The 138,362-nt window shown below is 45.5% G+C and overlaps 1 protein-coding gene across 1 annotated transcript; it reads right to left on the minus strand.

The window, feature by feature from the left end:
• Window positions 1–18,630: 18,630 nt before the first annotated feature.
• Window positions 18,631–106,653, minus strand: WNT3A (Wnt family member 3A; the record flags this gene model as incomplete). The annotated part of the gene is made up of 4 exons (XM_082015169.1): window positions 105,595–106,653; window positions 55,591–55,832; window positions 22,073–22,338; window positions 18,631–19,110 (listed from the first exon to the last, which is right to left on the minus strand). The coding sequence occupies exons 1-4, from the start codon at window positions 105,663–105,665 to the stop codon at window positions 18,631–18,633; spliced, it is 1,059 nt and encodes a 352-aa protein (XP_081871295.1). The 5' UTR covers window positions 105,666–106,653.
• Between the last annotated feature and the right edge of the window lie 31,709 nt (window positions 106,654–138,362).

The raw sequence follows: 138,362 nt of genomic DNA on the forward strand, positions 1-138,362 counted from the left end.
GGAATGCAGATCAGAGATGCAACCTATAGAGTAAACCTCATTCACATTGCTGTACGCTGAGTAGCCAAAATCAAATGTCACCACTGGGAGGCATCACGGGTAGGAAAGAGCTTCAGTTGCACTCATGAGTTTGGACTACAGTTGGTGAAGAAACCAACCTGGTCCTGGCATGAGGAAGTACTCCAACTTGCCTGAAGCAAAATTGACTCAAGGAATTTTTGCAGATGTTGATCCACTATCAAAAAAAAATAGTGGTGGAAAACCATGAAGAACCGTTGTCATGGTTTTACCGTTGATGCCTAAAGTGACCTCATGAGTAGGCTGGCCTATCATTGTGCTGTCACTTTTAGCTTCCTGAACTTGACTGAAGTGCTCATCTAAAAAACCTTGTCCAATGCAGATGAGCAAAGAGTGTACGTCACTATGGGAGCACTTTTGGCAATGGGTACTTTACAGCCTACAACAGCTGTTGCAGATCCAGGTACCTTAGCAAATCCCATAGCAAAATAGGGATAGCAATAGTCAACGAGCTCTGTGCTCGCCTTCAGTTCTTGAGGTGCCAATAACCATGCGAAAACAATGAAATGTGGGGCAACAGTGCAGAATCAAGCTCATTTTGGCCATCTTTTTCTTGCCTTTTATTTCATCCCATGAGTAGACAATTCCAGAACAAATTCCTATGCTGGTGAGTCTTCAGGTTTAGAGTCTGGAGGGATTAACTACCAGTGAAGGAGTGTCCTCTCCAGCAATGCCTCAGGCCTAACATCTGAAGATCTTCCACACTAGTCATGCAGTGGAAGATTAGGAGGAATTACTGACAATGCCTCTGCCAGATTACTTTCTAGCTGCTGGCTTGAATGCTGTAGCTCTTCCCTTTGGTCAGCTTTTGGTTTGGAGGACTGCAGGGATTAACTAACCCTCTGCCTCTCTTGAACCTCTGCTACCAAGTACAGAAGAAGAGCTTCTTATGAAGTGTGGTGGGAGAAAAAATTCTTTTTGCCAATGTTTTGTTGAGAAATGGAGAAATCAAAACCTGATTGATCACCACCCTTTGGATGTCCTCTGAGATGAAATGAGAGAGGGCAGAGAGAGGGCTGGGATGAGAGATATGGGCTTGAAGCCAGGACTGGAATTCATAAGATTTTGTTTCTATTCCCTATTTATCTGCAACACCCACTGAGATAATTTTATTCTTCTGTAAATTAGTTTCACATGATTTATCCTTCCTATCTCTTTTTAACTTTTATGGGTCACAGAATGCCTATCATTAAATGCATGCACAGTAGCCAACCCTTAGTTGTGTCATAATAGAAACAAAAAAAGAATTTTCATGAGACCATTTGGCAGGAAGACTCCTTAGCACCAGCGACACTGAACACCTTTGCTGCACTAAGGCTGTGCAACATAAGTCTGAGATTTGAGCTCTTTTGTGTTTGTATAGCCCCTGGCACAACGGAGACAATATAATTGTGGCATTCAGGCTCTATTTGAACATAATAGCTGACTGTGGCATTGCAGTGTAAGGGACAATATGCACCTGCTGACCATTGATCTCTACCAGGGCAATGCTTATGCAACTGCTCATGTGTGTTCCCTGAGGTATTGACTGTTGAGCTCAAGTGGCAGGCAATAGAAAGTTTAGAGCAAAAGGATGGTTACAAGAGGCTGCTTATACAAACGTTACAGACCTAGACTTGCCCCATTCAAATTTACAGTCATTCTACCATTCTCTCGGTGGAATAAGAGGTGAGAACTATGCTATGTCCAGTTTATTTCAGTTATGTCAGCAACTTCCAGTGAGATCCAGTGCTTGAGGCATTAAGAAGAGATCTGTTGTCTTATCAGACACATTTTTGGCACGTTTTTTGCCGCAATGCACAGACGGCAGATTTGTTATTGAAGTGGGAGATGTGGCAGTGTGTGATGGTGCTTCAAGTGAACTGAAAGGCATGGTGTCTCTTCTTCTTGAGAGTCTCCCCTAGCAAAGACAGGTCCTGAGAGGATGTGTTTGCTTGCAGAAAATTATTCAGCCACCAGATGTCTCTCCATGCTCCCCTGGTGAACAGGGAAGACAAAACTGGAACTCAAGTCATATGGAAAACTGCTCATTTACAGCTTGTAACTCTTTCTTAAACATCTTCTGCCTGGAGTTGGTTTTACACCATCTAAAGGGATACTCTGCTTCAGGGGTGGATTTTGATGTGTCTCCTTGGGTTGAAGAGACTGGAATAAATATTCTCTGGAGCTTTGTAAACCAAAGGTTTTTGTCTGCCCATGGCTATACATGACAGCACTGTTGAAAGATTAGTACTAAGAAGGTCACTTGGGAGGTCAGAGGAGCTTTATGGAAGACATGGCCTTTAATGAAGGGGTTTCAAAATGGAGTGTCTAAAACAGTGTGGAGCAGTCAAAGACGACACCCAACCATGCATGTAGAGCACGGAGAACAAGCCTATAGAGGACTCATTTCCAACATGTATTGTTTCTCCAAACTGCTGATTCTCAAGCTTTTCCTCCTTCAGATACTCTATACTCAAATGATCTGGAGCCTGAAGCAACTTTTGCCTCCTACTTATTTTGAGAAGTTTACAGTTGGAGACCATCGCATCAGCTTGACATTTTAGAATATTCCAAACAAAAAGGGAAAATGGGACATTTCTGTCACTAAGAGATCATGGACCTGGAATAACTAAATACAACTTCCTCACAAATTGTGACTGACTTCGGTTCCCAATGGGATAGATTGTTTTATTCTGTTCAGTAGTCAGTCTACAGCAGGTTAGGAATGAAATACCCCCAAACATTTTTTCTCTTTTTCCACAGTACATTCATGGTTTTCTTTAAAAACTGCAGTATGAATTGAGTGTGTGGCACTTGCAAAGTTACAGCCCCTTAAATTTACTCTTCAAAGTCAGGCCCAATTCAGATTTACAACTGGCTCCTGAATCTGACAGTAAGCCCTTCACTTGTGGAAGTGAAAAGACAAGAGTTCCTATGACTTTGGATCTGAAAGATGAGTCCACTCACTACTGCTGGCATACTCTGAAAGAGTCCTTGCTAAGGAAGGCTTAGCAAGATGAGTGCTAGGTTTGAACTACCTAGATTCCTTCCAACCACAGAGTCAAAATCCAGCTGACTCAACTCAAACCTTTTATGCTTCTTCAGCAGCTAAGCAGAGTCTGTTCAGATTACTCCCATTAAGGATATATTGTTTCATGGTCTGGACAGACATTAAGGCCATTTTTTGGCCAGAAATGAAATTTGCTTTGGTGTCTTCAGCTACAGGTTTCTCCCTAGTTAGAAGTGGCCTTCATTCTTCAACTCCTGTGATTAACAAGAGCTTTTCCTTCTTACAGAAAACACTATAGACTTTTAAAATTCTTAGGGAGAACTATTATTGGGCCAGGAGCTGGCATGTAAACCTGAGAAGTCCAAAGGAAGTTTTGGTCCCAATATTCAGTTAGCTCATACAAAACAATTTTGAAATATATGTGCATTTTCTTTAGCGTTCAATTCCTGTTTTGGTACTTTTTCTATGTTCTACCTCACATCCAAAGCCGCGTGGCCAGCAGGGTGAGGGAGGGGATTCTGCCCCTCTGCCCCGCTCTGGGGACACCCCCCTGCAGGGCTGCGTCCAACTATGGAGCCCTTGGCACAGGAGAGACATGGACGTGTTGGAGAGGGTCCAGAGGAGACCACCAAAATGATAAGTGGGCTGGAGCACCTCTCCTCTGAAGACAGGCTGGGAGAGCTGAGGGGGTTCAGCCTGGAGCAGAGAAGGCTCCAGGGAGACCTTACTGCAGCTGCCAGGGCTGAGAGGGGTTGGTAGGAAAGGTGGGGAAAGACTTTTTAACAGGGCCTGTTGTGATAGGACAAGGGGTGATGGTTTTAAACTAAAAGAGGAGAGATTTAGACCAGAGATAAGGAAGAAATTTTTCCCAGTGAGGGTGGTGAAACACTGGCCCAGGTTGCCCAGAGAGGTGGTAGATGCCCCATCCCTGGAAACACCCCAGGACAGGCTGGACGGGGCTCTGAGCATCCTGATCGAGCTGAAGATGTCCCTGCTCACTGCAGGGGGGTTGGACTAGATGGCCTTAAAAGGTCCCTTCCAACCCAAACCATGCTATGATTCTATGAGGCTATGATTCTCACAGTTGAGTTTCCTGCAAATTTGAGGTGAGGCTTGCAGTTTTGGAAGGGTTTTCATCAGCCCTAATTTACACCTCCAAAAGTTAGATGCCCAGGTCCAAGTTAGTCAGCCCAGGCTTGCTTTGTAGTCAATGGAGAGGAGAGTCACCCCTAGGGGGACGTTCATCTCTTAAAACAGACACCCAAGGTTGGTCATGCAATTTGGCAGACTTTTACTCTTCTTAAAGTTAAGTGAAATGACCACTGTCTTCAGGTTTTTTACCCAGAAAAGAAAAGATAAACCACCTTTTTCCTGAAAGTCATTCCCCCTTGAAGTATAGAACTTTAGTCTCTCCAAAGTTTGTTTCATGGACATTTACCTGTCAATGGATATATGATCAGCTGTGCTGGATCAGACAGCAGATTGTCTTGACCCCGTCTCCTGTCTCTGACAGAGGCCAAGAGTAGGTGCCTGGGGAAGAGCAGAAGAACAGGACAAACACAGGGTGATACTTCGATTGGTGTATGCCCAGCTTCCAGAAACCCCTGGCTGGGATTTCTGATTGAGGAGTTCTATCTTTGGGTGTAAAAACTCCTCATGCATTTTGCTTCGATGATTTTTGTCTAGTTGCTTTCTAAACTCAGGTAAATGTAACTATCCACGCCTCCATGCAGCAGAGATTTCCACTGTCAAACTATGTCCCATGAGAAGAAATACTTTTCTTCTGTTTTCCACCTGCCAATTACAGTGGATGTCTCCTAGTTTTAATATTATGAGAAACAGTGGATATTTGTTCTATATTCACTTCTCAGACCTATTGTCTCCCCAGGCCTGGCTGCTCCAAAGATTTCTTTTGCAGATCATGCCAGCTTGCACCCTATGGCCTCTGCTTACAGAGCAGTTCCCACCTTCTTTATGCCAGCAAGGTATAACCACATGCTTGGTGAGCTAGCAGAACTGTAACTTTTTTATTGGCTTGTACTAATTCCAAGCCACAAGTGAAAAAAGTAATTTCCTTGACATGACATGTTTGATAAATTATGCTAAAAGGTGGACCTCATTTTTCTCTAGTTAAGCCAGACATTGTTACTGTTACTAACTTGATGTTATTTTTGCATTCAGATGATTTGCAAGGCATCTGCTTGATATGTACAACTTTGTGGCCTCCTTGGGTATGGTTGTTGTGTCTACAGGCAAACTGGCTCTGGCAGCCTGCAGTAATGGCTAGGAGCTATTTTTATTTATCAGCGCCACTGATGGATGTAAACAGGGTAAGGTAGAAACAGGTCACTTGGACTAGAAGTTCTCTAGAACAGGGTCTACCACCTTGTTCTGTATTTGAGCACTAGAGGTGGTCTTCAGCTGTGATGAACACCAGAGACACTGTCATAAGACAAGGAGTATGATTATGATTGAGACTATCATAATAACAATGACACCAGGATCTCATTGTGTACCTCAGATATTGAAGCATTCTAATTAAAGGGGAGGAAAAAATAATTCAACAAAGCTGTGCAGTCAGCCTTTCGGTCGTGTTTTATTCCATATGAATTTGGAGTGTCTGCTGCCTTTTAATGTGTAACCTTCCTCTTTCCCCCAGGAACAACATCTGCTGCTAAGGCAAGGTGTGTTGAGCAGTCCCTGCCAGCCTGTAACAGCAGCTGGGCAGCTGGGGAACTTATTCAGAGCTCTTGAGGACCACTCAATTATCATTCATTAACAAGTCTAAATGTTAGCTCCTTGCCAACCCTCCATGTGCCAAACTCCTTCTCCCTGATTGTGATGCTTGAGGGACGGTGTTCCCACACCATGGTTGAACCAGTAACAAGTGTGCTTATTGATTTAGCTGTTAATATCAGCCAAAATCCTTCCCTTATCCACTTCAGGGCTATTTACTTGTCCTACCCTCTCCGCTTCATTGAGACACCCTACTGTCCCAGCTGACACTGGGGAAAGCATGCCCGAGAGAAATCTCCTGCTATTCTGGCCTGGGTTAGCAATGTGGAAGAAACCCCATCTGTTAGGTGTTTGAAGGGGCTGCACCTCATCACAGTCTACATGCAAAGGGATAAGTCTTTGTCAAAAAACTCACCCAACTTCATCCACATTGACTAGCTAAAGGCTACTGTGTAGTGTCTACTGCGAACTTGGGTCTAAAGAATGGGTAGGACCCAAGTTACTTCTTTATTTTTGAGACCACTTGGAATTTAGGGATACTGCTTGTGACGGAGCAGCAATTTCAGAGGAAGCTTTTTTTTGTTTTCTGGAAAGCAGCAGTTTGTTGAAACCAGAATTCCAGTGAGGTTGCTCAAGACTAGACTGGAGCTATCAGTCACTCAGGAACGGCTGGTGACTCAGCCAGGATATTGGCTGTAGGTTCAAGTCTCTGTCTGATAGGGAGGGGAGGCTTGCACTTGGATTTCCATATGCTGCCAGTTGTCCTTGCTGTGTGGCTGTTCTGGGATACTTTTCTCATTGAAGCTATCCCATTTTGCATAAAGACCTTGATATTCCCAGGATGAAAGACACTGCCTGCATAACCCAACAGCATTGATTAGGACAGAAAAAACAGGTTCAAGACTCTCCTTGGATGCCTGCATGAAAGAAATTCTCACTATAACAACTTGGCACCCCACCACTACCACTGCTGTTTCCCACACGCACCGATGCTGCAGAACTGAGAATGACCATGGCCTCACATATCCCAGGAAAAAATCTCATAGAGTCACTTTATTTCTCAATGCTCGGGTGCTTGGGGAGAAATACTCAACACAGCCTTACTGTACCTCCTCTTCGATGAAAGAGCAGCTGAAATTTAGGGTGTTGGGATGTGCACAAACCAGGGAGAATGGAACAAGGCTTCAAAGGGTCAGGCCCAGAGCACAGATCTATTTTAGATCACTGTTAAAGTCTATTTAACCTTGCTGTCCTTGCACGGAACCAACTTGCAGAGAAACTGAGCTGACCTCACCTTAACACTACCACCAAGTTCATTAGTTAACACTTCACCTGTTGACACTCGCAGGCAAATCCCAGACCGGATTGTAGCCCTGTGGAATGCAAATCTGGCTATGTGCCTCCAAATGACTGTATGATGGGGAAAAAAAAATCCACACCTGCAAATAAAAGAGATCAGTAAGCAAATTCCAAAGCCAGGCTGGGTAGCAATGAGATGGCAAAGCTTTCAAATTATATTGGGTCACAGCTTATTTCTTTATGGCCTGGTTAGCTGCTGGTCAGGAATTGCTTTCAGCTGGTTTTCGCAGCTTCAAAGGATGCTGTATTGGACTGATTGCTCAAGCGGGATTCAACTTGCAGATTAAGACATCTAAATTTATGCAGCAGTATATAGTGTGCTGCCTACATGTGCTCGGAGAGTCTAAGCTCCTATTACAACCAGTGGAGATTGAATTTTCAATGTGCTTGCCTAAACACAGGTGTCCAGTAACATTTATGATACCTTACTGTAATTCCTCTGGGTATCCCCTTGCCAAACCAGAGGGACATGGATCCCCTAAAGGGTCTGTAGCATTATATGTGCCAAGGCCATATGATATTGCAGATGCCCTAAGTGGCATAAGGCAGCACTCAGACCTTACGGTGAAATGAATCCCATGTTAGACTTTACTAACAATAATGAAAACTTGAAAGTCAGACCTCAAATCAGGCAAATTGGGCTCAATTCACTTGATTAAAGTGTCTAATGCCTTTTGACATATCTTGGAGTATCTGAGACATCTTCCTGGAGCTGCCAGACATGACACAGACCTGCAGGATACCTGTGGCGGTTCTGGAAGAGCACCTGGAGGACAGGCTGAATACTCCAGATTGAAATGCCTAGAGGGCATTGATATGCCTATTTGTGGTTCTGTGGGCACCTACATTTGTGTGTTTGAATCTGTGAGTTGAATCCCACTCCTTGTAATCAGTGAAGCCTGTGTGGCAAGTCTGCGAGTTTGTGGAGGCTTTGGATGCCTTGTTCACATGTAGATTTGTCTGACTATGGATGGTTTGTTTCCACCAGACTGGTGCACAAGGACTCTGGGGGCTCTCAGAAGCCTTGGGCTCACTCTGCATGTACAGACCAATTTGCACATGTGCTATGGATCTGGCACATCCCAGACTGGTTTGAGTTACTGTTTGTATGTGACTGGGAAGCATGGAAAGCAGTTCAGGAGAGATAACGTAGTACTACCAGTAATGTGGCATGTGAACTTGGCCATGGTTTTGCTTATGATTAGTGTAGTCAGTACTTATTTTTTTCTGGGAACCAAACTTTTAGCCAAGTTCAGTGCACTGTTTCTCAAAGAAACGTGGAGCTCTCAACTGCTGATTACAAGGAAGTTAGGTGCCTAATTACCTCTCTGCATCAAGACCTGTGTGCACATGGATCCTTAAATTATGCTTGGGAATGAGGTTAGACCCTTGGCTCTGCGTATCAACTAGCTGCCACTTGGTAGTGGAACAGTTTTAGGTGACTTCTGTGACCTAGGTTGTCATGAGCGAAGCCCATTGCCATGGCTGAATGTGACCGTAGTTAGGCTGTGCTGCCTACCCATAGAGGGGAAAAAGACTGTTCTGCAGAAGAGCGGACTTCTACAGTTTCCCTAACGATGAAAAGTCGAGGTCATGGGGCAGCAAAGAGTTATCAACACCAGATTTTCTTCTTTAGTTCATAAAAGGGTCTGTAGGGGTTAACAGCGTGTATAAGGTAAGAATGACTGAGATTTCCACACATGTCTTAGTTTTTCCTATTTAAGCCAAAGAAAAAGCCTCTTGCTCAAACCTGGTGAAGCAGGCAACACAGCTTAACAAACAAGCTTATCTCAAGTGCTCTTTAATAAGAATGTTTATCATTTATTTCTGGAAAATATGCTGAGTCTGGTATGCTGAAAGCTCTCCATGGTGTTTGACCTGTGTCATTCAAAGCAAGGCATGGGTGTGTGTTTGCGGGAGGGATATTTGGTCTGGGGCATCACAGTATGCTACTTGCCTCCCAGTCCCTTCTCACAGGAAAGGTGCTTTTTTCATTTATAGATGTGCTCATTTAAAGTCTCTGTAGAAAAACAGAGGTCTCTGGAAGGTGATCTATACCCACTAAGGTCTATGTTTTAAATAAGTGGGGTAAATCTCTGGAAGTGCTCAAATCCCTCCTTTGGCTATGAAGAAGTCATCAAGGATGAGCTTAGAGGAGATACCTGGTCTCTGAGGGATAAAGCTGGGTGGCTGGTATCTCTCCTAAGTGAATTCTGAAGGCCACAAGAAGACCTACGGGATCTGATCTGTTTCTGTTTGTATGAGTGGGGTGGGAGGTGAACAGGCACAGAGCCCCTGGAAATGCTGCCCTGCCTGCAACTGTCTCCTCTGCAACAAACCCATCACCTCTGCAGCGAACCCAGTCAAACTGAAAGTGTTGAAGAGAAGCTGTGCTGCTTTCTGAATCAAATGAGCCCATTTCATGAGGATGCCTTTCCTCACGAAGGACAGAGGAATGGGAAAGGCTGTTAGGGGGTTTCTTTTGGGAGCAGATTTCTCTGTACACAGTCCATGCTAGCTATGGTAGGTGTGATGGAAGGCCAGCCGTGGTAAGTTCCAGTGAAAGGAGCAACGTGGGTTCCCCCATCGTGCCTGTCAGCAGTGTCTCCCCCTAATTGTGTCCTGATGCTCAATCCCTGCAATCTCTTCACTTTTCCAGCATGATTATAGCCTTGGTGGTTGCATGACTATGGCCAGCAGGCTCCCAACCTAATGTACTAAGAGAGGAAGAAAATAGCAGCAAAAGGCAGAACCAACACAAAATTTCTTACAGCCTTCCAGGAGCATTGTGCAAAGTGATGTCTTGTGCACGTCAGGCTTTTCTTGTTCCAGAGAAAGAATATTTATAGCAGTCACAGGCCAAGGTGGTAGTGGCTCACCATGTACCAAGTCTTAGCCATGAGTAGCTGTGTGGTTGGTATTTGTCCTCCCCACGCTTGAAGCAAGATGCATGTTTTCTGGCCACCTTTCTTCATGTTGCAGTTGGACTCTTGGAGGGAAACTGAGTCCCTGTCTTAGTGATGCTTAGCTGAGAAATGGGCTTGTGACAATTTAAGTGTACATGTTTTACTTATAATTGGGTTGTCACCTACCACAGCAGCTGGGCATAGGTTAAATAGTGCCAACTCAGGTAGCATCTCTTCTTCCAAAGCACACAATTTCTGTCCTACAAGAGGAAGACATATTTGTTTCCTACTTCTCCCCAGCTGTATTTCAGCCCATTCCATCCCATCAAAACTGCTGAACAGTGGGAAAAATACCCAAACACAAGTTAAAATTAATGCTTTTTTTTTTTTTAATTTTCATTATAAAGTTAACACATCTATCAAACTTAACTGGTAACAAAAAACAGTTACAAGACATCGCTAGTGTGCTGTCAGTAGAAAATAGGGTAAAAGCCAATGAGGTCACAAGCACAACAGCAGAGCAACAACACTGTCCCGATGAGTTATTTCCGCAAATATATACTCTTACTAATATATACATTTATTCATAAAATAAATAATCATAAAAAAATCATCAGACTTAACAAAATACTGAGAAAAAAAGGTGACAATCCTACTTTGTACAATAGCTTTGGAATTTCAGGTTGTATCATACATGCAATCTGTACAAAGGGGTGCTCAGGTGGGGTGAGGGCAGGGGCAGGCTGGGGAAGGGTTGCAGACAGTGATGTAGCTTTGAAGAAGGCGATGTAATCAGGCAGACAGTCTGTGGGAAGGGAAAGCAATAGTGAAAAAAACCCACCCACAAGAAGATACTTGTCCTTGACTGCCGGACAAACATATTTTGTACCATGGGGGAATCCCCTGGGGTGCTACAGGTCTGTGTTTTATGTCTTCCACACTGCTGGTGGGCTTGTCAGATAGTCCAAAGCTACAACAGGTCTTGTTCGGGCAGGTTTTGTCCTGGGAGTGACAGAAAGCGATGCCGTAAGAGATAGATCAAGCGGGTCTCCACCGAGATTGAGAGGCATAAGGCTAAGCTGCAGGCAGTCAGGGGTGGGGGGCAATGGGGCAATCAGGTCCCGAGGAACGAACACCAGTGGGAACCAGGGTTTCAGTAGGGAGGATTTCATCACACACAGGAGGATTTTGGAGGTTTTGGGAGCCTGCCTTGGAAAGACTCGGGCCTCTTGTGCTTTCCAAGTGGTAGCAGAGGGTGGCAAGTGTATGTTGGGAAGGAGTTCTGACAAGATGGTGCCTTCCCTCAGAAACACAGGTGATACTCAGCCGCATGCTAGCCTATGTCTGTAGCAGACGTGCCTTCAGGGTTTTTGATGGAGTGGAATGAATGGTGAGAAATAAATAAATACTAATAAATAAAAAGAAGAAACTTGGAGAAGAAAAGAAAATGAGGAAAGCATGTCCTCACACCTTCCCCACTCTCCACGTCCATGCAGGGCTGTTCAAGACCTCCCTTGGTCCACAGAAAATGTGTAAGAAAAGCAAGGTCTACAGAGACAGAGGAGGAGACCAAGTCATGTGGAAAAGGCCCTTGTGACTGTTGTGCTTCAGGAGCTTTCTCTATGTGGATGGTATTTACATAACAGCAGGATTTTGCCTGTAAATGACTTGGTGGGATTTGTCCATTTTCATTATGTGTTCACCAACAGGAAGAGCTGAGATGCTCTCTTGGGGTCAAACCCATTACATACCAGTCAGTAAAGTGGATTCAAATAATTATTCTTACAGAATAGGTCCACCCTCTGCTCCTTTTGATACACGTGTAAGTCTGGTGTTATGGAAATGATGCCTCATGATTTATATCTCTTTAAGTGAGAGCAAAATTGAGCCCATACATGGTTTTCCATCTTAAAGTCTCTAAGGACATGAGAGTTAGGCATCTGGAGTGGGATCCAGTAGACATCCACAAGCATGTGTCTCTGTGTGAGTTAGACATCTAAACACCCATATCTGATGGAAGTCTAGTCAGTAGAGTCAGTGGAGTCCAGAGAGTGGTTCAGCTTGCCCTACAGTGGACACTTAGATTTGGCCAGCTGCATTGTTCTCTAGCCTTCACTGCTTATTGACTAGGAGCTTGACTGAGTTGTTCACACACAGGCATCTATTGCCATCTGAGATGCCCTGGAGTTTCTGAAGAATCTGCCTGGTGCTGTCAGATATGCCATGGGACTTAAGGGAAGCCCACACTCCTCCAGAGTAGCTCCCAGAAACTAGTGGGGTACTCTGGAGCATCCTGAATGGCTTTAGACACCTATCTTCAATATTTAGTTCAGCCTTAGATGCTATGTTTAGGCAAATGGAGCCCATCATTGGGCATTTGGAGTTTAAGCATCTAGCTCACCTGTAGACAGCTGCATTTAAACACCTCACTTTGTATTCTGAATCCCAAACTAGATACCACTGCCTGGGAGTTAGCTACTGGTCTCTCGTTTGTGCTTGAGAAAATCTGCCCCTCCAAGGTGGAGATGCACCAAAGACACCTCCAGAAACTGCAGCAAAGTGGGAGCAGAATGACTTGCCCAAATCCATGAAGACACTGGATGTGTAAAGAATGAAGACTAAACACTCTTTTCTCAAAACGGAGGCCACAGGAGTCTCTGTTTCCCACCAAATGGAAGTATCTGCACCCTGCAGCAGTTAATGCAGGCCTGAGGAAGGAGGATATTGTCCCCTTGCTGAGTAGTGATGAACTGCAGTTCAGTAGCTTTTGTTGGAGCACACGAGAGAGTAGAAAAGATCAGCATGGAGGGGCTAAGCCATGAAGAAAAAATTCAGGAAAAAGCAAGCCAGATCCCACTGCTGCTGCCCAGTGAGAGAGGAGAAATCTAGAAAAGAGATTCTCCCATACTAAGAAGTTCTGACTAAAACAGACAAGATTTAGTTTAGAGGGAGGTAGAAAATAGGAGACATATAGCTATGAAGAAGAGATGGGATCTCCTCCTGTCCAGCCCACTTTCTCTCCCATCATCTAATGCTCTGTCTACGACTTCTCATCCCAACAGCTGCTTGGGCACATGACTGAGAGATCTGAGTGAACATCCCGCTCATTCGCTGCGCTACTGATGGCACAGTGTTACCTTCTCGGCAGCCTCAGCTCTGGAGCAGGTCTCTGGAAGAGCTGGGAGCCATTTCCCATGGGCAGCTTATTTAACCAGGTGCAATGGCTGGTGTCTGCAGAGAAGTTTGATCTGGTGCCTTTTCATGGCCCTGTTTTATCTTCCCAAAGCAATATCATTAAGGCATCAAGGGAAGCCTGGAGTAATTTCCATAGTGCAGAACCTAGAACTGGAATCACAACTCCTAGCACCTGCAGAGTGCTCACACTATAACCCTGAATATCTCCAGGAACATCAAAACACAGATTTTTAGCACTGAAACCTCTCTTTGAAGCTAAAAATGTGACCCAGAGCTCATAGTGTTTCTCCTGTATTTGAATTTAAGGATGGGGGCATGACATGCATATGAACACACATGACAAATGTATTATAATCCATGGACGTCTCCGTGGCAATATATCTGAATGCATTGAAAACATCAAAAATATTTTAGATTGAGTGGCAGAAGAAATTGCTCTCTGAGGTTTGCTAATACAGAAATCCTGCAATGCTCATCTAAGACTACAACACTTCTGTCTGCAGGGCTGATGTGGTTGGTGCTGACTCAGAGATTTCTGTACCATATTGCATTTTGTGGTGTGGTTGTGTCTGCAGTCCCTTCCCAAGATTAAATCCTGACTGCTTTAGTTCTGCACATGAATCCCCTCGTAAGGAGTGGAAACAATTCCAGAGACTTGAAAATGCTTTGGAGAAGACTGTCAGCGCTGAGCATGACACTCAGCCAAAAGAGGTACATAGGGACCACGTAATAGACAATGTCATGCACTTCTCTCCCCATGTTTTCCTTTTCTCTGAGAAAGAGAAGCCCCCAAATTCTAAAACTAAACCAAAACAAGAAAAATACTCCTAAACTTTCCATTTCTTTCACAGAAAGAAAAGAGATGAGGCCAAATTCACCCCTTGCAGGTAATTCCACTGTCTTTAATGAGGTTGGATGTGGAACTGATGGAAACCCATCTGTTCAGCTAAAGGAAAGGTTGGACAGCAGCATGTAAGAGGATGGAATTATGTTCTTTTTTATTTTTTACATCTGTGTTAGTTGGTTGGGTGATATCTTCGCGCTTTTCTCTGCTACTGCCCGAGACATCCCTGGTACAAACCATCTGCCTGAGGACAAACCTCATCAGAAGTGAAGACTGAAGGGAAGGGCACCATGGATCATGGAGGTTGAGTTGGTCAGGTCCCATTTGTGGGAAATGAATAATCTTCTCCTCTTGACTATAGGCTGGTGTATTACCCAGCAAAACTGAAGTGGAGGGGAAGTTTTGACAGAAAAACATTTCCAGACAAGTGCACAATTCAACCGTCTACACATAGGCATCGTGTCATTTTGGACACCCTACAGTCTCTGACATATCTGCCCAGGTTTAAGACTTGTGGGAGTCCTATGTCATTGAAGCAACAGCTGGATCCCAATAGGATATTGTAGGGCACCTAAACTGTTACCAGATGCTTACATTATTGAGCGAAACCTTAAGTCCCCTCCGTAAGAAAGGCCCTACTCTTTTCACAGAATGGGAGAACCTGAGGCAGAAGGAGGTTCTGAGCTGTATTTAGACCATCTCCTAAATGAGGGCCAATGTAGACGTGATGATATATATGGAGGGATAGCACCTCATTCATCATTGACTTAATCTTTCATACCAGTACAGTGGCAACCCTGACTTGAGACATCTAGTGTAGGCAAGGGAGTGCGATCTTAGTTTTCCAGAGACACTTCCTGAATTCATGTGTACTAGGGAATGATGGTTCTCCAAAGCCATGGGGTCAAATGCAGGCCTAACATGTGCACTCAGCATGCTTCCAGACCCCCAGCAGGCTCTCTCTCCCCTCCTCATGGGTGGGCAGAGCCAGACCCAGGACTAGGACCCTCAGATGCACTTGGGGTGATTAACAGAATTCACGCAGGCATGTTTCATTGACTTTAGTAACAGCTGCTCAACCCCTTACATTATATCATCACAGTGGATGACTAATTACATAATAAAACTGAACGAGTATATATAGACTGAGTTAAAAATCCCTTGAATGGGGTGAAAGTCCCCAACCACTAAGTTGTTTCAAGCCTGACCCCAGCTTTGAATGAAGGAGTACAACTTCCAGCCCATCCCAGCTGATGATCAGCTGAAGATTGTAGCTTCACCTCCTTGACTCATGATGGACTTCACATCACCAGACTGTACCCATCTAAGAGCTCATCATCTAGTATGAGCTCATCAGCTAAAATCAGAGGAAAGACAGAGGTACACCTAGAGGGCATTGTACCAAACATAGCTTAGATACCATCCTAGGCTATAATGAATCACCTTCTGGACTTGTTTGTTTCTTGCCATTGATCCTAGCAGAAAACTAGGTAAATAGACTAGATGGCATGGTCAGATGAAAGAAATTCCACTTTAGTGGAAGCAGTCAAAATCTGTTTGTTCACCTCAAGAGGCAATTACTCAGCAAATGCCTAGTCTGTCTGTTTTTTCCCCCATGCTTCACAAAGAACTTCACCTGTTAGTGATGTTGGGCTTGATTCTGGTGCAAAAAACGGTGGATGTTAGCATGCTGTGGATGAGCTGGGGTCAGAGTCCAGCTCCTGTGCACGGAAGCCAAATCCTTCAACCCATTTCTTCACTGGTATGCTATAAAAGAAGGAGTTTGAACCCTCCTTGCTTAAAAATATTAGGGTAAAATTAGTTGTGGGTGTGACCCTGCTGAAGTCAATGGATTGACAGGGACCGTGACCTGAAATGATTTGCATCTTTCCTGTCAGGGCAGCATTCACAGAAGTACCTGGTGGGACGTGTCTAACATCTCTTGTTGTGACTGCTAGCAGTGCATCATATTAAGAAAATAAGACATATCTTCCCTTGTCTTGTCTTTTCCACTTCATCGTCTTCCACCGCATGTGGTTATCTTCAGCGTTTGCTTTCTTGACAGCTTGTGTTTGAATATTTGTTATTGTGGCAATTTCCTTCTGCAGTGGCTCCCTTCTCTATTTGCCATAATGATCAGATTTTCCTTTTCTCCCAAACTGTATTACAAAAATCACTCATGCATCCATTAATTGATCCATCTTTCTCTCAGTTTTTAGTGATCTGTTGCTTTCTACCAGTTGGTGTGTGGTCATCCATTGTGAGCAATTGTTTACAGGTACAGATATGATTGATGGGTTTTCTCCCCATTTTTTTCTTTGTCTCTTTTGATGTTTTCCTCTCTCCTTCCCTTCCTTCTGTGTCTCTGCTCTCATTTCATTGTAGCTTTTTTTGCAGAGCATTGATAGAAGTGCCTCCATCAATAAGCAAAGCTTGCTTGTGCCCTTGGGCACAGCCCTGAGACAAATGGGTGATGCATAAACTGCACCAGCCTAGGAGTAGTCCTAGGAGACGCCATGACTCAGAGTCAAGCGCTGGAGGCATCATTTCCTCCTGTTTTCTCTCTGATGGGATTAAGCTCTGTTTGTTCCCTGCCTCTTCTGCATACTCTCTCCTTTGGTTCCTGGGAATAAGCTGACATTCAGGGAGAGAAGAGAACTCCGTTTTCTCTACAGAGACATCGGGTGTGAACTAGGCAACAGCCATGATTACATTGCCATGAAAAGACTCTTATGGGTCACTGGGAGTTAGAACATGCCCCATTTCCTTTCCTGCACTGAAGAGGAAGAAAAAATGCCAGCCCATTGTCCTTTTCCCAAGATAGGAACCCAAAAGTGTTGGTGAGGCAAAGACACAGGACAAGTGCATCTGAGGCTAAACAGGCTACGACTCCGTGCTTGGTTCACCACTCATTTGTGCTAGTATTGACCAGGAATAACTCAAGCAGAATTACAGTGCTGTGAATCCCAAGGTGATGGGCTGAGATTCATGCCTAATACCCACGTGGCTGAAGGAAGTCTTAATGCCCACGGAGGAGGTGAGAGCTGTTTCTGTAAACTGGCAATCCTGATCTGAAATCAGAAGTAGAGCAGCATGCAAAGACAGGGAGTCAGAGGTGAACAGCAAAGATGGGCTAGCACTGCAAATTTGGGATTTGGCTCTGTGTCCAAACTTGCCCAAACACTGGGCGAGTTCAGAGTCTGGGGTTTGTGCATTTTAATCTGTGCCACTTTTAGAGTTAGGAATGGCTGTAGAAATTAGGTGTGGAACAAAATTTGGCTTGAGTCTGAAACTGTTCCAGCTTATGAGGGGGGTGATGATGGGTTGGTTCACCATTATGTAAATTAATGGGTGGCAAGCAGTCCTTCAGAGTCATGTTCCCGACAGACTTGTGGTCTAAGGCTTTTGCTAAGTGCCCCGGGGGAAGCCTGCATGAGGTGCAGAGAGTGGATGGACTAAGTGCACTTTCCACTGTTGGTGACGGCATTCTCTAATGAGGTGGGAGGGGTAAACACTTTCCCTTTCCTCCTTGACAGGAGCAAGCTGGGTTGCTGAGGAGCTGGATATCCTATACCCAGCAGCGAGTGTACAACCCCAGGAGACGCAATCTGCACCGCATGTTTCCAAGGAAGACTCGTTGGCTGAGCCACGTACCAGGCCACAGGTGGAGCAACATATCAGTTCCTGGGACCGTCTCCTTCTCAATGCACACACCGAGTCCTCTTCCCTTCACATATCAGGCACTGAACTTTTCCGAACCGTGCACATCACCCGTGTGCCAACAGGGCAGTTGCAGAAAAACCATCAGCAGTTCTCTCTCTTTCTCTCCCTCTCCTTCTCCCTCCCTCCCTCTACAGGTGTCACTGAATCTTATGTCAAATCTGGCAGAAGCTACTATGCTAAAAAGTTCACGCGAAGAACCTGCCCACTCTACAGCTCTATTATAAATTCGTAGACTTCTCTGGTTCCAGGGCAAAAACAAATGAATATTTGCATTTTTTTTAAAATCATTAATTTACCTGCTTTTATTTCTTTTGCAGCTGTTGCTGTTGCTCGTATTATACACAGAGTCTGGCCATTTGGGTATGTAGATAGATCTCAGAAAGTTTAGTGCTGCCATCCAACACAGCCTCTGCCTGGCTGAGGGAAAAGGAGATGCTTAGGAAGACGCAAGTCTTTCAAAGGACACTTAATCACACGAGTCACTTCAAGTGGGTGAGAACAGAGCAAATCCATGCTTTTGCTAGTGCTCTTCTTTCCAGCTCTGTGTTGTCAGCTGGTTGAAAAACCGCTGTCTTCTACAGGAAGCATCATTGGGGCGTAACTTGTGTGACTGCCAGACGTATCTCGGGATAGCCCAGAAGTCATTAGACCTATTCTATCCAACCAGTTTTAGACTTTTTTTAAGTTTTTATTCTTTTAATATCAAAAAAGTAGACTTCTCTCATGTCTTCAACCTCAGAGGAAGTAGGCTCAAATCCATTTCTCCACTTGGAGCCCAGCAAAGGATTTTGCCTGCTTTATTTGCATGTGTGGACATCATAGACTCGTATGCACTCTTGGCAGCGGACGTAGCAGCACCAGTGGAAGATACAGTGGCACTTCTCTTTCCGTTTCTCAGTCCTCGTGTTGTGCCCACGGCCGCAGCACAGAAGGTCGCAACCATCAATCCCATGGGAAGTGACATTACAGATCCTGTCACGGGTCCCAAAGGAACCTGTCTCAGGGTTGGGCTCACAAAAGTTTGGTGAGTTCTCATAGTAAACCAGGTCCTTCTCAGTTGGAGCCTTGAAGAAGTTGTATTTGGGCCTGAGGGTCTCAACCCAGCCACGGGACTCTCGATGTTTTTCCACCACCATTTCAGAAGCGCTATCGTACTTGTCCTTGAGGTAGTCACCGATGACCCTGAAGTCTGGCTGAGACCACCAGCAGGTCTTCACTTCACAGCTGCCTGAGAGGCCATGACATTTGCACTTAAGATGCATGAGTTCAATAATAGACTGAAAAAGAGGAGAGAAAAGGCAAAGAAGAAGGAAAACATTAGTCTGTAATCAAATCAAATATTGCATTCTGCTATGTAGCCAGGATTTCCTAAAGAATTGCAGTCTTTTCATAGATGTAGTTACACACTTGTGAACAAAAATCACCTTATCCTGCAGTCAATGCCCTGCACAGATGCTGGGTCTAAGGCAGATAAAACATCTGCAACTTTATTGTTTTCAGTGACTATCTCTGATTCCCACCCCAACTTTAAGCGTCTACCAAGCACTTTCACTAAGGACTGAAGAGATTTCTGTGCATATTAACTTCTATCTTATTAATGTTCATTGTACATTGCAGTACTGTCACCCAAGAACACAATTCAGACACATCTAGGCAGAGAAGCGAAGAACACACAAACCTACTAAAACAATGTATTTGTAAATGAAATATACAGCTATTCCATTGGAAATTAAAGAAATATGAAATGTCTTAGCCATCTAGCACAGAATTCCATTTTTTACATATGTTTCATGTTTACTTAAGCAAACAAGGTTCTAGCCTTGCTGTGGCTATGTTCAGAAACCTGAAAAGTAATGTATTTTTATTTTTAAACAGGACTTATGTTTTTTCTAAAGCCATTTCAAAGAAAAAAAGCAGGAGCCCAACTTTTGATTTTGAAAGGCTCAGACTTCAACATGAAACACTCTCCTGGAATAAATGGAAAGGTGATTATTGATCCCAGAAGTTTGCTATTCACTTTCACTCCTTATGAAATTAGTCTAAAGGTTTCTAGAGGTGCTGAGGTGGGAGACAGCCTTATGCAACTTACTTGATAATCTGCATTTTCAGACCGATCAGCAAATTTCCGGGTACGTGAACAGACTAGTGCCAGCCTGAGTCCAAAAGATTTGCCATGAATCAGCACCTTGGTGTTCACCAGGTGCTTTCCTGTGTTATTTACGGAGTATCACCCGCCGCAAAGGAGGTTGTAATTAGCGATGAGAGAGAACCACAAAATGTTTGGTTCATATAATCATGCTGAACTTAATCAAAGCTTCTGGCGTAGTGGTAGGGTTGGAGTTCATATGGGAACTAATATGAAACATTGCCTGTGGCTCAGGTTTAGCTGGAAACACTCGAGTATGGAGGCCTGGAAGAGCTACCCCATGAGTGCTGGCACGGTGAGAATGGAAAACACGAGTACTTTATAAAACAGTAGGTTTTCAGATAATGGTGTGACATCTGCTCTCTAATCTTTGACACCTGTAAAATGTCTGAAAATAACTCAGTGTCAACTAACAAGACTTACAGTAAAAAGACCTCTGCAGTGGTCATAGGGATGTTTGCTCAAAGCTCAATTTTTCCAAGGATTCTCACTTTAAGGCAAATCCCTCCTTTCCACTCTACCCAGCTTCTCCACAGTCCTATTTGTCTCATTATCTATCCCAGCAACTGTCACCAGCGACGCACGATACCTTGGGGTACCTGGGATGATTTGGGCCAGTGCTGGAGGAAACCACATTATTGCCTGTAATCATCTACATTGCAGACGATTTTTGTTTCTGGTGGTATTTCATTCTGAAAGGTTGTATTCCCTATTTCAGACCAGCTGTCCCGTGGTGTGAGGTAGGATAACTCCACCAGGGTTTGACGGTGTCCACCTGAGGAGCTCACACCGAAGTCCTAGCCTGCCTGAGGACAGCTGTTTCCTAGCACAGTGCAACTGTGGTGGCTTTGCTATAGCTCACTGCACAGTCGTGTGTCCTCTTAGACATGTGGAAGGCCTTCTGCTGAGGGAACAAGACCATATTAATCTCTTCTGATTGCAGTGAGGTATCTTTCTTCCACTGAGGGATAAGCTATCTCAAGTTTACTACATGAGAAAAAATGCTGTTATCTCAGAGAAGCTGCAGCGTGGTCTCCGTTAGCAAGAGCTTTGTGGTTTGGTTTCACAAATTGTTTCCCATAGATTACGTTCTTCTGCTATTTACAGGCTATTCTTGAGATGAAAAAGAGAATGTCCTCTTACTGGGATTGTTCTACCTTATGGAAAAGATTCACTGTGTACAAGGGATCGCTGTGATGAGCGCAAGGTTTTATGCTTTCTGTTCCCTTATACATTTTGCTCCATGACTAGTTGAAGTGAAAACACATTAGCTGGCATGGTCAAAGTGTAATCAGGAGCTACCACAGTCACATTTCCTCTTATTTTCTTTAAATATTCCTTGGGAAATAGAACTGTGTTGAGAAGAGGGGTGGTGGGAAATGCTCTCCTGCTCTTCCTCACCCTCAGGCCTACAGAGCAGAGTGGTGATCCCAGGGGAATGGACAGTTGCTGTCATTGGACAATGAACTAGGATTCAGTTGCCTAAACCCATGCATTTAATGCCCTTTGTGAACTCCAGGGGTGTCTAAGGCATCAGTCCCAAGATGGCAGAAGACCTGCAGGAGACACGCAGTCTTTCCCAGTAGCAGACCAAGGACAGGCTGGATACTTCACGATATCTCAGTTTATACTAAAATGCATTTGCTTAAACAGCTGAATCCTCCTCATAAACCCTGGTTCATCTTTTTCAAGTTCAGATGTCTACAGTACCTTCTTCCTACAGCCCATGGAGGGGAACAGGCAGAGTTAGGGCATCATTAACTGAGCTATTTCAAATGTCTCCTTCAACCTGGGATGAAATCCCATTCTAGACCTCTTTGTCTTGATCCATTCTCTATAAAAGAGGTCTGGACAACTGACTCCAAGGTACACATTTACATCTGGGTGGGTGAATTTACTTACAGCTTTCATAGATCGGGTGCATTGATCACTTCCCTGACAAGAACTATCATAAGGCAGGTATCATCATCTCATGATGTAAAACTGCCCAAATTTATGTTTGGTTATTCCTCTCAGTTCCCTCCCACTGTTCATTATGGCAGGTAAGAAAAGATGAAAGGGAGATTGAGAAAGGTGAAACTAAATGTCCTTACGGTCCTTCCAGCTTCGTTGTTGTGCCTGTTCATGGCTGACCGAGCGTCTGGTCTGTTCTCTCGGGCGTCTGCAAACTCACGAGACACCATGCTCCCAAACTCCACGTCCTCGCTGCAGCCCCCCCATTTCCAGCCTTCCCCAGGAGAGCCTTTGTGGCGGGTGTCACAGCCGCAGATGGTGGCCGAGCCCTCGGCGCAGGATCTGGTCACCGCGAAAGCCACTCCAGCAGAGGCAATGGCATGGACAAACGCTGATTCCCTGGTAGCTGTGAAAGAGAGAAATCAATGAATTTGATTCATTTCACTGTGGCCAGTGAAGGGACCACACATGGCTTTGATCAGCCCTTGTGAATACCTTCTCTCGAGGGCATGGCAGAAGGCCAGGAAACTCTCTTCTTCCCTGTGGTCCGGCTTGGACCTACTCCAAAGACATTTTCTTACACTAGGAAATAAGCTCCTGTGTAGGCAGGATCAGGCTTGATTCAAGACCATTGAGGTCAGCTGAGAACTTTTGACTAAGGTCATCTTAAGGTCTTGGGCTAGGGCCATGGCAAAAAAAAAAGCAGTGCAAACCTGGGTTTCAGGGGGTATATAGAATATACTATATGGTACTTTGCAGGCAGCGCACCACATAGCCATACCCTGAGCTGCAGTCTTGGCTTCAGATGCACAGAATTTGGGCTATGTTCCCATAACATGGAAAATGCATGTCTGCACTTAATGACAGTCTCCACCCTTAGTGGTGGGACCAGCAACGGGTAAAGCACCTTCTCTTCCTCGACTGGAAATGCTGCTGATGGCTGGAAGGTAGGAAAATGCCAGGATGGCCAGATGCTCCCCAGTCCACACTATGTAAACTAAACATTGTCCCCACCCTCCATCCTGAGGCCACGTCCTTTTTCCTAGGCTGTCTAGCTCACTCAAAGACAGTGTTCAAGATACGGCATCTTGCATCTATTCAGAGTTGTCTTACTTGCCTAATTAATGCCCCTGCCAAGGGGACTGGAAATTACTTTTCCTTTTCTGCCCATTGCCTCAGGATGGTGGGTGGGATCATCCAAAAGATGTCATGGTTAGGGACCGAGGAGCCTTAGCCTCTGTGGAGACCTTCCTTCATAGCCTTTCATCCTAGCTGGAGCCGGGTAAGGAAGGGCAGCTCAACAGTAGCCTGGTTTTCCTGGATGCCAATGCTTTATCTACAATGCGCCAAAATGAAAACCAGACATTTCCAACTGCTTTGCAAATGGGGAATATACCAAAACATCAGTTTTTATTTCCCCCCCACCAGTTTTGGTGTCATTATATTTCTTTACTCAGTAGAAATGGCCCTGGAGTTTAATCCCTGTCCATTCCCCTGGGATCACCACTCTGCTCTGTAGGCTTGAGGATGGGGAAGAGCAGGAGAGCTTTTCCCACCACACCTCAGAAAACACCACTGCAATGCTTTTTGGCTTCAGCAAAATGGCATTTTTATCATGAACAGGGCTATTCTCAAACCCTTGAGGCAATTCTAAGAAGACACAATGATTCTGATAACTGGCCTCCCTTGACCTCCTACACCATTCCCCACATGAGCTCACGTCATGCCTATAGACCAGTTAGCCAAGAAAGCATGTTGTCTCTGACACCTTTCGGATGATTAGGCTAGGACACTATTGAAACATGAATGGATCCATAAAGGCAGAAGGTCATGTTTTCACTTGATGCAGCTTCACCAGCTTTTACTAAGCTTTGCATCAGCTGACGAAGTGCCTACTCAAAACCACTTAAACCTTCTCTGCACCATATTTTGCTGATCTGAGCTTTCCCTGGGCATTTTGGCTTAATCTTTACCTTCTAGATGCTTCCAGGCTTTACTAACGTGAAGAGAGTTTAATATGCCAAGCCAAAAAGCCAACGTGTTCTTGGGGAGAAATCAAAACTGCATGCTTGCAGAGCAGTCCCGGCTGGATTGAAGGCTTAAGCAAGAACTTGTGCAGCACCGCTTCACTTTGGGAAGACTACCAAATACAACAATATGCAAATCAAATAATGTGCATGAACTTACAAGCCGAAGGCATGAGCTATGTCCTGGAACATGTTGTCAATGAGCATTGTGAGGTTAGTAAGTCACTGAGGGCTAGAACCAAAAAAGGAAAATGCAGGAACCCTCAGTTCCACAGTGTGATTTTGAAAAACCCTTGTTCAGCATCTGTCCAGCCTGGAGGATCACAGCTTCCTGCAACTGATGACCATACAGTTCCTGAGCTGTGTGAAAGCTCAGCTTTTGAGCATGAACAGATGAGTCCAGTTCTAACAGGACTAGGGACTTGGCATCTTGCACTTGCCTAAGCCCAGGTTGGATCCAGAAACCAAATCTCAGGGGTAGGGATCTTGGTATGGTGTCTCCAAGAACATTGATGACCAGTCCTGGGGTCTGTAAAGGACAAAGGTTTCTCACAGAAGCCAGTCAGATAAACTGGTGGGATGAATGCCATTACCTTCTGGTAGGGAGGTAGAGAGTATAGTGCCTGACCAGAGAGTAGCTGGCACACCTTCTACCTCCTCCCACTGTGGCCTAACTAATCTTGAAGCCTTTTGATATGTTTCTATGCCATGGACAGGAGAGGAAGATGATAATTCTTCTTCTTCTCCCTTCTATCTGACAGCTGAAATGGCTAAAGCACTTTGCCTGGATAGGTTAGCTCTCATTACTTGGGAATCACACCTGTCTCTGCTCAGGAGGAGAGACCTTCATCCAGGCCTTTGACCACTTGTGAAGGTGCAGTAGGTGCTGAACTGATGTTTGCAAATGCCGTGGAGAGCCCCTGTGTCTTGCCATACTGGGACTGACAAGAAAGCATCTGCAGCTATGGTGTTTGTGCAGAAAACCTTCTCTTCTGTGGAGATGAGAGGGGTGGTCTTGGCTTAGGAGTCCACAGGTCATGGATCCCACCTGGGCTTCAGCAGGAGCCATTAGCTCAGAACAGAGGTGTTTCTCTGTGCATATAGGTGCAGAGCTCACCAAAACCCAGGGAGCTTCAGAAAATGCAGCCAGAGGGTCTGCAGAATTTCTGCATTTTCCAGGACTTGCTTGCAGCGGAGCAAGGGGCTACAGGAGCATGGCTTTAGTTGTAGACACCCAATTCTGCCGAAATCCCAGGTCCATTTCCTAAACTCTCCGCTGGTGCTAGCCCTTACTGAAAACCTACAGCTCCAGGACTGTATTGATAGGATTTGCCTTAAGAAGCACAGCTGATACTCAGCTCTCTCCTGCCCAGAAAGACCCCAACGCCTTTTACAGCCTGTATACGAAGTAATCACTCCCCTGCTTTTGAAATGCAGCCACCCCTGGGGTGGAGTGCAGCCACCACTTAACAGCACACAACAGGAAGCAAATAGCATTGTATCTGATCGTAACTACCTGGGGAATGTAGGCAGGCAGAGCAAAGAGACTGAAATCTGGCCCCGGGCACTGAGGTTAGGAGTTTGTCTCTTGAGAAAGTTGCAGCCGATCTCTTAATGACTCCACGAAATTAGGGCACTGGGTTTACAATCTCCTACCCCTAACTCAAGGCATCGAGTTCAATATTGACGCAGATGGAAGCGCGCCATCGCGTGAATCACGTCCTACCACCTCCGAAGTTATAGGACTGTCCTCTGATTACTAAGCAGACCTGACCCTGCCGAGCTCTGAAGAGCTCCCCAGGTTGTAGCCGGAGGCGGTGTGGCTGCAGGAATGGAGAAGGAGTGTATAGAGATACAGATAAGCAGAAGGAAAGCATGCACTTGTAATGGAAATGAGGGGTTATTAAGGTGCCATATAAAAATGCAAGAGACTTAGCAAAGATAACAGGAAAGTGCAGTATATTTGTCAGGTCACCTCATTCCTCTCTGGGTGGTTCTGGTAGCAGGAGACAAGCAGCTCGTTATGACTTGAAGAGAGCTTCTGGAAAGTCATCTGGCAAGAGAAGGTTAATAGGGACTAATACCTCATGGGGATGTTGACTTAAGAGCATTTTAACCACTTTGTTTTCAGTGCAGCACAAGGTCACCAAAGCTCTGGCTTCAGCTTGCTTAATTCCTGCCTGCTCCCGAGTTTCCCTGAAGGGCTTAGAGACTTGGATGACTGGTGCTTCAAGGTACCCTGTTCTGGACCCTTTTTGGGGGGTTGGCTGTCAGTGAAAAAGGTGCTGAGACTTACAGAGGGCCTTTAGAGATGCTTTGTATCTGTCCGCTAATGCAGAGGTCTCCAAGGCACTGGTCACTTCTGGAAATTGTTTCCTAAGGAGCCCGGTCTGTGAAGCCGAGAGCCTGAATGTCCTGTGCAGAACACCTCTGACCACCCTGTCTCAGCAGCAGAAACATCTTGAGATACAAAAACACATGGCCGAGCAGTATCAGTATGAGAATTCAGAGGCCTGAGGATGAGGTGACCTAAGATTTGTATTCCTGCTTTTCGCAGGGCTTTTTTATGTGACTTTGGGCAAATCCTTTAGTCAGTCTGTGCTTCTGCTTCCTTATTCATACACCTGAAGACAATCCTGCTTATCTCCTCAGGAGCCTGCAATGCTAAATTCAGTGATGTCTTGAGAATTGTGGGCAGAGGGTGTTGGAGCCAAACAGAGAATCATCAAGTTGTAGGTTGAGGAAGGCAAATGAATAACCGCATAAATATCTCAACTGTCTAATACATGAAACCTGCTCTCATGTGTTCTTCTGGCCAGACAGTGACTTATTTTCCCTGAATCTTTCTCTGAATGACTAAATGAATAACCCCAGGTCAGGTCGATATCCCAGATATGTGTGAGGAGGGACTACAGTGATATAGAACAATGAAGAAGGAAGGAAGGAAGGAAGGAAGGAAGGAAGGAAGGAAGGAAGGAAGGAAGGAAGGAAGGAAGGAAGGAAGGAAGGAAGGAAGGAAGGAAGGAAGGAAGGAAGGAAGGAAGGAAGGAAGGAAGGAAGGAAGGAAGGAAGGAAGGAAGGAAGGAAGGAAGGAAGGAAGGAAGGAAGGAAGGAAGGAAGGAAGGAAGGAAGGAAGGAAGGAAGGAAGGAAGGAAGGAAGGAAGGAAGGAAGGAAGGAAGGAAGGAAGGAAGATGTCTTGCTTGAGGTGGTTCTGGGCTGTACATCTTGAGAGGAAGGAAGCAGACCTCAGCAGCTGGAGAACAGGTAGCCAAGTAGTAGAGATGGACCCTGCCCAAAGGGTTTTCCACTCAGCATGCCACTTTTCTATATGCTCCTCCTGAAGGAGTGGACACTCCTTAGCAAAAGGAACCTTGGTGTCTCCAGGACAGCTACTGACTCTGCTCTGTGGAGACACATGTCCTGTGCCAATAACCCTTTACTGCCCAGGACCTTGTAACCATCACTTTTGAAACATAGCCCTTGGAGTGAAACACTGACTTAATGCCTTGTTGGGCTGGATAATGTATAAACAACATATTAAAGGATAGAATTGTCCTGGATTGCTCCAGGAGACATATGATAGTGAAGGAAAGTGTTCCCACATCTTAGCCACTCCTCCCAGCCATCACTAGCGTGTCTACTCTTGAACAGAGGATCCTACTCCCCATTCCACGCTAGGAAAGACACTGCAATGGTGTGGCTGCAAGCCTCGAATTTCTGATACCACAGACTTCTTGAGTACTCTTGGGAGAGTCACTTACTTACTTAGCAAGTGGGGCAAAATGGAGAAAATATCATATCTGCTTAGCAGGACTGCAGGGAGGAGACATGCTGTTTTCTCTCAGCTTCATTTTTCCAAGCTAAAAGACAGGAAAAAGCTACCTGTTGTGTAGGCTATATCAGGCACCCAGACACCCATCTCTGAGGGGTGGAAGATGTAAAATCTTTCCAACATTTGTCTGGTAGAGCATGTACCCAGGGAGTGTGAGAAAGGGTTTCAATTCCCTCCTTGGCCTGAGGGGATACAAACCCACAGCTCCCATGCTAGGATTTGCACAACTGTTGACACTACATTGACTTTGGATTTTAAAAAAAACCCCAAAACCCCAAAAATCTAAATACACCCCAAGAACCAAGAAACTGGAAATAAAACTGGAGGCAGACTGGTGCTTCTGGTATTTGAAGCCAGTACAGCCCTGCCTTTTACACTGAGGACCTGTCCTAACAGCTCAATTTCCCCCCCCGATCACTGTGGTTGGAGTCCTTCTTGCAGGTTAGACATCATGGGGACTGCAGGGAAGGAAGGCGTTGTCCAATGGAGGAAGATAGCGAGGAATTTGTGAAGTGAGCTTTCAGAGTTTTGGAAGCCCAGTCTTTGACTCAAGGTGAGATGATTTTTTTTTTTTTGCTACAGCATAAAGAGGACTACCCAGCTGCTATCAGCACACTGTATTTTCCTCCTTGAACCCATCAAGAGAGCCACCTTACCTAGATATGAGAGGAGATCTGTGCCATTCCCTTGTGGAGAGGATCATCCATAAACACCTCTATGGTGAAAGCTAAACCAGAAGGGCTTGAATGAAAGGCCATGTTGCACCACTTTGGATGGAAAAGAAGGATGCAAAAGATTAATACCAAATGCTCCTCACCATGGATGGTGTAAAAGTCAGTGCCTGCTCCTTATTTGCAACTACACCGAAGCCAAGGCGGAAGGAAGGTCTCAGTTCTGAAGGGTGCCTCTCAGAGCTACCTTGAGCCAAAGCCTCATCAGATGTTAAGTGAGCCGCAGGGGAGGTGGGTTTCTTTAGGCTCATGCTGACAGCCTTGCACAGCTACCTTCTGATAAGTAGAAGTGAAATCCGACGGGACTGGTGAGTCAGAGCACACAGGAGCTGCAAAAACGTACGCAGAGTTCACTATTGGCTAATACTAGCAGCATTGCCTGCTGGCCCTGAAATCTGTGCACAGGATAGGCAAGGACCACCTGCAGCAATGCAGCCTTGCTTGTCCCAGATACCAGAAGATACTCCAGTCCCCTCAGCCCTGCTGACCTTTGTGCTAAACTTGCCAACCAGCAGATCCCTCAGAGCCAAGAACCAAGGGTTCAGGACATGGGGATGAAGTCCTTCATCTTACGATGCTCATCACACTAGAACTTATCAAAGCCTGATGAGGAAAGAAATGAAGGGGCATGTCTCAGAGCACAGGACATATTTCTCCTCAGGGAAGGGAGGAGGGAAGGTGGGAAAAAAAGTTAAAAGGCGCTTTTTTTTCCCTAATGATCACAAAGCAGCAAATTGTTTGCCAATCAGAACTACTAAATATTGGCACAGCACCAGGTGAAGATGGAGAACAGGGAACTCCTTGGCACACGTCGGCTGACAGCTCCATCCACGCTGCAGAGATAGTGCCCAAGCACTAGAGGGGAACAAGCGTTCCCACTGTAGAGGAGGATCACAAAGGTGTCAGGGCCGCTGCAAGCCTGACATTGCCTGTGGGGAAAATACTGGGAACGCTGGAAACAAAATATTACCTCTCGCGGCATTGGAGGCAGGTGACCTTCGGTTTCACCACATTCCTCTCGATTGTAGCAATAGAGGATCCCATCTCAGATAAACCAACTGAAAAGGTTTTATATAAGTTGTCTGGATCAGCCTCAAGCTTCCTTCAGCACCTCTCCAGGGAGACTCCTGTTTCCAGTGTTCGTATTTCCCCTGACCCATCCTCACCAACCTCAACATGTTGCCCTCCTGCAACAGCATCTCCTGGCCTGGCACCGAAGGCTCTTCAATAAGCCCCTTCCCCCAAAAAGGGATCTTTGTACAACGCTTGCTGTTTGCTTTCAAAGATTCATCTTCCACCCATTAGGAAAGGTGGAGAGGAGCGAGTTGTGGTCTTGGATACGCTCAACACAATGAATATAAAAGGAGGGGACAAGTCAGGCTTCCTGGTGAGAGGGTGAATCATTCCACAGACCACGTTCCCAAATTTGACAGCACATGCTGTAACGCTTTCCAAAATCAAAGCTTTAGGAAGAGATCCCGAGCCTCTTTAAAACTTTCATTTCTTTATTTGGTGTCACTCCAAAGTCTAAACACCAAGCAGCCAAATGCCCCGATCCTGATTTTCTGCTCAATCATAGCAGCACCAGTCAGGAAGTCCTTGTCGTTACTCTGAGAAGACTCTGGAGGCTTTAGGAAGACCAGAGCCTGGTGACTGTCTCACCCAGTGAGCTACAAATGCTGCACAAAGCCCTTCTCTGGACCCAAGTGGCTCCGAAATTCTGCCTCAGTTTCCCCATTTGCAAAAATGGACAAAATTAATATATCATGACACATAAAAAAACACACATAGATTCATTCAAATGATGATCACTATTGCCTGAGAGCACAGACCACATCTGGAATACTGTCAGGACAGGACAGAGACAGAAAGCTCGTCTTACATTCTGTAGCCTGAGCTTTGAGCATCCTTTCAGCCTATAACGTTACAGAGGAGAGGGGCAAAAGGGAGGACTTTTCTCCTCACCCAGTACTGCATGATGCCTTATTACTCTTATAGTGAAGGGAGTGAAGCTTATGCCTGGATCACTCTTTTCCCATCGGGCCTTCCCTGAGAACATCAGTACCTCAATCTGCCTCCATGCTGAGCTGTGTGAACGTGGCTACTTTCTTATCAGCATCTCATCTGGGCTTATAGCCGTTGTTGGTCTTGGCGGTAGCTCCAGGACTTTCCAGAGCAGCTCTGTGTTGCACAGAGAAGATGTGTCCAGAAGATGTATATAAAACCCCATTGATCTTGTCCAGAAGGGCATGATGGCACGGGATCCTTTGGACAAGAGCAGAGCCTAAGTGATCGCCTGGGCCCACCTGGATGCAGCAGGATCACAAAGTCTGTTCCTCAAAGAGCTGTTTGTAAGACTACAGTCTCGGTGTAGCTTTACAGACTGACCTGAAGGATTTGGAGCCATACACCAGTGAAACCCAAGCACCTGCTGCCATTGTCTGGGGTGTAGACTTGTCTCAGGTCCCCTAGACCTCAGCAGCATTTCCCAAGTGGGTTTACAGGTAATCGAGGCTTTAAGGTCTAACCCTGAAATGGGGTGGGGGTGTCTCCAAAAGCAGATGCAGTGGTGGGAGAAATGCAGCTTCGGAGCACCCAGACTGCAGCAAGTGATGCCAGCCAGGAGCTGCCCCACGGATCCATGCCAGGCTCCGTGTGACGCCACAGCCCGTGCCCTTCTTCACAGAGAGCCATGCCAACTCCATGCCCAGCTGATTCTGCACTGTTTCTCATCAAAATCCAGCTCCGGGGTTTGTTTGACTTTTTTATCCTTTTAAAGATCAGGCCCCAAAATGCAAAGACGTATGCAAATGCGAAGCATAATAACAAGAAGCTAACCACACTTTTGCATATCTTAAAGGAAAGGTTAGGTTTGGGTCCCATCTGTGTTTTGAACGAAGTTCTGATTGAGTTCTTGTTTCCTCTGAACCAGCATGCTAGTGTCAACACATCCCTGGGAAGATGAAAGGCCCTAAAAAGACATTTGATCAGATTAGCTGTGATTCAGATCATTGGAGGGAAATTATTAAATGGGCAATTCCTGCCAGGGAACATGAAGGTGATACAGATAAGAGGGAATGTTGGATTGAAGGAGGTTGGATTAGCACAGCTCGTAAAATCCTGAAGGCCAAGTTCCCCTACAACATCTGAACAGTGGGGATTTTTCTTTTTTTTTTCTTTTTTTTTTTTAATTTAATTTTTTTCTGCTGTTTGCTTATGGCTATCATTGCACCCAGCACAGCAAACCTGCAACCTCCAGCGCGGCGCTCGCGCTTCCCGAAACAGGTAGAGCCAGATTGTCAGACGCCGGAGCAGCCCGGCAGCCTGACGCGGTGCCGGGAGCGGGGCCGGTGCTCCCCGCCGCCCTCCGAGCCCCCGCGTGAGCCGAGGGTGGGTGGAGGGCTGGAATGCTCTCGCTAATTAGCTGCTGTCAAAATAACCCCAGGTGATCGCAGGTAACCGGACCCCCAAGATAGGCAAATCAGCAGGACGGTCTGGTATCAGTAACCCAAGCCTGATACCTGCAAAGCAAACATCCCTCTATCTGTCTCTCTATCGCCCTATCTCTCTGTCGATCTAATCATTACCGTGTACGTCTCCCTACCTCCCCTGCTTCATGCAAGCACGTTTTATCTGTCTTTCTGTTGGCTTGGTCATGTGTGAAATGCTCGGCGTCTGATCCCCCCCACCCAATAAATGCCGCCTTCTGAATATTTCATCGCCGTTTGGGTCCTGAAACAGCACGGTCCTCTCTGCCCTTCGAACCGCCCCAAATTACCCCAACCCGTCGTCTCCCCAACCGCCCAGTGTCCCTGGGAGGGTCTAGACAAAAGGAAGCTGTGTGCCAATTGGGGGTTATTAGCAGAGATACAGCATGCTCATTGTGGCCGGACTGAGTCCTTAATGAAAGGGGAAGGCAGAAAAGGAGCAGGGAAGGACCGGGGTGAAATTCTGAGGGGCGCGTTCCAGGTTAAAGGATCATTAGGGTCCCTTCTGGCCTCAAAAAAAAAAAAAAAAAAGGCAAGAAAAAAAGGCAAGCCCCAAAGACTGCTATGCAAAACAGCCCCACTGGTCAATAGGATACGGGGAAGAAAAAAAAAATATAATTGTATTCTCTTATCAGAAGCAACACGGTGGAACAAAAGGATCGCCTTCGCCCACCTGAGAATGGAATGTGAGGCTCCATTTCGCTGCTCTGATCGTATTTGACAGCCCCCCTTGAGACTGCCTGGTTGGTATGGCAAATCGTCCTTATTACCTGCTGGGGTGAATGAATCCCCCTTTGTGCTGGCACTGTCACGCTGCATTAGGTTGACAATGGCCCGAGATATTTTATATGAAATTTGCCCTCACTTGTGATTAGCCAGCACCAACTAAGTCATAGCAACCTAGAACTATGCATTGGCCGGGCCCCGTGGTCGGCCGAAAGGGAAATCCCTATTCAAATGGTTTAATAAAACAATCTAAAGGGCGTGTGAATCGTGAAAAGCATTTTCACTTTTCTCTTTAGCTTAATCTCATGGTCGCTGGGATATTGTGCTCTGAGCAGACCCCAGCAGGGTGTGGGCTAAGGTCCCCCATCAACTTCTTTTACAGCCTCCTTTTCTGCGAGTTAATGATATACCGGTGTGATTGCCTCCCGCAGCAAGAAGAAACACGCATTTGATGAAAAGGATGGACCTCCTAACACATCCTAAATGGCAACAATTTCTCATCCAAAGGTCACAGGTCATAACCTGGATTTTGAATCACCACCCAGATCTTTTTCAAAGCCCTGCTAAAGCTGGGGGATTCTGCAAGGCCGTTTTACCACAGACACACACACACACACGCAGGCACTGCATTATCTCCGGAGGTTCCTGCTCCGCTTGAGTCCTCGGTTTAGTGTTTGGAAACAATTGGATTTTCCCCTTGCTTTGGGCTACGGTTTGCTGCCTTTCACATCCTCTCAAGCCCGGGTTGCGACACAGGGGAAGGCACAAGGCAGAGGTGGGCAGAGCAGAGACGCGTGGTCTCTCTGCAAGGCACCTCCTGAGCATCCCCAGAGGGTCACCCAGAGCTCGGCAGCACCCCGGGTACAAGCCCAACCCTCGGTTGAATCAGCAGTTGGCTGTTCATCCAAAACCTGCCACGCTCCCCGCCCCGAGCATCACTTCCAGCAAGGCTTCAAGGTGCCAAAACTCTCCCCACTCGCTCGCAGGTGTGGAAACGCTCCCCCAGTGCTGACCCCTCGACCAGCAAGGTCTGCCACGCGTGGGTGGGGGCAGCCGGAGAGGTTTGGCTGTGGAGTGGGGCGGGAGGAGGGGGAAGGAGAAGCATAGCGTTCCGCTTTTGCGTTTTTGCTCCTCTTCGTCGCCCGGGCTGGAAAGCGGAGGAAGGCAACGGCAGCGGGTGCGGGGTCTCCGCAAGGCTAGCCGAAAGCCGGGCGCTCACCTTGGCGTTCGCCTAAGCAGAGGAACGCTTTGCATCTGCAAAACGAGGCTGGAAATCCCCGGGGAAACAAGCTCCCTCATGAGCCTCCCACAGCCGAGCTTCCAAGCGCAAACGACGGGTGACGGGGAAAGCAGCACAGGAGCCTGTTTTGTCTTCCTCGCTTTTCTTTCCTCTTCTCTATTTCCCCCCTTTCCCATCATGAAGCCTTGGGCCAGGTGGGGGGTTCCCCTTGTTGGTTGTACGTCAATATTCTCCCTCGATCTTTTCCCACGGGGGCTCAGCGGGAAGAGCCGAGGCTGCGTGAGGATGCGCAAAGCAAGCTGCCCAGGCTCTCACGAGGGACCCTTTTGGCTTTCAACATCCATGTTAGCCTCTCCTAAAAGGTGTTCACACGAGCTGTGGTGCGTTTCCACTGCAGCTCTCCACGTAATTGTAAGCTATCTGGGGCAAGGAGTGATTTTGCTATTATGTGCTTGTACAGTATTTAGCACAATGGGGCCCTGATCTCTGCTTGGGGCCTCAGAGTCTACTGTAATACAAATAATTAACCATAATAGAGCCGGGCAAATATCTTAATAAAACCATGGAATCAATTTGAGGCAATTAAGCAATTTTTCGGCTTGCAGATTTTTTTTGCTTTACAGGCTCACTTTGGAGAAGGGAGGGGGTTTTGGGTGCTGGGGGAGCTGCAGGGAACGACTTCCCCCCGCAGCAGGCTTCGGCAATCTTTTTTCTTTCTTTTTTTTTTTTTAATGTGGGTTTCAGTTTCACCCAGCTGGGGAGGCAGAAAAGTTTTATGCAGCTCCCAAAGCACAAAAGCCGCTTTTTGTAAATGGCTTGTGAGAGGAAGCACGGTTTGGAGGCTGGACCTCTGGTTCCTGAGGGAGAAGGGGCTTAGTCCTAAAGAGCACGACTTTCGAACAGCTCATCTGCCCAGCCTCTGCCCCAGCTGCCCACCTGTGAAATGGAGAGCTATCATTATCTTCCCCTTTCTAATCCCCAGCACTTGAGGATGCCGCTAGCTGCTGAGGCAATGGGGATTGCAGATCTACTTAGAGAGGAATAAGAAAATTGCAAAGCCCCGGACACAGACTGGATGATTTACCAGCAATTATAAGTCAGCAGATAAGCTTTGGATGACAGATATTCTGATTATAGTTGAAGCTCTTGTATAATTTGCAAGTGGCAAAGGGAGCTAAATATACTGAACACTTCTCTAAAGTCATATTCGGTTCCGTACTTGCCCATCACGGAGGGAGTGCACGTGAGGACACTACAGCAAGGAGCGCATCTTCTAAGGGCGGGCAAACTAACAAATCTACCGGCTCACCCAACCAAAACAATAACCTCAAGAACTGAGCTACACCACCCTTTTCTGAAGGAAATAGCTATACCCTCCGTAAACACATCTGCTGGCCAAGTGGGTGCAGACACCAAACTTTGTCATGCATAGATCTTTCATGGCCAAACCTTAGCAGGAACTCTTATGACCAACAGTCATGTTCTAAGAGGCATTCCCTTAAATCTTTCAGTCCTAGGAAGACACAATCAGAATAATAACAATAGAAAAAGTGAAAAAAAGGCAGATATCCCTCCATACATCATTATGCATTGACAGCATGGCTAAGACAAGTCTGTGAACTGCTGATCAGCCTGACTTTGGTCTCGGACATGGAGAAACGAGTCCTAGTACTTAAAAATTGAAGAAAAGGTTCTGCACCACAGTGCTTTCAAAGTAGACTTCGCCTTCTACTGCATGTATGTCCTAATAACAGTTCATTTTAGCTGCCACAAAGAATTAGCCTGTCATCCTGCCAGACTGAAAATGTCATCAGTTTGATTTGGGAAGCCAAGCAAAAACATGCAAGGTGAATACTTGGCTAGGAGACCAGCTGGCAATCTGTCACACCCAGAATAACGTGAAGAGCTTGATTTCTTGGTGAATATAAGACCACAGAAATGAGATAAATGGAAGTTTTCCACCAGCTTCACTGTCAAATGATAGCCAGGGGTTAAATAATAATAATATCAACAATAAAATAGCCATAACTTGTATCTACTTGTGATTTAAAACAGTGAAGCTCTCACACACACAAAGTGTCTACCTTGCCCCCACCAATGTGAATGGACTACTTGTCGTGGACAACTGTTCACCCATGTGCCTTTGCCCATGGTGCATCACTGGTGATGCGGGTGACACGCAATTCTTATCCCGTGGTGTGGGCAAGTGGAATGTGCTCTTAATGCAGGGTCGAGAAGCCAGCTCAAGGAGTGAGCTGTCTTCAACTGGGACATCCAACCTTGGTTAGGAGGATGGTCTGGGTTTTCTGATGCCCACCAAGCAGCTCTCAGACATGATGATTTCTGTTCCTCAATGAGCCACACAGATTTTTAAACCAGTGACCCCAAAACAATTTCAAAATTGTGGATAGACGTTGTCAAGACTCAGTTCTCCTCCTGCTACATGATCCCTCCCATAATCAGAACTGCAGCACGGTTGTTGCAGCATGAGATAGCTACTTGACCTCAAAAAGAAAAAAAAAACTGCTGTAGAAGCAAAGGATACCAAACACCTCCAGACAACTTTCTCAACCAGTCATCATTTGCATTCATAAGACAAGCCAATTTCATTAATCTTACGCTTACCTTATTTTGCTCATTTTTTTTAAGCTTGAATAATCACCCACCTACCTAATTACAGAGATGCAGTTTTCTTGCCCAGCCCCGTGCCATGCACTTGTCAGCCCTTGTGGCGAGCCGAGCTGGAAGTGTGCAGAGATGCTTTCTCCTATAGAGATGATATCTTCCAGTCTGAACTGCACATGGGTTTTGTCCTCCCAGGCAAGGAAAACGATGGGCACCCAGAATGTGAATAATCTCCAGGTAGGGATTGGAGCCTCTCTGAAGAGAGATGGGGGCTGTGAGCAAGTGGGAAGAAGAGGCAGGTGCCGTGGCTTTTGATCCAGCTTCGATCTCTGTCTCGGGGTTCACCCATTTTAAGCCAAATGATAATATTTCCTTTGATGAAGCATTCCCTTCCTCAGGCTATATGTCATTACGGTATTTTTGCTTCTTCTCTTTCACATTGTGAAGCTTTTCCAGAGCTTTGCCAACCTGATTGCAAGAAAACTTGCAATTCCAGCTGATACTTCTCGTTCTTGCTGCTTTTAATTCACTGAATGCCTGTTTGCTCTTATGTCAACCCTGCCTTTGTATTTGACGACTGGACATGATGTTAGTCCTGATTTTGCATCTGCTGTTCTTAAAGAGCATCCACACCCCACGGCTATGGGTGTGTGCACTCCGGAGTTGGTGGGAACAACTCATGGCTCCTTATCTGGCATATTAACTTGGGGGGAAGGAAGGGTGATGACCTGTTCTGCCTACACTGTCTTCGGTGACTTGCGGGAGTGGAAGGCATTTGCCAAGCTGCTGGAGGAACCCAGTACCGTAAGGGTTTACTGACAGTGCACATCGCTTTCATCCCTGCCTATCTTACAGCAACAAAATCAAAACTACGCATCCTGCAGTCTCTTGGGATGGGAGCTGCTAAAGATTCCTCTCTTGCTGTTAAATGTAAGCTCCCTCTGTGGCAACACTGCTGCTGCCCTGTGTAATGAGTGGGGATAGATGATATGTGAAGTGCAGGAAAAAAATAAAAGAACTACCAGGAACCTTTAGGAAATGTCTTTGAAAATCAGTTATTGAATAAATTGGGTAAAGTAAAAAATGTATTTTGGCCATCAGCAGAACAACATGGGGCCTGATTCTCCTCTTGGCCTGGTGTAAATCAGAATAACCTTTGTCTAATTCAGTGGAAGTGTCAGAAAAGTTAAGCTAGCATAGTTAGGGGTGCATCTTGTTACAGGAGCTTTTTTTCCCTACAAAAAGCTTACTTTTTCTAGGCAACTCACTTTTTGTTATTTTGCATGAAACTGGTATCTAGACGCACTGGCAGGCTCAGCTCCTGCTTCAGAAAACCTTAAAATCATAGATATCAGACTTGGACCTCGCACCCTTCTGCCCAAAGGCAGGATCGACTATGCCTAAACTATCCCTGAAAGATGTTTGTCTAACCTGTTCTCGAAAACCTCCCAGGTCGGAGCTCCCACCCCTTCCCCAGGCAATCTATCCTCATGCTTCACTACCCTTACCGTTAGACTGCTCTTCCTAAAGTCTAGCCCTAGTCCTCTGGCTGCGACTGAAGTGGACATGGAGAAGAACTTGTCAAATTAACCTGGGCAAACCAAAGGAGGGGGTGGAAGTGCAAGGAAGAGGGGAAACCGAAGCAGTGCGGTGAAGTTGCGTAGCGGATCAGCGGCAGAGCTGGGAGCAGAGCTCAGCTCCCTTGACTCCATGACTTATGCCTGCATAAGTGAGGGAGTCCTTACTTTATTAATCCCACTGGGGACCTCGCCTTTCTCCTGGCCTTTTTTTTCTATGCTCCCTCTTCTCACTCGCTTCCATCTCTCACGCTAATGTCCCTTGCCTTTCAGCATCTCACATATGCCCTCAGAGGGAGAGGCTGTTCTAACATACGCAGTCTTCGAGTGATTCATCCCTTTGCTTATACATGACTAACACTCATGCTATTTGTCTAACTATTTCGATTGATGTACATTTAATATGTAAAAATTTAATTAAAGTGTTATTCATAAAAAAAATCTAGGCCAATTTAATTCCCTTTTTTTTAAATACCCAAAGGGAATATTTCAATTAGGGACTAAATGCCAGAAAACACTGTCAGATTTTTTTCCCCCCATCTCTAATCAAAGCAGCAGGTTTTGATACTATAAAGAAAAAGCCACCAAAACCACAACAATATTTACAGGGATTCGCTCTGCAGGTGCAGAGATCAATCCTGAGAGAAGCTGAGAACCTCCAGCTCTTGGTGGAAACCAGTGGAAGTTACTCTGAGGAGAAGCCAACAACATACCCAGAGCCAGCTCCTTACCTAGTGGATCTGCGCTAATGCTCTGATTGGAGAATTTGCTGAATCTTTCTAATCAGCTTGGTCCTGCAACCTTTAATCATGCAAATGGCTCACGTCTTCAGTGCAGTTCCAGACTTGCCAGCAAAAGGCTTGCAGGACTGAGTATGGAAAGGGGAACAGGGATTTGTGCTGGCACAACAAAGTTTCTGACGGTTATGGGCCTGAAGATGCATCCCTCCAAATAGATGTTTCTTTCAAGGTAGCTGGAGGAGTAAAAACTCTTGGGCTTGCATATTACATGGCCCAACAAGCCTCTTTAGTGGACAACATAATTCAGGAGCTTGGTGGATATATTAGTATCATCTCCCACGTCCAGATAGGCAGGGACTACCAAAATGAATGCATCGGATAGAAACTGTGGCCCCTAAAAAACACAGTAAAAATCTGAATTTGTTTATCCTAAGAGGCCCACCTTGGTTTGGGTCTTGGGAAAAGGCTGAGATCAAATCACCCAGTCTTCAGTTGGGCATCATTACAGTGCAAGCCCAAAGGAGCTGTAGAAATCTCAGAATTTTCTTCAAACTAAAGTGCCTATTTCCTACCCACACCTGGAAATCTCACCTGCCATGTCAAAACCGAGGCCAATGGAAATGCTGTGCATCACATGGAAGGAGCTGTCCCCCAACTCTCTAGCAGGAGGCTGTGGATGAGTCATGAGATTCATTCTTCAGGGAGCTCTCCAAGCCCACTTAACCCAAGTCTTCATTTCAGGCATTTTTATGAGGCCGTTGCAAAGGCTCAGTCACTTATGTCTTCAGAGGGAGATAGCAGTACCTGAAGTGTTGGTACGTGAGTTACCTCCATGGAGCAGTAGTGTTGCAGTGCACACGTAGGAGCTGTTGGATATGCTAATATGTGAACACAGGCCTCATCTTGAAATCTTAAGAGAGGATTAGAGCAGATGAGTCCTCATTTAGTTTTCCAGAACAGCGGCAGAGATAAATCTGGCTGCTCCTTTGCAGGGTGTTAAAGGGGGATTTCCTGGTGGGTGGGTCTCCTCAGTGGGGTATTATTGTATTGACAGTGGGGCGGGAAGGAATGGATTAAGCAACTGGCGATGGGATATGGAACCTTTGCCTGAGCTGACAATGGATATGAGTTGGGGAGGGTGGAAAGCTGTCAGCGGGCTATGGGAAATCAGGTTTGGTTCCTGGCTTATTCCTGGAGACCACACTGTTGCTCTTGAGCTGATCATTACTCTTCGGAAATTCAGCCATGGCTCCCATGCTGGATAAGTCACCAGTGACCAGCAATAGGGCTCAGGTGTCGTGGACCCTGCTGGACCTCCTGGTGTGGAAGGCAGTCAGCCAGCGGGAGCTGCTGAATCTGAGTAACCCATACACTGCCCAATCCTATCCTGCAGTGGAACAGTGCCAATGCCGGTAAGAAATGTTATGTCCTGCCCATAAACACCCCTGGGTCTTGACACCCTCTTGGCTTTCTTGAATATGTGCAGTTTTTCTGCTATATTTCTTGGCTATAGTGAAGGTTTTGGTATATTTTTCTTCCAATCTGTATGTTCGGTCTTCTATTCTGGTTAAGCATAGGTGCTATAGGCATCATCGTCAACATTGGTGCTGATTTGGGAGACTGGTGGAAGCCTGAAGAGCGTTCAGGAACTGAGAGCAGAGCTGAGCAAAGCAGAGATGCGAATGGGTTTCCACTTCACCCTGGAGATGTTGTCTTGTTTAGAGAGGAGCGATTTTGGTGAGAAACTGCAGGGATTCTTCAAATCTCAGGGCCTATGTATGCCCATATTTTAATGCTAAGTGCAACATGCCAGTCTCTGAAGCTCAATGTCCTGTTGAGTAAATACATTTAGCTTTAGAAGCAAAACGCCCATGTTCTGCAGATTCCCACAGTCTCACAGAGCTGATTAGACATCAAGCATAGAAATGAAGAGCACCCAGCCAGTAAACCCTACACAAAGACGACTCATACTTCACCCAGGCTCGTTAACCTCAGTTGTGTTAAAAAAGTTTTTAAGGCAAGGCAGTTTGTGTATTAGTTCGGGTGAGTAGCTTCAGTTCAAGGCAGGTTTGGGTATTAGCTTGGGTGAATAGCTTAAGTTCAAGCTGTTAGGGCAGGAGTGGCTCCCCAGCAGCTCCTGAATCACATGTGGCTCTCCAATGTTTTGCATATGGTTCTTTGCCCCGACTATGGCATGTAGTTTGTTAGCAGCAGGGCTATGTTGCGTGGGGACTAGAAGCCCAGTATCACCGGGCTGTATTACTCTGGGATGTGGCTTGCTTGCTCAGGCCAGCTCCAGAGGAGCCACCATCATCTTCTGAGGTAGTCCTTGTACACCACTACCCCAGACTTTCTGATATACATCGCATGTGGCTCATAGAGTGAAGAAGATCCACCATCCCACACTGGAGTTTATCCCAAGTTGTCTGATCCCAGTCAGTACCAAGCTTAGCTCTTCTGTTATTTTAAGCCCAACTACTTGACTCAGTTGCCCAGTCTGAATTAAGAACACCCTTCTTCTTCTGGCAGGGTTGATGGAACCAACAAAAAGTTTAAAACATCAGCAGGCATAAGCCTCACAAGAGAAGGTGCAGCCTTGGATGAACAAACTAGCAGTCATCCCCATAGTCTCCCAAATATCAGAAGACCCAGCCTTAGCAAGAAAAACCCAATATAATTCCAGCTTTTAGTCAACCACATTAGTGGTCAACCCCATAAAATAGGCAAATGCATGTAGTTAATAGTTCAGAGTGCTTGACGCAGTGACATCACTGAGTTGCAACACCGGTGATTACAGCCTCTTTTCCAGTAGAGCTGTAATGCTGATACATATATTTTTAAATTGCATCTATCCTACTCTTCAGACTTTGAATAACTATTACTCTGTAGCCAGCACTAGTGCATGAGGCTTGTGCCAGAGTTGTAATGGTGAGTATGGCTGTTTGAGCAGAGTATCATCCATTTATAAAGTATTTACATGAAAAGCAAGGTTAAGCGTGGAAATATGTTTGGATTCCTTAAAAAAACCCCAACAAACAAACCCACAAAACAAACGTCTTTTTCACTTTTCCTTCTGTGTTCTTTTTGAGGAAAAACCACTGGCTTTGTGTCAGGTTGATTTAAAGATTTCAGGGAAGTCACAGTAACCTTAACATGAATAATGAACAAAAGTAATAATGAATGATGGGACAGGAATATTCTGAACGTTAGTGGTCAGCTTTGGTTGAAGTGAGGAGGTTTTAGGGAGAGTTTTTAACTCTTACATTTGATTATCCTTGCACACATTATTGATTATTTGATATGGTTCTTGAAATTTGTGACAAACATCGGAAACATGGAACTGAAAACCATGATAGTGCTTTTCTGCTGGCTGAGAAGTTCAAAAGCTTCAGTGTCCATCTGGCCTCTTGAGAACCAACACAAGGCAAGACTCCACTGTCTTGCTCAATGGAAGTATAAAGTATGTTATGATAAGACATTTGTATCCTCTTCAACTCTTTCCTGGTCCACAGGGATTAATGATATGATATGGGGATGTGTTTGGACCAGGGTTATAATTAATAAAGTCATAAACAGAACTTCATAAAACCTATTGTTTGTCAGGGTCTTGCCTTCAGAAGCTCACTAAGTCATCTCTGACGCGTTCAGGTACAAGTGATGTGCACATTAACTTCTGATTGAGAAGGCACTGTGCTCAGGAGAGCTAAATACAGAGAATATTCATCATTTCAGATGCTGGGCACAGATGATACTTCAATTACAAATATCACCAGAGTGCCACTGTGCTGTACAAAGACTGAACAACTAACATAGGCTTGCCACGCTCCACAGAGCAGCCGTCTAACTCTCTCAAGATCTATGTCTTCAGATTCAGCTCTCAGGGGATCTATATCCAAAATGCAGTTACACACTGAAAATGTTGTATGAACAGAAACTAAAACCAACAGCACTAAAATCCTTGCCCACCTTTTGTTGCTTCTGTAAGAGGAATCTGTGCAATTTCCTGTTGGAGCATCTTCATGACAGGACTCAGTGTTTATAACGAGGGAGAAAAGTCATAGATTTGGGGGCTGTTTGTTACAGCTGTCCTTTTACAGAGCTGCAAGGATGCTTTATGAATTTAGAGGGGTCCTTAGGAGAGAACTGCCAATACTTTGCTTTCAGTTAATCTGGATTTAGGCAGCCTGTCAGAATGACGGAGTTTGGAGAGTATGTCATGCCTAAGGCTAGCAATGAGGGCCAAAAAATCAAATTACCACATTATGGGAAATTCTGTTTTGTTTTATTTCGAGGAGTTGAACATCAGATGGAAAATATGGGAGTCTGAATTTTTCCATGTGATAAGAGACTGGGAATAAAAGATATTTTAGGCCATGGAAGTATTTTATCTTCACAGAATCACAGAATCACTAAGGTTGGAAAGGACCTTCAAGATCATCAAGTCCAACCTTTAATCCAGCACCACCATGTCCCCTAAACCATGTCCTGAAGTGCCACATCCACTCATTTTTTGAACACTTCCAGAGATGGCGACTCCACCACCTCCCTGGGCAGCCTGTGCCAATGCTTGACCACGCTCTTGGTAAAGAAATTTCCCCTAGCACCCAATCTAAATCTCCTCCGGCGCAACTTGAGGCCATTTCCTCTCATCCTATCGCTGGTTACTTGGGAGAAGAGGCCAACCCCCACCTCACCACAACCCCCTTTCAGGTAGTTGTAGAGAGCGATAAAGGCTCCCCTCAGCCTCCTCTTCTCCAGACTGAACACCCCCAGTTCCCTCAGCCGCTCCCCATCAGACTTGTGCTCCAGACCCCTCACCAGCTTCGTTGCCCTTCTCTGGACACGCTCAAGCACCTCAGCATCCTTCTTGTCGTGAGGGGCCCAATCTTGTTAATGTCAGAATTTTTTGTTTGACAAGATAAAATCATTCGCCTTCAATAATATCAAAACACTCCAATATTCTTTAAAATATTAAAAGTACAGCAGTGTTCTTCTTTGATAGTTTAATGGCTTTCTATTTTGACGTAAGATCATGTTCAAAATAAAAAGAAGTAAAATGGCTTCTTTTCAAGAACTCAAATGAAACTCTCTGAAACGTGCAAAACAAAACAAGAAAGCCAAAGCTGTGCATTTTTACCCTGAAATTGAGAGGGTCCTGCAAAACATCCCCATTTTGATGCAGCTTTCTTTTCTGATGGAAAACTGACCCAGAAAATAAATAAATACATTTTTGACAAAACATAATATCTCCTAGGCTGTATCCTGTGTGCCTAGCCTAAGGGGTCTCCAACTTTTTTATGGCTCCGGGTGAACAGAAATATCTCTTTGTGCCCTCCCCACCCATTCACACTCCTAAAACATCCCTGTGGCAACAGCTTCCCTGGGAAAGTAGCATGATTAGGAAAGGATAAACCATAATTATTAGCTATCATTTAATGTGATTTAGCACCTGGAAATAATGGAGAGGAAATTGTGCCAGATGCTTAGTCAACAAACTGCAGCCTACCAGGAAGTGTTCCATGAAGTGTTACTGCCCTGTCGATCAAACTTGAGAGCAAGAGTCATAAGTAGGCCAATAAAACTACCTAAATTATGTTGCAAGAGCTGCAGGGCCCTACATGTGACCTACTTTGGTACCAGTCTCTTTGAAGTATCCAGTCATTTCTGTGGTACACTCTGTGGGATATGGAGATGCAGAGGAAGGAGGACCTGCTCCACGGTCTCCCTCACAGTAGAACCAGAACCAGAACCTCTCTTTTCTGCCTTGCTCCCTGTCACTGGTCCAGGCTGGGTCTGGAGAAACCAGCCAAATAACATGTATGCTTTGTAAACTGTTTTTCTTCTCTAGGAAGGATGAGGTGTGTCATGATGAAATAAAAAGTGAAAGACACTTTCCGTTCCTCTACTCATTACCTGTACACACTCCTGAGTTCCACCTCAAGCCACGTGGATGGCTCAGTGTGTCCCAGGCCCTGGTGGGCTTTCTGGCTTGCTGTCTGTGCTTCGCCATCAGGTTTTAGGGTCACCTACAGCCAAAGCTCCAGAGCCTACCTGAGGTTCACCATGCCACCTTCTACTTCCTAAAACAGCCTGGCCGAACGAAGCTGGTGAGGGGTCTGGAGCACAAGTCTTATGAGGAGCGGCTGAGGGAACTGGAGTTGTTTAGTCTGGAGAAGAGGAGGCTGAGAGGAGACCTTATGACTCTCTACAACTACCTGAAAGCTCCTCTCCCAAGTAACTAGTGATAGGACAAGAGGAAATGGCCTCAAGTTGCGCCAGGGGAGGTTTAGATTGGATATTAGGAAAAATTTCTTCACTGAGAGAGTGGTCAGGCATTGGAACAGGCTGCCCAGGGAGGTGGTGGAGTCGCCATCTCTGGAAGTGTTCAAAAAACGTGTGGATGTGGCACTTCAGGACATGGTTTAGGGGACATGGTGGTGCTGGATTAAAGGTTGGACTTGATGATCTTGAAGGTCCTTTCCAACCTAGTGATTCTGTGATTCTGTGATTCTGTGAAACAAAGCCATGACAGTTTCTTTCGAGTCCTTCCCTAAAGTGTATCCATACTGTGACATATCTATAGCCCCCTTCTATGGCCCCATCTTACAGTGATTTGCTGTAGGCAACGCTCTCCAGAAACATCTGTGACACATGGGAGTATGTTGAAGGTGAGCAGGAGACAGTGCACCATGCACGTCCCTGCTTGATGTCTTGGGGTCTATTTCACACAGTCCTCAGCTACCTCGGCTTCACCCATCTCATGCTGTTTTTTCAAAAAATGTCACTTCCATGCAGCAGCTCTGCCTACCCTGGAGCGGTGGAAGTCCCTACCTACTTCAGCTGGGTGCTGCCTCCCATGAAGCTCTCTGATTTATGACTTTGCATCTCCCAAGACTTTGGAGCCCCCGGAAGCCTGCTTTCCTCTTAGTCCTGCTGTGCCCTCACTGCTCAGTCCTAAGTCAGCTGTGCCTTAATCTTTCCTATGAGCACATCGTTCATGTGCACAGCGGAAACCCAAACACAGTCATAACAACCCTTTTGAACCATTCCCTCTCCTGGTGGTGGATCCCTGCCTCTCTGTTAATCCTATGGACCTTCTTGGATGACCAGAGAGTCCTTCTCCTCCTTGGAAGATGGGGCTGAGGGAGCAAGGAATGAGAGAAGTTGATCCATCAAGGCGCACCTTCCTCCTGCAGCAAGGGAGCATGATGAAAAGGGCCTCAGCTGTCTGCTCTGCAGGAGACAGCCCCGTTCCCTGCCCTGCAAGCCCATAGCACAGCAAGAAGCGTTCAGGGCTTCTTTATACTCCCTGTTTTTCCTCTTGCTGCCCTGTCATATCTGCTCAGGGAGGGATAGGAGGAAATTCTCTGCTTCTTACAGAGGAATCCAACCAGATGATCCCACAGCCCCTTCTGGCCTTAAAATCCCCACGTCTGTTCAGCACTGCCAGCTCATAACACATCTCAGAGGGAAGAAAAGCCACATTCACGGGCTTGGATCCCTCTTTGTCAGAAGACTTTGCTTGTTTTGGCTGTTTGGTACACAGGACTGCGGGCAGACACATGCCTAGCTCCTCAGCTGGCAAAAACCACCCTTGCAGACCAGAGGACGGTGCATCCTGGCTCAGGACCCACCCCATAGCGGTGCTTAGGGGCGAAACCCACCGCGTCTCCCTTCCCCCCAGTGCCTGGATGAAGGCGACCAAGCCTCCGCCGTCCCCATTTCCCTCCTTGGCTCCCGTCCATGCGTGTGTGTGTTGTGCGCCGAGGGCCCATTCGGGGCCGGGATTCTCCCGGGACAAAGGGATGCTAATCAGCTCCCTCTACTGTTCCCTTTTGTCTAGGACTAGCTCCCACGCTTGGACTTGGCACTCTGGGATGCGGCAGAGGGAGCTCCTTGTTGCAACCAGCCTGAGCCCAGTTGGGGAATGCAACGTACCCAGCAGGGAAAGGGGAGGAAGGGGAGGGAAGGGGGAAGGAAATAAATCTATAACTCCGCGCAGCCCGCTCCCTGCCAGCCCGTCGCATTGTGCACGGCGCCCGAGGCAGAAGTTTCCAGTACCTCCTGCCGCCGGGAGAGACGCCACCGGTTTTGTAGCCACGGGCTGTCTTGTTCCTTCTCCCCTCCCTGATCCCCCGTCTAATGTTTTAGTCGCCAGAAAAATCTGCATGTCAGGGTTGACAGATGAGGGTTGGTGCAGTGGGAGGTAGAGGGAGCGCAGAAAGCAAACAGGATCGGCTCCTGGCATTGCTGCCATTTCCTTTTCACCGTCACTGCTCTCCCGGGTTTGCAGCCTGCGTCTGGGTGTTGGCTGTTTACAACCCTTTAGATGGGCTGTCTCGTCTCCAGAGAACTGTACAGATGCACAAGAGTCAGATTTTTATCCCGGGATCACTTTGCAGGTGGAGAGGTGACGGGGTCAGGGGCCTCTTGCTACGAAGCCTTGGCTACACTTGAGCCCACCAAACCCAGACTACACTTGAGCCCACCAAACCTGGTGGCAATGGGGACGGAGAGGCAAATGCAGCCATGTGGTGCTAACCAGAGTCTTCTGGATGCTATCTACTGCACCAGAGGGCTGCCCGGTGCTTGCCCTTGAACACCTCTGAAGCCACAAGAGGCTGAAGTGACCCCTTCTGACAGTGACCTCACTGTCCAGTAGCTCCAGCGGTAAGAGAAGTTGCTCCTCTACCACCTCATCGGTATCCTGCTCCCAAAGGCTGAAGGACTAACACGTTGGCAAGTTTCCTCAGCATCTCTGTTTGCTGCTGTTGCAACTTGCAGTTCTTGCCAAGGCTCAGCAGAAGCTGCTAATCTCCCACTACTGATGTGGGCTACAAACCAGAGATGTGGCTACAGCTCATCTAGACCTCCCCAAACTGCATTTCCTCCCCAGTGCTGCTGCCTGTACTAAGCTAGCTAGGTAACAGCCAGTTCAGAAATGCCATAACCATGAATATGGACTGTTCTGTACCTTTGGGCTGGAACGTGGACTCGGGCAGTGCAGCGATATGCTGGCACTTATGACTGTCTCATCCCCTGCAGTAATCCCCAGCTCCAAGCTCAATTTACAGTGACACTAAACACAAATGATGCTTCTGTCTTGAGCCAGAATCTGCCAGTCTTTTTCTCAGCAGCATTGGCAAATCTCTGGTCTACAGTATTTATGCATCCTGACGGCTGAATGGAGCTTGCATAGTCACATTTTCAATCCTGATCCTTCCAGTTTCCTTCCCCATAGTTACAGGGTAGAGTTTGTAGATCTCTGTTGTTGATACCAGGGCAGCTGCCCAAATTGCCATTAGCGGAGAGGTAGACGGGGTGTGGTTGGAAATCAGATCCTCTTGGGAAGAGTTTCATGAGAGAGCAGAGAGTACCTCCTACATGTAACTAACCTCCTGGATGGATCAGTATCTTGTGGCTTTCTGCTCATGCCTTACTTTATTGCAGAAGTGGAGAAGTCTGATCTAGAGTAGGGAAAGAGGGGGAAGCATTTGGCACAGAGACAACTGAGATGCCAGAATGCCATCAGGAAAATATGATGAGGTCTGCTAAACATAATAATTTTAAATCATGCAAGACATTATGAGATGGGTTTATGCCTGAAATAGCAAGGGACTGTCTGTATTCAGTGGTCCAGGAGGTCCTCTCCAGTGCCATGTTCTTGCATTAGTAAAATGGCCTCTCCAACAGAGGCTGGATGTCAGGACTGTTTTCTAACAGGAGAAAGACAGGGGGTGGGAACTCTTTGCCCCCCAACTGGGCCTCTAAGAAATGCACATGGAAGTCTGAGCCTGTAGCCCTAGGCTCCCTCTATAGTCAATGGAGAGAAATAAACATCTTGGTATGATTCATGTTATCCTGAGATAGGTGTCTAAGATAGGTCAGATGAATTGCTCTCTGGAGATGCCGATTGCTCTCCACTGACTACAAAGGGAGCCTGGGGTGACTAGCTCTCAGACTTTGACATCTAACTTTGGTAGATGAGATCAGCCCTATCAGAGAGCCTGTGGAGCGATATTGTTACGACACAACACGAAAGAAATATGGAGGAGACTTAGGTCTCCCAGGTATTTATAACTGAATTTTAAAGTCTTGTTCCATTCTTGCTAAACCCGGGGAAAAACTCACATGGATTTTGCTAGACACAGGATGAGCTTTCTCATCCACAGTAGTAACAGGGACAAAAGAGTCAACACATGAACACAGCTACGTTTTGGCTTTGTTGAGAGAGATGAGACATGGGCCTTATCCCCAAAAGGTGCAGAGTCCAAAGTAATCCTAGCTGAAAAGGTAACAGTGCCCAGCACCCCATATGAAACTGGATGTGACTTGAATCCCACGTATCTCACGAGCAAGACAAATGCCTGCTCTGCCCTTCATGTGGTCCCTGGAAGCAGGAGTCTTCTCACCAAGAACTGGTCTCCCTGGATTCCCTCAGTGATTGATGGAGAGATGTAGAAACTTCAGGGTGTGAATAATTTAATCCTAACTGTCTACAATACATCAGATCAATCATGCTCCAGAGGACCCCAGCATCAAATGGAACTGCTTTGACCTGTCTTGCTGTCTGATGTAATGGACCCAAACTTTTGCTGACCCACTGCTCTTCTGCAGACCTCAGTTTTAACTTTCCATAAATTGTAAGTAGCAGAGAAAATGCTCTGTTCTAGAAGAGTTATTCTGAATCTAGCAAAGGAAAATATAGTGGCTGGTTGTCAACACCAGAGCAGTGTTGCATTAGAAATGAAGAGAGTTGTAAAAGGGGAGGTAGATGGATTGTCTATCCCTTGGTGGTATGTCAAGGCAAGATGTCCTTTGGGAAGAGATGTCGTAGTCAAATGCAGATTTTGGTTTCATTCCAGGAGTCTTCAGGTGAAATTCTCCAGTCTGCGTCATGCAAGAAGTCTGCTTGGATAATCTGACAGTCCTGGCAGGCTATAAACATGCAGAAGGAAAGAGGTGTTTGAGAGCCAGAGATCTCGTACCTCTTCCAATAACACACTATTATTGCTGTCCCTTTCCATTGCCAGGTGGCCTTCAAGGGATTATTTGGTATCATTTTCTGCCGTGTCTATAGGACAGTGTCATCTTCAGGAACACAATGAGCGAAGATAATAGTAATTCTTCATGGTCTGCCTGGATAAGATGACAAGGGGGTCTCATCCCATCCCATCCTATCCCATCCCACTTTGATATGAGTTACAAGTACCGAAGGCAAGACATATAGCGGTTTAATAATGAAGCAATCAAGTGGTCTCGAATACTCTGTATTTAAGTCCATGCTCATCCTGGTAACTGCACAGTCAGGATCTGTATCGAAAATAACATCTTTTTGCTGGACAGGAATGGGGTTAACCCGAGTGGGGCATGAACAGTGGGTCACTTCACTGCTTTTGTGACTCTCATCATTTGCCTACTAGCAGGGGCAATGGCCAACAATTATTTCCGGAATGAATTTATGCCTCTGAGCCTCTGTATCACCCATTAGGCTCTCATTTGTCCAGTGGGGAATTTGATATATGTCCTCAGAGGGCACATCCGACGGGCACAGACACTTGACAAAGCAACGGGACGCGCGCGCACCCGCCCCGGCTCGTTCAAACCCCCTCGCACGCCGGCAAACGCCCCGACGTACAAAAAGGGACAGCGCGGCTTCCCAAGGTTGCACGAGTGTTAAACTCTAATAAACAAGCCCTGTCGGCAAAAGCTGAAAGAATCTGAGCCCTCCCCAACAAAGCATTTAATCCAGTTTGGCATAACCTTTGACATTATTAGGGATCGCAGTGACCCTAATCCAATCAGATTGATTAACTAAAGCGGAGACCCCATAAGCTGACCCCCCTCTGGCCTCTGCTATTTAGTCCTGACCAAACAGTGGGAGAGACGTGCCGTATTTACACCACAATGGGTCCGCGCTGAGAACCTGTTTCATTACAGAGCGACTTAAACTCCCATTACTCCATCAATGTATCATTCTTCAATAGTTCATTAAAAGCTGCTCCTCCACAATAACTATTAACCATTTCTCAGTCCAGCTGGCAGGTTTAAAGCCCTGGCCAGTCTTTAACAGAAGGAGGTGGGAGTGAGTGAAAGAAATAGATAGACAAGGGCTCCCTTTTAAAATTTAAACGAACCGGGGGCTTACATAGTTTGAGGTAATTTGCTTTTATTGAATGGGGGAAGGAGAGGGAGGAAACTTTTATTTTGACTTAATTATGTGCTGAGGTCCTTTAAAGAGACAGGGCCATGATAACTTTTTATTGTCTTACTTCTCTTGAGATCAGTTCATATTTCTGCCCAGAGGAGTTTCAAAGAGAGCTCGCACGGTGTGGAGAGACTAGAAAATGCACCACAACTTAAACATGAACAGCGTCTTCAGTCCATAAATGTTAAAAACAGGGTGAAAGACACAATCCCCAGTAAATGCCACTTAAGTTTGAGATAGGAAATGTCTGTTAGGTTGCACAGTACATTTTCTGTTGCCAGTGATGGTGTGTCCCTCTACTACACCAAAGTTTTATCCTGTATATTTTTAAAGGCAACTCAGAAATCTTCCCCTGTCCTTGGGAAAATGAAAGATACGGCAACTGCCTTACAAACTGCCAAACCTCTCAGGTAAGTAGCTGGGCATGAACTGTGGCTAAGGTGATCACTTAAGGTCATGTGGCTATGGCCATGTTCTGCTCCACTGCTTCACACAATACAGGTGAAGAAATAAATAAGAACTATTTTTTTCCTCTAGAAATTACTGTTAGAAAAGTTCAAGTGAGGAGTTCTTTTGGCTGCCCAGTAGTTGAGATTTGAAGTTCTGGGAGACTAGAAATTGCGTGATCTGTAGCCTCATACGACTGATAAACAGATACTAGGTTTAGGTAGAGGGAAAGAGATCAGGCTCAATTCTTTTCCTATGTAGGCATCCTGTTCTTTGCATTCCAGTAGTCTAGCGTACCCGAGATATCTACTTCCTAGTGCTCTGCAAGAAAGGCCCAACAGTGGCACCTATCTGAATGTTTCTCCATGGAGCTGCACAGCTTCTGAGACACTCCCAAGACCACAAAGGAGGAGAAAAACCCTCTTCCAAAAGCCCTGTAACAATTTCACCTCCTGTTAATGCCTGAATGGTTCCCTGATGGTTGGACTTGATGATCTTAAAGGTCTTTTCCAACCTTAATGATGCTGTGATTCTGTGATTCTATGCAGGTAGCACAGCATAGCGAGGAAGGGGAATCTGTTCCCTTTGAATAGGGAACATTTATTCCACAGCCAAGGACCTGCAAAACAGAGTAATCAAATAGCTGGATGGGATGGGGGATTTCTGCTCTTCATATGTCCCGAGTGACATACAAAGAGCCAGAGAGACAGAGGGTCAAGCCTGTCAAGTATTGCCTCCAAAGAGCAGCAGGTCTGGATCTCCTGACCATCACCATTCCCTTGTAGCTGAGCTTATGAATGCCATTGCTTGTTTAATATGTGATTCATTAGGCCTGGCCATGGAAATGTTAAAAAAAAAAAAACACGTAAATATAGTTGCAGCTAAAACATGTGGGATTTCTTTCCATAAACAGGCTGATGGGGAAAAAGAGTCTGGTTTTAGATGAGATATCAGAATACGGCTCTTAACAGGAGCAGTCGGGTGACAGTTTGGCACTGCTGAATCACAACTCAAGCCTAGCCCTGAATTAGCAATGAGATACCAAAGCAGCAAGGGCAGCCAGACAGTCAGGCAGTCTCAGAGAGATTTGGGCCTAGAAAGTATTTCCTGAAGGCATTAAAATCGGTCCTTTTCAATGAAAGAATTGCAGATGGTCGTGTAAGGCAAAAGGGAGTTGCTTTAGTGACTGCGCTGGTTTGTGCTAAGGGAGGATGGGGTCCTTACTGACTCAGATGAGAAGCTGCAGTTAGATCTTGCGTGACTTAAAATCCAAACTGCAAAATAGACTTTTGCTTGCTTGCTTGCTTTTTCTCCTTTTCCTCCTTCTCTCTTTCTGGGTAGGAGCTCAAATATGTTCCTACCCTGGGGGATCTGCCGCACAAGAATGCGACTGAGCTGTTTTTTTTCTTCCCCCTCCTGCTGTAGGTGAAGCAAAACTGAAGGGTGGTTTGATTCTCCCTCAAGGAACAACATTCTTCAGTTATGAAATCGTCCCAGCCTTCTTTCCCTCCCTGAGCCCAGCTACCGAAAGCCTGCAGTCTCAGGCAGGGACAGACCCTTCATGTCGACACCGTTGTGAGGTAAGAGAGTTTGGCAGCTTGTAGGATCAGGGCTCCTTTGGTCAGCAAGGATGTGAGGATTGCTTTCCTCATGCACAGGGTATAATTGCTACAGGAGATGTGGAGTGTCTAATCCCAGACCATCTCGGGGTATGAGGTCCTTGTGTCCTTGAGGACATCCAGCCCTGTGATGAGGCAGACATTGGGTTATCCGGTTCACTTACTGCCTGTGCCCAGTGAATGGTCTTGGGCAAGTCACGCTGGGCTTGCGTGTGTGGGAAAAATACTCAGTTTGGCTGTGCTGGCTTAATGCAACTGCTATAGGCACCCAGGAGTGATGGAGCTAGAACGGGTGCTTTAACTGCATGCAAAACATTGTGGTGTGACACTTCGATATGGGCTTAAGTGCACCACACTGCAGATCTTACAGATGTAATTGTTTTGGGATGGTGTCTCACCACTAAACCCAAATAGTGATACCAGCATTAATGTGGTGCCTCAGCTCTAACGGGATAACCCCACCAGCGGAAATCACCCATTCTCCTGCTGAGTGCGTGTAAAACGCCTGTTCTGGCTGGTGGAAGCCCCGCCATGACACAAATCGAGGCTTTGTGCTCTCTTGGCTGCCCTATTTTTCAGGATTCACGCAAGAGGAAATGCCCAAGTCTCTTCTTGATTAATGCAGCACGGAAAAAAACCAAACCCCTATCTCCAGATGGCAAACGCTGGAAGAACCCACCCCAAGGTGGATGTAGATCAGCTGCATACTCAGTAGAGTATGTAGAGTGTGTATCCTACGTGCAACCTCCAACTCAGGGGATTCCCTGAAACTCTCCCAGATGCTCCCTCCTCTCTCGTGTGAGGTCAAACAGTGCTACTCCTTCATTCCAGAGAAAGTAATTTCAGACTAACCTGTAACTGTTACTCTTTTGCAAAACTGAAAAAGAGAGAAAGAGAGAAAGAGAGAGAGAAAGACACAGAGACAGAGAGAGGGGAAGGGAAGGGAGGGAAGGGAAGGGAGGGAAGGGAAGGGAGGGAGGGAGGGAGGGAGGAAGGAAGGAAGGAAGGAAGGAAGGAAGGAAGGAAGGAAGGAAGGAAGGAAGGAAGGAAGGAAGGAAGGAAGGAAGGAAGGAAGGAAGGAAGGAAGGAAGGAAGGAAGGAAGGAAGGAAGGAAGGAAGGAAGGAAGGAAGGAAGGAAGGAAGGAAGGAAGGAAGGAAGGAAGGAAGGAAGGAAGATTTCCAAGCCTCTTCTGCTGGTGATCTCCTAAGAGAAAGCAGCCATATTCCTGCAGAGCTCTGCACAGGGCACCTGGACTTAGAATCTGGGCAGGAATCAAATGCAAAGTGAGTCTGCCTCTTGGATGAGCCCCTTTGTGCTAAAGGGAAAGGCAGAGCTTGACCCAATCTTATTGAGACCAGCAGGAGCAGGCTGTACTTTAAAAAGCATACCTCAAGGGCAAAGAAAAATAAAACAGTTCTTATGGGTTAAAATATGATCCTGCCAACTTATAGGGGGAAAAAACAGATACTCAGACTTAGCCAAGTGCTTAAATCCCACTGCATTCAACAACTTAAGGCAAAACGTTTCTAAGAGCTCCGACTTATATCAACGGCTGCTGTGTCAGAATTAATTGCCTGAACTAGCACCCTGCCTTAATTTGCCATGTTCATAACCAATGAAAGCAGAACCATTAATTGAGGGCAATTTCCTCGGGCCTTTGATCTTCATTGTATCCCATTACGGTATCAAAATTGATGTTATCTGATAAGTCCAGGCCCTAGGAGCTATCCCCAACAGCCCACCATTTCCCCTCTGCAATCATCAAGAGAGCTGAAAATGTGGCATGAAATGACATGGGGTCAGAAAAGGAGCCAGACGTCCAGCTTGACCACAGAAAACACAATAATCCTTTGTGTTCCTTCCAAGGGGCATAAGATCACAGGATAATTCATGTTGAAAGGAACCCTGGGAGGTCTCTAGTCCAACCTCCTGCTCCAAGCAGGGTCAAAGATGACCCCACTCTCTGCACACTGTCAAATGGGGCATTTTCCTGTTCTCTGGACCACCTATACAACCACAGTAGAGGTTTGAGGTAGAAACAGTGGTAACCTGCGACTGGATGTTGGCTGTACCATGAAGGTGGTGGGTAACCTCCCTCCTTAGATTGGGGAGGTACATATGTACCTGTTACCCCTATAAGAATGCTTAATTATCTTCTTGTGTCTACAAAAGACATTCTGGGTCAGGTTTGAACTGCTTGGGTGGGGCCCTGGGCCAATAAAATTTTCCCTGCCTGTGTCACATGTCTCCTTTATTAAACTCAAGTCCTGTCTCCAGCAGCCCATATTCCATTTACACTTTATCAGAACTAATGAGTTCACAGTAGGTTTCTCAAGATCTCTGCTGCTACTCCACCATGGATGTTGCTGTTGCCAAACCTGTAGAACTACACTCACCTTTGTCTAGTACGGGCCCAAAGATGGCTAAGCTGTCATTGACGGTCGTGCAGTTCCACCTCCTCCCTCGAAACTGGTGTTGGCATTCCTGGATCCCAATCTTTACCCCTTCTGCTACACTGGGCATGATCTCCACATAGTTCCGACAGAAGCGTAGCTGCTTGGGTACCAGTCCTGGGATGCTCCCACAGAGGATGGGCTGAGTCCCCAAGGAAGAATACTGGTGACCAATTGCCAAAGACCTGGAAAAAAGAAACAAGGAAAAAGAGATGCTGTCAGGCTGGCTTTCACCTTTGTACTTGGTTCACAAGAATGGGAACAGAAAATCAACATCCTAGTGCCTCAGCATTCCCCTGTCCAGAAAACATACTTTCCACTGCCATCCCTTCCCTAAATAACAGCATTTCTCTCCTGAAGTTCCCTACAGGCCCAACAAGGTAAGCAATTCTGCCTTTAATATCTTCCTTCCCTTTTTTTCATCCTCTCAAAGCCTTAATCCATCATTTTGTTTCTTCTTCCCAAACACGATCAGCTCATACAGCTAGTTTCCTCTGTCACCAGAGGGTCAAACCTTTATTTCTTTCTTTGAAAGCCAAGCACACCTATACAAGAACAGGTAGGTTTTATAGGAAATTTTGGCAGCTGAGAAAGCCCAAGGATTAGACAGTCAAAAGCACTGTCAGAGCAACACAAAGTAGTAACACCAACAGTAGAAGACATCATGCTCCAAGTATTTAGAAGGGGAACACCAAAAATTGACAACTATCACAAAATTCAGCAGTGTGCTCTGCGGATTTGAACCTTACCAACTTAACTTCTGTGCACTGAAACTGACCCTAGAGACTCAAGTTTGGACCTTAAGAACTACAAAAAACCAGCCCTGAGCTAAATGCTAAAGGAGCGTTACACAAACTCACCACCATAAGCAGTTAAATTTCCTGTGCTATAGAGCAAAGGGGATGGAAATGTAGCTCTGCTAGAACAGAAACAACTTTGGGGAGAAAACTCTCCTATGGCTTAATATGGGTCCAATATCAATGCTATTCTCCTGGGTGAACAACAGTGCTCCTCTTACTAGAAATATTCATGCACAGGTGCGTGCAGACCGGGAGCCAAGCCGGGCATATTGGTAACATCCCTGAAGGTATGGTCTAGAAAAGATTTTCTACTGTTTAGCAAAGCATTTCCACACCTGCTTAATCCAAGCATGTGTTTTGCAAAGCCTAATTCTAGGGCTTTCTAATCAGGTTGAAGTGTTTTAAAGATAAATTATTAAAATGGCTACCAGTGTCCTTCTGGGTACCAGTTTAGCACATTTTCACTTTACTTTCACACCAGTTTCAATTTGCCAATTTTTAAAAGTAGGGATGTATTTTCACAAAACAATGCCAGCTTTGCTGTACTGTCACAAAGATACAGCTTTGACCCTCAATCTGTGAATTGCTTTGGTTAAAATGAGGAGAGTGGAATTAAAAAAAAACAACAAAAAAAACTCCAACAAAACTTGAATGCAAATTCTGTGCTCAGCCAAATGGAAGTCTGTTGAAAGGAGTGTCCATGAACCATTATGTTGGTTGAAGCCTTAGAGACAAACAAGTCAGCTATGCAGAGAGATCAGCAGATATGTAGCTAATTAGATAGATTTTTAAAGTGTTCTTACTGGTGCTTCTAATAATAATCTTGATTACTAAAACTGAAGGGATTTTTAGCATATAATTTCCTTTTCTTCTAATTAAATCTCTTGATTGACTTTTCTGCTCAGAACTAATGACAAACAGAAACCTGCCTGGGCAGTGTGTATTTCTGTTTACATTCATTTTTGCTATGTGGTTTTCATTTGGGAACAGCCTGGTGTCTTTGAATTATCAAGAGGGCAGTCAGTGAATGTGCCTTCACTCTCTTTTGCTCTGTCTAAAAAAAGGTACAACAATTCTATCATTGCTGGAGTTCACAAGAAGATTAACTTGACTTCATCACTTCTCTAGGCTAGGGTAAAAAATGTTTTAAGTGTCTGTCTTTTTTATAGGTGAAGAGTCCTTGCAGCCAGTTAACTCCTTTCCTGGTGGGTACCTGGTCCAGAGGGGACATAATTGAAAAGGAGATGGACATTCAGATAGTCAGGTACCACGTCTCAGTGGCTTTGCTAACTGTGCATAGACTAGACTTTACAAATCAGTCTTTTCCAGGCAAGTGAGACATAGGGACATCCATTTCTGGATCCCAAATGGCTCTAGGTAGGAGTCTAGGACCAAGATAATTAGCTCAGCCAAGAATGTGCCCTCCAGTAAATGAACTTTAGGTGGACAAGGTAGGAGATACCTGGGAAAGCAAAGGATTTTTCAGCTGATTTCCTGAACTTATATGCCTCTTTCCACTTCAGCTGCACTTCTGGGAGAAGATTAATCTCACTTAACATTAGAGGACAATTCATCCTGCCCCAGGGAGGGAAGATGAGACAAACAGCATGAACTACCCTCCAGAAGCACCCCTCTCTTTCTATTGCATTAAAAGAGGGAGGAAGGCAGCTTACACTGATCAGGAACTGTGTTCATCTCACCTACCTTCTCATTTCTGCAACATGGACATCTCCAGCTGATCTACTCACCCCAGCCTGCTTTTGTAATCAGTCAGTGGAGAGAAACAGGCACTTCTAAGGCACGATTCATTTGCCCCATTTCAGATGTCTGCTTTGGGATGAGGTGAATCATGGCCTTGCCTCCATTGACTGTATTGGCTAGACTATCAAGACAGCCTGGGTGACTGGTTGAGTGGGATATGTCTGCACTTAAAAGTCTCCAGGTGAATCATGCCATGATACCTAACAACTGGGATGGCTAAGTTCCTTGAAAAGTTCCACCCAGGAAAGCTAAGTGCTGTGTAAAAGGCCATGCAGAGAACTCAGCTGTAGGAAGGAGGCAAGCTCCTGCAGAAGCCTGCAGGAACCCACAGAAGATGACCAAGGAAAGGACACAGTTAACTTGTTTCCCTATCTAAGTGGCTCAGTGTGGGTTTTCTTGAGCTTTAGATTAATTCAGGAAACAACTAGTGGCAGAATAACACCTGTGAAATGGAGCCCATATGAAGCCAAAGGGTGTTTTCACTTTGACTGCACTGTGTACATTTTTGTTTCATTAAGTTACATACAAAACACTGGTTCACAGTTTCTGGACTAAAGACACTGTCTAAAACACTGTTTCAGGCTTCAGAGGACTTGTTGGTGTGTTGCCCCTGTGGCCTTGTTGGGCATGTGGAGTCTTAGGATGCCACATCTCCAAATCTCAACCCATTCAAACCCCTGAGGACTGGGAGTTGGGAGGTATTCATAGAGGCTAACTTTAGGCACAGGAGCTTGACATAGATGGTCCATATGTCTATAAACAATGGGTAGAAATAGATGTCTTCATTGAGCCTCCGGAGAAGAGCACTAACTTATTTGCTCTGACTCATCTTTCACAGAATAGTTCAGTCACTCACTATACAAGGAGTCCAGGATGGATTACTTGCAGTGTCTGAAGTTAAATTTGGTGGAAACATCTGTAGAGCTTGTTCCCACATCAACTAGCATCCTTCCCAAAGCTTTCAGAAGTGCTCCATCCAGATCCCACCAAAGTGAAAGCATCCACTGAGATAGAATCAACCTGCTGTAGGCTCCATCCATCATGTTGTGAAGCCAGGAGGGCCTTCTTGAGCAGTTCCAACAGGATCTGGATGAAGCTTTAGGATTCCAGTCTTATAAACTTTAATTTAAGTGAACAGTCAAACTCATGCTTGTCTGTGTTTCTTGGTGGTTACTACAGTGGGAGAGTGAAAACACCAATCATAGGAAGAGGAGTTTATAGGTTGGTGCCCTCAACTATTCGTTTCCGTTGCTGGGCAGATCATCTAAGATTAAAAAAAAATAAAAACATGTAGAAATACTTTTAATTGCTTTTCACACTGCTCCCTTCTCAATACTGTAGGGAAACAGTCACACCTTGCTTTGATCTATGTTACAGTCTGGGAAGTTTAATCTGCAAAAGACAATCTCCAGCAAGAGTCTTGTTCTCAAGGCGTCATCAGGCACTGAGACAGTGTAATGCAAATTTGGCATTTCATGGAGGAGTGTGTAGTCACTTGACTTTCAGCTGAAGATACAGGGTGGAATCTCAAAACATCTCGCCATGGATAGTGCCTCTGCTGTTAAATGTAGCTAAGCACAGTCCTCTTCCTAGCTCACTGGCAGACTGTGGAGTGTGGTAACATCTATCAGAGCACCCTCTTTTGGTATCTACTTTGCTTCCAGCTTCCAGGTGTAAACACTTTTCAGCTTCCTGTAATTTGTATTGATCATTAAATGTGAACTTTATGAACCTTCTAACCCTCCTCTCCCCCCAGAAAAAGCCAACAACAACCCAACAACCAAGACATTTAGAAAACATCGGGAAAGTTTATAAAAATCAGAAGCTCGTTTCAGTGTTAACTCTCTAGTAGCTCCCTTCATTAATTTTTCTGACTGTTTCCAAGACTAAACCTGCCTTTTGCATGTTCTACTCTCCTGCGATCTGCTTCTAAACTGCCCTCTGCATGTGGGTGATTCTGGAAACATGGTGTCAAGAAATGGTCCAAGTGTCATCTATTGCGGTCTAACCAGACATCATCAAATTTCTTAAGCACCAACACTTCCTGGATGCATTGACACCAACCTCTTCTTTTTCACTAGAGAATTCATGAAGCATTCAATTTTACAAAAACACTCATCTCCAGAACAGGTACAGCTCAAGTTCGAACCAAGGGAAAGAGTCAAAGAGCTGTACTTTTCAAACCAATTAGCTTTTTCTCCCCATTAGCTCAGGAGGAGCCATGAAAACACTATTCTGTATGTCCACAGCCAAAGTTCTTGGCTTATCTTTAAGCCTTGCATACCCTGAAGTATTTAATTCAACCTTCAGTGAGAATTTTTCTTTGCCAACACACCTAAAGAGCTCTTCATTTCCCTTATCTCAATCTATCTGCTCCTTCAGCAGAGCCGTTGTAAATAAGTACCTGGCCACCTTCTTAATAAATTACATCTACCTTCCCTCTTGGAATGGACACCTCAGCCCATTTAAGAGGAGGAAACACACAGGAAATATATGCTCATAGCTTTTTCAGAAAAAGAGAAAAGACTTCAGTCCTGGATGACCCTGCTCTACAGCACCACTCTATTGATTTTTCAAGGTCCCTACCTTCTCACTATGGCTGTCAAAAGTCCTTGACACATCAGTAGCAGCATGTAAAGGCACGTACACCTACTTGTTTCTTCCTGAATTCTGTTATTCTTGAACTCTGTAAGAGCTCTATTTTGCTATTCATCTTGGAAAGGCATTTTGCTGGCTCCAAGCGCAGCTGAGAACTTCCTCAGTGGACATCCTTCTGGGGTCCCCAACACAAGTAAAATAACTGCATTTATTAATATTGTACAGCAAGAATGTAACTTGTCTAGTGACCCAGGATGAGACCCAGAGAGCACTTAAGTCCCCGCTGAATATTCAAAACTGAGCAATAACAGTGACTTTGCTCCCTTTGCCTTACACAGATGCAAGGTGACAGCCAGTCCTGCCGCAGAAATTAAGTCAAAGTATGTCCGACTGCTTATAATAGAGGGGATTAATGTTCGCTTGCAGATGCCCTACATTTTCTCCCATGCTGCGCCCTTTGCATGGGATCCCCTAACAGGAGGATGTCACACCTCCTCCAAATCCTTTCTCATAACCTGTTCAGATCTCCAGAGGTTCACCTCACTCCCTTTTCCCTTCTCACTCATTTTGTCTGCCTCTTGATGGTACCACGTCTAACTCTTTGAAGATGAATCTCAGACACACTGTGAAGAAGGGGACAAGTTGTGCAGAGCTGCCTATCTAGAAAAGATGCATGTTCAGAACACAGCCTTGGTATTATGACACTAAAATATGGAAGCGAAGAAGGTGGCTGGAGAAGTCTTCATAGGTCTGTCAGGCTATAAGGAAAACCCAGCCAGGGTTGTCTCACATCTCCTTGTACTAGGCCAGAATCTGTGTGCAAATGATTAGTGAGCAGCCCTTACTCCATCCTACAGCATCAGAATTAGGCCCTCTCTGGTGTCCTACCCATAATCCCCCATGGGCTGCTAAGGTTGAGTAACATGAGCTTCATGCATCTGAGGATACCTGAAAACACATTTGAGGAGAACTGAGCTACTAGGAGGCTGTGAACTTTTCCAAAAATGGAGACTGCCATGAATGGCCAATGGCACCTGAATGTTCAAGAGACTCATGAGGTAGGATCCATAAGTCAGCCTTGATTCAGTTCCCACAAACCCTCACCCCAGAGGGCTGGCATACATGACTGAAGAGCTTTTGGTGCCTGCCTAGCATGGAAAACCATAAGCTGGGAAGGATACTCGAGAACATCTGAAGCAGAGCTAGGGACCAAGCACAGGAGATGTAGTTGAGCCTACCATGTGTTTTTTTACACTTCTATAGCATACATCAATTCTCAGTCTCCATGAAACAATTCTGTAGAGTTGAACCATGAACGCAGAGGCCAGGTGGGTGGACAGGCAGAAAAATTAACAAATCTACATTCATTTAATGGCATTCTTTCTCACAGAAAACCACCGATATTCTAGCATACATTGTGACTATCTTTCTGTTTCCCTAAGTGTTGTAGTTTAACCCCAACTGGCATCTGAGCCCCACGCAGCCACTCACTCACTCCCCTCTGGTGTGATGGGGGAGAGAATCAGAAGGGTGAAAGAAAACTCATGGGCTGAGATAAAGACGGTTTAACAGGGAAAACAAAAGCCACGCACGCAAGCAAAGCAAAGCAAGGAATCCATTCCCCACTCCCCATGGACAGGCAGGGGTTCAGCCATCTCTAGGAAAACAGGTTACTTGGGAAGACAAGCACCATCACTCCGAACGTCCCCCCCTTCCTTCTTCTTCCCCCAGCTTTACACACTGAGCATGACATCGTGTGGTCTGGAACATCCCTTTGGTCAGTCGGGGTCAGCTGTCCCGGCTGTGTCCCCTCCCACCTTCTTGTGCACCCCCAGCCTCCTCTCTGGTGGGGTGATGTGAGGAGCAGAAAAGGCCTTGACTGTGTGTCAGCGCTGCTCAGCAATAACGAAAACATCCCTGTGTTATCAACACTGTTTTCAGCACAAATCCAAAGCACGGCCCCATACCAGCTGCTGTGCAGAAAATGAACACTATCCCGGCCAAAACCAGCACACTAAGAAAATGAAAATAAAACTTAGAGAAATTTTAGAATGGAAAGAAAGGAAATGGAACTTGCCAAACCCCTTCATTTTAACTGGAAAAGGAAATCATTCTGCTAAATAATGTCCCTCCTGGATGGAATTGATTTTATTCTGTGACATTAAAACTATCCCAAACCCAAGCAATTACAAAATGTGAACAATAATGGAATTTTTAATTAAAGTTTTAGTTGAAAATTTGAAAACCACCTTAACATAGATCAACAAAGCAATAGCTTTAACTCTAGAATACATGAATCAAGTAACTGGTTATCATGAAAATATATTTTTCCAGTTTGAAAGGGGTTTTTTTCTTGTATATTGCCCAGTAGTAATCAAATCCAAGCCTAAGCACTCTAACAAAACTTACAGAAGTGACATATTTTAATTCAGAAATTATGAGTGTCTGTAACATCTATTGCAGTGGGTTCTTCAACCTTTGGTCTCTGAGCATCTGGCTATTGACAGACTATTCCTAAGAGGTTCACAAAAAGAACTAAGAAATCTGAGCCTGTTGTTAGACAGACCATATTGACTGTGCAGGCACCTGTCCTTCCAGAATTTTTTTCTTCTAGTCTGGAAAAAAAAAACCTCTGAAACCTACTGTATTATCTGTTCTTTCCACTTCTCTTGTTAGATATCTCTTCTTTCATCCTAAAGTAGGGCACAAGAGCTATATTTAAATTCTTTTTCTCTATAACCGAGAAAGTAGGTACATAATTTTGCGGCTGGATCCGATCCTTCAAACACATAGGCATGGAGGTAACTTTTCTCCCATGAATAATTCCCTCACCCTTGCCCTGCATTAATAATAATGATGGTGATGATGATGCAGCACTGCATTTCTCTAGCACCTTTCATCAGAGGATCTCTAAGCGTGGGACTCATCTCACCTGACTTTGACCATTTAAAAGTTAGGCATCTTGGCCAAGTTAGCTGCCTACTAGTAGAGTCCGTGGAGCAAGATCAGCATCTCCAGAGGGCAATTCAGCCCATCCTAAGATAGGTGCCTCAGATAGGTGGGCTGAATCACTGGAGATGCCTAGGAGGCGGCAGTGGCTGTGGAAAAGTGATGAGCGTAAACTAGACACCTTGTTTTTAGCAAGCTAAAGTTAGGGACCAGGAATCTCACCCTTTATTGCTGAATCTCAGAAATTCCTGGACGACTGGTAAGAGGACACCCAGGAAAGTGTTTGCTGAGCGATAGACGGCAGCTGTCTCTAACATGTACCATGGCAGATTATTTATAACACCCAACAGTAGTTTGGGTCTGGATTTGGAAAATAACATAGTCAATGGCAGCTTTGAGTGGATGCTAAGAAAGTAGAGTGTAATTATCTGAGATGAGGTTTGGCCAGGACAGTGAATTCCCACAGGAACTAAGGCGCACCACAACACTCAGCACCTTCCAGGCTAAGTGCAAGAGATACTCCTTTGTCTTTGTCTTAGGATCTACAGAACAGAATAGAAGAGGAGAGAACATGAGCATTAGCAACCCGGTTCCTTGCAAAAAGTCTCAGGAACTCTTTAATTACCCTAGGCAGTTAACGCCTCTGTCATACATGTCATCTGAAAAACAACCCATCCAACAGAATAATGGCCCCTCAAACCATGTTTTCAAGCCTGGCTCCAGGACACAGTGACTCTGATACTCTTTCCATACCACATCCCACATCTGGGGCTTCTCCCTGGAGGTCTCCACGCTGAGATCTGCCTCCGTCCAGCTCCATTTATCTTACAAGATTTGCCAGGATCACAGTACAGGGTATTAGAGATGTATAAGCCTTAACATTTTAATCTGCCACCTACACTGCAGTTTATGAGAGCTGTAAATCTCGTGGTTATAATGAACTCATCTAATGATATTGCTGATGGATAAATTTACCTGGGATGAGGAACAACAGTTACTTGCAAATGAAAGAAGAGTAATTTAAAGTTTCATGTAAACACCTTTGCTGCCTTACTTCTGACTTCTCCCAGCCTAACCCCTATCATGGTTTCATGACAAATGGAAAGTATGTATATGTGTGTGTTTGCAACGCAATGACTGGTTGGCCTGTGGGAGAACCTGCCTCTTTCTACCCAGTATAATGCTGTTATATCTTGGGCATTGGAATCAAGTTTTAAATGAAAATAGATCAGATTTTCTGGGTCAAATTAGGGAAAAGGAGGGAAGAGAGAAGGCAACATATTAGGCAGTGAAAAATGCCTACAGTATTTAAGAATATTTGGACTTCTACTATGAATTTCAATAACAATTAGGAGTGTGGCTAGTCTTAAGCCTCCTAGTTCCCCCCATTCCCAAAGCATTCCAACTTGAACCTTTTTTAAATGATCAGCAATATAAATTATATATTGTGGTTTCAAACCTCTCATTAATGCTCATCCCCCTGAATTGAGGTCTGTTCTGGGCTATGTCAGTGCTAAATACCTTGGAGGACTGGGCTCAAAGACCTCAGATCCTTGTGAAGATTGGATTTGGACTTCTAAATTGCTTAAGTGCTTAAGTGCTTGGGGGAATTTTATCCTGAAACTCCTTAGTGATGAAGCCAATTTTGAAATGAGAACCATGGATGGAAAGCACTGTCATTGTGGTGTTTAGGTAACCCTCTAAGAACAACACAATTTTCACTGTCCACCGTTCTAATACAACAACTTACCCGTATGTCTTGCCCTTTCCTCCAAGGATGTATTCTGAATCTGCATTTGGTCACACCAAACACACGCGCATACCCTCACTCAGTTGTGCACACACACACACGTCTGCGAGTTCCTTCTTTGGCTTTCACTGAGTCATCAGGCTCACCAAATGTGTGAACTCACGCTATAATGTTCTCCCAGAAAAATAACAAATTGATTTCATTTTTACAGGCTACAGCATGCTATATAATTGGAGACACTGCCTTGTCAACTCAGACCGGTCTGACCCGACCAGAGACATTGCTTACAGCTGTTTACGGAGCCATAAAGTTTCCTCCTCTTTGTTTTTCCTTCCTTTTGCACTCTCTCTCTCTCTTTCTTTCCCTTCTACCTCTAATGGATCCTACAGCTACTTTTCGTTCTGGTCATAAAATACTGTTAAGGAAAATGCAGGAAGCCTTGATTTAGAAAAGCACTTCAGTCTATGCTTCAAGCTAATATTGTAAGCGATGGGACTTAAGCACGTGTTTAAAACTGAGCATGTGTTTAGGGACTTCTATTGCACCAAGACAGTCAGTAAGGAACTTTCTGTTACACTTGTGTGTGCTTTTTTTTAATTATCGATACCAAATTAGAGGTTTTGATTGAGCAATCTCAAGCACTGTTTCCTTTTTAGACCCAGAGCACAGCTCCAGTTGCATCAGGAATTTTGCTGTTTCTTATTGTCACTGCGTCCAAACCCTAATCATCTGAGGAACAGCAAACTCCTACACCAGCTTGTCTACTCTGCTGAAACTGCCAGTTAGGACTGGGCATTATTTTCACATGAATCTATTATTTCCCATAAAAATACATATATATAAAACACCCCACCCTGAAATCTTCCAAGTGCTTTTCACGTATCTGTGTAGTTTGCCACATTTGCCAAGCACTCAGGATAAGTTTAGTTTTTCTGACCATTGTTAAAATACAGTTTTATGGAGGGCTGTTTTCCCTACAATTTTTACTCTGTGTAAAAATCTTTTATGTTTATCTTAAAATACTCAGAACCTCAAAACTTAAGTGAAATATCTTGATTTCTGTGGGAAAAGAATTCCTGATCAAATCCTTGATTTCCAACTATGGAAAAGATGCTTCCATCTTGAACTACTGAACTGGTAAAAAAAAAAAAAAAAAAAGAAAAATATCCCAAACCTGAAAGAGCTTTTCATCTAGTTGCACTATCCATCAAAATCCCATTTAACTACTTTGCAATAAATTATGGTTGTGCTTCCTTTCATATCATCCATTCATCACAGAATCTGCTTCTCCTTTCATCTGAAATGTCACAAGACTCATCCCATTCAGCCCCTTTCAAAGGCTCAAGGACTGATCAATACTGAATCAAATGTTCAAACTCATATATGAGTATATTGTACACCCTCTGAGGACCATTTCTGTACACAGGATGGACTAAGGACTAAGGAGAATATTTATCTGGATCTTGGTCCAAAGGTGTATGGGAAAGGGACATGAAAGTCAGCCTGGGAAGAAAAACTTTCCTCCAAAAATACACTGAAGCTTTTCAGGTTTATGTTTTTCTTTTTAGAAAAAAATGGAAAGGAACAGAGGGCAGAGACCTCCTTAACCGCTCCTTCCTTCTGCTTTGGAAAGGCTGCAGCAAAAGATGACCCTTGTTAGACAACAGAGAATCCACATGGAGGAAGGCCATGAGGAACACCCCAACCCAGAGGGAAGTCAACTCTTACTTAGAGCTCAATTCTTGCAGGACTGCCATGAGACAAAAGCTCAGAATTTTTTTGCTGCCTATAAAACTATTTTTTAAAATGAAATGGCAATCTTTGCTGCAACAGAACAACTGGATTTTTTTTTTTTTTTGCAAAGAAACTACTTTGCATGGGAAAAAATCCTCATGGCTCCTTGACATGTTTCAGCTAGATCTCAGTAAAATTAAGGAGGTACAGACTGATGAGTCGCTCAAAGGTACAGGAAAAATGCCAGTGTATGTCCTGGCATTTGTATATACTTTGAGAGAGAGAAAAATTGTCTCTCAAAGATCATCTCTCACAACAGAAAGAATAACAACAGCAATAAACCTGGTGCAGAGAAAGAAGAGAAAGATTTAATTCGCTTTACAGCACTGACTTTTACCGCTGTTTGTGGACACCTCTTGCCTGCTGAAATGGATGTATTGGATCTCCCTCAGCCCAAAGTTTTTTCTGATGTGAGTGAAACAGGCAGCGATGTTTCAGCCATAAGACAGCTCAATTTTCCCGGGCTGCTAAGCAAAACCCCTCACCTTCTTACATCTATGGCAATGACCTAACATTAGGTCAATGTTTTATAATCTGGTTTTGAGATGTGAAGCTCTCTATATATGTAATGTGAATCTATTCACAACCAGCTTGCTTTTCTTAGCCATCTTCTGTGGACTCTTAAGCAACAGGCCACCTACTCCAAGCATCTCCTGATCTCTTGGGGAAAAAAAGGGTGATTTCGGTGAAAAAAAGGGTGATTTTGGTGAAAAGCTCTTCCAGTCTTTTGAGTAACCAAGTGACAGACCCGTTCTGATTTCCTGCAACATGGCTGGAGAATGACGGCACCATGTGTATCATCACCACACTATGTAGAGAAGGACCAAGCTTTCTTTTCCTCTCCCTAAACTTGCTGGAGATTGGTGTTTGCACACCAGGAGCTGTGGCTTGAAGAGCTTCTTCTCCAAGTGACTCAACAGATATGGTGCTTTGATGTTCCTCAGAAAAACATAACTGTTCTCCAGCCTAGTGACTTCTCAGTGCGATTGGTGACTCAGTGCCTGGCTGAAAAAAGGCTGGTGGTGGTCAGGCTGATGAACAGGGAAGACACCCAGGTGAGAGAGAGGAAGCGTGTAGGAGGGGTAGGATTTGGAGGAAAGAAAGTGGGTAGGGAGATGTCCTTGGATCAGGAGAAACTAACACAAATCTCTGACTTGGAGGATGAAATAAGATGCTGGCTGAAGAGCAAATAACCACAGCAGTGGGCTCGTTTTCCCTGGTTGGTGGGGGTAAATGACCCTGCAGTGCTTGGGGAAGGAAGCCTCCCGCAGAAGGACTCCCAGAGGGTGGCAGCAACCAGGAGCTGCACCTGCAGACCTCTCTGCGCAGCATCGGAGCCTTAATGATTTCTTTCCCAAAGTGGCTGGGGAAATGCAGACAGGCTGCCAGATAGTGATCAGCTCGTGGAGGGGTGATCACTATTAGGCAAAGATACCAGCTTTGACATGCAGCGAGGGAAGCGGCCAAGAATTTGGGAAAGCAATCCCAGCTTTCTGCTGCACGTTCCTCTGCCAAGATACCTCCTGTGTTTACTTTAGAAACCAGAGGCGAGTCCTCCTCTTAATAATAATAATAATAATAATAATAATAATAATAATAATAATAATAATAATAATATAATAATAATAATGATGATGAAGCTGCAGGGTCACTTGGCTTAGCAGATGGATTCTTTCCAGCTTGGATTTCTCCTCGTTTACCTGCAGAACTCATGCATTGATGTATCTGGGGGGTTATGCAATGTTAATAATTAGGTTTCACAGGAGATCTGATCAGTGACAAAGGGAGGCTGTGGGAAGGAAGCTCCACCAGACAAAATCAAATCGGCCCATGGATCTCATGTGGAACCTGTGGATTTTGCCTGGGTCTAAGGAGCCTGAGCTGCCGCAGGGACCCCGCAGCCCTCTGCAGCAGGAGCTCGCGGCTTGCCAGCAAGCTCCGTCTCACCGAAGAGCTGCAGGAGCAATCAACCAGATGATTGCTCACTCTCCAGTTCTTGGCTTTCCCATGCTCATAGATCCTAAATACCTAGTGGTGCCTGTCGTAGCAGGGAAAGAGAAAGAAGGTCTGCAGGAATCTTCCCTTGCATTTCTTTTCTATTGGTACTGAATCAAAACTTTAAGCTCTGGACATGATCCTGCTGAAATCCTCAAAAGCCTGAGCCCTCCCCAAGCTTTTTGTGTGTTTTTGCAATTTTCTTCCACGGTGCACAGGTAGTGTACAGAACACTAAACTTGTGCCATTGTTGGGTTTAACCTGCCACAGTATTATTTTTTACTTTAAAAAAATGAAGCATTTTGCAGTACAAGTAGCTTATTTTCTACATTGAAACAACTTTTAGCATAATAATTTTTCACCATTGACCTGCATGCATTAGAACATTGAAAAGCAGAAATCTAAAGGAGATATTTTGACTGGCCAGAAATATTTAACTGAACAAATCAGTCCGAATTTTAGAAACCTTTTTTTTTATTAAGAAATAAAGGAATTTCCAACTGTCCATATTGCTCAGAAAAAAGAAGGTTCAGTTTTCAAGGATTTTTACAGAAACAACATAGTAAGTGGTATACCGATATTACAAATACTATCTTAGAAGGCCCTGCACAACTCTGGGTTTTACTACAATGCTGAACTAATTAGTTAATGGAACTTAGTTTAACAAGTTATCATCAAGGCTCAGAGCTTAGCAGGAAAAAGAAGGGATCAGCTATTTTACACAAAGTAGGAAACCTGGAGATTTGACAACACAGAGATGCCAGGGTTTTAAAGGTCTCTAAGCACTTCATCTATAGGACATTAGCCCATTTATAACCAACTAGGAGGGTGAAGAGGAAGCTTTCTTTGGAAGGAACAGTCTATTCCTTAACTGCAAGGCTGAAAATTGCAATGGAAGGAAAACCATGAACACAAGAACATGTTTACCCTTGATGCCACCATCAGATGTTTTCTGCCTTCTGTTCCCTTCCCTTCCTGCATGTACCCACGCAGAGACACACCTATTGACACAACCCTGTCTGTGGAAGCGCGATTTAAAATTTCTCTGCTCTAGTGCACCCAAGCATCAGCCAGAAATATTGGGTGCCCTCAAATAACTCTTTCTTACATCTTTTTTTCCTACTAATACTGACTAAAAATATTTGGAAATCAGAAGCTCAGAACTAGGAGGGTCAAATTTCCAAAACCTGGGGAGGTATTTCAAGCCATGGGAGGGGCAGTTTGGTTGACTGCACGTGGGCATCTCACACCCTTCCAGATAGGGTTGAGGATCCTACCTGGCTCCCAGTTCCCACACGAAAAGGTCACAGGTCTTCTGTAGGACCTGTGAGGTAGCTGCGAGCCCCATTTGGGTATCTTGGGTACCATCCGGAATCTATGGCAGAACCAGGTGCCTTGATGTGGCCCACTCAGCTGGGTGGGATTCAGCTCACTGCCCTGTAGAAAGCTCCAGCATAGACCTGAGCTAGCCATCCTATGTGCCTAATGGAGAGAAAGGGGCACAACTAAGACACAAGTGATTTGGCCTCGTTTAAATATCTGTTTCAAGGTGAAATCATGTGCTGGACTCCACTGGCTATAAAAAAGTTATACCTCAAGTGTGAATTACTGACACTGTAGGTGTTTAGTGAGATGAATCTCGCTTTGAACTCAGGATCATGTGGTCGGGTGGTAAACAGGAGGTTTGTATTCACCTGTACCAAAACCTTTGACCAAACAAAGACCTGGTTCTGGAGTAGCTCCAGAAATACTTGCTGAGAGGAGAGGTGGGGTTGCAGTGGAGTCGGAACTCCCTTCATGGGAAGTGTAACAAATATAGGAACAGAGACCCAAACGCAGCAATTCCCAAAGTAGCCTAAACCAGGACAGGGAGACTTTCACTGAGCCAAGAAATTCTGAAGTGAAGATTCAGGACCATTGCCTTCACTTGCCTCCTTATGAGACAGCTTTCCTCAGCTGGGGCAGGGGAACTGGTGAGAGACAATCACAAAAGTTTAGGAATTCTGCTGAAATTCTTCAAGAAAAAAAAAAGTTGCTTTCTTATGAGTTTCTCTTCAACAGCATTGTAATCTTATTGATTCATTGATGTATACACTTTCCAAGCTAGGCCACCCATTAGCTCATCTCCTCTATACCGCTGGCCATTGCATTTCAGACACTAGCTTCACCTAGAGTAAACCCAGCAGCTTTTGATGGACTGAATCATCTCCTTCAGAAAGGTACCCAGCCTTGATCCAAAGACATCCAGAGGTGGCGAATCTATCAGCTCGCCCTGGGGACGTGCTGTGGTGGCTAAACGCCTTCGCTGGTAAGAGCTGCTAGTGCTGCTGAAGCCAATCACTTGTGGCAGAGGTGGCAATCATAGACCATGGTGCAGAGACTTGGGCAAAAGGAATGTGGCTTTCCTGACGTGAGCCTTGCAGGTGCTAATTTTGACTCCACTGAAATCAGTGAGACCTGAATCCCATCTAGAATAGGAAGCAAGAAGGGGAAGACAGCCAGTCCCCCATAATTATTAATCTGGTTTTGGATTACTTCCTTAAAAATAATAATTAGAGGCTTCACCCACTCCCTACAAGAGAACATTTATTCCTTCTGCTGAAAAATGAGTTTGTAAGCAAATATGCTGGATCTCTCCTGGAAGTGCTTCTGCTGGGTATTGACGTTAATGAGGGTGATCTCACCAACTGAAGAGGGAGTTGGTGGTGGGGAGGAGGGGAAGGTTTGCACTCTTTAAGGAGGCTCGTGGGGGAGGATGGGGGACCTACCTCCCCTCCACCCCAAGCTGCTTTCCCCTCAGCTCCCCACCACGATAACCTCTCTTTACTTTCTGAGCAGCAAGCTGCTGCTGCTGCTGGTGTTATTGACACATATTTCAAACAAGCCCGTGCAAGGGACTCGAGACACATTACATTGCACATGGTGCCCCGGGCCACAGATTCGCCTCCTTACACCGACAGCACGTTTTGCTTCATAAAGAATGTGCAGGCCTTCACCTCGAGCTATTTATCTGGTGTGCTCAGAAGAAATAAGAGAGAGAAAGCCCCACATGCCCATGTTGTCTGTTAACCCCATACTACATACCCCATAAGTGGCCAAACATTGACCTCTCTCTGCATAAGGTCTGGGCCACCGTCTGCTGATGAACCTGGATGGATGCCTGCAGTCCATGCCCCATCTGTCTGTGCACCTGCATTTGGGAAAATGACTTCTTGCACCTTTTTGTAATTTCACTGACCCATTCATACAGCTCCCAGCACATGCTCCATCACGGAGCACGACCAGAGCTCCCAGGCTCTAGTATCATCCCACACTGGAAGAGGAAGACTGTCTATCTGGTGAATAGAAGTTGCTGATACACACCTCTTTCCAGGATCAGGATAATCTTCTCTTGCTGTTAGCAACATTTTTTTTTTCCTGCTTTCTCTAAATCTTTCCATCATTGTTATTATAATGATAATAACAATAATTATTACTATTATGCCTTGAACTTGAGTCTAAGATTAAGGTTCCCATTGTGTTAAGAGCTTGATGGAGAAATGTCAAGGAGCTGATTCTTGCTGTAGAAAATTCATTGTCTGCATTCAGGCAGGACATGAAGGGGTGAATGAAATGGAGAAAAGGGGCCAGGAATGAGGTAGGATGAGAGGCAGCAGTAAGTAGAAAATGAAGAGCGGTTAGTTAGCAGAATAGCAGGAGTCAGCACTGGTGCCTTGCCTAAGCAAACCCTGCTCCTTGTCTGTGTCCACACATGTCAAATCTCAGCAGGGAGAAGCGGAATGCTCCCCTGAATTTCCCAACTGCAGAAAAGTGGATTTTTTTAACATAGCAATGGGAGAGCCTTTAGCCGCTGTGCACAGGTCTGATCGCTGCCATTGCCTCTTCACTGATAGATCTCTGCTCCAAGTATGCCAAATGCCCAGAAAAAAACCTTCCTCTGTGGCAAAATCAGGGTGGAGAGATTTCCACCACAAAACCCCTTACATTACTCTTACCTTGAGAAGAGAGATCTGCAGTCATGTCCCTTTTGGGGGCTGGAAAGCTGCCAAGGATCTGGGGTAAGGAGTTGCTAACATCGTGCCATACTAATAATTCTTCATTTCACCCACCTTTTTTTCTGTCTCTTTAGATTAGATTTGAAGTGCTTCAGGGCAGGGACTGTCTCTTGCTATATGCGCACATGGTGCTTAGGACAAGGAGCCTTTCGACTTCCTTGGAACTGGCAACTGCTAATGTATTGCAATTAATAAATAATTGGAAAGATCTCAAAAGGTGAGATGTGAAATGACAACGGACTGACTGAGAGGGGCTGGCAGGGTTCTAAAAATTTTTAAAACTTTTTGTTTTGGTAAATGGTAAGAAAATGCACACATTTTGTGGTTGCTTACAGGAAAAAGAAATTAATGCCTCTGTCTGGACAGTGACACGTGAGCACTGAACTACGGTCTAGCTCAGGGAGGGTAAAAGAAAAGTCTGTCCAGGTGGAGTGGCATGAGAAATTTAGGTAAAGTGAATGTAATTCCCTAAGTGAACACCTTTGCTCCTACAAAAAAATGACAATGTAGGTGAAATCCCGTGGAATAGTTTAAAAATCAGCCATCAGCTCATAGCACTGCCCATGAATCTCAGATTTACTCCATTTCTACGGGCACTCAAAAACAATGTGAGAAGAGTGGGAAATTGTGAACATAGTGAATACAAATTAGGACTAAGGCAGGCAGATAAGTGATAAGGGGAGCTCAAGCCGTCAGTGAATAATCCATGATTAGTAGTGCTGAGAACAAGAGAATGACCAATAAATAATTGTTTAATGTATTGTTAGAGAATATACACAGATATTCACACACACTCATACACAAACATACATTTATAGTCCCTAATAGTATAGTAACCATATGGAGATAAACAAGGAGATAAAGCATGAAGGGAATCTAGGATATTTCTGGATAACTGCTGTTAACGTTTGTAATAAATCTCGAAGTGATGATGGAAAAAAAGAGAATGCCAAATGGGTTAGGAATCTACTGTGTTGTTAAAGAGCAAATGGATAACTGTAAATCTGTTATCTGGCCCAAAAGGGAAATGGATGATACAAGACTGAACCTATAGAGAATGAAAGAATTGTAACATAATTAGTGGTAGTAACCAATTAATTTCACGCAATTTTTAAGTGAGATTGTAAAACATAGGTGATAAAAGTAATTCTGTTGATATAGCATTCATGTCAGAATATAAAGAAAAAGAGTGAATAACGAATGTGGTAACATAGAGGATCAATATAGTACACAATAAATAGATGCACAGCTGACAGCTCTCCAGCATCATTCTGCTAGGCAATCATCATCAGATGGGGCTGTTTCTAACTGAAACTCTCCGAGATCATCTCGGCGCTATTTAACTTTTTTACCAAGAGTCAAAAAAACCCTCCGTCACATCATTATTGAAAAAGTCTGCAGGATACTGAAGCACCGGCAGAGTGAGAGTGAAGGATACGGACCGGGCAGCAGCACAAAGCGAGGGGTCAGCATGTGTCCACCTAAAGCCACCTCCATGCCCCAGATGCCAATTCAGGCCTGCAGGAGTGACATAAGCTGTGTCAAGGCTCCAAGAGGATGCAGGGATTTGGGGATTGACCTCCACAATGTGAATGCTGAGCACAACAGGGCTGTCTTGGAGAGGGAAGACAGAGGAGGAGAGTATAACCTCTGCACACAGGACTGGTGAGGACACTACCAAAATACCACATCCAGACGTACTGAAAAGCTGGAGAAGGCCTGGAGAAGCAGAAAGACGTTGAGAGGAACAACTGGTTCATACCATCCGCAGTCCATAGCTGCTACATCATTCCTCCCTTTACCAACAATGAAGAAAACGGACACAGGATTGAAGCCAGTCACATACAGGAGATGCTTTGAATATTACCAAAGCTTCTTTCTGGTGACTCAGAGAGAGAGAGTTTTGACCCCAGTTGTTCGTTACTTTCTTGATCTCCGATCCCATAGTAAACACCGATTAAGTTCCTCTAAGGTCTAAGAATAGTGGTCTGAATGAGAACTATAGGGATTTTAGGAAATGCTACCTTGAACAGCTTTCTAAATGCTCTAGCTCAAACACAAGTTATTGGACCTGACAAAGGAGTGACCAGGTGTAGCTCTCAGACATCATCGTCATAATGGTCCTGAAGAGACAGAATCATACTAAGATTTCCTTGAAGGCTTCCCACCCAAGTAGTGACTCAACCTCCTTATTGTTTTAGGAAAGGAATCTGACACGATCAGGCCCAAGATGGTCCATGGCTTCAGGCCATAAAGTCCCCTATCACCAAGTGCTATAAAATTCTCTGATCAGAGGAGCATTCACCACAAGCCCTCAAAGGGCTGAGTACCAAGATCTGCCTTAGACAATGGGATGTAATATATCTACAACCATATAAATAGCTAGTTGGATGAGAGTTGGATAAGATCATGGCTTTACAATGCTGCCCCTCCTGCTTTTAACCCATCCCAGCGTTGGCTGAAACCAGGATGTGGCAAGCCTCAAAGGGATTTATGCCCTGAAATTACCAGCCTTCTTCAGCCTTACAGGAATAAGGATGTTGATTCTCACCATCAAATTGCTCCCACTCAGCACTGACTTTCCTTGTTGATCCTTTTAGCACCACCTTTTTGTTTAGAGCTTCTAATCACTTATCAGCAAAGGTCTTAAACTAAAAACGCTGTTTGGAAACATCTCAGTTGTGGCCCTTTCATTCCATTGTCCTGCAGCATCCTGCTCAAGAAAGGCTTTTGCACCCCGGACTCTCCCTGTAAGTGATACTCTACTCAGTTTGGGTCATCATTGTGAAAGACACCCTGTGCTAGCAGAAGAAAAGGAATTGCCTTGCTGCAATTTCTATGCTGCTTGCTGTGACAGGACAGAAATGTCTCTTCGGTACCCAGAATCTGGTTGGCGCCAGAGCTCTGGGAACAGACTGAAAGGCGTGGGTTGTTTTGGGATGAATCATGTTTTTAATCGTCAAACACTGCCAATCAGAACTGCAGCAGATTTTCCCCATTTTTTTTTTGTTTTACCTTAAGAATAATAATTTCAGACTCACAACTCTGGATTAAGCAAAGATAGGAACTTCACAAGCACTGGCTAACAAAACCTCATAGCCCTCTCGTTTAGAGATGGAGGACCTTCAACAACAAAAGATTAAGTGATTTATGAACCTGTCCTTAATGGAGCTGACATTAGATTTGAGATAATAATCCTTCCAGCATGCACATGGATCAATTATATCAGTGACTAACTCTAATTAGGAGAGAAGATGGCGTAGTTATTAAAGCACGGGTAGAGGACTGTGGGTTCAATACCTCACTGCACAAAAGATCCCCTGTGGACTTGAGGCAAATCGGGCATTTTGGTTTGCCTCAATTTCCCATCTGTGAAGTGGGAATAATATTACCATACACATTCATGAAAATAGCCATGTATTTAAGGAATTAAAGACAAAGGCCGTTAACACTTAGATGATGGATTATTAACAAATGAGCTATATTGCAATGGTAAACTGAGTCTCATGCCAACCACAGGAACACAGGAGCAGGAGGTAGCTGATGGATCACTGAATGTGTTTTCTTCTAGAAGGGTTGCAAAGATGGACATCATGTCTCTGCCTGTAACCAGCTGTTTAACGGTAAGTATGAGACAATATGCAAACCTGACTTCCACGTCACTGTAGCACCTACAAACACTATTTTGGTGAGGGGGAGGCTTCACTTCGATTTCTATGTAGGAATCCCCTCACCTCATCTGTAAAGTTTTCTCCTTGCAGTCTTTGGAGCAACACCAAAAGCAGTTGTTTTCTGTGGTTCCGGTAAAGCCTTGTCTGATCACTGGTGGATTTTTGTTTTCAACCTTTCAACCCACTTTATTAGATAGGGCAGATGGTGGGAAGCTGGAAATTTCCTTCACTCACTCCTAGGTCAATTAGATTTGTTCCCAGTTTACCCAATGCCCCAGCCAAGCAATGGGTCAATGAGACATAAGCAAGTATGTAAGGACAGGATGTCCCAGGTGCTTAAACTTGTGGTTAAGTGTTTGGCTGAACCAAATTTTTTTTAAGGATTAGATTCGATGCAATAAAAGTGAGTAATCCGACACATGATTGCTCAAAGAAGTGGTAGATGCCCCATCCCTGGAAACATCCCAGGTCAGGTTGGACAGGGCTCTGAGTAACCTGGTCTGGTTGAAGATGTCCCTACTCATTGCAGGGGGGTTGGACTAGATGACCTTAGAAGGTCCCTTCCAACACAGAGAGTCTATGATTTTATGATCCTATGATTCTATGACCCAGATTTTCCTGTGTTAGATGCTGTAACATTGGACCCTACCCTGAAGAATCACAGAATCACAGAATCACTAAGGTTGGAAAGGACCTTCAAGATCATCAAGTCCAACCATATCTTTTAAATTAAGACTTTCAAAAAGCATTTAAAGGCATGAAAATCATAGAATCATAGGATGGTTTGGGTTGGAAGGGACCTTTAAAGGTCATCTAGTCCAACCCCCCTGCAATGAGCAGGAACATTTTCAACTAGATGAGGTTGCTCAGAGCCCCGTCCAACCTGACCTTGAAAATCCCCCAAAACAACAAACCACAAAAAACCCTTTCAGATAAAACTTCCAATAAATGCTATGTTCAGCATAAATAATGCATTTATGGATTTAATTCAAAATTTGTTTACTGGGTGTACTATTTCTTCCTATCACTTACAAAGTCAGCAAAGATCTATGGGGATACTTTAGCAGTCATAGGCAAGAGTGGGCACATCATGCACTTACATTAGATGGAAGGATTGATCCATAGCCTGATCCATGTAGTCCAAAGACTACTGCTGAGTAGAAATCTCCAATAAAGAGACGTCTAACAAACCTCTGCTTCTGCAGCTGGTTGAAGCTGGTTTAAAGGGGAGCCGAAACGGAAGCATGATACGGTAGCCTGAGTTAGGCAGTGAGAGTACCAAGGTAGAAAGTTGTGTCTTTGCACAATGGATATTTTAACTGACATATATTCACCTATTCTTAGATAGGAAGCTCAGATGAACTCAGAGAAACAGCAGCCAACTGTTGTCTAAGATGTGGTACTCACAGAACTTAAGGCAGAAGTCCTGACCAGACATTGACCTTCAAGACAACCACTCAAATAAAATGCAGATAAGAGTCCTGAGCTCTCATATTCACTTTAATTCTCCTCGACCACTGTTGCATGGGGCCTGCATACTTTTAGTGTGTTCTTGTATCAGCTCCGCTTCAAAACCCAGTGGGAGCTTCTGGTTTTATTTATTTTAAAGGTTACATGAGAAGAAAGCACTGGGGCAGTCAAGTCAAGCACCATAATTTTTGAGAATGTCAATCTTAAGGTTGCTTTTTCTGCTATTTCTTTTCTTTTTCACAGAGACAGGTAAGGAATCATGTGGTCAAGTTGTCCCTTGGGAAAAAGCCAGGAGAAACAAGTCCAGAATAGACTGTCCTTATCTGACCCAGGAGCTCAGTTCCTGAAGAATGGTAAATGAAACGCATTTTGCATGTTCCCTTCATTGTATGCACATCACTTCAACCTGTTTTGAGTGAAAGCAGTATTTCCTGGCAAGCGTTGGCTTCAGAGCTTTACCAGGGCTTTGGATAAAATAAAGCAGGATCTTGGTCATCTTTTTACACCCTGAGTGCCATGCATAGCTTCTGCCAGCTAACTGCTCTCGGGTACCCATACAGTTCAGACAAGATCAACTTAGCGCACAATCAAGATTCAGGGATTTGATCAAAGTGAGGAGATAAGAATCACAAAGGCCAACTTTATGACTCTGTTACTGATAAGGTGACAGAGCAGGGACTAATCTAGATACTAGCATAATTGATAATAACCTTGGAGCTTCTCGGAGTTGTTTAATGACCCAGGAATCTGGGGAATGCTGTTGCATGGCAGAATTCTAGCCATGTGCCTAACACAATCTCTACCTCGGGCTGTGAGAAGAGGCATTAGGTCAGTTAGATTGGATTGATAGGCCAAAACTGAGCAAAAGGATTACTTCAGACCCAAATGTTGGGTGTCTAAGATCTTGGCTCCTGCTGCAACCCAGATCCTGGAATACAACATCACAAAGGTGAAAAAAAAAACATATGTCTTGGATAATTCAGCACCTGGGAGGCAATCCAAATTCACTAGGCAAATTTACGTATATGAGCTAGGAACCTGCATGTCACGCCTCAGCCTGGAATCAATCATATTTCAGTAGCTATGGTAAAATATGCAAACAGTGACTTCCAGCTGAGACAAGTTCAGCACAGCTCGGCCAACGGGGTGGAGGCTCCATTTTTGACTCACCTAATAGAGTTACTGCCTAAGGACCATGAGGGTCTCTGTGCAATACGCACATGAGACATGAAGTCCAGCCAATGCTGGGAGAAGGGGTGGGGAGGATCTGTTCGTGTATTTGGCCGCCAGCTGGATGGGAAATGTGAGATTCTGCTCCCGAGCTTGTCTCAGCTGGAAGGAGCTCACTGCAGACATAATTCATCCAGACTCTGTCCTCTGCAGCTTTCTGTATAAATCTCATCCCAAGGCATTTTGGAGCAGTACATAATGTAACATGGCAACACTGCTGAAATCCAGTGATCTCTATCAGCTCTGAGGGAAGACAGAACCCCCGGTGGTGTCAAACAGCAGCACTCCTGGACTCTACGAACACTAGGACTCAGGTCCTTAAAGGCATTTAGCAGCCAATCTGTCTCTAAAGATACTTACCCCACTTTGACTGTGATGACAAAACCCTTCCTCCTTCCTGTCAGCTGCATACCTGTGCATTTACACAGTGATCTAAGCATTGACGGCAACTCCGTAGCTAATAAGATACAGAAACTCCAGCACAGATGAGTCTGCAAGTTATATATTCCCATCTTCTATCTGTATCTTGTCAAGATAGTCACTCAACTTCTCCCAAGTAACTAGCGATAGGACAAGAGGCAATGGCCTCAAGTTGCGCCAGGGGAGATTTAGATTGGATATTAGGAAAAATTTCTTCACCGAGAGGGTGGTCAGGCATTGGAACAGGCTGCCCAGGGAGGTGGTGGAGTCGCCATCTCTGGAAGTGTTCAAAAAACGTGTGGATGTGGCGCTTCAGGACATGGTTTAGTGGGCATGGTGGCGCTGGATTAATGGTTGGACTTGATGATCTTGAAGGTCCTTTCCAACCTTAGTGATTCTGTGATTCTGTGATTCTGTAAACTCTGACTCTTTGCCCCCTATATATGCATTTCTTTGGCCATTTTACATGTCCTGTGAGGAACCTCTTCTTTAACACCAACTCTTTGATTGCATGAACATGCTGGGTGCCCAACTTTTCAGCAGAGCGCTGAAAAGTAGCACAGTGCTTAAATAGTGTTGATCCTGAGAGTCTTTTTACATCTGCTATAGGTGTAACCCTGACACACTCTGTAAGACTTGGAAGCTGAGAAAATGACCAAATCATACTGAGAGTGTGTCCAAAGGAAGGGAATATCTAGTGCCTAGCAAGCAGCAGGAGATCACTCTTTCACTTCATCTTCACTTATGAAAATGTAAAGTAAATCATTGACCTTAGCTTAAGGTCTCTGACAAAATATTATCAGTTCTCATACACCCTGAAGCTTCTCAAATGCTCATTTGCAGTTCAGGTAGGACCCATCTCACCTAACATTAGCCATAAAATATACATGTCTAGTCTCACCTACTCATACAGTTTCTACTAGATTTGATGGAAGGAAAGGCACTCTCAGGAGGCAATTCAACCTATCACCTCTGAATTATCATAACCTAAGTGAGAAAAATCCTATTTGTGGAATACAGTTACTTTTTCGTCTAGAAGATGTTTTTCATGAGTAACACTGTGAAGGCAGACAAACCTGGTCACAGCAAATTACTGGAGTCAATGGGAAATTATGAGTTTACACACTTTGTTATACCTGGTACCCAAAGCTACAAATTGGCAATTTCATCATTTTACATCTAGATAAGTGAACGTCCAAGTCCAGGTTGAGTACACAGATTAACGCCTAGGGAGTCCATACAATCATATCCTGAATTCCAGCTCTTCAGTAGCCTCTTGTATGTCTTTGGATACCTGCAACAGCTCCACCAAAGTCAGGGGAGCTATAGTGATTCACACCAGCTGAACATAAACCCTCACTGAATTCCATTAAAAAATTACTCATTTACTTTCGTTCCGCCCAGCCTCTTCATAGAATAGAAACCTCCATACTAAATTTTCCATGGTCTTGCCTGGGGTCATATTGAATAAGTCAGATGATGATACTTCCACCATTTAAAAAACACTCCTCTACACTCTGACATTCTAGAATAGCAGACAAGTTGCTTTCTCTGATATGTAACTGGTATCCCCTTTTCTTCCCTTCTCCTAGTTACACCCACTGGTATGTTGTGGAATCATTCCTCCTTGCTTTCTTTTACTACATACACCTGACAAATGTTTGAGAGCTATTATCATATCATTATTTGGCCTGGATTAGTACTTGCTAATCTTTGCTCATCAGCATCAGTCCTTCCAGCCCTCTGGCTCTTTGAATACCCTCCAGTTTGTCAACATCTTCCTGGCATGAGCATGGGATGAAATACAGTAGTCCAGGTGCACTCACTCTGGAGCCATATCACCATATCAAGTCAATGCAAGGGTGCAGTGCATTGGATCATGTGTGTTCTTCTTTCCCGTCACCTTGCATTTCACACTTAGGCTGAAGGATGCGTGCCTGTGCATAGCTGATCTGTTCATGTCTATCTATGTGAAGTTGTGCACGTTGACATGGCAACGCTTTTCATAAATGTGGAGGTAGGGGCTCTACCTCCCTCTGTTTACTCACCAAGGTGACGAGAAGCAAGGTATTGGCACACAATGAATGAGATCAAGTAATTGACAAGTTCCTGCCTGCCAGCAGAGCTGCTGCAACTGCCCATGCAAGTGCTCTTAGCCTACACCAGCTGGGAGATGTACAGGCTTAAGTCTTTTCCTTTTACCTTGACATTAGATTAAGTTGAGGTCATATATAGGTGTTGCGGTGCTGCTGATGGTTGGTAACACGTCGAGCCACAGCAACTATATTGCAATCAGCCATGTGAAGATGATGCACTTCTTTTTAGCACAAAGGAAGTTAAATGCTTTGATAACCTATCTGTCTTTAACTTTAGTGCAGTGCTGTAGTAGTAAATTCAAGATTACCCTATGTCACACCACAACTTATCCTAACAGGACTAACATCTTAATTTTCTTCTTCAACAGCAATCAGACACACATCTAAATCAGTGATACTGGATTACTTTTGAAAGTGAAAATTATTTAAAGTCAATTTAAAATTGGTGTCTGGTGCTAGACTACTAGTTTCTGGAAACTGTGGTCTTCCTTCATTTCCGCACGTCCACTGGCAAAGTGAACTTCGATTTCCCTGAATTTCCCTTTCATATTACATCCCACTGACTCAATGATCGATGACTCCCAATATGTCCTCTCATAGTCAAGAGCTTCACGGCCAGGCTAGCAGACCACTCAACTATCATTCCCATTACCAGGATAAATGGTCATTGCTGTACATAATTTAGATAACGTTCCCCACTTTTAGTTGGGAAACAGATGTTTTGAAGCAAGCCTGCTAACGGCTGCTTTTGGGGAGAAATTTTATGTGCCTGCTTGAAATTATCTTGATTTTTTTTTTCCCTTAGTTTATCACATGTTGAGTTCTCAGGGCGGAATTCAATTGCTTAAGCATAGGTGTGTTGAGTACTATTTGAGGTGCTTCACAATATCCACCTGGCTCCAGCCTGCCTTTCTAAAGTACGTGGATACCTCAGATGACATAAAGCATCCCAAATGGCACCACACGCTTCTGCATATATAACTGTGTTGAACTTTAAATCTCCACTGACTGAAGTGGGACTCTGATAACTAGCTAGGCATTAATGTCTATATTGTAGAAAGCCAAATGAAAATATCTGTATCTGAAGCTCAGGAATCAATTCAATTGCCTAAATATTCCCACATGAAAGACCCTATATGAGATACCTACACAAGGCCTGCAGATATGACATGGGACCTATGGGAGACCTGTACCCTTCTGGAGCAGCACGTGGACTCCAGGGAAATCTCAGGTGGCTTTAGAGACCTATGTTTATAACCAAATGTATGAAACTCTCAGTGAGGACTATTACTCTTCAGTTTGAAAATTTACTACGTGCACACAGGACTAATGTCCTCTTTTTCTTCTTTGCTAAGATTGTCCCAGAAGTAAGGAATCACAAAAGTGAGATTACAGAAAGGGGTATCTATGTTTGGGGAAGGAAACTTGCTGCATTGTACAGGCTATTAAAAGATACTGATTTAAAAAAAAAAAAATTGCTTGGTTGGTTTATTATTTCTTCAGCGCTCAGCCTCTCTGTTCATCTCCTGTGGGCTCAGGTCCCCAGCTACCTTGGAATTTGACCAATTCTATTATTTTGTCTCGAGTGAAGACAGGAATTGCATGCTGCACAGAATCTCCAGTTCTCTGAGTCATCATATACACCTATAGAACACGTATAGAAATCACTAATGATTTACCTACATGAGACATCATTGCGCAGCAAGCTGGATTGCAAATATATTAAGTTTTACCTGGTCCACACAAACCCTGAAATACGCGTAGTCAACAGTACGTGCGTTTGAATAATCTACATCAGAATGTCTCAAAAGTAATTCCTTCTTTGAAAGGGAGCGAGTCACTTTGCTTTCAGGGCATAGTTTCTGAGATATGCTTGTAGGATTGGCAGTTATGACACAGGACCTTTGGGAGACCTGAGCCCTTGTGGAGGGGCGGGTAGCGGCCCCTCGCAGGGCAGTAGACCCTTACAGTCTGCAACAAAATTGACCCCTCGGTGTGCACTGGGGGGTGGGATTCATTTGTCCAGCTGATGACATCTCCAATGTAGAGGTCTACATCTGAGCAAGTCGTCCAGATTTCCTTTTCAGAAATTAAGAGAAATACGCCATTTTATGGTACAGTTCAGTGTGTTTTCATTTAATTTTTTTTTAAACATCTTTAGGGTGAGAAGAATGACTCACTATCATCATCCATTTCTATTCTTTATCCACTAAAAAGGAGACAGAGAAAGATGTGTCTGTTGCAGATGCCTGAATGTGGATGTCCTAGAGTGCCTCCTGAAGGAATCAGTACACAGACACCATGGCACGATAAATTCAGATCTCCACTTAGGGCTCAACCTCATGGTCAAGCAAGTGAAGCTCAAATTACTATGTGCTAGTTGACCCACAGCAATCCTACATATGTGGATTCCTAGCCTACAGCAAATGCTAGCGAATGTGATTTAAATTAACCCTTTTTTATTGTGGGTAAGCAAAGTCTAATTACCTCACTTGCTGCAGGCTAGCAGTGAGCACACAGACAGTTACCAAGGGTCAGCTGATGTGTGGTAACTTGTTGCACCGCAGAAACTCGATCATGAGTTTAATTTGCTATAACTTCCACACACAGGCAAACCCTTAGACCTGGATTCTAATTTCTGCAAAAGCCTCAGGCAGTACAAAATTGACTAAAAGTTGTATTAAGGAGAAGGAGCAGTCACATCGATACCCCTCTCTGCTGGGAAGTGTTACGACGTGGCGGGCGTCAGTCCACATTCCTCCTAAAACTTCCATTTTGCACAAATGAAGTATCTAACAGTGGTAACGATAAAAAAATGTAAACTCCTGGATCTTTTTCGAGTTTAAAACTTTAAGAGCTACTTGTATCAAATAGCAACAAATCTATTTCACTAGAGGCAGCCAGTAACAGAGCCGTGCCTAATAGAGAATAATAAAATGCATTTATTTCTTACAAATAAATTAAGTTATAAATAACTTAATAGTATTCTTTCTTCTGAACCGGGAAACAACAAACGAAGGTCAGCAAAAATCCTTAGTCATAGGTACCGCAACGGTCCAGCTAGCTCCAAGTCAGAAACACAACCTCTTTGCTGTTACAGGAGACACCTTTCAAGAGAGACGCTGACCATTTTTTTTCCCCTTATCCCATCTATATTGATTGCTGCCCAGGTAGAAGATAGATGTGTTCAGCAGCAATCTCCACATAAGGGGAGACCTGTTCAGCTCACCAAGCCCAGGACAGAATACAGAAAGGCTTGTTTCCCAGACCTCCGGTGGTCCATAGGGCACTCCTGAAATGACTTACCAAGGGGCAAACTCCCAGACAGATAATTGGATTATATGAGGGTTTTTTCAATCTAGCAGTGACATGGGAACCAGTGATGGTTCACTGAAACCAGCCAAATTCATCTCAGAGGTAGACCCAAAGGAGAGTGAAGTTGATGAATCCCCAACTGGCCAAGTCCATCAAGAGAAAGGATGAATTCTCCTTCCCGCTTGACAGCTTCAGGATCACAATGGAAAGCTCTTCCCAAAAATGCATTTCAGTTGTTTGGATGAGTAGGGGAATATGTGGTGAAATCCTCATTGTCATCTTAAGAAATGAGCCTGTAGAGCCTTACATCCCAGACCCACTTTCAAATGGGTGAAAATATCAGTCACCTAATGCAGAAGTTTCTCAGGGTGGGACTCTGTTCACAGACTGAGACACATACATGTAGATGTCTGCATATGAAAATGTCCAGCAGGGCTAATTCTGGCTTTACTGAATCCACCACACACAGAGTATTTTGCAATTAAACCTTGTCTATCTGGTTCCCCAGTCACCTCTGGAACCAACCTCTCAGTATTTATAAGAAAGTCCTGGTAACATGGACCAGTGTTATGCTAAAAAGCTGAGCTGGCGGTTCCCACCGTTCCCTCTGACATCCTGAGCAACGCGTATGTGTGAACTGCACTGTACCCACAAATGAAAGAGTATTTTTAAAAGCTAAGCGGAACACAATGCAAAGAGCAGGAAATAAATGAAGGGAAAGGTGTTCAGACATCGTGGAGTTACAGGAAAGTAGATGAATGTTTCAATTAGAGAAGAACGAGATAAATTTTGTTTAAATTTTGCAAAGCTGAAATTTTGAATTTGCTTATAAATTCAAATGTTATCACTTTTGCCATAACAGTAAAAATGAGATAGCCATCATAAAAAAAAAAAAAATTGCCATGAGACTTTGAAGGTCAGTGGAGACCAGACTCATAGTCTGCAAAGCTGCATTAGTTGTGATGGCATCTCTCATTTGCTCAGGATGTTCTGAGGAAATCTCCCCATTTCCAGGTTGCCTCATCTGAATGCACATCCACAAAAATCTAATGAAATGCCGAGGTTGATGCTTGTGAAATCAGTCTGGAGACAGAGGTTTTCTCACTATAGAGGTTTGAAACAAAGCAAGAACAAAGCTTCCAGAGATTCATAGCTTGGTTAAAAACTTCCCTGGAGTTAGGGTTGCTATAATGTTAGCACAATTAGAATTTGAAAAGACGTGTATGTACTAGTAAACTTCTCAAGCCATAACACTGTGCAAGCAGCTTCCGTAGCTTCCTCAGCCACAATGACCTCATATTTCATCTCTGCACTGTAATACTCTTGGTGTGATGTTTGTCAGCTGCGGTCCGCATCCTCTAGGCTATAGACCTGTGCCAGTTCACACCGTTTTGGCTTTAAACAGGTTCTCAAGGCTGCAGGACTTCAATAGACTTGCAAAAAACTCTTGATTCACCAGGACTGAAATCTCTCGCATGCTCATGGCAGAAACCAATGCTCACGCCAAAGCTGGTCACCTGGAATAGAGTTCATGTCCTCTCTCTGTAGCCACCTAAAAGTTAGGAATCCAGTTAATGATATCACCTTACCCCTCTATGTCCTCATAACAGAGAGATCAACACCGCAGAAGAGCAAGTTGCTCTGTGTTAAGATAGATGTCCAGGACAGATGGGCTGAGTTGCCTTCTGGGGGAGTTAGTCCTTACAAAGGGAGCCTACATGAAAGCCATGAACTAGATGTTTACTTTTTAGATGTCAGAAGCTTGCTAAGATGAATTCTACCCTTCTTGTGAGCCATACACACAGGAAAAAAATTCAACAGCAAGTTCAGAGGGAAAGGTTTTTAAATCACCTTTCAGCATGGTTAGCATGCACTGTCACTGTTGGCAAGTCAGCTTAATATTTCTCCAAAACATTGTCAGAGTTATACTGATCCATTGGCCAGTCACAAACCATCGGCTGCCCTCTGAAGTGCTCAGTGATGAAAAATTGCCTCTATTTTCTCTACAAAGATCTTGGTGTCCCCATTGCAGCCATAAATGGATTAACACTTCACACACCAGACTGGTGACAATGCTCCAGTCCCATAGAAAAATGTGAATTGGCAGACCTGAGGCCAGGAACCCTTTCCTAGAGTGGCCAGAACCAGCTGCTCCAGAAGAAAACCTAAGTACCCTGCACAGAACATTTGTGGAACATTTTTTCTTTGCATGAATCTCATTCTGATTTTCAATAACCAGAGGTCACCTTAAGCCCAGAAATAAAAGTGCCACAATACTTGCTGTCATTAAATATGACAGTTCTGAATATTTGTATTATCTCTGTAATTTTTCCTTGAAAAATTCTGTTCAAAAATCCTCTTGAACCTTGTTAAGTTTTTGGCCTGATTAACATCCTGTTGTTCACCCCAAAGCTAAGAACTGGCAGCAAGAGTTGTGCCGTTTGCACCAGGGAGGTTTTGGGTATTTTACCTCTTATCTCCAGTCAAAATCACCAAGGAAGGTCAAGGACCTGACAAACACTTAAGGTTTCTCATCAGCCACTCTTAAAATACAGATACAAACCTTCCAGACACCAACTGGCATCACATCAATGACATTTGTTGGGTGTTGAGGCACTCGGTAATACCTCCCAACTTTAGCTAAGAGCTAGGTGTTTAGGCTGTTTCTAGAGTGGATGGAGAAAGATAGGCAACTCCAGACAGTGATTCATCCTATCCACTAAAAAGATACCTATCTCAGGAAGGATGAATCGCCTTCAGAAGATGCCCATCTTTCTAGAGGGAGGTAAGATGATTAGCTCAGATAGTTAAACATTACATGGCTAAAATTAAGTGAGTGAATTCCACCCAGAGGTCTGTTAGGGGAGTGTGCTGTCACCCAGTAGAGTACAACTCCTTGTATGCTTGGAAATAGAAGGTGTCCTCAAACTTTCTGAAAAAACCCTGTTTTCAAACCAGAATTGTCCCAAGTTGGTGGAACGCTTCCTCAAGGATGAATTGAATCTTCCTAATCTAACTTGAAAGGAGATGCCTCAAGATAGCTTGAGTCAGCTAGCCTTTGGGATCATCATGAGACAAGGTCCCACCCCATAAGAAAGGGGTTTTTTTTTTTACTGGAACATTAAGTCCAGTTCCTGGAACATTTTAAAGGGTTTTTCCCTTGTTCAGTCACTTGGGCCGATGCAGAGCTATGCTCAGCATGCTCCTAGGCAAAATTGTCTACCTATGCAACCCTGGAAGGCTCCCAGACGAGTATGCAAAAAGCTGAAATCAAGGTCATCTCTTCAGACCTGCTGCCTTTCTTCGTGGCCATTTCCCAGACCTATGGGAAGTGCATGAAAAAGCTGTGAGCACCCAGCGACCTCAAGACAACTTGCAAGCACTGATCATCTCACAACCACACCACCTTTTCTCCAATGGTTAAGTAGTGTTTTGTGTGCCTAACTTCATATCTCCACATGTTTAAACCTCTTCAGGGATCAGAGGCTGTCTGTGAGAAATGGGAATATTAGCATTGTGTCAATGCCCAAAAGGTCTCTGACTGTGAGGTAGTCAAAGCTTGTGAGGCATGAATAGACTATCTGCCCATGTTGGCCAAAGCTGGCCACAAGGATCTCAGGTGGAACTGTTCTCTGCCAAAACAGTGCAGCGGAGTCAAGCTCAGCAAATAATTTCTGGCAAACCAAAAATGCATGAAAATAATTATAATTGGAAATGTAGAAATGGCAGATCTGGGTTTTTTGTAAAACAGAAGAGTTTGTTTTTTTCAGTATGGATTCTCAAGGGTACTGAGGTTAGAGGCACAGACCCAAGTTACCGGGAGTCAAACCAGGGTGTGAGTCATGTGAACACCCATGTGAACATTCTCACCCCCTGGTATATATGAACCACCTTGTATTTATTGCCGGGTAAGAGCATTCACACGGGCAGTTACCACAGAAAAACTGGCATCTTATTAGTTCACACCCTAACTTACCTCGTGGTAATTTGTTCATGTGCCCATCCCCTAAGGTGCCATTCCCAAAGTGAAGTTAGAGGACGCGATGTCCCCTTTATACTCATAGTCAGCAACTTAGTGGTTAGGGCACTTACCCATGGTATGGGAAAATGAGCTTCATAAGTTTCCTCTGCTTGATTTGAAGCAGAGTTTTGAACCCAAGTTTCTCAAATCTCGGTAGTAGACCCTAGCCAACAGATTATGCTGTTCCACAGAACTACCAGATCAATTATTCACATTGACTAAGTCTTGGCCAACACTGGTGATTCAGCCAGAAACCTCTGGAGCTCAGAGCAGAAGCTCTCAACTTAACACCTATAGCATCTGAGACCTGGATGCACATCAGGATAGGCAGTATATGGATGGATTTTGCAAACGCTGAAGCCCATTAGGATACACACAGAAGTTCTGCAATTCTGCCTTTGCATGCCCCAAAACCCCATCCAGTTCCTAGCCAAGTTTTGCTGCATGTTGTCAGATATATACAAGCCTTAACTGGGTTCCTTCTCTCTCCTGCAATGGGATAGGAGATGGGACTGAGAGATATGTCTGTAATTTACATACATTATTACTGTATGTCCCTGATAGCATGTATAATAATGTGCTATGTATCAACCCAACACAGGAAAGACTCTCCCTGCTCTCGGGCTTGATCTCAACCTGTGTGACCCAGCTTAGTGCCTGTGCATAGAAGATGAACAGAACTGCCCAGATATTTAAGGATAAACACAAGGCTAAGCAGTGCTTTCCTGGCCCAGAATCAAAGTATGAAGTAACTTGCAGGATCAAGACCTAAGGGAGCTCAGAGTCTAAGACACGAGACAAAGAGATTGCTCCAAAGTCTGCTAAAGTCAAGGGAAGATTTCCCTTGAGTTCAACCTGACTTTGGAGTAGAAGCTAACGCTAAGGAAAGGGATATATGCGTGTATCTGTCTATGCATATTAATAGGGTAGGCATATGTATTATATATGTATATAAGTATCTTCCTTCATAATACGCACTTCTTTTCTCCAAAGAATCCTCAAAGTAGTCATTAACTGGACTTTTCGGGGAGATGTCACTGGGAGCTGCTAACACCACTCCACCAGGGAAGTAGGTGCATTTCTGCAGCTGTCTGGCTCCTGTGCTCACAAAACACAAGCTGGCCGTTCTCACAAACCCTTCATCGCTCTCATTCACTCTATCTTGTGACCTTCTACCAAAAAGCCTGCAATGCACAGCCACGCTGTCAGGTGCTTCCCAGGTGAGGAACATGTGGTATGTGTTGTCCTGGTAGGGAAGACAAACCGTGGCTGGGAAGCATGGGCCTTCCAAGAATTTGAGCCCTCCACCCTCCTTGAACCTAACAAGAAGGTTCATTTACTTCATCTCTTCCTCAGTCACACAATGTAATATGTCTATCAAAAGATTGATGGCATGGCCCACACCCTCCATGTTCTCCTTCCTCCCATAAAACATACAGTCAAAATGAGAAGGAAAGGGGAAGAAACAGACGATGCATGGATAAAAAAAAAAAAGAGCAAGGAATTATTTTGTGGACGCGGACTTCTCTGTCCTCCTGTCTGCATTTATGATGTCCAGGGAACATTGCACACACACACGTGCATGCATGCACCCACATGCACAGGGTTACTCACATGCACACGTGCACACAGACACGTGCACACACACTGCAGCCTCTCCCTCTGGGAGGGCACCGGTCACATCTCTCCGCTACGTAACTGCCTATTTTTGTGAGACTTGTGGGTATCCAATATCTTTGAGAACCTCTGACAAACGAAGCTCATTGGGCTGACAGTCAATGTCATGACGGGGACAAGCAGACAGGCAGCAGGATTGCTTAAGCCTTGGATCATGCAGAAACCAGTTTTAAGAGATGGAGTAGAGAAGCAATGTACCTGAGAGCCCTTCCATGAGCCCTTCCTTGCCCTTGGCCTGCCAGCCCCTCTGGGGCCACAAAGCTCATGCCCTGAAGGACATCGGACCCTTTGCACAAGCTCTCCCCTTACAATTACAGGTCTGCATTTCAAACACATTTTGGAAGGGCCTGAATTTCACGGAGCAGGGGGCCAACACTAGATGAAAATTACACAAATTACACCTGAGGTGTCTCCATCTATTCTCTCCTAATATTAATAATAAAGTCTAACTTAGCATAGTAGTGCCTAAGCCTAAGTTCATGCCTAACTTAGCACCTGGACAGTTTTAATAGCAAAACCTATGTAGAGACCTGAAATTTAAGCAGTTTAGAGGGATGTTCACATCACCTGTCTAACTCTTCCATTATATTGATGCCACTGTATTCTTCTGGCATCAAAGAAAATCCCAGGCATCTTTCCTGACGTCTTTAAGATCAAGGAAATTTAAGATAAGCCGAACTCTTCCTCATTCACGGTAACAGAAACAGTCTGGGAATTTGAGGTCTAGACAGCACAAGTGGGTGAATAAATTTGTACAGATCTTATCAGCAAGGTCAGCAGAACCATAAAAATCTCAAGCTCAGGAGAAGACAATAATAAGTCGGTGACTCTTGCTGCAGTGGTTCCAGAATCGTGATTGGCCTTGAGGGTGGTCTCTATCACGGTACCAGCACTTGGCAGCTCATTACTGGTTACAAAAATAATCAGTCCAAGTGACTATTTCTTTGATGAATGATTCTTCTGCAAGGGTGTTTTTCTTAAATCAATCTTTGTGTTGTAGGCTAGCAGTACAGAAAACCAAAAAGGATAGACTTTCACAGAAATACAAATTCCTTGTCCATGGGGTGCCACAGCTGTGGGCAGGATGAACATAAGGATTTGGGCATGATGGAGTTAGAGCATTTGACCCAACCTTTTCATCCAGAAGTCAGACACCCAAATAATCATCTTTTTCTCTTGATCGCCAACGTAGAGAGATTGGATGCTACAAGAGAGAGTCCTTGCATCCGAAGATTGACATCAAAGATAGGTCTGATGAATCAATGAGGAAGTGTCGGCCTTCATTCATTGACTGGAAAGAGAGTTTAGATGACTACCTCAGATGAGATGTCCGGCTCTGAGATGGAGTATGACAAATCCAGCTCAGCATGGTTGCAGTGCGTAAGCATTATGTACTTCTCTACAACAGAGTGAACAAACCTGATCTCTTCACTCATGGTCTCTGTCATACTGACTCATGTATGTCCAGCTGCCCTGGCTCTTATCCTCAACCCAGTGTTGTTTTTTTTTTTTGAAACAGTGAGTCAAACGTAACTCCAGCACAGCTTTTCCTCCTGTACCTCAGGCTCTGCTCAGTGACCCCATACTGCACACTGAAACGGGATGTGTGCAGCCTGCCTCTGCCAGAGGCTGTAGGAAACTGTATTGTTTTCCAGCTTTCTGATTCTCATCTGTCCAGATCACCAAGCTATTGGTTTAGGCTTCTAAAAGACAGAGAAGGGGTATGACGCGAGGTCCCATGTCCTAAGGATGTGCTTTAGCCCCTGAGTTATCTTTTTGCCTGGTTTATCACAGAGTCTACAATTTATTAGATAACCAAGGTCTTGCATGTTGTCATACCTACCCGTCTTGTACTAGAGATGGACAAAACTGGGCTCTTGCATGCAAGAATCCAAACAAGAACCTGTACTGCCCTGTTTCTGGAGTCTGTGTGCAGGACAGAATTTCTGAATTTATTCTGAGTACCAGTGTCAGAGGCAACAGGAACCACCACTATCATCGCTGTTGGTGGCAGACACCACCACTGCATCTGTGGCTGTAAATATACGTTACACTATATAAGCCTTGAATTCATTTCTGTATGACAGTTGGGAGACACTTCTAGTTAACATGACAGTTCACGTGTCATTTTAGTGGAGCTGTTAGAAAGCTGTACTGACAAGACACTGCCTTGGATTATGGCTGAGCTTGAACTTTTCAGTCACCAGGAGACTGAGACTACACATTGCGTCAGCAGGACAGATGGACTCAATGCTGCTTTCTACCACAGACTTCCCATATGCCTGTGGGCAAGTTGCACCAAGGATTTCAGTGGCCACTGAATTAACATTTCCCTGTCTGATTCCCAATCTTCTGCTAATGTGTCTTATCTATTCTCTTTCAACTCAGTTGTTTGCCCCATCTGTCTGGACTGTATACTCTTTCAGGTAAAAACTAGTTCCCACTGTGCCCTTAGTCTTCTGTTGTAAGTGACTTTCAGGTTTTGCAATCAATCCACTAACATCCATGACCTGTCCTGTTAGAAAAAGGCTGTGATCCAGTAAGCTTCTTCCTTACCCAGCTGATATTCTTGTTAGTAATGACTCAGTGCTAACTACCTCTTATATCCATTACTTCTTCACAATTCTGATTTAGGTATACTTAATCCAGCCTGGGGCACGTGAGGATGGATGAGATGATTTCTGGATTGAATGATTAAATGATGGTAGAAGTTGTTATACCTGTTGCAAACACACAGTGGGATGCATCTCAATTAACCTAAGGTGCCTAATAGTTAGACAGCTAAAACTGTGTTGCTTAACTTCTGTTCTCTCTATGGCATGTGAGGAGAAATAAGCACTTCAATAAAAGCAACAGAGCTAATCCACTTTATATTTAATATTTAGAATGAGCTAAAGGCGTCCATGGACTGGTCACTGCAATCCACTGACAAGGGACAGCTCAATAAAATCAGTTAATTGATCAGGTTGAAGCAATGCAGTCAATAATTCTAAGGCATAGAGCAAGAATTATGTGTCTAAATAGCCTTGCACTTCACTACTACTGTCCTTTTCCACTTAACCATTTATTGTTTTGTCTGAGCACCTCCAGCAGCGCATTTTTCCATATGGAGACCAAACCACACCTCTGCTCACGCTGCAGCAAAACAGCTTTCAGGCCGTGGACATCAGGCTGCTGCTTTCTTTCTCTGTAAATTTACACTATTTGTAAATGAGAGCATATCAAGACCTTGAAAAAAATCAGCACACCTTGTTCAGGCCAGCTGGAGAATGGGCTAGTCTGGACTGAGCCTTCCAGTCCCTGGATCCCTCTCTGCCGGAAAATAATAGGCTATATCAAGACATGCTTCAAAACACCTTTAGTCCATCTTCCCAGCATTTACACATCTTCAGAGGGCCTCCAGGATGACTCCCCACCAGCATTACAAAGCCACAAGGAGAGGCAGCACTCCTGTGGTATGCAGGATCGAATGAGGTACCCAGCTCTCCTGGTCTGGATTGGTTAGGCAAATTATTTCATGACAAATGCATCAGGTCCGCTCTTCCCATGGAATAACGTGCAAGAAAATGACACTTCTTATCATAAGAATTCCCTTCAAACATCCTTCTGACATGTGGGATTTTTGCTCAGCTCTTTTATATCTATGTGGAATGCAACACCAGGACTTCAAGTGATGAGTTTTTAAAGGTAATTTGGTCGCTAAAGATGTAAAGCAATGCCTATCAGGATTTTCAAAAGGATCTTCCAATGAAAGTATCCTCTTTCAGTATTCTATGTGTCTAAGTAGATCATTAAATGCCTATATGCAACTAGCCTTTAGGAGTATATTCAAAGAAAAAAAAAAATGCTAGATGCATCTATCTAAAAGGAGGTATCTTTGTCTGACCTCGTCATCCAGGATTCTCTTGCAGGCAGTGGTGAGAAAACTGGCACAGCTGGAATGTGAGTCATCTCATCCAAAAGTAAATGTCTAACATACGTCAGATGAGTTGCATCCTATTTCTCGCCAATAATTTCTAAAAGACACTTGGCTAGAGACTGCTAAAGCTGCAAGATGATTCTTCCTCCAGAAAGGATAGGAATCAAACCTGCATCTCCCCAAAACCAGCATTAACCAGATTTTTATGCCTCTAAAGGAACCATGGGTGTCCCAGTAAATTCTACAGATCTTATCTGATGCCCAGTGATGTTTCCCCAGTCTTCACTGGGCTTTGGATGGGGTTCTACTTATTTAGCTTAGACTGTCCCATTTCTTCCCGGCTACTGTAGGCTCATAAAAAAGTGGAAATGCTCCCTTAAGTGTGTCCCTCAGCCTGCAAAAGGATTTAGAGTTGCTTTCTGTCATGCCACACAACACTGTCTAGCGACAGGCTTTATTGTTCTTCTGGGGGCAGAGGGACAAACTGAACGGTAAGCTTGGCAACTGTTCATGGAATTCCATTCCTGCCTTCCCACCCCTTAGTAAATACCTCTATTAGACAAGGTGCACCCTTATGGAAGCAGAAGAAACTCCTGCTCTGCTCGGTGCTGTTTGGCTTCATTTCACAGGCTTGGCTATAGCAGAGATGGGCTCTGCCTTTTCTTGCTGCTCTGTCCCACAAAGTGAATTCTGTTGAATAACAGCAACTTCCTTGGAAACCTGAAAGTGCATAACCTCTGCCATAAAACCACATCTTCCAACAGAGTTGTCGAGGAAATATGAACCTGGAAAGTGAAATTAAGAGATACAGACTGTGAAAAGAGGAAAGGTTTTGATTTCAGAGAACTGAAAGTAAAACAAAGTCAGAGCGATTCTCCAAAATACAGATACAACTCTTGCATTAATAAGAGTGACCATGTCCTCTACTCAGACAACTATCATGATAGGGAAGAAGGAAAGCCATTTTATTTTTTTTTAAGTTTTGAGATAAAGTTCTATTACAAGCTTGAGCCAATGACTTGTGGATGTTGTTGAAGGATGGTGGGAGACTCTGGATGTGTTTGAGGATAAGGAGCACGAGGAAGATATATTTGTGCTCCGGAGTGTGCTGGATTAGAGGCAGGATTAAACATGTTACAGAGAAAGCTGCAAAACACTCAACTGCTTAGGCTTTTAGCAGCTGTGCTGAGACATGACAAAATGTAAGATGGTGTGAATTTGCTGAGGAGAAGGGGTGGACTAGAGGTTTTTAGTAGCAGCCTGGATGGCAGGCACATTCCTGCAATAGCATACCATGGCTGCACCCATTCCAATACACCAATGAGCACTGTGCACTAAAAGAGCTTATTAAAACACAGGAAAATGATGGAGAAAAAGTCCACGACTTGATTTTAGCCACGTGAAATTATGCCAGGCAATGGGAATTAGAGCTCATATTTTAACAGCTAGGAAACAGGCAAATGAGCAAACTCTCGAAGAGGATTCCCTGTCTTGGTTGTAATCTGACTAAACCTGGATGCCAGCAGTAGAGATATCCCTGAGCTGGTTACCTCAACTCCTCCATAGTCACAGACGAGTTAACCAGTCAAACTCAGTCAAACAACTAAGACATGAATTGCACCATAAGAAAGTGCGCACTTCTGTCTGTCAATGAAAGGAGCCAAGAGCACCTGGCTTGGATGGAGACATGGAACTTGCAGACACATAATGGGTGAAATGAATTCCACCCCAAGGCTTTGCTCAGTTGCCTGCAGATAGGCATCAAGTGCCGCTGGGATGCTCTAGGGTTTTCTTGACTGGCCTCCACCTGCTGCTGAGAAAGGAGTATGTCACCAGTGAATTGTACACAGTCCCTGCCAGACCTCTGAGGACAACCAGGATGCCATTGGGCATCTTAACTGGAAGTAGAACCTATGCATGGGCATCTGATGGGAACCCAAGCATCTTCTTTTTTGGACGAGATGTCTTTCCTGGTAGACATGCTTAAACCGACCACTAGGACTGATGCACGGTGACCAGGAGAGTTTCCATAATCTGTAACAGACATGAGACCAGGCCAGAATTTTGAGAGTCTACCATGATCTGAGCTCAAGGAATCCCTGAGGCACTCTCTGAGCCTTCTAGGAAAACACACTTTGAGCTTACAGAGCCCTCATGGAAGAGGAGAAATGGCCATCCCAAACACCTGGGATGCCTTGTGAGGCCTGTGATGTGAGAAGGGCAACAGCCCACATGCTATGACGTGACCTTGTTGATGAAGCCTGAGAGTGTGCAAAAATGTAATAAGAGAAAAGCTTTTCACACCAATAGATTGTGGGAGGAATATCCATGTTGGAAAAGAGTAACAGCATCCCTGCTAAGAATGATCACTATACCAATATAAAGCAAAACTGACTATTATTTACACCAGCACAGAAACTGTGATGAGAAGACCAAAGGCACCTTGAACTCCTTTGATGACCCAGGCTCTAACAAATGCAAAGCGCTCACTGGGTATCAGCAACATCCAAGTGGGAAGGGGACTGTGAATATGCAGGTGACAAACGAGGAAAAGAGACAAACAACATCTTTGTGATGCACAATGCTCTCCCCTGGTTTACAGGCTGTTTTTAAAAGCAGTGCCCTATGTTAGGAGTTCAGAACAAGGGAGTTAATGTATCTGTTCTTTTTCCCTTCCCTTGTTTTTTGCAAGCACCAGTAGAATTTGGAGTGAACTGATGAACTTTTACACGTTGTGCTAGGACGATGACAGGACTTAAAACGAACGTTGCCACTTTTAAAGGGACAGGAGGAGTGAAAAGCATTACGAATGGCCCAGGCTAGATGCAAAGAGTTGGCATAATGTCAGGACTGGCTTTTCTGTGAGACCAACCCAGGGCCTGATCCAGCAAAGCCCTGGTGGATACCTCATGGAAGGGCTCCTGCCATTACAGATTTTCCTGAGTACTCATCTTCTTTCAGTATTAAGCTCCACTGAACTGTCTTGGCTCTTATGGACCCTGGGCCTTCATTTGGCTCTTGGTGGTCTCAGCAAAGCAGAGATGGATGTAGTGAGACAGGATGGGAACAGCTCTTGCTGCAGCCTTGGGGCTGTGCCCCATCCAGCCTTAGCTGAGCATGTGGACAAGACATACATGCTCTGGCCAATACTTCTCCCCCTGCTATTTCCCCTTCCTTTCCACTGTATTTGGGTGGCTTTAACTGGCATCATCACCCCAGCACCTGCCACCACCTGACTGGGCAGAAGGCATCAAGCTCCACATCACCAGAAGATGGCAGGTGCCTATTTCGAGCACAGAAGGTCCTTCTCCTTCTTTGCAGCAATGGTCTCCAGACCTCTTTCATGCTCCACCTCCCCTCTTCCCAGCCACACTCTTTGGCCTCACAGGGTTTCCTTTGGGATCCAGAGCAAGATCATGAGTCCAGTCCTGCTCTGGGAAGGAAAATTCAACATGGAAGTTGGTGAGAGCACAACTGGTCCATCCCTGCTCACAGGAGGCCCTGGTGATGAGACTGTGTGCTCATCGTACAGCCAGCTGCGTTCATCATCAGCTGTCCGAACTGAGCATCTGTGACTCAAAGCCCGGAGGATTCCCCCTGTGACACACTTGTGCAATGCTTGTTAAGTGCTGCCATTATGCCCAATAAAGCTCTTTGAAATGCGGCCGGGCTATTTGAATCATGCACTTGTGGAACGCAAGCACAAACGCTGAGCAAGGGGGAAGAGGGTGCATCAGCCCATGGTTGTCCCGTCGGGCTTTTCTTGGGCTCCCATACAAGTAAAGTAAAAACATCTGCTCCTCGCGAGGTCTAGCACAGAACAGCCTCCTTCCCCTGCTGCTTTGCACCCCTGCGAAGCACTAGTGATGCAGGAAGAGGTGCAGACACTGGCAGTCCCTGCCTGGAAAAGCAGCAGCATTGCTGCAGGGCTGGAGTCAAGTTGGCTCATCCCAGTTGCAGGAAGTGGGATGCAAGCAGGGAAGGGATCCCATAGATTTGGGATGAAGACACCAGTGAGTCAGCCTCGTTTCTCCTGAATAAGAGTAGCAACCCTTGACTTCCCTTTCCTAGGAGAGACCACGGATCACAGCAAATGTCAAGGATTCTCCAGCCTGACCCTTGAGAGGGAACAGTCAAAAAGCCTTTTTTGGCCAACAGCAAGCAAGGCTATGGCCATCTCCCTGTTCCAACTACTCTACTCACAGCAGGCCTAGCTGTAGAGCCGAGTCTGGAAAAAGAAATGTTATGTGCACAAGTGAAATGGCTCATCTGGGTGGCACAGGAGCTCAGAGAGGAGAGCAGGACCACCTATTTCATTAATGTCTACTGCCCCTGAAGCAGCCACTTCTTTACCCCGCCCTGCTGCTGTGCACTGCAATAGCACCCAAGGACATGGGGCCTGTGCAGGAAGGTCTTTAGAAAGAAAAGACCTGTCTTCCCTCAGTGAACCAGAGAACCAAGTGTCTTGGTGCTACATCCAGCCCTGCTGCAGGCTCATTGCAAGGTCCAGGGCAGGGCCTTTAAATTCTTCTGCCTCTGCTTACCCACCTGCAAAATTGGAATAAAAACCATCCTCTCCCTTCCTGGGCACATATCAGAGCTTAAGACATGTTAGTAGGTGCTCAAAGGTTTTCAGGTGAGAAGTCTTAGTGGTGTTCAAATGTCTGTAAAGGACATATTTTGCCTCTGGGGCTACCTGAAAAGGGCTGGGGAGCAAAATGATTCACTTTTCCTTATCTTAGTTGGGAAAGGCTTGCTTGTTTGAAGCAATGCCTTCGTTCAATGCTTTGAATATCAAGTTGTTGGTTTTCAGGTTAACTTATCTATTAAAGTCTCTTAAAATTGAAAGAAAAAAAATCAATGAATATGTAGCAGGACACCACCATTTAATAAAATGAGTTTAAAATCTGAGTAGATGAGGGCTCTTAGCACACACTGTGCTCTCTGGAAGAGTCCCAGCCCTCCCTGTGTTTGAAACAGGGGCTCCTTGCTAAAACCTTGCAAAATTTTCGGTTCCTACTGTGAGAAAGGCTTCTTGTGTGATCTTGGTCCAGTCATTTAATCTCACCAGCACAGCTCCTCCACGCCTGGACTATGCCAGGAGCAACGTAAATACCATCAGAGTCTGTTTCTCCAGTCCCGCCACAAAAAAAATGCAGACTGGAAAATATTTCCCTTAGCCTTTGCACCCTGTACAAAGGCTGCACCTATGGATGGACCAGGCGAGGGCTGTTTCTTGCCACTTACATCTACACAGAAAGATCCCCTTGACCAGTTGCCCAATGCTGCTCGGGTGCAAATCACCCAGGCTGTGCTCTGGAAAATCCAAGCTGGCGGGCGAGTTGATATCTGAGAATAGGCTAAAACATCATTCCGCGATTATACACCGCCTGGCGAAACGGGGCCATGTAAGATATGGTTGTAACGCAGATACACGTATAGAAAGACAATTCCCAAGCCTTGGGGCAAGGGTGGGCGAGGGCTGCGGGTACAGGGCTTGCGCTGCGCGTGGCTGAAATGCAGCCACCTCTGCCGAGGAGCACCAAAACCTGCTGCAGCAGCGTGCCATCGCCTCGGAAATGCCAAAATCCTCAACGCCGGCTAATCGAGCAGAGCAGTGGGTAGATGCAATTCCTATTTCTGAGCTCTAGAGATTGCTTTAGGAGCTCTGGTGCCAACGCACATGGCTCATGCTGTCCCTTGGGTGACCTTCCACAGCTCTGCCTCCCTCCTGGCTAACAAGGGATGATCATCTCTCACTTAACACCATTGCTCTCTGCCAAACCTAAGCTTTGCTTTCTCAAGTGCGGAGCCTGCCAAGACTCGGCTTGGTTCTCCAGGATTTGCAACAAAAGGAGAAACGGGTTTCTCATGGGATCCAGAACCTGGCCTGGCTTTCACCCACCCCAGTGCAAACTGGTGACTGTTCCACCCACCCCAAGGGGGATAGATCCCAGGAAAGACCTGAACCGGGTCACAAGCCAGGACTTCATCAGTGCGCTGCTTTTATTGAGGTGATGCCATCAAACTCTGACAGGGACACGTTCAGGTGTTGCACCTGCATCTTGCTGGAGTAATGCCACCGGGTTACTTGTCTTTCTGTTGGAAGGCTCCCTCCCACCCTGCTCCCATGCACTTACATTTCCTGAATCACAAAAAATAGAGATGGAAAGATCTTTTAGATCACTTTCTCCAACGCTCATGGGCTGTAAAGTGGTTACTGCAGGACATCACAGGCTTTGGGCAGCTTCATCCTACATGGAAGATTCAACCAACAGGGCTTCTGTGACCAGTCTTGGGGAATAAGCAATAAGAAGCCAAGAGCAAACACAGGTCACGGCCAGGAAAATATTCCCATGACACATCCTTCACATCCACTTTCCACATACCAGCCTGGCATCTCCAGTAACGCTGCGCTGACTCTGCTACCAGCGGTTATGGCTCAGCTCCTTGCCCAGTTCGTTATGGGGCTGATCTCATCCTGCCCCACGTAGGATGTGATACAGGTGCTATGGAGAGCAGCAGAGGAGACAGGAGCTCCATCACAACCAGCAGACCAGAGGAAGGGACAGACATCGCTGACTAAAGCCATGAGGTCCCAGCCAGAGCCTATCTCTCCCCGTCAGACGTTCTCTTCCAGTCCCTCTCCAGGCACGTGCTTTAACCACCCGCATCCCTCAGCACACGCCAAGCTGCCTCACACCCCAGCAAGGACAACATTTGGGATGCCAGCTGGCAGGTTTCTCCCACAGTGAAGAGGTCTATGTCCGCCTGTACTTCTAATGCAGCCCAGAGATCATCTCCCCTAGTACCAGCCTTCTGGGCTACAGGAGGTTAAGATCTCCAGCACTGCAGCTCTGTGTTAATTTTTATTGCTGTTTTTTCCTCCTGAACCTAACCCTTCTCCCTTCTGAATCATTTCTGCACTCTGGCTGTCCTCAGACCAAGTCAGGCCTTGTGCCACTGGTTAAAAAGTAAAATAAAGTGCTTTTTCCAAGTCCATGTGCAGTCAGCCAGCCAGCCAAGGCAGTGCAAGTTAGCTGGAAAAAAGTTTTAATTTTGTTTGTGCTGCCACTCTGACTCGGGACGGACCCCAGACCCCCACAAGCCAGGGGACAGGTTTCATCTGATCCTCCTCCAGCCTTGAATTCTGCCTCTGAATTTCCTAAGTCTTCCTTCACTCACTCCCGTCTCCTTTTTTAAAAAAGAAACCAAAAAATGAACAACACTAACATTTGGAGGGGGGGGGGAAGCCAAAACCAAACACATTTTTGCTCTTAATCTGGCCCCCTGGGTGTGGAAGAGCCTGTTGCTGCTACCAGTAGCTGCTTTAGGTTTAAGAGCACAATGCTGTGCTGCGTTGGAGAAGTTCCCGTGGGATTACTGTGCCACAATAAATCATGTCAGCACGTCCCTAAAACCTTGCCACATCAATCCCCACGAGAACCGGTACCACCTTCTTTTATTATTTTTGAATCATTATTTTTAAAGCCTGTTTCACCCCTCTCTGTAAATACGTTATTTGGGAATTTTCTGGTTTTTAAGAAGCTCCCGGAGCTTTTCCCTGCCATCGCCGCTGCGAGGACGTGGATAGAGTATGAGAGCATCACTGCTCCCAGGGATCTTCTCCCTTTCGCTGAGCGTTTTCCAAAGGTACCACGCGTCTGGGTCTGCGCGGAGCCCAGCAGATTTTAAACAGATGCCCCTACGCCGTGGTGGGAACAGCAATTTAAACAGCTCAGCCAAGTGAGGAGCTCTCTTTCGAGGTAGACAGAAATTACAGTAACAGACACGTGCCCACTTGTTCCCCCTGACAAATACACACTTGACGCTTCCCCTAATTTCTTTCCTTTGGGAGAATAATTAACCAAAACCTACGGGAGAATATCGTTTCTCAGTCCCCGCTTTTGCTCAAATTGTCCTGAAGCTGAAAGCAGTAGAAGTACCCGTAGCTCTGTGTGCTTTAGGATGAACTTATGCTTTAATTAGAAATTATTATTTGGGGGGGTGTGTGTACAATTTGGGAATGGTAAATTACAGATTTTCTGCTGTAAGCAGTCACGTCGCTGTGAGCTAATATAGGGGAGGCTTTAAACAGACATGGTTGAGATGAGGTTGTTTGTTGCTTGCACTAGCAGACAAAAAAATTCCCGGCCCTCTCTGCAGTCCCCTCAAAAAAGAAAAACAAAACAGAACAAAAAAAAAAAAAGAAAGAAAAGATCAAAATTAAATTAAAATAAAATGAAGAAGCACGACCGATTTGTGAAATCAGCTGGTTTGGAAGCAGGCTGGCCTTGACGAGGAGAGAGGAAACAGCGCTCCGGATCTCGGGATGCGCGCAGGAGCGTCCGGGGGACCCCGGGCCACCCTCCAGCCCCCGGCTCTCCCGTCTCCAGGACTGTCGCCCAGCTCCGGCCATCGGGGTGGCCATGGGGTAATAACTTGCTTGAGGATAAATAAAGGGGGGGCGTGGGGGGTGTGAGGGGGAATTTAGGCAGCCAGTGTAACAGCTCTCCTCCGACTCCCCCACCCCAATCAAAACCTCTTTTGCATTTCCATGGCCTAAGGGGGCTTGCTCCCTTTTAGGAAAGAAACGTCTAAACCTGCTGGTTGGCACCGGCGAAGGATGGAAAGGGGGGAGAAAAAAAAAATAAACCAAAACGACAAAACCCCGACCACACCAGCCACCCCAAAACCCCAAGCGCCGCCGCTGCGGCCCCCCCCCGCACACACCTGATGCCTCGGCTCGGCAAGAGACCTCCTGCCCCTCTCCCCGCCGCCTCCTTCCCTGCCCTTTTTGTGTGCCCCCCCTCCCCACACCTCCGGGAGGGGGCCGGGGGGCTGCGGGGGGCTCTCTGCCCTCCTCTCCCCTCGGTGGGTGACAAGGGAATATTTATGTTGGTATTAGAGGAATGCGTTTCCTTCTCCAATCAGGAATGCAACCGGAGTTTCTAATTATAAGTTAGATGGTGGCTGGGAATAAAAGATTGCTTTTTAATGACTCCGTCCAGGTGCTCTTTCTGCCTCTCTTCCCAAGAACGCATTTGCATTTTATTGCTTTTCTTCCATCCCAACAAATTCCCTGCTTTCAGACATACCTGAAATAGTTGGAGAGGTTGCCTTCAACACCCTCACCTCTGCACCGCCGGGCAGCGCGGCCGCGGGCGCAGGTTCCGCGGCCCCCGCTCCCCTCCGCGGATCGCACCTGAACCCGCTAACGCCCCTCGTCAGACGGGGGCTGGCAGAGATTAAATGCACTTTAAGAGATTTAATTTTTTTTTTTTTTTTTTTTTTCCTTGGACGCCTCCGAGTTATTTACAGCACCGCCCCGAGTGCGAGAGCAGCCCCTGCTCCGCGCCGGGGCCGCGCAGCCCGGCTTTCCCCTCCGCGGGCGCGGAGCCGACCTGTTCCCTACCCGGATAGCTCCGCAGCCGCGCAGCCGGGGGCAGAACGCGGAGCCTCACCGACCTGCCCGCGCCGCCGTTGCACCGCGCAACCCGGCGCGGTTCTGCTCCGCGCTTCCTACGCGTCCTCCCGCCAGCTGCCTGCAAAGCAGGAACCTTCCTGCGCGAGGGCTTCCCTGAGCCCAATTAACTCCGCGGGGTAATTAGAGCAGATCTTGCAGTTACATGCCTTGCCCAGCACCATTTGCTTTTTGTGGGGGAAGAGAGGGAAAAGGCTCTTAAAGGCGTAGGGCGCAAAACGCGGAAAAAAAAAATAAAACAGGAGCTGCAAACCGGACGGCGAAAAAAAAAAAAGTGCGTATTCCCAGGGGAAAGGGGGTGCGCAGGTCCCCGCCGATCTTGCGCGGGGCAGCTCCGCGGCAGCGCCGGGCACATCTCCCCCAGTCCCGTCTCTGCTCCCTGCGCTGCCTTTACCGAACCAGCCCAGGTTGTTCAGCCGCCCCTCACCTCCTTTCTCTTTCTTTCTTACCCCCCCTTTTTTTTCTTTCCCCCTAAATATTCCTTAAAGTGAAGGGGAAAAAAAAGAATTAAATGTTTTCATCCTTCCCCCCCGCCTTCCTTCCACCTGACTAGCTCGAAATCACCTTGAAATGCTCATGTCAACTTGTATCATTATCTCTTTAATTCAGGCAGCGCCTTTTGTTCTTCACAGGAGAGGATCAAAGCACTTAAAAAAAAAATAACTTTCCGATCGCTCTCGCTCGCTCTCTCTCTTTTACAGTAGGAGAAGGAGAGATCAGGTATAACCCAGTCAAAATAAACAAAGTGAATGCATAAATAAAAGAGGTGAAATGCAGGTTCTAAGAACTTGCTGGCGCTGGAACAATCCCACCTCTTTAGCTGAGTGGCAACGAAAGGAGAATTTCAAGTCATCTTAAGCGCAGGGGTTGCAGAGAAAACAGAGGAGGGGAAAAATAAATGAAAATGAGAGGGGAAAAAAAAAAAAGAAGAATAAAACTTACCACCAGATTGGGTAACTTGACAGAGCCTGACTCAACCCACAAAGAAACAGGAAATATCCAAAAGAGGCCATTGATGAAAAGTTGTCTTTCTTTTTTTTTTTTTTTTAACCAGAGTTGCCAGAAACCTTCCTTTCTTCTGAGGCAGGATGATTATTTTAATAATAATAATAACAATAATTTAAAAAAAAAGTCAAATGAAGTGAACTCAACCCGACCAGGTAAATCCTCTCTTGCTTCCTCTACTACTCTCAAGGAAAAAAAAAATCTCAGAGAGGTAAAAAACTCTTCTCTCAGCCAAGACACTGAAGGCAAATATTAAAAAAAAAAAAAAAAAGTTTGAAGTAGCTCTCTTAAAAAGGACCCAATCAGCACTTATTGCCAAAGGGAGAATTCTGATGCTTTGGCTTGTTCTGTCAATCAGGAGCGCGAAGTCAGGAATGAGCTAATTGCAAGGAGATAGTGTTTTAATACTCATTAGGGGGCACGTTGGCCCACAAGCCAAGGGATAAAATGTAGTTTTAAAAAGGGGAAGGAAGATTTAGGGGGTTTAAATAGACAGGGGGGACCCCTGTGGATTTGGGTAGCTATAACAACCTGCCCGGATTTCACTCCCTGGGTCGAAGCTACTAAAATGCAAAAAAAAAAAAAAAAAAAAGAAGTGTGAAAGTTTTTTTTTTTTTATTATTATTTTCTCGATTTGCTCCTTCGTGCCATTCTGTCATCTTCTTCTCAAACCCCCGTTTCCTCACAGTGACGGTCGGGATGCATTTGAACCAACTTTCTAGAAACTTTCGGCTGGTTCGTTCTTCCCCCCTCCTTTTTTATTAAAAAAAAAAAGAGGATTTACACCCAGACATGCACGCACACACACAGACACGCACACCCCTTCCCCACCAGTCCGACCAGCCAGATATCCAAGAGCTCCACTGAAGATGTCTGCTAAGAAATCAACGTCTTCCATGCAAATCTCAATAAAGCTCATCCAGATCATCACAATTTACAGGAGTCCCAGCCCCGGACTTTGCGAAGGCGCTGCTGCAAACGACTTCATCCACCAGATCCACCCCACAGGGCACTCGTAATTGATCTCTTTTTTAATTTCTCTCTCTACGTATCGTAACAATTTCTCTCCTTTCAGTGGCGGTGGCGGGGGGTGAGTTGGGGTGAATCGCGTGGTTCCAAAAATCTGCAGGTTTTCGGCGGGGTGGAAATAAAGAAAAAAAACCCCATAACGAGTATTATTATAAAGATGTAGCTCCTTGTGACTGGGTACGGGGTTAGATTTGCTGCTCCTCCGGAACATATTGTTTAAAGCTTGCTGGATCTGTGAGCAAGTGTCACCCAGCTGACAGGCTTCCCCCTTACCCTGGGTCATTTGGAAGGGGGCTGGAGAGGAGAAAACGAGGGGATGGAGGCACTGGCTGAGCTAGGAGGTACTTTGTCCCTGGAATAACGATGATTTTCTTTTACATGATTTTTTTTGGTTGTTGTGGCTGCTGCCATAAAAAAATGGTTTTTTTGCCATTTTTTGTCTTTTTTTTTTTTTTAAACAGAGACAGAGAACCAGATGAGATTTTATTTATTTATTTGAGTTCATTTTGTTTTATCTGTGAATCAGAAAAATTCTGTGGCTCACACGGAACAAAGAGAGGTACAATTTTTAATGACTTTGTTGGAGGAAGGCTTGCAACCTTGCATTCGCTCAAATCAAAATGCGTTTTTTTTCTCATTAAGAACTGCATATATATTTTCCCTTAGTAGGGAATATTTCTATTTACACACACAGAGCTTTATATGCATATATATAAAGATATGTTTGTGTTTAGCTAGATGGAGAGATATATTCATTCTAGTGAAATTATACTAGAAATGCAGTTCATTCGGGGATATTTAAATCATTGGGAATTTGGCAGGGGTCGGGCCCTGATTATTTTCTTTAGGGTTGGATGACAAGTGATTGCAAATGTGAGCTCTGGCAAGTGCTCCGAGATCTAATCGCCCCGTATAGCCAAGCACAAGTCGATCCGAGCAGCTTTTTCCTTGCTTCCAGAGGAGGAACGGACGCTCTCTCCGGCTCTCCCACCAAATCCCCGTGGTGTCGATGCTGCAATTATATTAAGTGTATTAAATCCAACCCCCCCCCCCGCACCTCCTTCAGCAGCTCCCCACCCCAGAGGAGCCAAAGGGAGACGGGAGTTTTATTGCATAAGGTGGGACGAGGAAAAGGAGGAGGGTGGTGGTGTGTGAAAAATCATCTTAAGGACTTTCCCTCTGTATTAGAGAAAATCCCATCCAATTATAGCATTACTGGAGAGAACCAAACGCTCAGACTTTCAAAGGAGGGGATTTCTCTGTCTTTTCAAGTGAAATTGCTCACACTGCAGACTGGAACACACACACACACACAGACCCTCAGACACCAGCGCCCGCCCGGGCGCGGGGGTCCCGGCAAACCGGGGGCGGGGGGGGAGGAAGGGGCAGGACACACACCCCTTCCAGGGGTCCGGCTAATCTCCCCTCCTTTTGTTCCTGGGGAGAGATTTAAACATCCCCCAAAGCCTCTGCCCCTCCCACCAGGAAGCACCAGGCAACTTTACCTGAAGGTACAAATTCAGCCACTCTCCCTTTTCCTCTTTGCTTTGCAGCTGCAGTTTGGGGAGGATGGAGATAATCCACTTTGTCGCAGGCGCGCGCACTCGCGCACACGCAGGCGGGATCGTATTGATTTCTTCGGCAGGCAGCGTTGCTACTTACGCTGATGCCAACTGCGTTTAATTACGCTGATAAAAAGGTAGTCAGGTGTATAACAGCTATTCCCGTCGCTAGGAACACTACCGTAGATTAGTTATCTACTATCGACGCTACCTTTCAACCAGAGCCCTTTAAGGGACAGATTTTGCAGTCCATTAGAGCCAGTAAAAAGGCTCCGCAGGCGTTGTGGATGTGGGACTGCCGGCATTTGGCTGCCCAAATCAGCAGCATTTTCTTCCAACAGTTGATTTTAGGGCCTGATGTCAAAACCTGGCTAAGCTCATCCATGCTGGTCCATGGTTGCTATCCATCCATCCACTGGTTTCTATCCCTCTCCCAAATATTTGGACATGCATTCAGGCATACGCTTCGCGATGGGCAGGACCTGGCCCCTGGCAGGGTGACAGCAGAATGGCTTCGCCTTCTTTGCTCTTGGCTTTGCTCGTCGGTGCCCAGGGACAAGTTCTCAGGGAAGTTCAGGTTGGAGGGTTGTGGGTCCTCAGTGGTAGACATCAAATCTCAGTCCTGGTGGAGCTGCAATCTGCCTTCCACAGATTTTCCACAGTGCCCATCTTTACACCAGCAAAGTAAACACCAGTTTCGGTTCGTAACTTCCCCAGGAGGTGAAGGTCCATCACCCTGACTGTCAAAAGGGAGAATAAAATCTGGACCATACTCGCAGTCATGGGGCATTCCTCAGCCCCATGCTGTGAAAGGAGGTGGATAACTCCAGTTATCAAGCTGGCATGGGGAAAAAGGGGCGGGAGGGCATGGAGCGGGCCTCATCGTCATGGGGTTGGAATGCCTTATGAAGGCATTGCAGGCTGGTCCTATCTTGCTTACTCACGGGGATGGCCCAGCTGGCATCTTCAGGGTCCTCTTGAGTGTGTAAGTAGAGCTGGATTTAGAAACATGACTGCTTCACGGTGCAGTTAGTCACAAGAGGGAACAGCTGCGCTCACCTGTCTTCAAAAAAAGGCACGTCCAGGGTGGTCCCACCCCAGAGATGTCTAAGTACAGAGATCAGAGACAAGGGGAGGAGGTTTGGAGGGATCCAGGCAGACAGGAAGGCAGGCAGACTGGTGCAATACACTCCGTCACACTTCTCAAATACTCTCTGTGTCACTTCTCGTGCTCTCCTTCCCCCTCGGCCCTACACGGAGAAGATTCGTTATGGCTGCAGGGTGGGAAGATCATCCTCACCGAGCGCAAACACAGAGCCAGGGAAGGCTCCTCGCGGGGCAGAAGGTTTTGTTTATTTTTGGTGGAGGACGGAACTGCATTCTGCTCCTTCCCTCTTTAATATTTGAACTCCCGCTAGTAAAATCTGATTCATCATCTGCTTTTGCAAATTGTAACTGGAACTAGTTCTTGCTGGAAGATGGTTAATCTTCCCCATTTGCAATTTACTCCCTGCACCACGCATCACTGAACACAGTGGTGTCCCTGGTTGGGTATAGTGTGAGAAAGCCATGGCCTATTTTTCCTTCTATACCAAGAAGCCCACACTGTGGCATGTTGCGATAATGCGAGCACCAGTAAATCCCCACCAGGCAGCTTTGCAAGGCACCCTCCCTAAAGCCAGCCCTGGTGAGGAACCTCAATGGCATGTAGGAGTTGCTACAGATACCTGGAGACCCCGATGTCAAAACATGCCGTGAGCATTAAACCTCCTCCCTCCACTAGTGCTTGGAAAATGTCATATAAATGCTGGGGTTCTGGATGCTGGGTTGCTGGAGGCCTGGCTTTGCCGTGGGCTTGTTGCCTTGTGGCATGTCATTCTGCTTCCCTCTTTTATTTTGCCTCTGTGCCTTTTAAGGTCCCTGAAGACTGAGGTCCATATCATCCATGTCATCCATACATCTTGACCAGAAGTCACAGCAGTACAAGTAGTGACAAGGTAGGTTAGTATTGATCTCATCAGATGTGGAGAATAAAGCAGAAGATGTGGAATGGTTGGCTCATGGTGTGACTGAGTGGTAGAATTGGTGAAAAGATGGATTCTTCTGCTAAATTCATGTCCCCTTATCAAGACAGGTGTCTCTTGTGACCAGCTGGTTTTGCCAAAGAAAGGTCGCTGCTGTCCAGAAGGGGAGGTTGGTCAGTGTTGGAGATAGAGACGGTTTTTAGAAATGTGCAAAATATACTAATAGCATGGGTCTCACCTTGCCTGACTACAGCTGTCCAAATCCTGTTCACATAACATTGGCTGCCGCCATGGTCAATGGTGCAGTGGAGACCTGAGCAACTCAGACCACTGTAGATACTAGTCTAGGGTAGGTGGGGTGAATTGCTTCTGGAGTTGCATTTCTCTCTGTTTGGGATCTAGTTTAGACTTGGTGTCTAATCTTCAGATGAAGTTAGATGAGATGCCTGCAGGCCGTTGCCTCTTCTATGAGCTCTAAAGAGACACTGATAGCAATGAACAAATCAGGAGCACATTTGGGGTGTGTTTCTCAGCTCTTTAGGCTGTGAGGAGATATCCTCAATTGCAAGGGAACAGCATACACTTGACACTGCCTAAGACACCTTTGGCTGTGGCTGCCATCTGCCCAGGTTATTCTATGCCAATGGCAGGCTGGGATTTTGGCTGCTCCTGGTTTCCCAGCAAAACATTTCTATATACAGTTGTTATCCGCTGATCACAGTGCTCATAAGAAAAACGGAGTATGGCTGAAAGCATAAGATCTAGTACTGATATGTCCCCAGGAGGTTAGGAAGTATTAGATACACGGCATGGCTTTCAGTTTAATGGAGGTAGAGCACCCAAACGCGCTGCAATGTACCAGACCTTTTGCAAAACTGAGCAGATCTGTCATGGGTGATGATCCTTTCCTTTGGATTTTTACATTCGTTCTGTCACCTCATCTTGGGTGAAGAAAAATGTTATTTTGAGGAGGATTCCCCTCTCATTGTGTGTGCCTCCAGCTACTACCTGCAGGCACTGGTGTTGACTGTTTCTTCCATGCCAGGCTCTGAGGAGCGTGTCCTGGTCATCAATGAGCTGCTTTAGAAAAGCAGTAGGTGGTTAAGGCAAGGACTTGAACTGGTGGGCGGCTCTGTTCTTGCCTTTGCCACCAGTCTGTGGTGTGACTTTCTGCAGGCGACCTCACTGGCCTATGCCATGTCCCAGCTGGGTTGCTCTCCCTGAGATGGTCACTTCTTTAGGACAAGACACCTCTCCTTCTAGGGCTTGAATGACAGCAAGGTTCAAGGTGAAATTGGGGTCCTCTGACATCTCTTCCTGTTCCCTCCCTCTGTCTCCTGCCCCTCAGCTGCCTGTCCCCTAGCTGGCAGGGATCAGGCAGGCACCTGCCTTGACTGTCTCCAGCGGGAGAGGTAGGACTCTCACTGGTGTAGCTTTGGCCCACCTAGTGGTACAGCAGGAGAACAAACCTGGAGAGATAAACCTCTGCCCAACAAAGCAGCCAGTGCACAAGGATCTGCTCCACCAGGGCTCTGGTTTCCTTTCCTCACGTGAGCTGGTTTTGGCCGGGATAGAGTTCATTTTCTGCACAGCAGCTGGTATGGGGCTGTGTTTCAGGTTTTTGCAGAAAACAGTGTTGATAACACAGGGATGTTTTCGTTATTGCTGAGCAGCGCTGACACAAAGTCAAGGCCTTTTCTGCTCCTCACACCACCCCACCAGCGAGGAGGCTGGGGGGCGTGGGAAGCAGAAAGGGGACACAGCTGGGACAACTGACCCCGACTGACCAAAGGGATGTTCCATACCATATGACGTCATGCTCAGCAGATAAAGCTGGGTAAGAAGAAGGAAGGGGGGGACATTTGGGGTGATAGCGTTTGTCTTCTCAAGTAACCGTTATGTGTGATGCAGCCCTGCTCTCCTGGAGATGGCTGAACCCCTGCCTGCCCATGGGAAGTGGGGAATGGATTCCTTGTTTTGCTTTGCTTGCGTGCGCGGCTTTTGCTTTCCCTGTTAAACCGTCTTTATGTCAACCCACGAGTTTTCTCACTTTTACCCTTCCGATTCTCTCCCCCATTCTACCGGGGAGGAACGAGTGAGCTGCTGCGTGAGGCTTGGTTCCTGGCTGGGGTTAGAGCATGACACCACCACAGAAGAGTTGGCAGAACCCAAGATGTGGAAGGGGCTTCTTTCTATGTCCCTGGTGGGATACCAGGGAGGCCTGGTGGGCAGAAGGATGGTAGGGTCTTGCCTTGGAAGGTGGGAGGAGGAATTGTCTCCTCCATGCATGCTCAGGAGGGATCAATGCTGTGGGATGGTGCCACCATGCAGGTATTTCCTTGTCACCTGCACACTCAACAGCATGAGGACACCAGCACCCCTGGCCCTGGCCGTCTGCCCCAGTGAAGAGTAGGTACGCAGGCAGGCAAAATATCTCTGAGAGCGATGGTGGCAATTAGAAATAGCATGAGCTTCACCCAAATGTCCCCTCATAAATGACAACAGAAGGGAACCAAACACGGGTACCCAGTTTCATTAGACAGCAGTAGCAGCCAGGAAGTCAGTGCCATATCTATGTTCAGATAAACATTTCCTTTCATTGTCCCTTCCTCCTAAACCTGCAGAGTTTGTCACCTTCAACCGTGTTCTCCAGAGACCCTCACAGCCCCTTGGGGTTGTGGCAAGAGGAATCAGTGCTCTGCTCGGTAGGTCCATTTGCTGACGGTGAAGAAGACTTTTCCAGGTGGCCTCCACCAGCAGATACCTGATTTTGCAAAATCACTTGGTGGACACCATCCTCTGACAAGTGAGTGCTGAGAAGGATAAGTTGGGAGCTTCCTCACTGGATGAGATTTGGGGAAAACCAATTTGTTTTGAAGGCAAACAGTCCATTTGAGGGCAAACTTTATTTCATGAGTACATAAGGAGCAGTCCTGCTCTTCTGGCACATTGAGAACTCCAGATTCATAGACGAAATAACCCAAAATAGGAACTGAAGAATCTGATCACTGTAAGTTTTCCCCTAAGGACTCCAATTCAATAAATGTATACATAACCTGAGCCCTGCGTGTGTAATGCGTGTTTGTTTATGTGGAATTTCTCTAGGACAGATTCAGATTAAAAACCTATTAATCATCAGTGGAAGCTGGTAATCTCTAGGGGCCAAAACCTGCTATTATGTACACAAACAACCATTCATAGGACAATGCCGGTTTAGATGCTTGTATCTGAGGACAATGAAATCTTTCCAAGAGAGTAATAATAAACACTCACTTTCTCTGAGAGAAACAATTTAGGCTCTGGTATTTTGGCTTCTAGGGGCAAATCCTGCATCCCTTTCTGGAGACACCCATCTCACCAAGCCTCAGCATCTAAAAGGGGGATGACAACTTGTTAATGGTACGTATGCAAAGGGAGCTCGTGACCCTGGAACTGAAGTGCCTTTGATGGGTGGAATGAAACATCCTTTGGAGGTCCTTGTTTTCTGCCCCTCTTTCATTAACTACTGCCTAGAGAGTTACCTTTACCTGTGTGCCCAAACCTAGAAAGCTAAAGTCAAGCAAGGTGGTTCTCAGCATTAATAGTCAATACTGCAGTGAGCATCACTACAAATGCAATATTGATGGTCTCAGAAGGAAACCACAGGAGTGGAACAAGGTTTTTGGGGAAGATTCCCTCCAAATTCACACTCAGAATAAGGACTAGCTTTAAAATTGTAATTTCTTTACTCCGCTCCATTCAATCCCTCTTTATAGAAGTGATTTTTTGGGGGATAGATATTGGATCAAGAAAAAAAATAAAAAGAGAGGAAAACCAAGAATTTGTGAGACAGACAGATCAATAACAGAAACAGTTATTTATTAAAATATTGATGCACTGATGTTGAAATTTTCTAATCGCATTCTAACATACAAATCAAATAACCCCTTTTCAAAGGGCTAGCCACACTCCTGCTGCAGGTGCAAACAAAAGAAAAAAATTTAAATTGAAACCAGAACTTTAACCCTTTGTGAATTTACTCATAACACCCCTCTTTGAAACCCCAGTGATACTATCGCTCGAGATGAATGTTGGGATTCAGTCTTGTGCTTGCAAATCAATATGCATTTTAAACAGGGATTACTCTGTGCTGCTGACGAGCACTGGACTGAAAAACTACCCAGACTGGAGTGTCTTCTCTTCAGCCACAGAGCAAGCTAATTAAGACACATTAAAACCAGTAACTAGGAACCTAGGGTACAATTTGAAAGCACAGGAGCATCTGCTAGACTGGCACTCCTGTTACTGCCTAGTATTGCAATAATGCCCTGGCCGAGGTCTCCAAATCCTTTTTTAATGTGTTTTACAGCTGCAGAACATCAAGATTTTTTAGATTATTTGGTTGTTTGGCGTTGGGTTTATTTTAAACCAGCTTAATATGAAATCATGGTAGCAAAATTGTCATGATGCATTGCGCGGGGTACCAGCCCTCCGCGGAGTGCGAGCGGGGAGCACGGCGGGGCAGATGAGCTGGGCCAGAGCTCTGCCATGAGGTGGGAAATAATCACTGAGCAACGATATCTCTCATGCACCAAAAATCACTCTCACCGGCAAGGGCTGGACAGAGCTGGATGGGGGATTGGCTGGTGCTTTGCTGCAGGAGACCCTCATGCCGAGAGAAGATGCGTTCTTGCAAAAGTAATGGGAAGGAAAGACCTGCCCTGCGCTCAGGGGAGGAAAAAGAACAGACAGGTTTGGTGCAGAGAGTTAAAAAAAAAAGCACAAAATCCCACCAAGGTGCTAAAACCTCAGTCAAGTGAGGTGTTGACAAGGGATCCAAGCTGATAAATAAACAGAAAGGAGCTCTCCCGTGCAAAACCTGAATGACAAAGAGAGAAAACCAGGCGCTGGAGACTGTCCCTTCCCATTTTCATCACAAAAGCTGATGGTGGGGGGGAGGTTCTAACACGGCATCAAGTCTGACTTTCTCTCCCTTTCTCGCTCCTTTTTTTTTTCATTTTTTTTTCTTTCCCCCCCCTTCCCCTCCCTCTTATAAACAGAGAGGACAAGAGGTCATATCCCCAGGGTTTAAAGAGACATTTCTCCCCTTCCAGGGAGGGTGGAAGTTCTTTCAGCCTGTTTACAAATTAGTCAAAGTTATGATGTCTTAATGTAGTTGCCGGGTGGCCACCTGTCCCGGACTTTCTTCTGGTGCATTTACTTCATGTGCAGGAGTGACACCTGCAGATGGTTTCTTGCCCAGCATCCAAGTCTACGTGTCAAAATGGGGCAAAATGCCACGAGTCAGGTTCTTTGCGTTTTCATAGAATCATAGAATCTTTGGGTTGGGAGGGACCTGTAAAGGCCATCTAGTCCTACCCCCCTGCAGTGAGCAGGGACATCTTCAACAAGAGCAGGTTGCTCAGAGTCCCGTCCAGCCTGACCTGGGGTATTTCCAGGGATGGGGCATCGGCCACCTCTCTGGGCAACCTGGGCCAGGGTTTCACCACCCTCATTGTCAAAAATTTCTTCCTTATGTCTAGTCTGAATCTCCCCTCTTTTAGTTTAAAACCGTTACCCCTTGTGCTATCGCAACAGGCCCTGCTAAAAAGTCTGTCCCCAACTTTCTTCTAAGTCCCCTTTCAGCCCTGGCAGCTGCAGGAAGGTCTCCCCGGAGCCTTCTCTGCTCCAGGCTGAGCCCCCCCAGCTCTCCCAGCCTGGCCTCCCAGCAGAGCTGTTCCATCCTTCTGATCATTTTTGTGGCCTCCTCTGGACCTTCTCCAACAGGTCCATGTTTTGCTCTGGTGTAAGCAATGGTGAAGATCGATGCATGGGTCTGCAAAGCCCACGGGATGCTTTGAGGGAGGGTTGAGCTCCCAGACAGGGTGATTGATGGATGTTGGGTGCTGTACAGACCCAAGAGACACCCTAGGAAGGGCTTTCTGCCAGGGGATTTGGAGCATGGTGATGTACGGGAGCAAAGGCAGGGGTTGCACCACTCTAGTTTGCTCTCAACCTCATGTTTGCAGGACCAAAATTAAGCCCAGATCCTCCCGTTCTTCATACTGCTTTAAAAGCTTGTTTCCAAGTCCTGAGCATGAAGCAAAGTGACTTAAGCAACAAGTAGTCCAGTGGGAAACGGTGCTAGTGACGCTTGGTGTCCCCTGTACCTTCCCCTTTTCAATGTGGGCTCTCTGTTGCTCAATAAAGCTTGAGCTCACATGGCAGCCCTTTTCTCCCAGGGGGAAAGGAGGGAAACGCAGTAATAAGGTCTTTCTTCCCTACCTGTACACTTATTTTCATACAACTTAATCTCTCCGAAACTTTTATCTTTCTGCCAAATTGGGCTGGGATTGGCTGAGGGGTTCAGAAGTTGGAGGTGAGGAAATGAGCGGATAGAGACACACAACATAATCAGCTAAACCAAGTTTCCCAAGGAAACCAGACTTCAAATGCATTACAGTGCTTTACAAGTCTTGCAGGGGCTGCTTACAAACCCCAGTCGTGAGCCAGAACCCTCCCAGTGCCAGGCACTGTACGAACATATTCCTCAACACAATCCTTTCCCCAGGCCAGTGCTCAGGAGTTTAAAACGAGAAGTTTAAGGCACGTAACGTTGGCAAGCACCCGCTTTTCAATATGAATGTAGAGCAACTCCCTTAATGTGGGTTGTATTTGGCTGGATTCTGCAAGAGAGCAGAACCGGGCTCTGCTGGAGTTGTTTTTTTCATGGGAATGGCAAGGAAATCACAGGGATTGAAGAACTTTGCCTCCTAACAGTCCTACTTGGCTTCGATCCTACCCAGAAATCTCATGGGCTCTGTGGAATAAGAAGAGAGTAAAATCTGCAGGGCTTGGCCTCACTGGCAGCAGTGCAATTTATTTATTATTCCCTCTCCCAAGAAAAAAGGGTTATACTCTTCCTCTGCAACCATGTCACGTAGACAAAGTGCTTAGCTCTTCAGAGGGCACTGGTCACCCATGTCACCTGCTGGTGTTACACCAGGGATGAGCTGGTCCAGCGTCTGGAAAATGCCTTTACCTACTAAGGTAAGTGTCCAACCCTGGAGCCTGCAGTGGGGTCTGCTGCACAGTCTATTTATCTTTTTAGGCAGTTGTTGATCTCCACTCAGTTCCTCATGGCCCTGAGTTATTGGCTTCAGGCAGGACTTCCCAGGGACCAGTGGACTGGAGGGGAGAGGTGCCTTGTGGTCACAGCCCTGTGGTAGGTAGGGACGGCACAGTGCTGGGGATATTTGGGTCAGTTCAAAAGTCCTGGCTCTCCGGGCAGGACTTGGCTCATCATTTCCCAACGCTGCATTTCCCAGAAACGGGACTGCTCCGCTGCCATCCCTGGGCCATGGTGGCAATAGTGCCTGCACTGGAGAGGAGCGAGATCTGCAGCCGCTTGCGAGAAAAGCCCTGCAGATAGTTGATGGCTGCTGAGTCCTCTCTTGAGGTGCTTCCTCACCCTCTCCTCACCGTCTCTCTCCCTCAGTGGACTCCTCAGAGCTAAAGCTGCACGAGTCTGAACCTGCAAATTCAGAAGACATCAAGCAATAAACCATTGGCACTCCAGGCATCAGGAGTCAGCTCTTTCTGCCTCTGCTTCTTCCTTCCAGAACTCGTAAGGTTTTAAAGAATCAAATATATTTGGAGTCATGAGTTGTTTTCTAGTTTCTGAACTTTTAAAATAGGCAGAGAAGATGGTTTCTGAAATATTTTCCACGGCGTGAAACCTGATGTATGTTTGCACAAAATAGCATGACTCCAGAAGCTGGTGTGCTGAGAAGAAAATCCTCAAATCCCCATCAAATATGGAGATATTTAGTAACTTAATTTGGAGATACAGGCATTTGGAGAAGTGCCTGAAATGGAGAGAGTGACGGCTGTACTCAGAAGGGGTAGGCAAGATTGGTCATAAGGAATGCAAATTTATGGAAACATTTCTATTTTTGAAGAAAACTTTATTTGCATTCAGCTCCCATAATTCTTTGCAATTCTAACATCTCCTTGAAGCTCTTTTGGAGAGCTGGGGACGAGGGGCAATTGGAACAAGTCCCCACCAGCTCAGTGTAACCCGTTAAGTGAAGGTGGGGGGAGCTGCTGGTGGGAAAGGACAAAAAGCCACGTTGTCCAAAGTGCCTTTTTGCCGTAGCTGCCCCCATCCAAAGTCTGCCTGACGCTTCCTGCACAGTTTTGAACATGGTAAACTCCCTTGGATACAGGAGGCAGTGAGTTTTAGGAAGGTTGACAGAAGGAAGTTCTCATCTCAGTTAAGCAGTTGGAAAATGCCCTAAAGCAAAGGCCCCAATGACCTTGTTCAAAGCTACGGAGGATATTTCCCAGTGTAAGGTTACAGCTGAAGAAAGGTTTTTCAGGGGATAGGTAGGTGACAAGAGAGGGTTAAAATGTTTCTTCTATGCCAGTACAGGGTTTGCAGGAAATGAGAGGTCTCTTGGACCTGTGTGAGGTGAGGAACGTGGTGTTGCCTTGGATGGTTGGAGAAAATATGCTCTCATGAGCTTTGCACCATCAAACACTACAGCACGTCATTCAAACCTATTTAAACCCAGCCTTTTAGGGTTTGCCTGATAACCATTCTCAGTACTGCTGTCCATCATGAAGAACATGATGAAGCAGGGCCATCATTGCTCAGTCCCTGCAGTTAATCACTGATGGCGTGCCTGAACAGATTGAAAAGCTCAACCCCTACCTGGGACCATGGACGACAGCCAGCAAAGGGTAAAAAAGGCTTCTTAGGCATTTTCAAGCTTTCTGCATCATCCTGGTTGTAAAGCAGTGGCCTGTCATCTCCGTTAGACCCAGGATTACTGCAACACCATGAACCATGAAATATGGGATAGATTTCTCAGGATCCAGGGGAGGCACGGATCATGGAGAAAGCAGCAGCTGTCCAGAAGAAAAAAGCAGCAAAACCAGAAAAATGCTGAACTCTGCTGAGGGACATGGGTGAAGAGATGGGAAGAATAGGGAAAAGGGAAGGTAAAAGCATGTGGACAAGAGGGAAAATGCCAGTTCCTGTTAAAGGAGGTGTAGGAAGAAGGAACCATCCAAGTCAAACATACTAGTTAAAAAATAGCCTATGAACGTGGCAACAAAGTGGTAAAAAATGTAGTGATGGTTTAGGTTAGTTGGGGTTTGTTTAGCATTGAGCAAGCGAGACTGGCCGATAGCATCCAGGGCAGGTTGCAGGTGATGTTGCCTTTGAACAGCCTAGACTGGTGGTCACCATGCCAGGGCTTCTCCACAGGCTGCCACCGCTCTGAAATAAGCTGTTGTCCTCCATGGACAGCTCCCTATGCAGGAATGACCTAAAAAAAGAAAAGAAAGGGAGTCAGAATATAGCTAAGAAGAAAGTGGGAACAATGCTGGGAGTTCCTCATGAGATTGCCTAAACATGACAACTGTATTCAGCTCCAGTCACCCCCTGCCAAAATAGGAAAAAAAAAAAAAAAGGAAAAAGAAGAGAAAGAGAGAGAGAAGAAGAGAAGCAGATTAAAAATATCAGGGTTTCAGTCCCGAGAGGCGATGAGTAAGAGATGTACAACATAATGAACAGAATAGAAATCAGTCAAGAAGTTATAATTTGTTCTGACTCATGATACCAGCCCAATGGAATTAAGAGCAACAAAATTAAAACCAGTAAAAGCAGACGCTTTTATATACATAGCTAATGATTAAGCTGAGGAACTCACTGCCACAAGACAGCACAGGCACTTAGCAGGATTAAAAAAAAAAATGAAGAAATGAAAAAGCAGTTTTATGCTCTGATAAATCAAATTTCAGATTATGTTTTGGAGAAGTGTTGTAATAACACCTTCAGCATGGCTTGGAGTCTCTGTCGAGGTCCCTTGAGGTTGTTCAACCTTGGTTTGCATTGGATCTGGATTCTACCATCTGTGAGGCTGCTTTTTAGTTCCCAAAGTGATGGCACTTGGTCACAGATACAGATTAAACGGAGGTCAGCTTGCAGGTAAATTACTCTTTCTTCCCCCCACACTTACCGTACCAGTACTGGAGCATTCAGTGACTACAGGGTATAATTGTAGAATATTAATGCATTCCGAAATTAAAAATCACCATCCTAGATGAGCACCCACTGTCCCATCCCCGTCTGGCATGTACTCCCACTTAGGTCTGGCTTCAGCTCCTATTTAAAGCTTGTGGATCTGACAACTCCCAAAAAATCAGACTAAAAAAATTCCCAATTCTTCCAGCCATCTCAACCCTTTACTCAGAAAATTAACAAAACCAAATCAGCCGATCCCTTTTTTTTTGTTTATTTTTTGAGAATTGTATTCCTTGGTCAGATCTGGACAAGAAAATGTGCCACCATCTTGAAAATAACCTTGAGACATATCTTGTGAAGAAACAGATTTTCTCATTGTTATTAGGGTAGGCCCTTGCAGTTCTGATCACCATGACAGCCTTACTCTGTGGGACAGATTCGGTGCGTATTTTTGCAAGAACTATTTGGATTCTGATGATTTTTTAAAACTCCCTCTCAGGTTTTTCAAGAAAAATTGGAGAATGGGTTGTATGTTCCATAACTGTCAAAAAAGCCTATTTTTAAGATATTTTTTTCCTTCCTTGGTGTTGCCTGTATGGCATCAGCCACCGCCATGGGCTTGCATGTGCTCATGTGCTGCCCTGGTAGAGGAGAGGGCAGTGCCCTCACATGGAAGCAGACCCCTTCCTTCCCCCATCTCCTCTCCATCCCGCAGGGTGCTTCAGACAACACAGTGGACAACATCTTCTGTTCTCCCAGCTCCTTGCACTGTCAGAGACCCTGGGATGCCCACTCGAGGTCACAGAGGAAACCCACCTCTTGCAGAGCTGGAAAGACCTGTGCCAGACACCAAGCTGAGGACAAACTCAGAAGAGGACAAGCCTAGGCTCCACCAATGCTCTGTATGCAAACACATCATGTTCAGATGTGCCTTCAACATCTCAGACCCGGGTCTTCAAAGATGTCAGAGGGGTTAACCAAGGAGAGGTAGGTTCCTCCATGTCCTGAGGCCCAGATTCTCAAAGGTTTCCTTACATCACCTGAGGATTTTCTACCTTTGGAGGTAAATACACATGGCGAGAATGCAACCATTGGGCCAACCATAATTGATCAGATTAGTTGCCTGCCTCACTTAATAGCCATTGACAAACTATGCCCAATTAAGGGCTCTCCTCAGGAATGATCTTGTGGGAGACTGCTCACACACAACTGTAATGTGTTGCTTTCTGCCCTGGACTGAGAATGTTTCTCATCTCTTCACAATGTGATTTTTTTTTTTCCACTTGCTGTTTTATCTCCTATGCTTTTGTAATGAGAATAAAGGTGTAATCGATTTTGTTATTAAAATAAATTACTGGCAGTTGTCTTGCCTCAATATCTTGCAGCAGTGAGTTCCACTGGTGATCGGTATATGGCAAAACTTACTGTTACAGGCTTCAGAAGTGTAGGAGCACCTCACACGTGGTGTCCAGAACAGCACTGCAGCTTCTTAGCCAATGGTTCTCAAACTATTAGCCACAAACATGTCCTGAATGTGATTTACACAGGGAAAAAGGGGTCACCAGCAAAATACTCTGCTACTTCCCTTGCTGTTACTGAAAGACAATGACTGGGGGGTTCCCATCATGGGTTTTGGGCAGCACCAGCCATGCCGAACTCCGTGGCTTTGCATGCAATTCCTGCACTGACGGAAGGCCAGCCAAGGGGTCAGACCTGTGTGAAGGGGATGTGAACCCACATGTCCCAAGGGAACAAGATTGTTCAGGGATGTGGTTGAGCCCCGTGTCTCCTGTGCCGCAGAGAGGATGAACGAACTCAGACCACCCCATTTCATCTGCTGTCAGAGCCCCTGGAGCTACAGATCTAAACATCCAGCAGGACACCTGTGTCCTGTGCTGATGCAAAGCTGAGCCCACCTGGACGACAGCACTAAGTGGGCAGCCGTCTGGAGCTATTGTTGCTCCTGGTAGTACCCATGGCCAAAGGTAGAGAAGGAGTGCAGAACCCCCAGCTCTGACTTGCTGTGGCACATTGATCCAAAATTGCTTTTAACTGCTGAAGGAGCTTCTCTGTTTCACTAGGTAGCTTATCCCAGTGGGCTTCCAGTCAGCATCCATTCTCACAGCCCACCCTGAGAATCTTTGTTCCAAGTGACAGGGTTTTCTTCTCACCCTTAGATAACCCTCACTGTCAAGAGCTGCCAAATGTAAAGAGTCACTGCCATCTAGTGACCACAGAACAGCTCACAGCCCCTGGAAAAACGTTCCTGGCTTCCTGAGGGACAATTGCAAGGGGACGTGAGAAAGGAGATGACAGGCTGGCCTCACACAAAGACCCTAGGCCTATGTGTAGGCACACGTGAAGTTAATTTGTGGTTGCACGTGGAGTCAGGTCCACTGGTTTGCCATTTCTTGAGTAGGTGGGAGGGGAATACGCACTTCACTGAAGTGTCCTTAATAGCTGCCATCTCTGGGGGCTTCAACTAGCTGCTCATGTCTTCAGCAAAAGCTGTTCTATCCATGGAGGGGGTGTTTTGGGGGGGTTTATACACCTATTGCTTTTTTTTTTTTAAAATGTGCAGGACAACCAAGGCATCAAGCCCAGCCAGCACAGGTTCATGAAAAGCAAGTCTTGCTTCACCAACTTGATCTCCTTCTATGATCAGGTGACCCGCCTAGTGGATGAGGGACAGGCTGTGGATGTTGTCTACCTGGACTTCAGTAAAGCCTTTGACAGCGTCTCCCACGGCATTCTCCTGGAGAAACTGGTGGTTCGTGGCTTACACAGGTTCACTCTTCGCTGGGTAAAGAACTAGCTGCACGACTGAGCCCAGAGAGTTGTAGTGAACTGCGTTAAATCTGGCTGGCAGCCGGTCACAAGCGGTATTCCCCAGGGCTTGGTTCTGGGGCCAGTCTTGTTCAATATCTTTATTGATGATCTGGATGAGGGGATCGAGTGCTCCCTCAGTAAGTTTGCAGATGACACCAAGTTGGGCGGGAGTGTTGATCTGCTGGAGGGTAGGAGGGCTCTGCAGAGGGATCTGGACAGGCTGGATCGATGGGCAGAGGTCAACTGTATGAGGTTTAATAAGGTCAAGTGCCTTATCGCTCTCTACAACTACCTGAAAGGGGGTTGTGGTGAGGTGGGTGTTGGTCTCTTCTCCCAAGTAACCAGCAATAGGACGAGAGGAAATGGCCTCAAGTTGCGCCAGGGGAGGTTTAGACTGGATATTGGGAAAATTTTCTTTGCTGAGAGAATGGTCAAACATTGGAACAGGCTGCCCAGGGAGGTGGTGGAGTCAACACCACTGGAAGTATTCAAAAAATGTGTGGACATGGCACTTTAGGACATAGTTTAGTGGGCATGGTGGTGTTGGTTTGATGGTTGGACTTGATGTTCTCGAAGGTCCTTTCCAACCTTAATGATTCTGTGATTCTGTGATTCAACTCCTTTAGTTGTCCCTTTGGCTCAAGCTAGAGTTGAGCCTCATAGGTGCATCCAACAGTTTCACTCAGCAGAGTATTAACTAATTGATAGTGTTGTCTTCTGCAGAGTAAGAGGAACCCACTGCTAGGAAGGACTGTGATTTAAGGGGTCTGTTTCCCAGCTATTCATCTTCAGCCTCCCATGAGACGAGTTACTTCAAGATGGTCCCAAGCCACTTCTCAGACCCCGGATTTCAGCCTCATAGTGGATTAGCAAAATGGGACTGAAATTACAATTAGTCCCTGGATTATTCATGGTGAAAGTCAAAGACAGCCTGTGCTGTTGCTCTCTACTGTCTCTGAGAAGCTCAAAACAGAGCTAGCACAACATTATATAATCACATAATACTGCACGGACAGGGAAAAGAGGTGAATTTCCAGCTTTTCCAGGTAGGGACAATCTTTTATTCTATATCTGCACACAGCCTTGCAAAATGCAGCTGTAATACGAGGCTAAGTGTGGTGGCACTAAAAACAATGTCATTGCATCTTCTGGAGACCTCCCTGTCCAAAGCAACCTTAAAATCTGGTGTTATGTATTGGACAGCCAGAGATTCCCAGGCTGTGTGCCGCCTGTCTGCTTGGTGCTAGGTTGGGAAAGGTCTCATTTGCCAGAAGATGGCACTGGTTCTCCATGGAGCAGCATGTGGGAACAGGTGCATCCCTACGCATCCCAACCGCTTATGCTCCTCAGCTTTGGTTAAATCCCTTCCCCAAGACATTCCTTCCCAGGGATCCTACAGGTTTCTGGCTTATCAGGAACACGAGGGCAGCTTTAGCCCCACCTGACCAGAGCCCAGGTCCCAGAGATTCACATCTCTTCCTGCTTAACTAGTGCAGACCATGCAGAGTGGATTCCTCACTAGTAAATGTACGAAAAAAGCCACCTCTTTTTTCCCTTCCTGCAGTGTTTCACTGCCTCATTGCAAAGCCTGGCTTCTTTTAAGGAGGAAAAGCACCTGAAATAAGTGTATTCAGCTTGGCAAAGACAAGGGCTGTTTTAAGTTAATTGCTATTTATCTCTATGCTTGCAGCTAAGTGGCAGCCACAGGAGATGTACATCTGCTCATTCCAGCAGATGTTGGGCCCGTTCTTTGAGAAGCCCATGGAGATCATGGGAGAAGAGGGAAACTGAGGACTGTTATCCAGTGGTAGATGAGCATTTTCGTATGATTTCAGTATGGTTTGAAGGTCATGGTGCTCCGTATAGGTTTTGTGGCCAATAGATGGGGCCATTTCCACACCTACTAACTTCAGGTCCACCAGAGCAGGTTCTCCCAGTGCCCACAAGAAGGTGGTTCCTGTGTCTGTGGGATAAAGGCTTCCTATGTATGTGGTTAGGAAATGCTGTCACAAGAAAGGTCAATGTTTAGGATCTCCTTCTTCCCTTTGCAAAAGACCACCAGACAGGCAAGAACAAGTCTCTTGTTGCTCCACCTCTTTCCCATCATAAAAACCTGCCAGTTCTCTCAATAAAGCCTGGAGAAACTACCTGAGGGCAGCACTGGTTCCTCAGAAGAGAGACAAGGCTTTCCTAACGTGCCAAAGCAGGGGACCCCAGCAGAGAACAGCACTGAGCTTTTCCCAACACTTTCCACACCCACCAGGTCCAAAGGCAATGCGTCCACTCTGTCCCCAAACTTTCCACCTGTAGTGATATGGGACTGCTCTGTGCCTTGAGAAAATTAAGCTATTAATAATTTAGTGACCCATAGCACTTTGAAGAGGTCAAATGCTCACTGGTGAACCACAGGATTCCCAGGCTGGGATCTGGGACCAGCAGTGGATCCATCAGAATGGCAGAAAAACCCAGTTCTCCCACATCTGGAAAAGCAGGGAAAATGGAGAAACACTAGCTGGAGAGGAAGATAGGAGCTCCTCTTCCATTCACGTTTGAACAGTCATTTTTTCATGGCTTGTGCATTAAGACCTTAACATGTAAAAAAATGCAGAAATAAAAGGAGAATTTTCCTGTTTATTAATTACCCTTAGACATGATGCAATGACCAAGCGGGAGAAAGTAGTGCTTTGACTTGCTTTGGCCTGCTAGCTGCCGTCCTGTGTGTGGATTTAATTGTCTGGACCTTTGGATTATTACTCATGTCCTGTGGGGAAAAAAAAAAGCTCCCCAAAAAACCAAAAACCCCCAAACACCAAGGAATAGCCCAGCAACCTTCAGCTTTAACCCAGGCCATGTCTGAATCACCCGACCAAAATCCAGCAGCACAGGTGAATGCTAGTCCTGTATTTTCACAAGGCTACTGCTAGTCACATTTGTGGAAGTATTTCTGTTTCCAGCCTTGTGTCCCTCCACAGAATCACTCTTGTTGCTCAGAAATCACAACAAGACAGAGGAGCATGGCACTGGCATCCATCAGAAAGGAGATTTCAACAGGACAAGATGGGCCAGGACATATACCACTTACATATACACCACATGCACCTATTAGACCAGGCGTCCTATCAGTGCCATAAGTGTCTCTGAACATCTGCACACCACAGATTAACGTAAATGTTCAGCTGAGGAAACCCTCCCTTCCTCAAGGAGTCAACTGTGTTTGCTCTTCCAGAACAGGGAAAGGTGAAGTTTCAAGGAAACTGTTTCACCTTTTGGAGATAAGTGTCTTCCCGGCTGCCAAAAATAAGGAGAAACCCATTTCCACACCCTCTCTGGAAATTCAAGTCTTGGGCTTCTCAAGGGGAAAATTAGCACCATAGGAAATTAGCAAACTTAGCACCATAATGAATACTGTGTTATCCTAGTTCTTCTCTTCCATCAGTCCCCATGTCCTTCATCTTTTCTCAAGGCCAACCGGTTCACCCAAAAACATCTTCCCAGGCTCTAGGCTCCTCGTATTGCTTCTGGCCAAGACTATAAGGACATCTACTTTCAGCATCAAGTCCACGTTCAGCAGCTAAACCTTCATTCACTATAAAAGCATCTGCTGCTGTAGACCTATTTCAGCGCTTTCCAGCTTGGCCTGCCAGTCCCAGGTTTTGCTGCAACTTGCAAGTACAGGAGCCCTCACAAATTTCAGAATGGCTTTGCTTCAAGACAGGACCTGAAGGAAGGATGGACTAGGTCCAGCCTGTACTAAAAGTGCCAACAAACCTTGGCCAACTCATACATACTTTTGAGGATTTAAAGTGAGTGGTTAAAATAGAAGAGAATTACTTTTATCTGCCCAACAGCAAAGGCCAGCAGAAACACGCACTTGGAAGCTGCACATGCCTTTTGGCTTTTTGACATGCCACAGTGGAGGGAACAAGGGCACACAGACTCCTCTCTGCAGGAAGCCTAACTGCTGCACCCTTCCCTGAACATGGGATCGCACAGACCTACCGAGACACCCACGTCAGCCCCTTTCTGCCACCATTGTGGTGCATGGAAAGCCTGTCCTAACTCTGTTCTAACTGGGTTGGGGTTAGGACTGCAGTTAATGTCAATTACAGAAAGATAGAATGGTTCAGGTTAGTAGGGATCTCAGGTTGTGCCTGGTTGAGTGAGGGGTGAGGACAGATGTTATGGGGAGATAGATGGGAGACACTTGTTTGGCTTGGAGGTGGGATGCAGAAAGAATGTGGGAATGGAGGAAAGAGAAGACCTGGGCTGATAAAAAGGTTAAGAAGGGGATTAAGAGAGGCTTATTCAAGCTGACTGTGATGATCTTTGTGTTTTCCATCCACATGGCTGTTTGCCTGGCTCCAGCTCACATTAACAATCAACATTGTGCTTAAGCAGCACAAAATCCCTCAGTAGATAACCTGAAGAAGACTCATGGCATATGGTTGATGGACCGTGGTGTACTGAGCTTTGCCCATGCCTTACCCACACAAATCACAAGAATGAGATCATGGTCATTTAGTGGCCGAGTGGTCAAGTGGGGTCACTCTTGGTAGACGATGTAGGTGCACTCTATCATTTCTTTGCTTGTGAAACCAGCATTTTCCATGTGTGTGGCACCGGACTGTGACAAAGCTGCATCTCCTCTCACCCACAGAAGCACCTGAAAATGTCTCATGCTCCCCAAAGCCTCTGAACGTGCATGAGGAACCATCTTGGGAGTGTTGTACTGCGACTGCTCATAAATCAGTGGTACGCTGGCACGTTTGAGAGTGGATGCTTCATTGGTTAGTCCCTGAACTATGGCCTAATATGTGTGAACGCTGACAATGATTTACAGGCCAGGAGTGGTTTGCATGCCCACACACACACACTCCCACAGGTGCCGAAATGCCCTTGTGTGCTGGCAGCTACGTACTCCCCTCCATCCCCTGGGGTGCCCTGGCATGGGACAGGTTCTGCCTTCTTGGTCCAGTGCCATCAGCTGTGCAAGGCGAGGGGGAAGTGAAGATTACTTCCCTCTTGCTCGGCATTGAGGTTTAGCAACAACCACAACAGGGGAGAGGAGGAGAGGGCAGCTGGGTGGTGGGGAATAGGCAGCAGGAGGAACCTGGGTGAACCCTGCACATCACACGTGAATGTCTGTGGCAATTTTAAAATGTCACATTGCTTTTTGAACCTCTGTATGCCAGGCTGGCTGCAATGCTGCCCATGTTTGCCCAACAAACTGAGGTCTGAGTCAGGACCCGGTGGCAATATATTTTACTAGATAAAACAACCTGGAGAACTCTCTCTGCATCCGAGGGGAAAAAAGCATGGCACAAAGCACATCCAGATACCTGCACAGTGTCCTCCCTCCAAATAGGGTGGCTGCCCAAAACTGGTTCCTGGGAAAATTGCATCTTCCCCAGAAATGCACTGAAAGATAAGAGTCCCTAGTGAATAATTACGTATCGTATACATACACATACGTACACTGATACTTCCCCGCAAATATACACATGTACTAGTTTCATGCAACAACAAAAATCTTGGACGAATGTTCCTGAGCAAACCACCCAACCTGTGACCTGTGAACATGGTCTGGTGTTGTGGTATAACTATTTCTGAGCAACATAAAGAGACAGGCCTGAACATCCAGCATCTGCAAGTACACACAGCAGAACATTTTCCTGCTACCCTGCCCTCCGAAATCTGGCACTGATCCAAAAAAGCCCAAAGATGAAGGCAGTAAAAGTAACATGGAAGTAAAGTAAACTGGGAACTAGTGACCAGGGCTCCCATAACCGCCCTGAAAGGCAGGGAAGGATGAGAACACAGAACCATGGTGGGTCTGTTGTGTGGCTCCTTCCAAGGTCAAAATTTGCTTCTTATTCCAGGTCAAAGCTGAGGGCATCAGGCAATGATGTGCAAGTTGACCTATCACTTATGGACCTCTGGGCCCCAGAAACATCCCCCAAAAAAAAGCTTTTCTGAATCCAGCAAATTCAGGTAACATTTCCTTACATTTGCGTCATTCCATGTGGCTCGACAGGGTCCAGGCACACGAGTAGGAGATAAGCAGTTGCTGTGTGTCTGCCAAGATCAGCTGAGTGATTGCCCATGTGTTTTGTGATGGTGGCAAGTGCCATGGCAGCTGAGCTCTTTTCACTGACATCAGTTCAAGCTGCTCTCCCCCATGCTGGTATGAGCAAGAGACTCAGAGATACCAGCATGTGGCTGCCTGAACCTCTCCACAGCCCCAATCAGAACTCCACTGATTATACTGGGAACTTAGATACCCACTCAAATGTAGACCCCAAAGCTTGAATCAGCTGCCTCAGTGTAGGTGTCTGGTGCTATTTGAGACACCCTGGGACATCTAAGACATCTACGTGAGCATGGCTTGCAGGACACAGGACTTTTTGGGGGTCTGCATTCAGATGTGGTGGCAGCTGGAGGCTGGTGGGGCCTGCCACAGAGCATTTTAGATGGCAGTGGGTACCTGTGGTTAAGCAACTGAATTGTGCCTCCAGGTGTAGACATGAAAATTTAGGAGCTTTAATGTGCAGCCAAATCCCACTCCTGTGGCTCTTTCAAGGTGGGGGTTAATCCAAAGGCTTCCTATGGTCAACAGAGCTTTAAAGGCAATGGTGAATGAGAATAAAACAGCCAAACTGGTGAATATCTGGCAACTGGGACCTGGAGGTGGGTCTTCACTCTCTGCATAATTTTCTTTGGATATGAACTCTGTCACCAGCAGTCCTCAAGCTAACTATGAGTGAGCTGCTCTGGGCTGCTGCCAGTCTTGCCTTTGGCCATAGACCTGACAGACCCAGAGCTCACGTAGAGCACTTAGGAAGCGATAAAATAAAAACATTTGCTATAGGAAAGTGGTGGACATTCAGAAGGGGAACCACCGAAAGTCAATGTCAACAGCTTTACCTAAGCTATTTTTACAGCAATCACATTGAAAAGAGCAATCACATTCTAAAGAAAAATCACATCATAAAGGAATGGAAGTTTGAACTCTGAATCTTTTTTTTTTACTAACAATTAGTGTGACAAATGCCTTGGATCTGCTGGAAAAAGAAATCTGGGTGAGGAGAGACCTATTGGTTTCTTGCATTGCATTGCAATGATCTGCATTGGGCATTTCTTGGGGACTATCAGCCTCTCTCTTCCATAGCCATGCATTTCAGCTTCCACTCTTTCAGAGCGCGCATAGGAGAGCAAGCTTTGAAAGAGCGAGGTGGGAAAGCTGGAGACCAGCTACAAGAAGCAGCAGAGATATCTACAGGCAAGTATGCTATTAGAAATGCCAGATGCATGGCTCGATCGCAAATTTTTTCTGCACCTTGCAGATGTCATCAGCAGAAAATGAGGTGGGATTTGAATTTGAATTGAATTTCATGAGTTAGGGCCCTTGGAAAAGGGAGGGGTGGCTCTCGCAAAGCTGTAACTGGCCAGTCTGGAAAAAGGTCTTGGGGGTTTAATCTACCCTGTTGCCCTGCCCCAAGACAGCATCTCATCTGCCCAGACCACCCCGTGCAGGAATCTGCCCTTAAGGACCTCCACAGGCTGGTTGTTTCCAAGCTTTTACTGGCTTCCCAGTTAAAAAATATAAGCCTGGTAGCCAAGGCCTGAAAGACAAAACAACCCACTCATCACAGGTGTCCTTCATGGGGACAGGATCCCAAAGGCAGGAGGGTGTGTTGGCATTGGATGGAGAGGAGCAGAGCTGAAACAGAGGGGACAAACAGGCAGGTGTGAACCGTGTTTATTTTATGTAGGTTAATTTTTGGGGGCTCGGGAGGGATTTTGTGTGTTACTTTGCTTTTCTGTCTTGTTAGCTTTTCCTTTTCTCCCTTGAGAAAAATATTGTTTGTTGAACTAAATTTTTTGCCTTGGTGAGGGGGGCAGTTTTGGATCACCAGGTGCCAGAGCATTTTTCTGGATGTCCTCAGGTTCCTGGGGTTGGAGGCCCAGGCTGGTGTTTTCTGAGTGACCCCTTCACACTTGAGCCTGGTCCACGTTGCTGCCAGCCAGGCCAGCAGACAGGTCACACTAATGTTTAACTCCAGCCTGTGTCACTGCATTCAGAGCCCGCTGTTGCCTCCCCTCTAGGTGAGCGGTTTATGCCCTCTCTTTCTCCACAGTGCATCACCCCATCACCTCTCAGTCTCTCCTACGCCAAACAAATCTATTCCTCCATTGCTCTTCACAGATCCTCTTTCAAGACCTCTTTTCATCTTGATTGCTGCCCTGTGACCCTCTCTAGAGGGGACACATCCTTCCTTGAAGAAGAGGAAAGCCTGATTACAGGTCAAGGCTTATTTTTGCTAGGAAAGACATGTGGATTTCTGTGCTGGTATGAGGATAGGGTCCTGTAACGGGTCAAACTCAGGACTACAGGGTGAGAGGGCTCTGCCTCATGGTCCCTGAGCAAAAGAAGGTCTACCTCTTTGTTACCCTTTGTCCACAGTGGGGTTGGCTATTTTGGCCAAGGTAGTGGGATCATCTGGAGTAGCTGCACTGTGGACACAGTCCCACAATCTCCTCCAGGAGTGCAGAAACCTCTGGCACAAGGGCAAATGAAGGAGCTCATGTCTGAAACCAGGGTGAAAAAGTCTACACCAGCTCAGGCCATTGGTCTTTATCTAGGTCTACTTTCTTATGGGGAAATGGCAGGTTGTCCCATTCGCCCCATTAGGAAGTGAGTTAAGCACTTTTCTCCCTGGAGACAGGGACTAACTTCTACTGCTGATCCTCTTCTCTAACCTGGTGACCATGACCTCTCCCATCACCCGGCTCACTGTTCACTGCTTAACAACAAAAAAATCTAGTGAGGCTGCAGTGTTGGTGTGCCTCTCCAGACGGGAAGGGGACCTTTACTTCAAAGGTTACCCATCCATGCACTGGAAGGCTGGAAGTACTTCCGAAGTGACAAGTATCCGCCCGGGAGGAACAAACACTCCAAGTGTTTGTAGACCGTTCTCCTATTACCTCTTACCATTCTAGATGATGACATGAAGTCAAGGCCATTGTTCCTAAGTGGACTTGAAGTGTATTGACCATATTAAGTCACAAGCATTTCAAGGCTGCTGTGGGGAGTCCTTTACCTGGCCTGTTAGCCGTTATTGTCTGAGATGTGCCTTTTTTTCCTCTAGTGGTAGATGCCAGGTTTTCTCGGTGCTGGGTTGTCTGGCTGTGTGCTTTAGCAGATAGGAAAGTCATTGCATCCTACTCAGGGTGACAGGAGTGTATCAAGGGTAGTTATAAAGCACATCTTCTCTCTATATTGGTGGCTGGTGATTCCTCCCATCTACTCATAGACACCTGTCTTGGGATCATGCTCTGGAAGTGACGATCTCGAGAGAGTGGGGCTGGATGCTCAGTTTAGATTACATGTAAAATTAACTTCTGGTCACGTTAGGGGAGCTTGGAATGAAATCACCATTACCCTCAACCAGCTAAAGTGCATATTTGTCACTGTCACATAGAGACAGAGGTTTTTTAGGCCAAGATGTAATTATGCAGTTTGATGACCTGAATACAGTAAGTCAGAAAATTGGATGCAGTGACTCCTGTCTTGACCCTGACAAATTCTGACTTCTCATCTGGATGACTCTAGGTGCTTCCAAGACTCAAAGCAGTGGTGGGTTCTCTGTATTAGACATGTCCAAGCAGGAGACACCTCCAAAATTACACCAGTGAGTAGAATTTGGCTGCCTTATTCTAAGGTCCACAACATCTCTGCTGGATCTATATTCAGACAGCACAGGGTGCAGGGGTGGGATGTGTAAGTTTGGGATCCAGAAGGCTGGAGCTGTATGATGTTCAAGCAATAAGCGTAAGAAATACTACTGAGACTCTGAAATCCTGAATGGTGATGACCCTCAATCTGACTTGCTGCTTCAAAGAGTTTGGAGTGAGTTTTGCATGTCAGCTTGCAGCCGTTTGTGTGCTATCTGATTGTCAGCTAATTTAACTGTTGGAAAATGGTCTGAGGTTGAAATATTAATTTTATGTGGATCCATGTGTGTTTATATACAGATTTCAGCATATGCCTGCACATATAGTTATGTGTATGTACACATCTATGCATTTATGTGTGTTACTGAAGTCAGAGCCTCACAGCCTGGCATTTCTCCTCTCTCGTATTCTCCCAGTGTCAAATACTTTCCCTGCTCACAGCTGGGCAGCCAGCCTGTCACATGAACTGTAGGCAAGGAGCTTTATCTGCGTGGGTTTACTTGTTGAACAATGTAAGTAGATGATTAACCATTAAAGCAACAGAGTTTGCTGACCCATTAACCAAATAGGAAGGCCCTTTGGTTTGCTAAACAATGGGCCCCATACAGAAAGCACCCTGACTTGTCCATCTCATCAGTGCCGCTGCTGACAGACCTGTGCGGATGTTGTGATGTAATGACTCAGTTCGGGCTCTCACGCAACCAATTGCATGCCGGAGGCCGGTGCTCCCCACATTTTCATCTGCACCGTGTTGACCTTGGAAACTAATCTTGCCCGATTCCATGCTTTGTATCAAACCCTGGGAGGCTTAATAGCTGCCATCCTCATTTCATCCCATTTCATCCTCATTTTTGCATGCAACGTGTCTACCTGTTGCAGAAATGCTACGTCTGAATTCAGAAACCACTAAAGCACAAAAACTTACTCTTCTGGAGGCATTGGCCAAACATCCATCAGTCCTTGCATGAGACTGAATAAATCATTCCTTTTCAGCTTATCATTGCTAATTAATCCCTGCATTGCATGCCATCCTTGCCTTGTCTGTCAGATGCATTCCCGATCAAACCATCACTCTTGTGTTTTTGCTGTATGCATCCTCAGCTGTCCAGTACTTATTACCTGCCATTCTCCTTGGTGGGTGCTACTGGAAATTCAGGAGACTGAATCACCCATCTCTTTAATGTCAAAAGAGAAGGAAAACTGGTGATGTGATAATATGAAGAGGGAATATCTTCCATCTGGATGTCATCAAAATCATGATGTGACACAAAGACCAGATACTGTGATGGGAAGATACCTTTTTTCCCCCCCCAAGGCTAGTACATGGGTACAGACTGGGTGGATGTTCTGCAAGCTGTACATTTCGTATATGGGATATTCCTTGCTTTGTCTCAGGGTTCCCAGGAATACTGAAATAGGAAGTTCCCCAAAGGAAGAGCTAAGTTTGGGATCCTCAAAGTTACCTCAGAGTCAGATTTCCAAAGGTACAGTAAAAGTACACTAAAGATGAAAACAGAATACAAAAGATCTGTTTTGGGACTGGGAAGAAGAGGAGTAGGAAAAAAAAAAAAAGAAAGTCCAGCATTTGAATTGAAACTTTGAGACAAAATATCTATTTGAAACAAAGAAGGACCATCTTTTCTACATAGCGAGCTTCATCTCCACTTCCCCTTACAAATTCCTTGAAAAATAAAAGAAAACTTTCCTTTCCAACAACTTTCCCTTCTTTTAGGTGAGCAGTTTTGCCCAGCTCTCTCTCAACCTGATGTATGCGTGTCCTTCAACAACAGGGACAGCAAGAGGGCACCTCCAGCTCAGTTCAGGCATCAGATATGCTACCAAAGTTGCTCTGTAAGAAACTAAGTGTATTTTGGCTCTCAAGCCCTGCCCTTCAGGAGGGCAGGAGATGTCGTCTCAGTCAGTCTTGTGGTGCCTACAGGTGCTGATCCAGGAGGACCTGGGTCATATCTGCCAGCCACATGTTGGTGTCTTGGATGACCTAGGTCCTCTCAAATGGTCCAAGATGCTTGTGTTAAAACAACTAATGCTTACCTATGAGTTGTACTGATTAGGTCTCCACTGACTAGGGTGAGAGTTTAGATGCTAAGGGGAGAAGAATTGCCCTTTAGCTCCCACTGCACATAGTGCACAGACCTGCAATAGCTATAAAGAGAGCCAGATGTGAGCGTCTAGGTCAGATGAAGATATCTAGACTGCAGACATCTACATCCAACCCACTGAATGCCACTTGAGGATGGGACGGAAGGAAGAATAACCAAATATATGCCAGCTGGTGGATTTTGGGCCAGATCTGGAATGACCTAGTTGGTACATCTAGGATGAGTATCCTGCCCTGTAGACTCCACACAGATCACAGCTGACCAGTGTGGATGGACCCTGCGTTTCAGCGCTCTGCTTACCAACTGACCACACTGCCCACACGGTAATGTCACATCACAAGCATCAACCAGACAACACAGGCTGGGACTCTTCCTAAGATTTGGACTCTGGGCACATTCAGCCCATCTGCAAGAGGCTTGTGGACACACGATGCTGGATGCTGTAAGATAACAGGGCCTCAGGTTTTCTCTCAAACTGTGTTAAGTATTGAGCTTGCAATCTAAGACACAAGGCAGTAGGTTACAAAGAGGGAAGAAAACAGAAGAAAACAGTGAGATGAGCATGATGGTGTGCTCGTAAGGGCTTACGCTGGATCAAGCAGTATACACTATCATCATCCTTCATTGTCATGATGGTGTGCCACCATCAGTGGTATCTGAATGCCTAAAAAATGGAGGCATCATACAGTTCAGTTCTGAGTCATTGTAACGGCTGTATTTGGAGACCACCCCAGCTGCACCAGCTAGCTCAGTACTGATATTCAGATTTTCCCCAGCAGTGAGTTACCTATTGAGATGTGGTATTTTTATTCTGTCTGTTACTTAAATGGAAAGAAGTGGTAAACGGTTTCAGAGATGTGATGGGCTGGGATAAGGTTTGCAAGAGTCTGAGCAGCAACTGGCACATTAAAAAATGATTATTTCATCACTCTGGCTGCGCAGGGAGGCATTAAACATTGAGCAAGCAAGCAGAGAGCGGGGTAGCATAGCAAGAATGACCCTGTACGCTCCATTCAGACAGTCCTAACCCTAGGAACATTTAAGTTTTTACAAGCACCCTGGGTGTCCAAGCTCCCTTTACAGCAAATAGAGATACTCAGTGCAGTTAATGAGGTGGGATTCAAGTGTCCAGACATGGTCATCTAGTGCTGTGTGAGATGCCCTAAGGTGTCCTCGTGTCCTTCAGCTACTGCTCCAGAAAACACAGGTCTTCTGCGTCATACCCGCCAGCTGTGTGTGGATGTCCAAGGTGCCCAAGGCCAGCTTGCTGACAACAGACACCTGCCTTCCACCTGTAATGGGGGCTCAGGTGCCCAGCAGACATGGGACATCTTTGCTGGAGACCTTTGAATGGAGATGGCTGGATCCCACTGAAAGTTTCTGTGTTTTGCCGTATACTCACCCAGGACCTTCATGGCTGACCAGCCCAATGACTGCGATCCTGACTTCCGAGCTTGAGATTTCTTTCAAAAAGGTTCATTTTGCTCACAGGAGCAGGGACTCATTCATGGGAAGCTTCTTCCAACTCAGGGCTCATGAGCCAAAATCTGGCAGCCTACTCGCACACTAACACAGGTAAAAACACCCAGCTCCTAGACTCTTTGGCTGAAGACCAGACAGATGCCAACCTTCAAGACAACGACATCTCAGTTACAGCAGTAAATCACTAGCCCCACTTTAAAAGAAGGCTAAACACTACGAAAGAAAAAGCTTTTATTAGCATGAAACGTCCAAAAAGTGAAATAACATGACTGAAATCACCCTTCATCTAAAAATAAAAGCAAAGAGAGAGTTTTCAGCAGTACTGGAAAATACCCGACACACGTTCAATGGGTGGGCTCGATATTGTGACTACAAAAATATTTTTGCTCAGTTTGTTTCTGGCTGTTTTGCAGCTGATGGGTTGCCAGATCTCCTGGCTGGATCCCTTCTACTTCGGCATTCAGCAAGATGGGTTTGCTAGCTTGCCTGTACAGCTTGAAGAGACGGCCGTGCCGCTGGACTTGGGAAATGACCCCCCAGTAAATCTCCTAGAAATATCCCACTCTTTTGAGCCACTGTAACTGTCAACAGTTTCAGAGAAACTTCCCAGAGCTGCTTAAAATACAACCAATGTCGCCTTCTTGCTTTGGTGTTTCAAACAGGGCGTAGCGGGACTGAGGAGCAGCAGTTTTCCCCTTTTGCTTAAATAAGCGTGGCTGCTCGCAGGATGGAGGAGCAGGGGAGGACAGGCGCCTGGGGAGACGCCATCCAAGCGCTGGCGGTGAGTGGTTTTGGACAACGCTCTTGGCTCCTCTCCGCCAACCCGCACGGCCCCAGCGTGGGGGGAAGAGAGGTGGATCTCCTGAGGAACAGCCAAAGGGAGGTTGAACCCCAAAAACCAGGGCTGGAAAGCGGTGACAGAAGTAGAGGTAGATTGGTGAGACCAAGGGGTTTGTTTTTTTTTTTTCAGGCTTTTCAGCAAAAAATGAAATCGGAGAACAGCAAATGTCCTTTTGGCTCAGCTTGTAACAGTCCATGTGAGCTCAGTTGCTGGTTTTGTTTCCTTCTGAGGGCATTTCACTCCCCCCTTTACTGCCTTTCCTTTGCACACAGGGATTTTTTTTTTTTAAGAGAGCATGTAATTTTCAAACAAAAAGGTCATATTTTGAAATATCCAAGGAAATCTGTTGGCATTTTGGACCTGCCTTGAGAACGTTGCAGGGAAATGTTTCATTTTTTCCCCAGAAATTTTCTCCCACATTTTCTCCAGCTGACAGAATTTCAACATGAATTTATGAATATCTTTCATCCCTCCTGAATCTCCATTTCAAAAAAATTCATTATTCATAAAAAAACCTCCAACACTACCCAGACCTGCTCTTCATCCACTATTATTACGATTTCTTGTTCTTTTCCATGTTAAAAACTGATCCAACACCCTGTATCCCTTTGAAGCGAAGGGAACTGGATCCAGGACGAGCATCCTCAGCCTCATCCACCACCCCACATGTTGACATTCAACACACACCAGCCCACCTCAGCCACGTCTGGCCCCATGTTCCAACCCATGTGCATAAATGCAGCCCAGGAAAAGCAGATGCTATGACCTGTCGTTCACCATTTGGGAGAGACCCAAAATGAAATGGTGGCAAGAAACAAGGAATCGATAAGAGGATTTTTTAATTTATCAGAGCAGTAATTAATTAGGGGAACTTCTCAAACAAACCCGTGGTGGATGGCAACACCCACAGACCACTGGGATGGTGAGAAACTATTACAAAACATCAACCAACAATTCATTTGCAGGGATCTAAAGAGGTTTCTGTTTACCTCTCTCCAAGGGGACAGCAGTGACTGCAGTCAGAGACACAGAAACAGGGGCCAGCTGGACTCCAGAAACACAGCCTCTGCT

The sequence above is a fragment of the Phaethon aethereus genome (genome assembly GCF_964289735.1).
Source record: "Phaethon aethereus genome assembly, chromosome: 2".
NCBI lineage: Eukaryota > Metazoa > Chordata > Aves > Phaethontiformes > Phaethontidae > Phaethon > Phaethon aethereus.